The sequence below is a fragment of the Mchenga conophoros genome, linkage group LG16 (assembly GCF_057382185.1).
Source record: "Mchenga conophoros isolate Kocher_MC1m ecotype Shallow Benthic linkage group LG16, M_conophoros_male_GT1.1, whole genome shotgun sequence".
NCBI lineage: Eukaryota > Metazoa > Chordata > Actinopteri > Cichliformes > Cichlidae > Mchenga > Mchenga conophoros.
Window position 1 is genome coordinate 20,394,197 of NC_140541.1, and position 144,179 is coordinate 20,538,375.

The 144,179-nt window shown below is 40.2% G+C and overlaps 4 protein-coding genes and 1 pseudogene across 33 annotated transcripts; all 5 read left to right on the plus strand.

Annotated features, from left to right (window-relative positions):
• The first annotated feature begins 518 nt into the window (after positions 1-518).
• LOC146556672 (nectin-2-like) lies at positions 519-14,516 on the plus strand (annotated as a pseudogene).
• A 4,917-nt stretch (positions 14,517-19,433) lies between these two features.
• LOC146556673 (nectin-4-like) lies at positions 19,434-25,935 on the plus strand. 2 transcript variants are annotated; one of them, XM_085250122.1, is made up of 8 exons: positions 19,434-19,470; positions 21,361-21,519; positions 22,474-22,815; positions 22,933-23,235; positions 24,179-24,272; positions 24,569-24,723; positions 25,138-25,237; positions 25,818-25,935. In XM_085250122.1, exons 2-8 carry the CDS (start codon positions 21,381-21,383, stop codon positions 25,933-25,935), a joined length of 1,251 nt encoding a protein of 416 aa, XP_085106248.1. In that variant the 5' UTR covers positions 19,434-19,470; positions 21,361-21,380. The 2 variants fall into 2 exon arrangements, with proteins under 2 accessions (XP_085106248.1, XP_085106249.1); XM_085250123.1 differs by lacking the exon at positions 19,434-19,470 and having other exon boundaries at positions 21,128-21,519.
• Positions 25,936-47,162: 21,227 nt separating this feature from the next.
• LOC146556674 (poliovirus receptor-like) lies at positions 47,163-82,676 on the plus strand. Of its 8 annotated transcripts, none has more exons than XR_014889059.1 (14): positions 47,163-47,370; positions 49,222-49,563; positions 49,683-49,985; positions 51,098-51,191; positions 58,880-59,034; positions 60,846-60,945; positions 61,911-62,019; positions 62,364-62,588; positions 72,368-77,883; positions 77,980-78,073; positions 79,031-79,176; positions 80,134-80,233; positions 81,260-81,339; positions 81,668-82,676. XR_014889059.1 is itself a non-coding variant. In XM_085250369.1 (8 exons), the coding sequence occupies exons 1-8, from the start codon at positions 47,256-47,258 to the stop codon at positions 62,373-62,375; spliced, it is 1,230 nt and encodes a 409-aa protein (XP_085106495.1). In that variant the 5' UTR covers positions 47,163-47,255; the 3' UTR covers positions 62,376-67,681. The 8 variants fall into 8 exon arrangements, 1 of the variants encoding a protein (XP_085106495.1); XR_014889058.1 differs by having other exon boundaries at positions 72,368-72,507; positions 72,588-78,073; XR_014889060.1 differs by having other exon boundaries at positions 72,368-76,261; positions 81,668-82,675.
• Positions 82,677-88,552: 5,876 nt separating this feature from the next.
• Positions 88,553-115,493, plus strand: LOC146556675 (nectin-2-like). 13 transcript variants are annotated; one of them, XM_085250035.1, is made up of 16 exons: positions 88,584-88,936; positions 91,093-91,434; positions 91,551-91,853; positions 92,972-93,065; positions 98,137-98,291; positions 99,341-99,440; positions 99,925-103,106; positions 104,097-105,930; positions 107,375-107,716; positions 107,839-108,141; positions 108,870-108,963; positions 109,312-109,411; positions 110,789-110,899; positions 111,250-111,353; positions 112,061-112,247; positions 114,713-115,493. In XM_085250035.1, the coding sequence occupies exons 1-7, from the start codon at positions 88,795-88,797 to the stop codon at positions 99,929-99,931; spliced, it is 1,143 nt and encodes a 380-aa protein (XP_085106161.1). In that variant the 5' UTR covers positions 88,584-88,794; the 3' UTR covers positions 99,932-103,106; positions 104,097-105,930; positions 107,375-107,716; positions 107,839-108,141; positions 108,870-108,963; positions 109,312-109,411; positions 110,789-110,899; positions 111,250-111,353; positions 112,061-112,247; positions 114,713-115,493. The 13 variants fall into 13 exon arrangements, with proteins under 13 accessions (XP_085106157.1, XP_085106169.1, XP_085106170.1 ...); XM_085250039.1 differs by having other exon boundaries at positions 108,870-109,411; positions 110,792-110,899; XM_085250034.1 differs by having other exon boundaries at positions 109,312-110,899.
• Positions 115,494-121,066: 5,573 nt separating this feature from the next.
• On the plus strand, positions 121,067-139,773 carry LOC146556676 (nectin-3-like). 10 transcript variants are annotated; one of them, XR_014889012.1, is made up of 10 exons: positions 121,067-121,354; positions 121,654-121,995; positions 122,111-122,413; positions 123,564-123,657; positions 124,669-124,844; positions 127,800-127,896; positions 128,439-128,579; positions 128,894-128,968; positions 133,517-133,994; positions 137,305-139,769. XR_014889012.1 is itself a non-coding variant. In XM_085250025.1 (9 exons), exons 1-9 carry the CDS (start codon positions 121,237-121,239, stop codon positions 137,387-137,389), a joined length of 1,431 nt encoding a protein of 476 aa, XP_085106151.1. In that variant the 5' UTR covers positions 121,067-121,236; the 3' UTR covers positions 137,390-139,768. The 10 variants fall into 10 exon arrangements, 6 of the variants coding, with proteins under 6 accessions (XP_085106151.1, XP_085106152.1, XP_085106153.1 ...); XR_014889011.1 differs by lacking the exon at positions 137,305-139,769 and having other exon boundaries at positions 133,517-133,656; positions 133,846-135,594; XR_014889014.1 differs by lacking the exon at positions 133,517-133,994 and having other exon boundaries at positions 128,492-128,579; positions 137,305-137,371.
• The last annotated feature ends 4,406 nt before the right edge of the window (positions 139,774-144,179 follow it).

The following is a 144,179-nucleotide window of genomic DNA, read 5'->3' on the forward strand; positions in this document are numbered from 1 at the left end:
TCTGTGCAACTGGTTCCACAGAACAGAGGCCTGAAGGCTCAGGGCCTCTCATTCTACTTTTAAAACAGATAGGATTCACAAATAAGACAGCATTCTGAGAGTGAACTGCTCTGTTGTGGTAATATGGTACTATGAAGTGTTTAACATAAAATGGTACCTGATTATTCAAGACCTTGTATGTGAGGTAGTGGTGTGCGGATCGATCCTGAAATATCGATTCCTCCGATACCAATCATTTATGTTCTAGAATTGATTCTCACATTAAAATATCGATATTTTAGTAATTTAGGGTAAATTTGTAGTTTATCATTAACAGGAACACAGTGGAAAGAAACTATAACATTCGGATTGTCTAGATTCAAAGGAACTACTTCCTCTTCCGCCTTTCATAGTCATGTGCGAAATACGGCTGTATAAATGTCTCGCAGCGCCTTGGCGTGCGCACTCACAACAATGGCTGAGCTAATTGTGCAGACGTATTTTACCTCCACAAACAGCTGAGACATGGTTTGCGATACATGTGGCAAAAAAGTGCTCCAAGAGTGAGGTGTTGTGGCCATAGCCTACTAGGGAGACATTCACAAGGTCTGTGAGGGGGCGGCGTGATAAATACATTTTACAGGGTTTATTTATCGGATAAAATACGTTAAATCACCGTTATTATTGGCCGGCCCGGAAACAGCGGGGGTGTCCAAATTCAGAGGCTGCGTCCACCTGAGGACCCGGCCTTCGCGGTCTAAAGAAAGCCGGGTAGTATGCCACAGGCTCCCTCAGTGGAGGGTGAATATAACCGGGCGCTGACGTAAACTCTCGACCGTCTCACACTTCTGTTTAATCATTTTCTGTTTGACGTTTATTCAGCTGTGTGAAAACCCCGGAGGAACCCTCCCGAGGGATTAATAAAGTTAAATTTAATTTAATCTAATCTAATAACTTTAATCTCAGCCAAACCGATTTACTCACGAACAAATAAACACTGAAAAAAACAAACAATAACATTTTTAAGTTATCAAAGTGACTTATATATCATGTTTAACCCGAGTAGTGAAAGACCGTGGGGGTTTGAAAACAATGTGTCACTTGGCTCAGATATTTGAAGTTTACACAGCTACATTCTCACCTGAAAATATGTTAAAAGTTTTTTGCGACCCAGAAAGAGAAATAAGAGTGATATTAAAACTAAGTAGCTGCCGCCATTGTTGGAAACTGGAATTGGCTGGGCCGCGCTATGAATTCTGCAATATGGTTTTTCAATTTTGTTGTCCGGGTGGAAAATCGGGAGAAATTCGGGAGAATGGTGGTTCCGGAGATTTTCAGGAAGGGCACTGAAATTCGGTATTCTCCCGGAAAAATCGGGAGGGTTGGCATGTATGGTAACATATGGCAACATCACTAACCTTGTCAAACACCTCAGAGTAAATCATATCACAGAATATGAGGAGTATATGTTGAGGCGAACTGAAGAGGAGGAGAGGGACAGGTGCTGCTAGGGCGAGACAGACGTCTCTCACAGAGTCCTTTAGTGCTGCAGGCAGGCAAGGTGTTCAAATAGGCACAACATCAGGTTTTTTATTTCTATATGATGAACTCTGCATTATTAAGTGATAAGAACAAGTAATCTGATGCCCTGTAATCATTATGACGCTATAATTTGAGATACAATAAATAAAATACGTTTTTGTACAAAGTATTGGTATCGGATCAGTATCGTCGATACCACCCTGAATATTACTTGGTATCGGATCGGAAAGGAAATCAGTGGTATTGCACATCACTAATGTGAGGAGGAGGATTTTAAATCCTGTTCTTGATTTAAGGACATGAGTTGTTACCTTACTTGACAGATTTCAGTGTATGTTCTTGTTATTTTGATCATTTAATAAACAAAAGTAATATTAATCTCGATTAGATTAAACACCTAAGAAAATGGTTAAAAACATTAGAAAAACCAAACCTGCAGAGAGGTTTTGTCATGCCTGCAGTTCATTTGTCATTACTTTGTAATCAGTGGTGATTCGAACATAATTCCATCAAGTATACCAATTTTTGTCACTGTTAAGTTACAGATGACTAACAATGACTAACTAATAAACAATCTTTATGGAAAAACAAATGATTTAATGACTTTTTAACATATAGATGGTAATAATTTCTGGCCGTGCCACAGTGTTTGTGCAAAGTTTTGTTCAGGTCGACCTATTGGTTAGGGAGCAGGAAGGCTACATACAGGCATATATACATGCTATGATACATATAGTAAGAACATTATCACTATCCTAGGGATTTATCCTTTAGTTGAAGGCAGAATTTTTATTATGGGAGGAAAACGCTGTATTTGTCTAAAAAGAACTACCAAACATAAGTTCAAGATTTAGCGAAGAAATCAAGCACACACAAAGAAAGAAAAATTTGGTTTAGTCTTCTTAGAGACTCTTTTTTTCCTTTCTACTTTTATTTGGCCTGATCTTTAATAGTATTTCACTTTCCAGCTCTTCAGGTGATTGGTGGAAGTGTGACAGTGGTTCAAGGAGGTACTGCTATCCTGCCGTGCCATGTCACTGGTACCGATGATGACCTGACACAGATTACCTGGCAGAGGAGGACAAGAGAAAAACCTCACAATGACAATTTCCTAACTATCCTACCCAGAGAGGGAGTGCAGTTTGTCAATGGAGGTGATGATCGATTTAAATATATCGGGAATTTTAACAACAAAAATGGAACTCTCCAGTTATCCAATGTTGCCCTGAAGGATGAAGGCAGCTACACGTGCATCTTCACCTTGTTTCCCAGTGGAAATCAGAAGACTGAGATACTTCTAATAGTGATTGGTATGTACAAGATATTCCCAAAATTCTGGGCGTTTGTATGTGAGGCAGAGACAGAGTTACTTTTACCATTCTGCTTGCATGTTGACCTACTTCTGTGCTGTAACTCTCCTAGTGCCTCCTTTCACAAACATCAAGGACAATCTTCCCACTTTGGGCAAAGAAGAGGTTTTATTTGCTACCTGCACGGCTGCTGGATCGAAACCCCCTGCAGAGGTGAGGTGGCTCACTGGTGCTTTGGGAGACAAAGTGAGGACGACAACAAACTCCACACAGTATGACAACGATACAACTACCACAGTCAGCTGTCTGTTTGGTGTTCCTACGAGATTAATGGTCACCAGGTCCAGTGTGTCATCAGCAGTGACGCCATGTCTAAAGAAGAAACCCTGCCCTTCAGCATACAGATCTACTGTGAGTATCAGCTGCTAATAGAGTTTATTATTTGTCTTTTGTGTCATTTTTAATAAAGATTTTTTTTTTATTTGACCATAAAAATGTATATTAAAACGATATACAGATATAAACAGCCATAGATTGAACTGAAAAAAAGAAGTTGAACTGAATCAGGAAAAGCCCCGTAAGGCAGTATCAAATACTCTTTACCAGTCAATTTGTACTGTCTAGATATTTCAGCTGCCTCAAATGACTTTTGTTCACATGAGCGCAGGTATCAACTTATTCATCATTTAATAATTTTTCAGTTGCATGTATATGTTCAGGTCAGAATTAACTTACAGCAGCTAAAGTCAGAAAATGGCTCAGCAATCCAGTTGTTTTAAAGCAGAGGTACCATTTATGATTTTAGGGGCACACCACTATCCTGCAAAGTAAAGCTGCTGACGATGTCTGTTTTTAGCCATGCCTATTTTGTTTGTTTCTGGTCTACTACTTCCAGCATGACAAAACACCATGTGACAAAGTCTGCCTAAAACTTGTTTGTCAAGCCTGACAATGAGTCCATTATTTTCACTGATCTCCACAGTCATAAGATCCATTCAGTACACATGAGGAATGAGGATGAAGCAAAACTAACAGAGGCTTGTTTTGAAACTGAACACAGGTTCCTCTGGTTTTGTCCGGTGTTATGTATCTGGTGGAAGTCCCTGAGAAGAACACAAAATTTAATATCCTCAAAACTTTCCATAAAAAAAAAAAAATTTAATATCCTTTTTTCAGACAAGGTGATTGTAAGTGAGCCCTTGGCAACCTTCAATGTGTAGCATAGGATCACTCCTTCAAACTAAATAAAAGAAACCAGAATTTATGGTTTTGTGTTACATGATAGGATTCCGGCAAATGTGAAATATTACTTTGACACCATTAGTATTTCCTCATTTCAGAATTAACACTGTTCTCTTTCTGTTTATGCAGTCCCTCCCACAGAAGTGAACATTAGAGCAATTTCTGAGAACTCATTTGAGTGTGTGACAGAAGCCAACCCAAGCGCAAACTTTACCTGGAGCAGGTAAAGTAGTTTGAATAATGATTTAAGCTGAAACTTTAATTTGCTTCTTTTTGTTTGTCTTGTGCAACCTGTTTTTAAAAAGCCCTGAGGAACAAAAAGATGTATTGTATTTAGTGATATACAGTATAACACATAATAAAGTTGTTGGGAGTGAACTTTGGAAAATTAAAGAAGGCAACATTTAAACTTTAGCTGATGGGTGTTTCCTGAACATGCACGCTTTAGGAACAGACTGTGGTTAAACTGTAGGTTCTGAAAAAATAAAAATAATTTAAGGTAAATATATACATCTACAAGTAGAGAAGTTTGGGGTATTATTGTTTTTAGATGTTTTACTAAGTTTTTGAGGTTTCGTTCTTTTTGTCTTCCAGATATTCCTCCTTAGCTGTAGTTAAAAATACATTAACATGGAAAGTTATGCTATGATGAGGCATCTGCCATGTGTTTGTCTTTTCACAATTCACAACAGTCTCTACTCCTAGAATATTGCTCATATTTTAGTGAAATATTCACAAAATTATCACATAATGGGTCTTCACTCAAACTGGGGTCAAGGTCATAACTCTCATTTTATGGGCACTTTTCTGTGTTCACAAGAATTACTCATCAAATTTTAGTGAAATTAGATAAATGTGACCTGGATATGACAGTTTGGGGGTTTTCTTGACTTGAGTGGATGTGAATTCTCATTGGTGTGTGCAATACAGCCAACCAGTGTCAATTGAACTTATAACTTTGTGAACATATCACGGCACTAGCTCCATCTGTCTGAAAGCCCCCACCATCATTCCCATCCCCCAAAGGACTGGAACAGACAGCCTCAGTGACTGCAGAATCATACTCCTCATGTCTTGTGGTCATGAAGTGTTTCTTGTGGATAGTGTCTCAGCACATCACAAACATCACAAACCTCCTTCCTCCCTGTCTCGACCCCCACCAATTTACAGTTTACAGCACAAATTTACCATCACCCTTCACAGAACGCGAAGCCATCTAGAGAACAGGAAGAGCTATGTGAGTATGCTCTAGCGTTCAACACCATAATCTCATCATCACCTTCAGATGCCCCTCCCAACTGGTCCTGGATCATAGGTTCCATCACCACCTGGCCCCAATCAGTCAGACAGCCCCCATCCAAGTTTGTCTCCAGCTTCAGGTTTCTGGGCACCCACATCTCTGCCAACCTTACCTGGACCCACAACACCATTGCCCTGGTAAAGAAGGTCAAGCAGTAGCTGCACTTGTTCCATATCCTGAGGAAGAATAACTTTGAACCAGTAGCTAAAGCTGGTCTTCTATTTCTCCTCAGTGGAGAGCATGCTCTCCTACTGGCTGGGTGGTAGGCTGCACAAGGGGGAATTAACACTACCTAAAAAATCATTGGCTGCCCTCTGCCACCCATGGAGGCCTTTGCCAGATCCTCCTGTCTCAGGAGAACAAAGTCCATCACAGGCGCTCTGGACGGCGCCTCAGGTTAATCAGGTTCCAAACATCCAGACTCACAAACAGCTTCTTCCCCAGGGCTATTTAGACTGTAAACGAACACTATCCCCCACATAGTATGTGCCTTTGTATTGTATACCTCTTTTTTTGTATATATTCTCTCTTATCTGTTGATTATTCCTGCTGAATTATTATTTATATTTGGCCTGGTGCAACCACAATTTATATACATATGTACACTGACAATAAACAGCTATTCTATTCTATTGAGGGATTATGGATGGACGTTCAGCTCAAGTAGATGCTATAATAAGTCATGGTTGGTTCTTCAGATAACAATCAACAAAACAAACATTTAAGGTATTTATTTAAGCTGTTTAGTTTTTAGCAGAGGTGGGACCAAGTCATTGTTTTGCAAGTCTCAAGTAAGTCTCAAGTCTTTATTCTCAAGTCTCAAGTCAAGTCTCAAGTCTTTATTCTCAAGTCTCAAGTCAAGTCTCAAGTAATGTCAGGCAAGTCAGAGTCGAGTCTCAAGTCACTGGTGTAAAAGTCCAAGTAAAGTCACAAGTCTGAAATTTTGAATTTCAAGTCCTTTCGAGTCTTTAAAAAAAAACGAAAAAAAGCATGTTGCAGTTATATGCTAAATGTAAATATTAGACCATGTAATTTTTAAATCTGTGTTTTTCTCAACACATGACAAAATAGTGAACGTAGAAAATATACACAAATTGTGAAATTGCACCTCTTTAAAATGCAGCTCAATTAAACTTAGCTCCTAGAATAATTTACACCGATGGTTCTGAGATAAGCTGCTTGTTATTCTTGGATGCGGTTGTAGGACCGGCTTTAAAATCGCATGACAAAAATATCATACACATTAAAAAAAACTGCATCACCAACGTAGCCTGGACAACATTTGCTAGTTAGATGAAGTCAGCTATCTCATCGTAGCATATTTATATGCATATTTATAATCATACGGTTCTTGGAGTGAGTGCACACACTCATGAAGTTTAGTAACTTCCGGTCACTGCAACAAGCCCAGGTACAGTTTACCGACGGATGGGTACAGAACCTTGAAATGCACCGTGTAGAACGAAAGACCATCGTACGTATCATAAGTTTACCAGTCTCACAAATCGTCGTCATAAATACACATTCATTAACCTTTTATTAATATAACCTTTGAGCTCAATGGTAATTAATTAGTAGTGGAAATAATTTCTGGTACCCATCACAGAAATGTAGCAGTGACAATAATATTGTATGTTGTAATCGTACTGGGCAATTAGTGATACAAAACAACTGTTTTACCCTGTGAATAAAAGTATATGTTTTTGTCAATGTACCATAATAACAGAAGCGAAACGCAATATTGTGTCAGGACAATTCACTATTTATGCACAATAAATAAAGGAGCATAGCGCGACAATTTCTGTTCAGCGCCAGACTTGCTTGTAACCTATATCACCAATTATGTTAAGAAAAATGACGTATTAACTACTAAAAAACACTGACCTTCGTGTAAATGCTTGGAGCAGAGTAACCTGTGAGCTGGGGTGTTCTGGGACGTTATATTTGATCTTTGAATGGCTGCAATCCAGGCCATCCGTCGCGTCTTTGTCACTTCGGAAACATGGCTCGAACAATTTCTCTTCAACGACGTAATCCGATAACAACCGATCTCTTTACCCGTCGGCTTCCCGTGGCTGTCATGCGACCGGCTATTGCAGTTAATAATACAACAGCTTCTTGACATTTTTGTGTTTCTTTTTATCGCTGTATAACTGACTTCAATTGAAAGCCTGCGTGCGCTAGTACCTCTTGCCACGAGTTCCCAGAATCCTTTGCGGTTCTACCCGTGAATGACGTCACATTTTCAATCTCTATATAATATGCATGTTAGATTTTATATTTGGGGTAAAATATCAAGTCTTTTCAAGTAAACCGGTTCAAGTCCAATTCAAGTCCCAGGTCATTGGTGTAAAAGTCCAAGTCAAGTCACAAGTCTTAGAACATTTTTTCAAGTCAAGTCTAAAGTCATAAAATTAATGACTTGAGTCCAAGTCATGTGACTCGAGTCCACACCTCTGGTTTTTAGCAGTTACTGTGAGCAGTTTCACATTTTACTGTATTCCCTCTGGCAAAAACTGTCATTACTGCAGGCTGTCAGAGTCATTACTGGCTCTGACAGTAATGCTTGCTGTAATGTTTTTTAGCTTTACTGAACAGATTTAGTCAAGCTTGAAACACCCCCGAGGTTTTACTCTAGTTGTTTTTGCCTTTTTACTTCAAGTGCATTTTGTTCAGGAGTTTCCCTATCGTGATTTTAAGACCAAAATTCATGATTCATTTCTCATTTGTAAATGGCCTGTATTTGTATAGCACTTTACTTAGTCCCTAAGGACCACAAAGCGCTTTACACTACATTCAGACTTTCACCCATTCACACACACATTCACACACTGGTGATGGCAAGCTACATTGTAGCCACAGCCACCCTGGGGCGCACTGACAGAGGTGAGGCTGCCGGACACTGGCGCTACCGGACCCTCTGACCACCACCAGTAGACAACGGGTGAAGTGTCTTGCCCAAGGACACAACGACCGAGACTGTCCGAGCCGGGGCTCGAACTGGCAACCTTCTGATTACAAGATGAACTGACAACTCTTGAGCCACGACCACCCCATTGGCCCCATTTGTGTGTGTATATATAGATATATATGTAGATTTCCTGTACACAATTAGGTACAAACGGGCCACAAGTGAAGGTTAATTGTGTGTAAAATGTAAACTACTTCATGAAACTGTATTTCTTTTTGGGTAAATCACTGTGGCGACTTATGTCAAACTCATAACATTGTCTTATTATTAGTGTTGTATTTTATGTTCTTTTGAGATTTTTCATTATTAACTGATAACAGCTGATTGGAGTAGGTGGCGTAGGGAATCATTTCCTGTTGAAAAAGAGTCACATGACCAAATTTATGTGAGGACACATGAAGTCTGAAGCATAAAGCCCAGCAGACAGAGAAAGTAGATGAACACTATTATGGTAACCTTCATCTCCAACATGGGTTTTAGGTTTTGTTAAACCAGCTAATAAAAAGAAAGCCTGACTGCATTGAACTTGGTTTGTGGATTACTCCTTTGGGCAGTACTTTGTACCTGTGCTGTCCTGGTGCTCCAGGAACCCTGGAGGGTTGTGTAAGCTTGTTTAGCTCAGCAGACAAAAGCTAAAAAGAGTTTTGAAAGATGGTTTCATTTAATTACTCTCAAATCAAAACCAATCGGTCATGTCTCGTTCAACTATGAGGGTAACACGTTCACTCAGACATGATCAAATGGGACTTATTTATGGGTATAAAACAGTGGGCACTAAATATATAACTATTTGGTCAGGTGTGATACAGACTTGCCTGTTTTTCAGGGTAGGTTATTTCCATGATGTGTGCACAGTTCATATTGAACATAAGGACATAGTTAAATGAAATGCTGATTCATGAAAAAGAAACATCCATCCATCCATTTTCTTCCACCTATCTGGGGCTGTGTTGCTGGGGCATCCGCCTAAACAGAGAAGCTGAGCCTGCCTTACCACAGCAACCTCCCTCTAGCTTGTCAAGAGGAATGCCAAGGCGTTCCCGACCAGCTGAGAGATATTATCGCCCCAGCGTGTTCCACATTTTGCCTCCTTCCAGTGGGACATAGCCGGAACACTTTGCCCTGGAGGCATCCTTGTCAGATGCCTGAATCACCTCAACTGGCACCTTTTGATGTGTAGCAGAGTAGCAGCACTACTCTGAACCTCTACCAAATAGCTGATGTCCTTGCCGTATCTAAGGGAGAGGCCAGCCACCCTTAATTTCCTCCACTTGTATCTGCAATCTGTTCTTTCAAAACAACAACGCTAAAGTCCAGACATTACAAATGACATAAACATTTTTTTTCACATTGCAAAACAGTCTTTTTACACTAAATATTTCATTATGCATATTCACCAGTGTGACTCAGCAGTGCTTGGCTTCTCTCTCTCCAGTTCACTACTTATACATTACATGTGAGGAATTCCTGGTAAATGCATTCATGTTTTTCCAGATCTGCCCAGTCTTTCCTGCGCGCTCAACACAGACAGCATCGTCAGAAGGAAAATTGATAAAATAAATTACAAATGTTGTATTGTTCGATACATATGCGTACCGAACCGAAAGCACTGTATCGAACGGTTCAATATCGATACGAATATCGTTGCACCCCTAATATATATATATATATATATATATAAATAAAAAACACCCAGCACGCCCCTGCGGGCGGTTTATCCTTCGGGTCCTCTACCAGAGGCCTGGGAGCTTGAGGGTCCTGCGCAGTATCTTAGCTGTTCCCAGGACTGCGCTCTTCTGGACAGAGATCTCCGATGTTATTCCCGGGATCTGCTGGAGCCACTCGCCTAGCTTGGGAGTCACCGCACCTAGTGCTCCGATTACCACGGGGACCACCGTTACCTTCACCCTCCACATCCTCTCGAGCTCTTCTCTGAGCCCTTGGTATTTCTCCAGCTTCTCGTGTTCCTTCTTCCTGATATTGCTGTCATTCGGAACCGCTACATCGATCACTACGGCCGTCTTTTTCTGTTTGTCTACCACCACTATGTCCGGTTGGTTAGCCACCACCATTTTGTCCGTCTGTATCTGGAAGTCCCACAGGATCTTAGCTCGGTCATTCTCCACCACCCTTGGGGGCATCTCCCATTTTGACCTCGGGACTTCCAGGTTATACTCGGCACAGATGTTCCTGTACACTATGCCGGCCACTTGGTTATGGCGTTCCATGTATGCCTTGCCTGCTAGCATCTTGCACCCTGCTGTTATGTGCTGGATTGTCTCTGGGGCATCTTTACACAGCCTGCACGTGGGGTCTTGCCTGGTGTGATAGACCCCAGCCTCTATGGATCTTGTACTCAGAGCTTGTTCTTGTGCTGCCATGATTAGTGCCTCTGTGCTGTCTTTCAGTCCAGCTTTGTCCAGCCACTGGTAGGATTTCTGGATATCAGCCACCTCCTCTATCTGCCGGTGGTACATACCGTGCAGGGGCCTGTCCTTCCATGATGGTTCCTCGTCTCCCTCCTCTTTCTTGGGTTTCTGCTGCCTGAGGTATTCACTGAGCACTCGGTCAGTTGGGGCCAAATTCCCAATGTATTCTTGGATGTTCGTTGTCTCATCCTGGACTGTGGTGCTGACACTCACCAGTCCCCGGCCCCCTTCCTTCCGCTTAGCGTACAGCCTCAGGGTGCTGGACTTGGGGTGAAACCCTCCATGCATGGTAAGGAGCTTTCTTGTCTTTATGTCAGTGGCTTCTATCTCCTCCTTTGGCCAGCCTATTACCCCAGCAGGGTACCTGATCACGGGCAGGGCGTACGTGTTGATGGCCCGGATCTTGTTCTTACCATTCAGCTGACTCCTCAGGACTTGCCTGACCCTCTGCAGGTACTTGGTGGTTGCAGCCGTTTTAGCCTCCATGTTTAGCATGACAGACATTTGGTAAGGGAGAAAATCTGGATGAAACTATTTCTCTTTAATCCAGGCGGTGATGTGCTCCTTCATTTGCTGACAAGTGACAATACATTATCTGCAATGCTTGTGTGCAATATATACATTATATATTGATACATGAATTAAGTTGTTCAAAACACTTAGTTGTTTGTGGTCTGGGGAATTGTGCTTGTAATAGCTCCTTTTTGTCAAAACCGACTAAATAGAAACATGAGATAAATTTAACAGTTTCAACTGCAAAGAGCATTACTGTTGGAGTTATTTTTGGATTCTTGAAAGCAGCGTGGAATTAGCGATGCCCATTGAGGTCAACATACCCAGAAAACCCAGATAAGCTTTGTTCAGCTGAGCTAAAGTGTCAGTAAGAGTATTTCTTGATATTCAGTCATTTCTCAGAGGAATGCAGTCCAAGGTAATCCAACAATCCAGGGTAAGCGTAGTGAAATAGAAGCACCACTCAACTATGATTTGAGTAACACAGCCTATCTTGCAGACTAGAATGTTTCTAATCTGGATCTATTTATTCATTTTTGACCTTCTACTTCCAACATGACTAAACACCACGTCAAGACGTAAAGGCTGTTTCAAATTAATTTATCAAGCTTCAAAATTACTTCATTGGGCTTCATTCATCTCCCTCAGTCATAAGATCCATGGTGTGCACAGAGAATAGCAGATGAGGAAAAGGTTTGTGGGTGATCTGGTGACAACCTTGAAAGCATATGAAAGAATCGCTCCCTGAAACTAAATGAAAAGTAACTAAAACAGTGGCTTTGACAAGATTCAGGCAAATTTGAAACATTATAGTGATATGATTTAATATTTTCCAACTTCAGGATTAACACGTGTGTTTCTTTGTCTTTTCTCAGTTTCTCCCACAGAAGTGAACATTAAGAAGATTTCCGAGGACTCGTTTGAGTGTGTGACAGAAGCCAACATTCTGTATGAAGTTACGTTTGCTCACCACAGAGTGTGTGAACAGGGCAAAAGTGTAGTAATAACGTTGATGCCAGTTATAAAGGCGATATGGTTAATGAAAGAGCGGATAAGATGGCTAAAGTTATTAAAAGAGTAGACGTAGATGTTCAGATACCATTATCTAAATCTGAAGGAAAGTGTATAGTTTGGAAAGAAAGTAAGAAGTTATGGAAAATGGAATGATGAAACTAGAGGGAGACAATTTTACTGGGTACAAAATACAGTAGAAGTAAAAAGAAATAAAGGAATGAATAGGCAGGAGGAGATTGTTATATGAGTAGAATAAGATCAGGGCATTGTTGCCTGAATGGTCTTTTAAGGATGGGGAAACAATTGAGGGGTTATGTAATTGGTGTGGTGTTATGGAAACTGTTGAACATGTTTTTATTAAGTGCAGGAGATATGGTAACTATAGGAGAATGATGAGGGTAGAAATGGGAAATACGGGGGAATTGAAATTTGAAAAGGCGGTTGATTGGTTAGGATGTCAAGAAGGGAAAGGAGTGGTTCTTCAGTTTCTGAGAAATACAGGATTATTTAAGAGGATTTAAAGAGTTAGATGTGATATAAGTAAACTCCAGGGGGTAGCAGTAATGCAACATCTATGGATGCAAGCTGCCGTTAAAATGGTAGAAGAAGAAGAAGAAGAAGATCGTGCAGGAAATGAATGGTGATTCGAGCATATTGACCGGATTGAAACCAAATGCAAAAAAGTTATTAATGTTATGAGGTGTGTAGCTGGGAAGGATTGGGGAGCGAGCTCTTCTGCGTTGAAAAGACTTGAAAAGGTCTAACTGAAGAATTTGTTTCATATTTAATACTCTTAAGTTATGAACCTATATAGAAGACTGTAAACATGTGAGTTACCTGGGCTATGCAAAGTAGGTTGAAATTAAAGAATACATCGTCTTGGTGTGCGTAAGCAAATGGTTAGCTCAAAAAGCTAATAACTGAAGCTCTTTCATATTTTTCCAGATCTGGCCAGCTTTTGCCACAGCCTGGTGTCAAAGCAGATGGTGCAAAGCTACAACTGCTGAGTCTGACCTCTGATCTAAATGGCCTCTATCAGTGTGAAGCATCTAACAGATATGGAAAAAAATATGGTCAGCTCTATGTGCATGTGGCATCAGGTGAGGTCAGCTTAGATTTAGCTGTGCAGTGAATTTGTTTCTGATTTTTAGATTTGACCTTTTGAGGACGTTGTGTCTTTCTGATATGCTATTTGATCTTTTAAGCTTAAAGAAGTGGTTGTGTCACGCCAGCTCCACCATTTGAAACTCAGAGCAGGTCCCAGCTTGTGATAGGTTCATTTCACAGTCATATCAACTTATCTCATTTACTTTCATGCTTCAGAACTTGTCAGTACAACAAAGTTGTTATATATGAGAGAGAGAGAGACAGAGACAGAGAGAGACAGAGACAGAGACAGACTGGGGTCTACTACACCAGGCAAGACTCCACAAGAGGGGGGAAGGGGAGTGTTCGCCAAGGGCACCAAACAGGCTAGGACCGCTTCTGTCTACTACCATCTGTCCTTCTGCAATTCTCTTCTCAACGCCGTACCTACTAAACACTTCAACATGTGTTCCCTTCACCTACATGAATACCCACTGTCTCCCCCACTTCTGCCTTACCTTCTCTCTCACTCCAACACACCTTTCACCTTCCCACTTTCTTTGTTTTTCACAGTAGTAGCACAATTACCACCGGCAAAAAGCACCAGAGGCATTTATTTGGCTCCAACCAAGCTGGTCTGTGAATTGTGTTCTTTGTGGTCTGCTATGTTTGGTTTGTGTTGCGTACATGTTGTTTGAAAAGTGCCTGAATCACCTAAATGTGAATTATAAAACTAAATAGTGCAAAAATGAGAATGAATAATATGTTAATGTTAATAATATTCTTCATTATTTTGTCTCTGTAGCAGCATCCGCTGCTGCTTGGGCGTTATTTGGTGTTTTGCTTTCCTTGAATGTTGTTGGGGATGCAGTATGGTACTTTTATAAACTTCAAAGGTACGTCAAACATTAATTTGCATGTAACTAATATGCAGAATTATATGTTATTCCTCTGATGTCAAAGCATATGCAGTTATTCAAATTGAAAACTCTTCAGTTCAAAAATTTTGAAAAAATATGTTTGATTTTTTATGCAGTCTTTATTTTGAGGCGCTCCAAATTCTTTCAGCAATTTTCTCAAAAGCTGTTTGGACTGTTTCTGGGTTATTTCTTCATAAATTTAACAGGTAGAAAGTATGGAGAGGAATCTACGTGTGGCATTTGCAATCTGAAAGTTGTTTGGAAGTTGCAGATGTTGTCAAAGAAACTCTAAGAAGTTGATACATTCTGTAAAAACAAAGTGCACTGCTTAGCTAAGTACAAGTACAGTACATGTACAGCGCGATCAGCAGCGAGGAAACCGCACACCCAGAGGCAGCGTTTATCACAGCCGGAGACTTTAATAAGGGAAACCTGAAGAAAGTCTCACCAAAACTCCATCAACACATCCATTTCAACACTCGTGGAGACCGGCTACTCGACCACTGCTACACCTCTTTCCGGGATGCGTAGAAAGCCCTCCCCTGCACCCCATTCGGCCAATCAGATCACCGCTCCATCCTGCTCCTGCCCGCCTACAGGCAGAAGCTGAAACAGGAAGCTCCAACCCGGAGGGCGGTGCACTGTTGGACGGACCAATCGGAGTCTGCGCTGCGGGACTGTTTTGATCACGCGGACTGGGAAATGTTTCACGTGGCTGCTAGGGACATTGACGAGTACGCAGACTCAGTCTGCGGATTTATCAGGAAATGCGTGGAAGATGTCGTCCCATCCAGAACAGTTAAATCCTTCCCAAATCAAAAACCCTGGATTAACGGAGATGTTCGCGCGGCACTGGCGGCACGGAGCACCGCCTTTGCCTCCGCGAACACATCGGACTACAAACACGCACATTACCAACTCCGGAAGACGATCAAAGCAGCCAAACGTAAGTACAGGGACAGGGTGGAGCAACAGTTTGACAACCCTCGGAGTATGTGGCAGGGACTAAACACGATCACAGACTTTAGAGGGAAAACCAGCACACCGCAGACCACGGCCTCTCTGTGTGAGGATCTAAACGTATTCTACGCTAGATTCGACACAGCGAACACCATGAGACCGGACAGTGTGCGCACCGCGGATGACGTCAGTGCGCACACTGTGTCTGAGGAGGATGTGCGGAAGTGCTTCAGGAAGGTGAACGCACGCAAAGCTACTGGTCCGGACGGGATTCCCGGACACATCATCAAGTCATGCGCGGCTCAGCTGGCTGGAGTGTTCACACACATCTTCAACCTTTCCCTCTCTCTGTCTGTAGTCCCTGCCTGCTTCAAAATGGCCACCATCGTCCCTGTACCCAAATCCTCCACCATCTCCTCACTGAACGACTGGCGACCTGTAGCCCTGACCCCCATCGTGAGCAAGTGCTTCGAGAAGCTGGTCAGGGACTTCATCTGCTCTGCACTACCCGACTCACTGGACCCTCTACAGTTCGCATACCGCCACAACAGGTCCACTGATGATGCCATAGCCCTGACACTACACACTGCCCTGTCACACCTGGAGAAGAGAGACACGTATGTGAGAATGCTGTTTGTAGATTACAGCTCAGCATTCAATACCATCGTTCCCTCGAAGCTGGACAGGAAACTGCAGGATCTAGGACTGAGCAGCTCCCTCTGCAGCTGGATCCTTAGCTTCCTGTCTGACAGACGCCAAGTGGTCAGACTGGGCAGCATCACCTCATCCCCCGTCACACTGAACACTGGTGCTCCACAGGGGTGTGTACTGAGCCCTCTCCTATACTCACTCTACACCTACGACTGCACAGCCACTAACAACTCCAATGTCATTGTGAAGTTTGCGGACGACACTACAGTGGTGGGTCTTATCACCAACGGTGATGAGACGGCTTACAGGGAGGAGGTCAGCGCCCTGACCCACTGGTGTCAAGACAACCATCTCACCCTCAACGTCGCAAAGACAAAGGAGTTGATAGTGGACTTCCGGAGGTGCAGAGAAGTACACACCCCCATCACCATCAACGGCGCTGCTGTGGAGAGAGTGAGCAGCTTCCGGTTCCTTGGCGTACATCTGGCTGAGGATCTTACGTGGTCAGTACACACAAACAAAACAGTGAAGAAGGCGCAGCAGCGCCTCCTCTTTCTCAGGAGACTGAAAAGATTCGGCATGAGCCCCCGCATCCTCAGGACCTTCTATCACTGTGCCATTGAGAGCATCCTCACTGGATGCATCACCACCTGGTATGGCAACAGCACCGCCTACAACTGCAAAGCTCTCCAGCGAGTAGTGCGGTGCTCTGAACGGATAATTGGAGGTGAGCTTCCCTCCCTCCAAGACATCTACAGGAAGCGGTGCCTGAGGAAAGCGGGGAGGATCATCAAGGACTCCAGTCACCCCAGCCATAAACTGTTCAGACTGCTTCCATCAGGAAGGAGGTTCTGCAGCATCCGGTCCCGTACCAGCAGACTGAGAGACAGCTTCTTCCATCAGGCCATCAGACTGCTGAACACGTCATAGACACCTCAGCTTCACTACTGGAACTTCAACATTATGCACTCCATACTGTATATAAATGCCACTTGTTTTGCACATATTCAACTCTGTATATTTTTATATATTTTATTTATTGTTTACTCTATTTAATTTGTAAAATATGTGTATATACACACACACACACACACACACACACACACGTAGAAAAATATTTAGTATACACATCCAGAAATGCATATACTATTATATATTGTACATATATTTATTAGTTTCAGATGTAGCCATTCTTGTATTTTGCTTGTTTACATTATTGTATTTTGCACAACTCTGTTGCTTGTGAAGCTCGCACACAAGAATTTCACTCACATGTGCTGTACCAATGTACCTGCACATGTGATGTGACAATAAAAGTGATTTGATTTGATTTGATTACAATAGACTTGACTTCATCCAGGAAGGAGAAATAAAAGGGATATTCTATGTACAGATCAAACAAAATTTTCCAGCATCAAAATTTTGTTTAAAAAAACTGAACGTATAAAACATTTGGAATAGCTCAACATTTAATTCTACTAACAAAATTCAATTTCATATACTGGGGTCAGTGTTTCTACATGATCATGGCCAACATGATAATCAGTTATTTTGATTTATTTTGAGATAATAATCATTCATGACGCCGCACAGCAAGAAGGTCCTGAGTTCAATTCCATCATCAGGCCGGGGTCTTTCTGTGTGGAGTTTGCATGTTCTCCCCGTGTTTGCGTGGGTTCTCTCCGGGTACTGCGGCTTCCTCCCACTGTCCAAAGACATGCAGCTTGTGGGGATAGGTTAATTGGATAATCCAAATTGCCACTAGGTTTGAATGTGTGAGTGAATGTGAGTGCGAATGGTTGTCTGTCCCTGTGTGTTGGCCCTGCGACAGACTGGCGACCTGTCCAGGGTGTACCCCACCTCTCGCCCTATGACAGCTGGGATAGGCTCCAGCACCCCCCGCGACTCTGAAAAGGATAAGCGGAAGCGAATGGATGGAATCATTCATGACAATTATTCATTGATTTTATTAACAAAAATGTTATTGTACTGTTACATAATTGTGAGTAAATTGTGAAGGCCTAACTGTACATACTGTGTCATTCTTTTATATTTTATTTTTTTGAACAGCAAATTATGAGCAACAAGAGCATGGACAACAACAACAACAACAACAACAGCAGGGGTCCGTTCTTCGTACCTCGCTAAGTAAGTTAGCTGGATTTGATTGTTGACGATTTCGCGTGATCTTGGATCGTTCGGTTCTCCGAAGCTCATCAGGGACTTGCTGTCATAGCAGGGAGCAGGTTTACTTTATGTAAACAGGATTAGATCGCGGCCACTCAGGTATGTCCGCTTCATTTATACGAAAGCAACAGCGATACTCCTGAAATCCCTCAATCAAGAGTTCTTGCTCTGCTGCCGAAAAATACTGAGCGCGCTCCTTCGACATTTTCGCCAACCAATCAAAGGGTTGCCGATCAATGTTTCTACTATCGATGCGTAGCCCCTTTTAAGCCACCCAGTGATCTCACATTACTTCATCCAGCTGTACTAATCGTCAACAACAGGTGTGTTCGGAGAACCGGAATAGCGAGCTCAAAGTTGGCACGATGATTTGATCTTGGATGTAGTAAGCGAGGTACGTAGAACGGGCCCCTGGTCCTAGTTCTCTTTTGTTTCACTCAAAGTTAAATATGTCTCAAAATATTCTTGTACTAATTAATTTATTTAATGTAAAACTGTCTGTTATGAAAATACTGAAGATATGTTTAGTTTTACAAAAACTTTTAAAAACATTGCTCTTAAATAAAATAAGCAGCTCAGGAATAAAACTGATCTTTTTCATTGTGTGTTGAATACTAAATTATTTTATATAAAACATCTTTAAAGATTTGAAATTAAATGTAAATTTAAACAAATCTTCTGAATTGTCTGCCTCAGCAATCTGACAGCTGTGGAAAAAAAGGATAAACGGCTCCACCGACAGACCTGAAGAACAGGTGTAGGTACGGTTTGAAATCTGTACTTGTGTTTCCACCAACAGTTTAAACTGCTTTCAACAGCAGTTGAAAGTGCTTGCAGCAGTAGTAAGCATGTAGTCATTGTAATTTTTATAATTGCTTGTTTCCACATCTGCTTATTAGAAGAAAGTCTGGGAAGCTAAGTTGAGCTCTTTACTGTGATGTGTTATTCAGTGATGCACATACCATGGTGATAAATATAAGTAAAAATAATAAAAATACTAATTTTGCTCCCTACAGTCCTTCCTTCTGGGTAACGATGGAAGTATTTAAGTTTATAATATCCAGTTAATCGATATTGAAGTTAATTTCTCATCTGTTGTTGCCCTATGGAATTATATTCATGTCATAACATCTGCAAGCAAAAATATAATCCGAGCAAATTATTCAATTTCATTTCCTGAAGTTGTACCCAACCTAGACACAAAGGGAAGTGCTACTTTGACGACATATTATTTAAACCTTTATTTTAACAGCTTTCTCCTCACTGACTAACAAACTACCCCTTTTCTACTTTATATTTCAGTTCCCCAGTTGTCTGCACCAGTTAGGCCACAAACTGTCTTATTTTTGTTCGTGTTAGGGAGCAGGTGAGGGCTCGAATTCACTTCATTGTTTCTTATAGAAAATGTAACGATTGAGTGCAGGATGCAGACTGAGTTTTTTTTTTTAAAGATAAAAAAAAAAACATCCACAAATGTCCTGCTTTCCAACAATTTCATCTCCTCCACTAAATTCTGTTCTGCGAGGTAAAGTGTAATGTCTTTACTATATTAGTAAATAGACTATAGTCAGCAGAATTTATGAAAGGGGTTATATATAAAATAAAGAAAACGCCAGTTTTGCAAATAACTTTATGACTCTGGATTATTGTGCCTACATAAAATCATCCAGTGTGTTTTGGCCACATACAATATCTTTATAGAACTATTATATTTATTTGTCTGCTGCCCAATTGGCCAGAGCTGTCTTTTTTTAAGACATTTTTTTACTGTCAATGAGACTTTTCAGCTGGATAAATAAAGGAGATACAAAAGTCACTTTGCCAAAAACTGACTGGAGCTTCTACCGTCTGTCTGTGGCTCAAACTGGCTTTATATCATTCATGAGAAATATGTTTGAGATATGCTTCACAGATTATAGGCTAACAAGTCATTTATAACAGTTTAAATACGGGCAATAATGTTTTTTGGCAAATACTAAGTCTTGGTTCCTGTCAAAAAGTGATGAAAAGTGTCGTGCCATGGCGCACTGGCAGGGAAAGCGGATCCAATTAACTTCGACTCCATTCCAACCAACTAAAGGTGAAAGTAGCGATGTATAACTTGGTGAAAAAGTGAAAAATCATCGTTTACATTAATTCAATTCAATTCAATTTTATTTATATAGCGCCAAATCACAACAAAAGTTGCCTCAAGGCGCTTCATAGATACAGAGAAAAACCCAACAATCATATGACCCCCTATGAGCAAGCACTTTGGCGACAGTGGGAAGGAAAAACTCCTTTTTAACAGGAAGAAACCTCCGGCAGAACCAGGCTCAGGGAGGGGCGGCCATCTGCTGCAACCGTTGGGGTGAGAGAAGGAAGACAGGATAAAAGACATGCTGTGGAAGAGAGACAGAGGTTAATAACAGATATGATTCAATGCAGAGAGGTCTGTTAATACATAGTGAGTGAGAAAGGTGACTGGAAAGGAAATTACATTAGATTAGTTTGTAGGTTATGATATAAAAATTATATGTTTATTGTTCTCAAGTGATGATTATTATTATTATTATTATTATTTAAAAAGAGGACGTTTTGCCTGATAGGAGTAGAATCATGCCTGTGGGATTCATATACACTTTACCCCTCAATATAACATTAACATGTTCTCAACAAGATAACGGCTCTGTGTTTGTTTTCAGACGTCATATAAAAATAATATTTGCTCTGATTGTTGCATGTCGCTAAAAGTTATGTCTGCTGGAACCAAAAATACACCTTTCTGAGTGCATCAATTAAAACAATTGTCTATTTTATTGTTGTAAAACACATGTAGCTGAAACACTAGCCTTCTGTTTGTTCATGGACAGGGGGTCAGATTGTGGCAGGGTCAGCCTGATATTATTTGTATTCCCTGTAACTTTAAAAATTTTGACCCTCTTAGAGGCGACTTTTTATTAAAATACTTTAATAATTTTACAACGCAGCGCGCCCCTGTCTCACCCATCAGTCTCTTTGTATGTTTCTGGTATGACGGCAATTATTCCAATAAGCCGTCATTTATGTAATTACACTTTGGATCTGACTGTAAAAATGAATGTATAGGTCTTCACAATCCAAAGCAGAAATAATAATGAGAAAAGGGGAATTATTCCCTTTTCATAATTATAAGACCCAGCACAAGTGTCCCAGGGGCCGATCCAGGTTACGTGACTTAAGTAAAGCCTTACCGTGTCCATTATGTCCTTTCTGTTTTTTCTTCCTCTGAGAGCAGCCACGAGGTAACGGCAAGATATGGGCGAATGGATGGAACTGCTACTTTCGTTTGTGTTTTTATGGCCAACTGCCGCGATAAGTCATGCCACGCTATTTTTCCGCGATAACCGCGTGTTTTTGCTAATATCTGCGCTCCTGCTGACCAGAGAAGCTGACGGTATGTCGAAAGTTTTCTTTTTTTGTTGTTTATGCTTGGATTTGCTTGGGCTGAAATGAGATAAAATGGCAGGTGTTAACTGATTGTTGTCAAAATCTGACAGGGAAGAATGTGGGGATTTTGAAGCGGATGACTGAAATTATGTTTTTGTATTATATTAGTGTTGTCCAAATCAGTGTTTATTTATTATTATTATTATTATTATTATTATTATTATTATTATTATTATTATTATTATTATTATTATTTAATATTATTATTATTATATGGAGACATACTCAGAAGATGCTCAGGACCTGTGACCTTAAAGCTTTAAAAAATTGTGTATTTTATTATCTTTACCCAGTAGCGGTTTTTGATACGGGCAACACGGGCGGTTGCCCGGGTCGGCATCGTGATGGGGGGCGGCATCACGGGAAAAAAATAAAAATAAAAAATTACTCGTACTCATGCTGCTCCGACATCATGCCAGCGCATATTGGGAATGGCATATAGGCACCGATCGGTTTTCTATCGCCCATTTGCTGGGAGTAAGAGCGCCCTCCGTTTGCGAGGTGTTAATGCTGCTTGCGGCCGGGGCGGCGGGGGATTCTCTGGCTGGCTAGAGCAGCATCTAATAACCAACTCGCAAAATAAAACAAACAAACAAAAAAAAAAACAACAAACACGAAAACACCAGGCATTATGATACAGACTTATAATTTGCGCCGATGTTTTTTCGAAATTCTATAAAGTGAGCGCGAGAAATGCGTAGGAAAAAGCTGTTATTGCCACTTGCAGGCATAAAGTTTGTGCAAACGTTTTCAGTATCAGCCATATTCATTTCATTGTGTAAAACTAAAATCAAGATTCATATTTGATTAATTGTGAAGCCCAAAAATTCTTGGACACTCTTTTTTTTTTTTTTTTTTTTTTTACTTTTTTTCTGATCTTTAACAGTATTTCACTTTACAGCTCTCCAGGTGATTAGTGGAAATGTGACAGTGGTTCAAGGAGGTACCGCTATTTTACCGTGCCATGTCATTGACACCAATGACGACCTGACACAGATTACCTGGCAGAGGAAGACGAGAGAAAAACCTCACAATGACAATTTCCTCACTATCCTACCCAGAGAGGGAGTGCAGTTTGTCAATGGAGGTGATGATCGATTTAAATATATCGGGAATTTTAACAACAAAAATGGAACTCTCCAGTTATCCAATGTTGCCCTGAAGGATGAAGGCAGCTACACATGCATCTTCACCTTGTTTCCCAGTGGAAATCAGAAGACTGAGATACCTCTGAACTTGCTTGGTATGAAAAGACACTTTATTTCAAATATTCTAATATTCTTGTACGTGAGACAGAGACAGAGTTACTTCCACCATCTTGCTTGCATGTTGATTTATTTTAGTGCTGTAACTCTCCTAGTGCCTCCTTTCACAAATGTGAAGGACAATCTTCCCACTTTGGGAACAGAAGAGGTTTTATTTGCTACCTGCACGGCTGCTGGATCGAAGCCTCCTGCAGAGGTGAGATGGCTCACCGATGCTTTGGGAGACAAAGTGAGGACGACAACAAACTCCACACAGTATGACAACGATACAACTACCACAGTCAGTTCTCTGTTTGGTGTTCCTACGAGAGAGATTAACGGTCACCAGGTCCAGTGTGTCATCAGTGGTGACTCCCTGTCTAAAGAAGAAACCCTGCCCTTCACCATACAGGTCTACTGTGAGTGCCACAAACCACAAAAATCTTTAACAATTAAGTTTTATAACTTGAAATGCAAATATGAATTGTTAGATTTAACAGAAAATTATTGACAAATTTAGCAAATGACAAAGTTCTATAACAGCTTTTGACATGCAAACAATGCCTCAATTTTGTTTTCATTACACTACATACTAATGATTCACTAAAACTATACACTCTGTTAAATGTCCCGAATTTATCAAATTCCAAAACTTATTGATATCACTCTCTCTTTCACCACTGTCACTTCAACAATGTCCCCATATTTACACACACACGCACACACAGCAGATAAGTATTGAACACATCACCAATTTTTCTAAGTTAACATATTTCTAAAGGTGCCACTGAAATGAAATTCTCATCAAATGTCATTAACAACCCATCTAATTCACACGTGCAAGGAACCATAACATGCCATACCATCAAAACCATTGATGTCAATAATACACCAAGTCACAGCAAAAGCTGTTTCAGATTTGTTTGTCAAGCATAAAGGTTATTTGTGACCGACATGCTTAACGTTAAGATAAATGTAATTTATCTTTCCAGTCGTAAGTCATTGAATATAAATGGGAAATGGCAGAGGAGGAGGTTTGCTGGTCACACCATCAGCAAAAATAATGGAAGTTGCAATGAAAGTAAAAAGCAGGCTTATTCAGAAGTGCATTATTGTTATTGATATGGTACAACTGTGGGGTCCTGTTTCTGGTGGATTTTCCATGTAATGTAATATTCTTTTTTCCATCATCAAGGTGATTATAAATTAGCCAGTCACAACCTTGTTACTGTTTTTGTCTTGAAAAGATTGACTGTTTTGTCTGATGCAATGAGACCCAAACATTTGTGAAACATTATTTCGATATTATTATTATGTCCTCAATTCAGGATTAACACAGTTTTCTGTCTTTTTTTTTTGCAGTCTCTCCCACAGAAGTGAATATTAGAGTGATTACACAAGACTCATTTGAGTGTGTGACAGAAGCCAACCCAAGTGCCAACTTTATCTGGAGTAGGTAAAGTAATTAAGAGAAGAAAAACTGCGTATGTGTGTGTGTGTGTGTGTGTGTGTGCGTGTGTGTGTGTGCATACTATATATATATATATATATATATATATATATACATATATATACATATGCATATATGTATATATACACACATATACATATGTGTGTATATACATATATACATATATACATATATATACATATGCATATATGTATATATACACACATATATATATATATATATATATATATATAGAGAGAGAGAGAGAGAGTTCATGTTGAGCCTTGTTCATGTTTTTCCAGATCTGGCCAGACTCTGCTGCAGTCTTCTATCAAAGTCGACGGTGCAGAGCTACAACTGCTGAGCCTGACCTCTGATCTAAATGGCCTCTATCAGTGTGAAGCATCTAATGCATATGGAACTAAACATGGTCAGCTCTATGTGCATGTGGCATCAGGTGAGGGCAGCTTGGATTTAGCTGTGCAGTTTGTCCAAATCTTTCTGAATTTTAATTTGAGCCTTTGCTGGTGTTGCTTCATTCTAATGTTTTTCTGAAAACCAGCCAGCTTAAAGAGGTGGTTGGTTTAAGACATCTCCGGCATAAAACGTAGTGTTAATGAATGGATGACTGAAGCTCCACACAGAGCAAAAATGATATTAAAGTCAGCTCCATCACTGGAAGAACATGTCCTAGCAAATAGTTCTTTTCATGGTCATTTGTCTCAGAACCTTTCAGAGCATAAAAGTTTTAGAATGTTTGGTACAAGTGCTGCATGGTGTTTGAACAATGTCTGAAAAGACTAAACACCATGAAGGAGAGAAAGGATTACCTCATTCACACAATATTCTTTTTTTCCATGTGTGTCTGTAGGTGCATGCTCTGCTGTTTGGGCCCTAGTTGGTGTTTTGTTTTTCCTGAATGTTGTTGTTGCTGCAATATGGTACCTTAATAAATCCAGACAACTTCAAAGGTACTTCAAACACACACACACTCTCTCACACACACACAGACACAATTTGACAGGTCACTGAAAAACTGTGTAAACTGCTTGGTTATTTCTTTAAAAATTCCAAATTGCATTTGCCGCAAAGTTCAACACTAACGATTCAACAGGGCACTGGTTTCTCTCTTACATTTCACTATAATCCTCAAATTAAAATGTATTTGCAGACAAAGTGTTCATTCACTGGGACACATTGACAGACTGTACAGGTTTGCTTTTATTGATATTGAGGTATGATTTTGGTTTTCTTGGCTTTCGTACATTCATCTTAGTTTGTGGCGAGTTTTCAGGTGGTTCAGTTAGTTGTGTTGCTGTGTGGTGCCAACACAACTCTACAGCAACATTTGTTTATAATTTGTTCTTAGTTAATGTCATTTGTCCCAAATACAAAGTAGTTCCAGCCAGTGGATGATGATCCACTTCTGGGGATAAGCTCCTCGTGTTCTGCTTTGTCTGACATTTCATCTTTGTTTCATTTTTTAATGCCGCAAAATTTCCAGGCTTAACTGTAAGCCATGCATACTGTCTTATTTTTCTCTGGCGTTAGGTGTTTTCCATCACATGGTGATGGGCCTAGAGACCCACCATCTCCCAGGAGTGCAGGAGATGATCAAAGACGAGAGCAAGAACAACTGCAGGAAGTGAGCGAGGTCACCAACGGTTAATTTGTAGAGATGTTAAAGTCAAAATTAATTATGTTAAATATAAATTAATTAATATGTCTCTCAATATTTTGGTGCTAATGACTTAACTTACAGTTTTTCTCAATTGCTTCTGTGCAATTCTCACAGCAGAAAAGTCATTCAAACCACTCTTTATGCAATTCTCAAAACAGAGCATTTTTCATAACAGAGTCTCTTGTGCAAAAGGAACTACTACAATCAAAACCTTTCTTACATTGTTCAAAAAACGAATAGTCAGTCAGTCACTTTATCTCTGTGATGAATGAATAGAAACCTTTCACCACCCTTTAAAGGCGTAGTCATCAAATTGTTTAGTTTTTTTTCCTCAAAACCTTAAATGACTTTAGAAGTATTGCAAAAATGTAGACCTAATGTAGTGTACACATATTTCAGAAACAAAAGTGAAATCCGAAGGATTTTAATATTTATTTTACAAAACTGATGAAATTGAGAAAAGCAAAATAATAATCTTTAAACTATATGCAAAAGAAAACAGACAAAAATAGAATAGTGAGACTGACTTTTCTGCTCTGAGAACTGGGCCAAAGCGATCGAAAAAAAAATGTAATGCAAAACTCTCTGATATGGTGGAGATATGTTTATATTTTTTTTTATTATTTTATTAAATCTGCCCTTCTTTTTTTAATAGTGTGTTGAATATTACAGAAGTATTACTATTCTTTGTAAAATCTGCAGATACACAGAGTCTTTGCGTGTTTGTTTTAAATTCAATGCAGGTTTTTAAACAATTGTTCTGAATTCTCTGCCTCAGCAATCCCTCTGACAGTTGTGGAAGCCAAAGATGGAAAATATCTCAACTGAAGTTTCTACCAACATATTATTCTAGAGTTAGCTTAGTCTTTTTTAAAAAGGCCATGTTGTGAAACAACTTCACATGTAACTGGAACAACTGTTAGGATGTGGTTTTAACTGCCTGGTCCTCTATTGTCATGAAAAGCTTTAACTATATTTGCCATCTGTTCTTGTGTTTCCACCAACTTGTCAAAAGCTTTCATCATCAGTGAAAACTGTTGACAGCTATAGTAATGTGGTTACTGTAAATTCAGGAATGAAAAATCCACCTGCCTTCAGTAACACCCTTCCCTAAGGGTAACAATAGAAGTATTTAAGGTTATAATGTACAATACTGGCCAATTGTGGACACATCAACCATTCATATGGAATTACATGTTTTCCTTTTTTGTTTGTGCCTATAAAAGCACCATAACAGTATCCAGTCAGTATGCTAGCACAGCTGCAGCAGGTGTGTCTGCATTGAAGCTCTGGCTGATGTTCTTTACTCCTCCTGATAACACGAGTCATTAAGCTGCAGTTTATAAAACCCACAGTGTTTGTATCAGAAACACTAAATGAATTACCAGTACAATACAAAAACTCACACAGAGAATAGCTTCACTGCACACTGTGAATGGTGCTAAATTTCTCTTGTGCATGATGATGGTGCACACACTTACTCCCCTCCAGTAAAACTACTACATAAAACTATAATAAAACAGGCCTGCACTTGTCTGTACTTGCCATGAATGTACAAGTTTTGCTCTAATAAAACAAAACTTACACATGCAAGTAAAAAAAAAAAATCTTAATCTTCATTCATGTATTTACTTAAATGAATGTGCTGATCAACGGTTAATAAGAAACTTGAACAGAAAGCCCAAGTATATGAACCAATTTCTTATAAACTTATGGGAGTATGATTAAATACTCATTTTTAGGTAATGATAAAATACTAAAAATGGTAAATTTAAAATTTAATATTATATGAATACAAGACTACATAGTGCATTAAGTAACAAATGCTAAGTTACACAAATGCAAATGCACTCTCTTAATTTCTTATCTTTTGTTGTTCTGGTTCAGACCTTTAACTCCATCCGTTCAGCCGAGCTGACTTATTTAAAACATAGACGGGTCTAATAAGTGTGCTGACTGATAAAGAGCTGTTTTTACTTCACTGTTATGAAAAGTGTGTCATCATAAAGACGGAAACTGACTGTAACTGATAATTCTGTTCGACATTGGCTTACGTATTTCTGCAAAGCTTATGATGCCTGTATTTTCCCAGGAGCTATCACTTGGATCTCTGTTTCCAGAGAGCCAGACTCGCTCTACAGTGTTTGCTGTAAGCTGCTTCACTTTCCAAAATGGTTAAAGGCATGTTTAACTTCTGTTGGCACACAAACTTTTCAAGTAATGTCAGTGAAACTCTTTGATCATCTGTTTTGTGCCGACTTTTATTATGAGTATACAAGCTAACGACAGGAGGCAAAGTCAGCAAAAACAGAATATGTGACATGGGCAGTTTCTAAGGTCAAATTTAAGTTCTGTATTACATGCACTACAGAAAAGCAGTGAAATACTGTGAAAAACAATGTCAACCTTCAAAATGCACTCTCAGCTGCTAATCTGACTTTTCCTTGACCAGTTTAAGAAAAGAAGTGGCTTGATAGTAGGTCGATACACCATTTTTCACAAAACTGTATTCGGTATATGAAGCTAAAATTTCACAGCATGTGTGTTTAAACTTTGGCCAATAATTTTTACCCCCAGACGTAAAAAGGCTGATGGAGTATTTTGACCAGTTAGTTAACCAATCAACTATTTGCTGCCAAGTTTGTGTGTCAAATGAAGATATGTTTGTATTTTAATTGTGTAGGTTACATTTAGCTAAATTCATCTTAATCCTTTATAGCAATAGTTACACTAGTACGCGTTTTTTAACTCTAAACTTTAAATCTCTAAACTTGTTTATTGAAAGAGTCAGCATTAATGAATAAACTGTGCCTTGTCTTTTCTCTCATTTACACATGTACACAGGGGATATTTGTGAGAGCCATTTGACAACATGTCCTTACACTACACATTAAAACAGTCTTCTCAAACTGTGGAGCTGGTGGTGCGACTACTGTAGGGAATAATTGGCTGACATTTCAGAGAAAGCTGGAGAATTACTTTGTTAAAGCATTACACAGTCAGGGTTCCCTGCTTTTGGAAAGCTATACATCATATCAAATCATATATCATACACCTGTGTCTCAGATGGTTGTACTTTTCAATTTATTTAGGTTTTTGTGTGGCAGCTTTTTTTAAGCATTCAATCACTAAAGTGTGTTGTTTGATCTGTATTCTTGACCAATTATAAATCATTTGGTGTGCTTGCTTTATATCTTGTGTTTTTTATTGTTTGCTTAAAATGAAACTTTGTTTTGTAATTGCTTTTATAACATGTTACACTGCTGAAATACTTTTTGTTATCATTTTTCTTCAAAAGTAAATAATCATGCATAAAATCAGTACGTTCCTCTCCCTCAGTATACATGTGTATATACATTCAGGTGTGTAAACCCCATCTGTGATCCTTGATATTGAATTCCAGTTGGACGTTTTGGTCTTGTGGAGAGAAGAAATCCAATGTGGAATTTTCTGGCATCTGTAAAACATGGTGGAGGTTCTGTCATGGTATGGAGCTGCATATCAGTCAGTCGTGTTGGCGATCATGTCAAAATTAATGGAGTTATGAACAAAGAAAAGCACCATCAGTTTTAGATCCACCATGAAATTACATCTGAAAAGAACCTGACAGACAATGGATTCCCAAATGGACTCCCAGTGCATTAAAAGCACACCTGGATAGAAAACTACACAATGGAATATTATCAGTGTATTCACCTGTCTGAGGGAGAAAGAGCTCTGTTGTCTCAGTAGAGTGGGATGAAGTGGGAGAGAAGGATTCACCATGATGGAGTTTGGTTGCTTTCTCACAATACCACCAAAATATCATCCAGGTGACAGCGAGCACACTGCATCAGCTAGTAGCTCATGCCATCTCCCGAACTGACCAGTGGTCACAAACGTATACAAGCAGGGGTTTCAGACAGGAAGATGGGATTGGTGGGGTTATAAGAATCAGAATACTTTATGAATCAATAAGGAAATTATAGGTAATTATGAGCAGTTGACGACCCTCCTTTCATTTAGTATTCAGGTCAGTGGTGATCCAGGGCTTGTTGTTGGAATTATGGTTCATATATTTACATAGGCAGTGATCTCAGTGATGCAGTCTATGATGCTGTTTATGCCATCCTCACGTGGATCCTAGTCCTTCAGGCACTCACTGACTTCCTGACTCTTTCTCCTCACAGACTGTAGCCAGAGGGAGTCTTTGAACTGCAGGGACAACATGATGATTCCTCTTAAACACATTATCTCAATGACACAAGGACAACATGCCCACCATAATTAAATTACTTTGACAGAAACAGGCATTTAAACTGATTAAAATCGACTCAGCCTATAGTACATGTATCTGGACAATGTATCTTTTGTTTTTCAGAAAGTGTATGATGTGCTTTTCAAACAGATTATTACTTGAGACATTTTGTTTTATTTTTCAAATAATAATCTAAAACATCAAACCTGGATTTAACATACTTTACATTTATGTTTCTTTTCTGTATATGCCTCTCCTCTGTTCTGTCTCTCCTCTTTGTTCAGGATTTGAACCTTGACTTGAAAATTATAGTAGCCAGCAGATGGTGATAGTTTAACATATGTTATGCCTAAATTGAATACGTGTTAGGTCAACCTTTTTAAGTGTGACTGTAAGAAGTCAAATTACTATACTGATGGTTGCAAATGTGTGAGAGCTGAAACAAATTGTAGAAAAACAAAAAAGCAACAGCAACAACAGAGAAAATCCAAGGAAGAAGAAAATATTGAGGCAGAAACACAGTTAAGGAAAGGCTCAGCAAAGAAGGTCGGGATAAAACAGATGGAGGCCCCAGATGGAGCTCCCACAGGCAAGGGTGGTGGCGATAACTAATTTAGCTTAAGAAGTAATAACACGTGACTGGAAAAAAGTGGTAAATTTCCTATTTGAGATATCCGCAGACAACAATATGATTTTGATAATGTTAATGAGAATAAAGCATATAGAGGGGCCATGTAAGGTCAGATACCCCCAAAAGTTGATTCTGTTCTTCTGGACGTAGCGTTTTCAGTGGGAGAAACGTTTCATCACCGACTTCTTCAGTCTCAGCTGACTGCAGGTTTCCCCAATAAACAGTACATTTGCATAATGACTGAAACTAGCAACACTGAAGGAACAATGGGCTGGGAGGTCAATTCCTTCATTATTAATATGCAAATTCTCATGACCATTTATCAACAACCACTAATCAAAGACCACTGCTCAATGGCCATGAGTCCCATTCACAGAGAGATGGTGAATGGTTGCAATCACAGCATTGTAAGATGGTGAAAGATGTACCCTTAGATACCCTCCTAGATTTAAAGATGGTCTTTCCCTTTTCACCTAAAAGGGAAAGACCATCAAATATAGAAAATAGAGAAAGAGCTCCACATAGTGGCTGTAATGTTGTACTAATCTGTCCAAGCTACAGGATCTGTATGTATCAAGCTCCTGCAGGAGGAAATGCAGCTACTCTAATTCAACTGATGCTCAAAGTTGGCATTTACATGTACAGATGACTCCTGGCTGCTGTTGCAGTATTTAAAGGACACTGTGTGCTCTGGATTTTGCTTGATTCATCACTTTTAGGTGGAAAGCAGTTGATTTGGTGCAATCTTTAGCTGCGAAATATTTGACTACAAAAGTTTAAATTAGATACACTTTAACAAATGCTTACTGCAGACTGGCCACCCCAGGTGCCACCCCGAAGCTAAAACAATAAAATTTAATGAAATATCAAATGTACGATTATGGTTTCACAGTGAAGCTCAGATATCCGAGGGTAAGTGAATGCAGCACCGGCTTCTGCACTATGCGCATCATGTTAGCAAAGGTAGGAGAGCCAAGCACGAAAGACGGCACCGCAGAAAATATTTTTTCGGGGAAAGATGAACAAGTTAACATAGCTGGACTAGCCATCGGACGTTTGCATGGTGGGCTGATGACCTTTTTTTTCTTTTTTTTTTTTGTAACGGCATGAACAATGAGAGGTGGTGGATTGGCCAGATGCTGGCCGATGTGTAAAAATAACTCAGTTGTTTGGTGGTGGCTATGGCGGAGCTTCCACAGAGGCAACAGGTGGATGAGGGAAGGTGAGGCAGGAGGAGAGACCCCAGGCGGCCGCCGGTCCGAATGTCAGGTGAACTGAACTTCAGGTAAGAAGTTATGACCTGCAGTCTATCTGGGTCAGATATAAACCAAGTTTAGGTGCAGTTTATTTTCGTTGTGCTGACTTTTTACAGTCAGTTACAATACCTCATACTGCGTGAGCTAGCATGACGAGTTTATATAGCTGTTCGGTTGCTATGATGTTACTGATAGTGAACTTTATTTTTATTCATAAGGTTAGTTAGTAGAGTTGCCAACAGCTCCTTAAAAAATGGAATGGTCCCTCATTCAGAGAAAATATTACGCGTTTCGTATTGAGCTGAGAAGAGACGCAGTTTGTCCCGTACTTTAGCTAGAATGGAAAAAGACACAAAGCTGGAGTTATTCTGTCTTTACAGCTGCCTCTTCTCTTATCTCCCCCCCCCCCCCCTCTTCTATTGCTACTTCAATCATGAAACTGATCAATGATCAGCTGATCGTCTCTCTTGTTTGTTTATCGCCCACTTTGCGCCAGAAACAGGAAACCAGCGGATGTCGCGCTAAACAACAGCAGCACGTTTAAGCTTGATCAGCTGTTGTTAGAATTTATTTAATATTACTTTCTAGTATCAGCTGATGTTTTCTGGAGCCACAGCTGTAAAGCTGCTGGTCATGATGTCATGATGTCATGATGTCGGTTTGGATATGTGGTGAGAGGGAAAACATGAATTATCTGAATTATCAGAGCTGTGATGGAGAAACAGGTTTACCTTTTAGGTGACAGGAATGAGTTGAAGGGAAGTGATGAACTGTTTCTGAGAGACAAATAACACCAGGATCCTTTTTTTATGTAGCTGACAGCTGGTAACTATGCAGGGGCGGGTCTAGCAAAGTGTTTCCAGGGGGCCAGGTAGGGCATTAACAGGGAGAGGAGGGCACAAAGAAATACTTTTCTTTTTTATTCTCATTTAAAATACCTAGCTTTTATTAAATAATTATCTGAATCTTGCGAACAAAGTTTTTATCTGACGTAAAATGTATAGAAATCATACATATACCAAAAAGACAGCGTACATCACTGTCACAACAGCATTTGTTTTCATTCAAAGGCTTTATGGCTTTAATACCTGGGCCCTGTTTCAGGAAGCCGGTTTGGAAAACTCAGAGTGAAAAACGACACTCACGGTTGAGTAACCCCGAACTGTCCAACTCGGAATATTCCGTTTCAGAAAGGCTGATAACAATTAGTTCAGTCAACGCGGAGTTGCTTTAACCCCAAGTGAAGCGCGCGGACGAGGATACATAAAGCCCTGATAAGCGGAGCACAGATTAAGCGAGTCACCATGGAGACGGAGGGAAAGAAGGCGCGGTCAATGTATTTCACAGCGCTTGAGGCCGAAATTCTGATGGCAGCATATGCCGATAACATGCAAATTCCGCGGAAAAAAGTAACATAGCCACAGCTGCAAAAGCATGCATGGCAAAACATAGCCGACAGAGTCAATGCGTGAGTGTTAATTTAAACATTGATCGAGGGATTTCCACCCATTTAACACGTTATTTTATCATATGTTATTTTATTTGTTATTTTATACATTTTATTTTGTGATGTGATGTGAGCGCAGGTGCAACCCAACAGGCCCCAAACGTGCCTGGCAGCAAGTAAAAATGAAATATAAAAATATAGTCCAAACAGGTAAGGTGTAATTGTATTATGAGCCATAGTGCTTGGTCTGTTTGTCCGATGTAAATCAATTGCAGTTAGAGGCTACATTAATTTTCTGTCTGTAAGCACTTATTGAAATTATCTGAGCACATTACAAGTACATATTTGCTTACTCTGTATGCTCAAATGTGGCCCGTTATAGCCAACAGAAAAAAAGCGGAGGCCCGAAAAACAGGTGGGGGTCCTCCACCACCACCACTCACAGAGGCTGAGCAGTTGGCCCTCAGCCAAAACAGTGGGCGCCCTGTGGCCGAAGGCATCTCTGCGGGGACATCCTCTGAGGCAATAACCCCGCAAGACACAAGTGCCTACATAAGGGGTAAATTCAAAATAATACATGATGTGCATACATCCTTTCTTCACAGTCACCTTTGCAGTGCTGCTCATTCATTTGATAAACTCTTTACCATAATGAATTATTTTGTAGTGAAGTTATTTTCCGACTGATTTTGCCTTCCCTCAGCCTTGGTTGTCTTTGAGAGCATAATGACAATGAAGTGTAAGGTGCTTGGTATGTTTGTTAATTGCCATTTGGTCCCTTGTAAGTTATAAGTGACCTGTATAAACCTCATATTCTATCAGTTGATGGTGATGGTGTACTGCATCTGGTGCAGCCTCCTGTTGAGCCAGACCAACATGCAGTTGTGAGTAATACTCCACAGATTATATGAGTTTACAGTAGAACAGCAATGTTGTCTATTTCTTTACTACAGGAAAATAATGAAGAAACATTGACAGCTGTTACAGAGGAGGAAGCAACAGAGACACTTTATGAGGTTTACATCTTTTAATACTTTGTGTACAGGAAACACAGGCGACCAATAAAGCCAGTTGAACAAAAAATCTGTTTATTCTTCTTTCAACATGTTGAGGTGATGGGTCAAAAGAAATGATTGTGACATATGGTGTCTCTGACTGCTCTTCCATCTTGTATGTCCGTGGGAGGGTCAGGATGTTCATGGTTTGGATCACTGCTGTTTGGTTCAGAAGGACAGTGTTCTCCTCTAATTGTGGCAATGTTGTGAAGAATCACACATGCCACAATAATGTCACATGCCCTTTCTGGGGTGACCCTGAGTCTTTGCAGGCACTGGAACCGGGCCTTAAGCATTCCGATAGTCATTTCAATTCTGGCTCTTGTCCTGCAATTAGCCAGATTATATCGCTGCTGTGGGCCCGGTTCAGGGTCAGGGTAAGGGGTAAGCAAATAGGGTAAACATGGATACCCCCTATCACCAAGCAAGTAGCCAGTGAACTCTCCTAAGACAGAAGGGTACACTTCAGTTCAAATGTCCCTGAAGCAATTGGTCTTTATATATTTTAAAGTATTCTCAACTCACCATGTCCAAATTTTGTGCTCAGTGTACATTCACGGAATATTTGTGAGTCATGGACAGAGCCTGGCCACTTGGCTTCCACATTTGTGATAATGTTGGCAGCATCACATATGATCTTCACAGTGCAGAGAACACAAATTAGCATCCATTACTATAATGAAATAATTTGTTAGTTTGACATGCTACAGGGAACTATGTACCTGTACATTAATGCTGTGGAAAGACTTCCTGTTCACATAGTCTCCTTCATTTACTGAAGGAGCAATGATTGGAATGTGAGTGCCATCTGTACAGCCAATCACGCCTGGGAACCCTGAAAATAAATGTGCAATTTAAGTAGTAGTCCAAGTATCACCACATCATACATTAAGTTTTGTTCATCCTGCTACCTGCAATTTTGTGGCATCCCTCTTTGATAAATCTTGTGGGTCTGTGACCGGGGAACACCACAGACGAGTACAGGAGACGTTTCAGTGCAACTGTAACATTCCTGACTGCCCGACAGACGGTAGCCTTGGAAACGTGCTCAGCGTCACCAATATTATACAGAAAGCTCCCGTTTGCAAGAAACCGAAGTGCAATACAAATAATATGCAATGAACTGAGAGGATGTCCGCGATGTGTCACATGCGTAATATATGGCCTGAGGATGTTATCCAAATAAATTATAGATTGTGCTGAGAAACGGTAACGTTCGCACAGAAAATCATCAGGAAATGATAAAATGTCCAAACGCGCTCTGATCACTCTCTCCCGGCGGAGAGCTCTGCGGAGAATTTGGGCTTCACGATCTACTGGCTCTTCAAGGAAGTGGCACGCCATGTCCGACACTTCCTACTGTCAGGTTTCCGACAAAGGGGCGGAGACAGTCAGGGTTAGTTGTAGTAAACCTGCTAGGGGGCAGGTTAGCTTCACGGAGTGTGTCGTCATAGTGACTCACTCAGGCTGCAGCTGAACTCGCTTTGTGAAACCGAAAACCCAGAGTTTTCGTTAACTCAGGGTATACTTACTCAGTTTTTCCACTAAACCGGCTTCCTGAAACAGGGCCCTGGGCCCTGTTTCAGGAAGCCGGTTTAGAAAACTCAGAGTGAAAAACGATACGCAGGGTTGAGTAACCCCGAACTGTCCAACTCGGAATATTCGGTTTCAGAAAGGCTGATAACAAGTAGTTCAGTCAACGCGGAGTTGCTTTAACCCCAAGTGAAGCGCGCGGACGAGGATACATAAAGCCCTGATCAGTGGAGCACAGATTAAGCGAGTCACCATGGAGACGGAGGGAAAGAAGGCGCGGTCAATGTATTTCACAGCGCTTGAGGCCGAAATTCTGATGGCAGCATATGCCGATAACATGCAAATTCCGCGGAAAAAAGTAACACAGCCACAGCTGCAAAAGAAAGTGAGCATGCATGGCAAAACATAGCCGACAGAGTCAATGCGTGAGTGTTAATTTAAACATTGATCTAGGGATTTTCACCCATTTAACACGTTATTTTATCATATGTTATTTTATTTGTTATTTTATACATTTTATTTTGTGACGTGATGTGAGCGCAGGTGCAACCCAACAGGCCCCAAACGTTCCTGGCAGCAAGTAAAAATGAAATATAAAAATATAGTCCAAACAGGTAAGGTGTAATTGTATTATGAGCCATAGTGCTTGGTCTGTTTGTCCGATGTAAATCAATTGCAGTTAGAGGCTACATTAATTTTCTGTCTGTAAGCACTTATTGAAATTATCTGAGCACATTACAAGTACATATTTGCTTACTCTGTATGCTCAAATGTGGCCCGTTATAGCCAACAGAAAAAAAGCGGAGGCCCGAAAAACAGGTGGGGTCCTCCACCACCACCACTCACAGAGGCTGAGCAGTTGGCTTCCACATTTGTGATAATGTTGGCAGCATCACATATGATCTTCACAGTGCAGAGAACACAAATTAGCATCCATTACTATAATGAAATAATTTGTTAGTTTGAAATGCTACAGGGAACTATGTACCTGTACATTAATGCTGTGGAAAGACTTCCTGTTCACATAGTCTCCTTCATTTACTGAAGGAGCAATGATTGGAATGTGAGTGCCATCTGTACAGCCAATCACGCCTGGGAACCCTGAAAATAAATGTAAAATTTAAGTAGTAGTTCAAGTATCACCACATCATAAATTAAGTTTTGGTCATCCTGATACCTGCAATTTTGTGGCATCCCTCTTTGATGAATCTTGTGGGTCTATGACCGGGGAACACCACAAACGAGTACAGGAGACGTTTCAGTGCAACTGTAACATTCCTGACTGCCCGACAGACGGTAGCCTTGGAAACGTGCTCAGCGTCACCAATATTATACAGAAAGCTCCCGTTTGCAAAAAACCGAAGTGCGATACAAATAATATGTACAGAACTGAGAGAATGTCCGCGATGTGTCACATGCGTAATATATGGCCTGAGGATGTTATCCAAATAAATTATAGATTGTGCTGAGAAACGGTAACGTTCGCACAGACAATCATCAGGAAATGATAAAATGTCCAAACGCGCTCTGATCACTCTCTCCCGGCGGAGAGCTCTGCGGAGAATTTGGGCTTCACGATCTACTGGCTCTTCAAGGAAGTGGCACGCCATGTCCGACACTTCCTACTGTCAGGTTTCCGACAAAGGGGCGGAGACAGTCAGGGTTAGTTGTAGTAAACCTGCTAGGGGGCAGGTTAGCTTCACGGCGTGTGTCGTCATAGTGACTCACTCAGGCTTCAGCTGAACTCGCTTTGTGAAACCGAAAACCCAGAGTTTTCGTTAACTCAGGGTATACTTACTCAGTTTTTCCACTAAACCGGCTTCCTGAAACAGGGCCCTGGTGGGCCAATCTGTAGTGAAAATGCCCAATTTTTTGTCCCAGTCCAGTCCTGCAGGTTAATACTGGCAGTGTCACCATGCCAGCTGACTGCATTTCATCATCAGCCAGTGTTGTTCTCAATATTACCAAAGTTTAACAAAAGGCAGCACAGAAAGTATTTACTTGCTTTCAGGTTTTATTCAAATGTTAGTCTTTTCATTTGTTTCCCCACTTTTTTCCTGTTTCAAAATCAAACACCAGTTTGTGAGAAGATTATCTTCTTTTTTTTTTTAAACAGGCATTGGTTTTGCATTGACATTGGCTAATTTGCCAATTGTATGTTAAAAATGTTCGTATTTTAATATTCAAAAATGTTTTTGCCCAAAACATATGTGCACTACATGTCAGTAAAAATACTATGCAAATATTGATGTCCTTGAATGCTGAGTAAACACTGACAAAGCACTGATTGTATCTCTTGTACTTTATCAACGCAGTATCTAAAAACTTTGCACCGTAGTGGTTAAAATCTCATTCTAATAAGAGTTAAAAGCGCATTCGGTTATTAGGTTCGTAGGGTTATTGAATTATGGTTAACGGTTGGTAGAATTGTTTTTAACATTATCTGCCAATTACATCGGCCACCCTTCTCCAAATCTGTGCCCCTACCTGGCCCCCCCAACAAAAATTTTCTAGACACGCCACTGGCTTACTGTCACATACACAAAATCACTTTAGTTTCTTGACAGAGCCAAGTAAAGTTAATTTGATACACTCAGAGGCAGGGGCGGAGCGTGGGGGTGGCTTATTGGGCTTAAGCCCGGGTTGTTTTGTCAGAAGCCCGGGGTCTTTTGGAGTGTAATTTTTTCATAGTTAGATGCCTGGCTGACAACTGTATAAAACAAAAAGTACACACAATATTCGAAGCACATAGTGCACACTGTGGGAATTTACGACTGTGCGTGAATCCCCCCTGATATTGGTATGATCCGAGCTCAGTCACTAAGCGACTGAGCGAGGGGGCGGGGCAGCTGCTACCTGTGAGTGCACTGTTGGAGAAACGGAGCCAGCCATACTAAGGAGAGCTTAAGTTTGACCAGGTACCAAAGCAAATCATTCGTACCGGTGCATCACGAAAGATTGATATGAAACTGATCACTTGACCAATATTACGTTACTTGCTCTTCAAGTGAATCAACAAATGGCGAAATGAAAAGCCGAACAAATGCCATTTTCTTTTAGTCTTAGCTTACGTGTGTTTATTTCATATTTTCAGTTCTTACCCTCCCCGACTAAATCGGTTTCAGTTATGTACTGAAATATAAGAATGGACATTAGAGGGTTCTTTCAAAGAAAAAACTCAGGTAAATGTTATTTTATATATTATGCTTTGTATGTTGTTCAGTATATTTCTATGCAAAACAAGGCTACGTCCACACGTACCCGGGTATTTTTGAAAACGCAGATTTTTCTATGCGTTTGCACCTTTCGTCCACACGTAAACGGCGTTTTTGGTCACTGAAAACGGAGATTTTTAAAAACTCCGGGCAGGGTGGATATTTTCTAAAACTCCGTTTTTGCATTTACGTGTGGACGAGAAAAACGCAGCGTCAAAGATGTGCGCCTTTTTTGACGTCACAGTGTGCGCCACGTTATTGTTTCGGTGAAATGAATTTCTACAATACTGTTACTGTTAATTGTACTCTCTGCTGTGTTTAAATGCTTACATATACACACAGTTACTGTCCCTCCACACATACCACTCGGTTCTGCTTCTATGCCCCAGCTTTGTTTACTTTTTCCCACCGAGGCTTCTAGACTTCTGATTGGCCAACATTTCTACACGGTTAGGAATATAGCGCCACCTGCTGCTTTGGCATGTTCATAGCAGCGTTTTCTTTCATTTCTGCCTTTACGTGTGGACGGGATTATTTTTTAAAACGAAAACGGAAAATCTCCGTTTTCAAAAATACCCGTGTACGTGTGGACGTAGCCCAAGAGGGATTTCAGTACACAGCAGGATATTCACATTTGTAACCAGATATTTACATACACTTTAGGGAGAAAACATAAAACATTTTACTGTACAACATCAATTTAGAGTAAACTTTTGTTTTAGATAAATATTGAAATATATTTTGAATTAGTTAAATGTCAGAATAAAGAGAGACAGAGCTTTCTGTTTTTTATCACTTTCATCAAATTTAGGAGTACATATACACTAAGTTTATTGTTAATTAATAAGAAACTCCAGACAATTCCATTCTGAGCTGAAGAAGCTTCTGATAGGTTAGTAGAGTCCATGTGAGTAAATTGGTGGCACACCTGTGGATGCATATAAGGCAAAACACAGAGCCTGTTTCTTTGAAATGGGAAAATCAAGAGATGTCAACCAAAACACCAGGAAAAGAACTGTGGAGCTCCATAAGTGTGGCTCAGTTTGAATACAATTTGGTGCCATTTACAATTAAGAAATACAGATAGTTTCTCTCTTTACTCTTAAAGTTAACAAATATGTTTTTATATTTATCAATCTAAAAAAATAAACATTTTGTCTGATTTGATGTTACAATTAAAAAAGTGTTTGTGTTTTGATCTGAAGAGTTTGTAAATATCTGTATATTTGATGATTGTCAGCACAAAGAGAGGGAGATGGAGAATGAGGACAGAACAGAGATGAACAAGAGCAGGTGAGACACACATGTTAGTCAAATGGTCGTTTACCAAAAGTATCACTGTATCATAGGTACTCATGTATCTCGTACCTAGTGTTTCTTTTTAGGTTTGTTATTTTTCAAATTCTATATTTATTAAGTTATGCAGGCTTGTTTGCACAACAAGGCCAAAATAATTATATAAACTTTTCTCAATCTAAATATTGTACTTTGGTAGAATTAAAAAATAAGTGTAGTGCAGGTCTATGATGATTTTTAGTGCTACTATCATCTAGTTCTGATTCTGGTTCTGTCTTGGTTAAGTCCTCAGTAGTCCTGATTTTGAACTGTTGTAGTCCTGTTTTAATTCTGGATCAGTTCTGGGTCTGGTTGAATTGGGGTTTAGACCTCGTGTCTTGATACAGCCCTGATTTTGTTCTGCCTTGATGCTTAATTAAAAAACTAGTTTAAGGTGTCCTGCACATGTGACATATATTTTTCCCTATATGAAGTCATTCTTTTTTGAACAAAACTCAAAACAGAGCCAATTAATCTTTCAGTCATTTCCACATGCATACTACCCTTTTGGGCTAAGCCCCAGGTGTTTCAAATGTCTGACTCCGCCTCTGCTCAGAGGGTGTTCTGTTCACATTGATCACATTGAACACCTCAAAGACGAAGGAAATGATAACAGATTTCCGAAGATTCAGGCCTCCCTCAGCTTGTGAAAGTGTGTAGGGCAGACACAGAGGTGGTAATGAAATATAAATATCTAGGTTTACACCTAGATAACAAACTAGACTACCTGTAATGATAAGTAGGTTTTTCTGATGCTGCAGTCTGCTGGGGATGAAGCATAAGAAACAAGGATGCAAGGAGACTGGACAAACCAGTGAAGAAAACTGGCTCTTTAATTGGAGCCAGAATGGACACGCTAGGGGAGATGGTAGAAAGATGCACATGAAGGATGATAGAAGCCATCTTGAATAACTGTGGTCGCCAACTTTACGGCATTTTTATGAAACAGAGTTGCAGAAAAGCATTCCCTCCCACGGCTATTTAAATTCTCATAAAAATAGCAGATGAGCTTTGTTATGTGAATTTCCCTTTGAGATCAATAAAGTTATTTTAATTCGTATTTTAGCTGCAAATTCAGTCCTTGTAATCTCGGTTGCAGAATCAGTGCTATTTAAGGGTTTCAGAGTAAAAATGAAAAAAACAAACAAAAAAAAAGATTTTGCAGGAATGGTGAATTTTCTAGAGACTTGATTGGTCAGTAGGCAGTGATTTCATACTTGTTGATCTATAAGCAGATGTAGTATAAATTACCATAGCGATTATCGCAGTAACATCCCAGAACCATCTTTGTGGTACAAAAAAACAAGGTCAACCCTGAAATTACCTGGATAAGCCAAAGTCCTGCTTTGTAACGATCTCTGGTTTTGGATGTTGCAGTAAGTTAAGGGCAAACAGTTTTTAACCATGCTCTGGTTTTTGTGACGTCCTTCTTTGTCATTGAAAAGACTTGAATGGAGCTGTATCTTTGTTTAGATTTTTATCAGTGAGAGTTCAGATTAATTAGAATACTGAATTTTGGTCATTATATGATCATTTGTCATTATTATCTGAAGACAGCAAGTATATCCATACAGGCCAGGTGCACAGAAAGATGGGGGAGGCAGATTTAAATCCAAGCCTGCAGTAAAAGTGAAGAAATGAGCGAAAAAGGAAAGTGAGCAGCATCTGCCTACATTTCAATGATATTGGAGACTCCAAATCTGAGTTCAGTATTTATGAAACTGGCTAACGTAATACCGTTTTTATTTTCAGCCATTTTCCATTTTTAACGACAAAATGTTTCAAATTTATCCAGGCCTTAAACCTCACATGTTTTCTCCCTAGTAGTAGCAAATTGCAAAAAAATTAAGGCCTTTATGACAACACTGAATAACAAATATCTTCCTTAAAAAAGCCTAAATTTACAGTTCAGTATTAAATATTACTTAAAATTGATTGTATACAAAGTGTGTTTAAATGGCAGAGATGCAGAAATGTCTGCATGTAGCACAGAGCCATGGTTTATGTTTGGATGAGTCTCACAGGCATGAATGTGCACTTAAAGCCATTTATAACAATAACAAATTAACTTGCTGCTCACCACAAACACGCACAAGCACACATTTTGTTTTACTGCATTTTCTTAAATTTTACAGCTTTTCTTACTGATAAAAACCTTATGGCCATTCTACTTATAGCAATTAACCAATAAATAATTAACTCGTTAAACCCCCAATACTGGAGGCAAATATGCTCAAATTATAAGTTTTCACAATTTATTATGAAATGGTTAGCGTCATGGACCTGAGTCTCTCTCTCTGGCTCCCACACACAGGCAGTAAGCATTTTTATTGCATGTGGTAATCCTGTCAGGCATGTAGAAAGTTAGAGAATGGGGAAGGAGTGGAAGAACATTCCCTACCATTTACAGCCCTGTTGCAGATATCACAACCTCTATCCACATTCCTGAGAGGGGTCATAGTCTTGTATCTGTTAGTACCACAGTGTAACAGTCTACATCCAAAACTTATTCTACAATACTTATTTTGTGTGCAGTAAGGGATAAAACAAATATGTGATGCTAATGAGGTATACAGCCTTAAAGATAAAAAATAAATTGCAACAGTGGTACCTACAGAAACAGAATCTCAGCTGAATGTGACAAAACTATTTCAACAACCTCCAATCAGCTAAACCAGGAAACGAATTAAGAGCAGATAAACAGATTCCACAAGAAGTTGTAAAGACAAAGCCTGGATCCCACAGTCATGTACGCGCACATCCGTCAGGTGCTGTAAACTGAGATTACCAACTGCAGGCTTCATCACTCTGTGACCAAAATTCACTGAACCAGCAGCAAAACCACAGGGAACTGTGCTGTCCCCTCTTCTCTTCACCCTGTACACCTGACTTCTGCTATAACTCTGAATCATGCCATATTCAGAAGTTTGCGGAAGGCACGGCCATCATGGGGTGTTTCTGGGATGATCAGGAAGAGTACAGGAGTCTGGTGAGGAACTTCGTCACATGGAGTCACACAAAACACCTGCAACTCAAAACCTCAAAGACCAAGGAACTGGTTGTTGACTTCGGGAGGTCCACCAGGTCCACTGCCAGTTCAGATAGAGGGAGAGGAGGTGGAGGAGGTCAACACCTGTACCTCAGGCTGTGGGTGGACAACAAACTGGACTGGTCATGCAACACCTGTATAAGAAAGGCCCAAGTAGACTGTATTTCCTCAGGAGGCTGAGGTCTTTTAACATCTGCAGGAAGCTCCTGAGGATGTTTTACCAGTCGGTGATTGCTGGAGTAATGTTCTATGCGGTGGTGTACTGGGGGAGTGTGAAGTAGTCAGACTCAAATGTCAAGGAAGGTGGTAGGGAAGCAGACTATGCAGACATTTCAGGTTTCCAAGGTGAGCAATTTATTTACAGTGAACTTAATTAACTTCCCCACCCCCAAATAAACTCTATTAACAAAACGTGACGTGGCTCACTTCTCTCTCCTGCATCTGGTAGAGACTGGCTTTAAATAGGGCCATCAATTTCCCTCCAATTGCCCAGCCAGTACCACTCACTCAACTGAGAGATCTAAGACTCTACACAGATTATCCAAAAACACAAAACCTCTACACACTTCTAACATGCACATTTACACAACTAAATGGCAGTATTAACGAAAGGAAAAACATTCAACAAATCCCTTTAAACCTTAACACAAACAAAAGGAAGCATCTCTATGGAAAAAGAAACCCCTCCACTTGTTTTGAGGAAATGCCATGCGGGCGTTTCCCCACACCTGACCCTTATGACGACTGAAAAGACAAACAAAGTAAGTGTGAACAAATGACTTAATCTGTAACATAATAAAATATAAAGAAACATAACTTAGTATTTGTCTTAATTTGCAGAATGTTTGATTTGCCGGCAACAGAACGCTTACACAAACGAACCCGGGATAGTGAGTGAAGCAATGTTACTTGACAAATAGCAAATCATAGCAAATACATAGAAACAGAATAATGTGTATAATGTGCAAAAAAAGGTAAACACATATGGGACAAATGGAGAGCATTGCAACTGCTCCTCCACTTTGTCACAGGGAGCAGCACAGCAAAGGAGGACTCATCCAGGCTGGAAAAACGAATCAAAAACTGGCTCTGTGGTTGGCAAAGCTGGACACTCTGGTGACAGTGGCACAGAAGAGGACATTAGAGAAACCGTTGGACATTATGAACAATGTTGGGCATTCTCTGCACACGGCCATAAACAACCAGAGGAGTCTGTTCAATGACAGGTTGCTTCTCCCCAAGTCAAGAACCAACAGACTCAAAAACTCCTTTGTCCCACACGCCATCAAACTGTTTAACTCCTCACTGGAGGGGAGAGGGAGGGGAAACAGGCGGACAAAGGAGGGCAGGAAGAACTAAGCTGTAGTTACCTTTTCACTGTGCAATGTTTTTCTATACTCAACGGTGTAATAGACTAAAAATAGTCGAAATGTGCAATTCCCTGGTATTTTATCACCAGAGGCGGAGCCAGAGATTTGAAACACCCGGGGCTTAGCCCAAAAGGGTAGTATGCATGTGGGATTTTTTTTTTTTTGGGGGGGGTGGGGTTAGAAATGACTGAAAGATTAATTGGCTCTGTTTTGAGTTTTGTTCAAAAAAGAATGACTTCATATAGGGAAATATATATATCACACATGCAGGACACCTTAAACTAGTTTTTTAATTAAGCAGCAAGGCAGAACAAGGTCAGGGCTGTATCAAGACACAGGGACTAAACCCCAATTCAACCAGACGCAGAACTGATCCAGAATTAAAACAGGACTACAACAGTTCAAAATCAGGACTACTGAGGACTTAACCAAGACAGAACCAGAATCAGAACTAGATGATAGTAGCACTAAAAATCATCATAGACCTGCACTACACTTATTTTTTTAAATCTACCAAAGTCCACTATTTAGATTGAGAAAAGTTTATATAATTATTTTGGCCTTGTTGTGCAAACAAGCCTGCATAACTTAATAAATATAGAATTTGAAAAATAGCAAACCTAAAAAGAAACTCTAGGTACGAGATACATGAGTACCTATGATACGGTGATACTTTTGGCAAACGACCATTTGACTAACATGTGTGTCTCACCTGCTCTTGTTCATCTGTTCTGTCCTCATTCTGCTCTCTCTCTCTGTTCCTCTCTCTCTCTCTTTGTGCTGACAATCATAAAATATACAGTTGAAACCAGATATTTACAAACTCTTCAGATCAAAACAAACACTTTTTTAATTGTAACATCAAATCAGACTAAATGTTTATTTTTTTGGATTGATAAATATAAAAAACATATTTGTTAACTTTAAGAGTAAAGAGAGAAACTATCTGTATTTCTTAATTGCAAATGGCACCAAATTGTATTCAAACTGAGCCACACTTATGGAGCTCCACAGTTCTTTTCCTGGTGTTTTGGTTGACATCTCTTGATTTTCCCATTTCAAAGAAGAAGGCTCTGTGTTTTGCCTTATATGCATCCACAGCTGTGCCACCAGTTTACTCACATGGACTCTACTAACCTATCAGAAGCTTCTTCAGCTCAGAATGGAATCGTCTGGAGTTTTCTTATTAATTAACAAACTTAGTGTATATGTACTCCTAAATTTGATGAAAGTGATAATAAATAGATCTCTCTCTTTATTCTGACATTTAACTAATTCAAAAGATATTTCAATATTTATCTAAAACAAAAGTTTACTCTAAATTGATGTTGTACAGTAAAAATGTTTTATGTTTTCTCCATAAAGTGTATGTAAATATCTGGTTACAAATGTAAATATCCTGCTGTGTACTGAAATCCCTCTTGTTTTGCATAGAAATATACTGAACAACATACAAAGCACAATATATAAAATAACATTTACCTGAGTTTTTTCTTTGAAAGAACCCTCTAATGTCCATTCTTATATTTCAGTACATAACTGAAACCGAATTAGTCGGGGAGGGTAAGAACTGAAAATATGAAATAAACACACGTAAGCTAAGACTCTAAAAAATAGCATTTGTTCGGCTTTTCATTTCGCCATTTGTTGATTCACTTGAAGAGCAAGTAACGTAATATTGGTCAAGTGATCAGTTTCATATCAATCTTTCGTGATGCACCGTCATATTTACATTATTTATACGGTACGAATGATTTGCTTTGGTACCTGGTCAAACTTAAGCTCTCCTTAGTATGGCTGTCTGCGTTTCTCCAACAGCGCACTAACAGGTAGCAGCTGCCCCGCCCCCTCGCTCAGTCGCTTAGTGCCTGAGCTCGGATCATATCAATATCAGGGGGGATTCACGCACAGTCGTAAATTCCCACAGTGTGCACTATGTGCTTCGAATATTGTGTGTACTTTTTGTTTTATACAGTTGTCAGCCAGGCATCTAACTATGAAAAAATTACACTCCAAAAGACCCCGGGCTTCTGACAAAACAACCCGGGCTTAAGCCCAGTAAGCCACCCCCACGCTCCGCCCCTGGTTTACACGAATATGTATTTCGTTTACAGACCTAACAACGGTTTTTTTTTCCAGACTTTGGAAAAAAGTCTTTCTTATAACTTTAAGATTTGCGGATGGATGAAGCTGCCTTCTTTTGTGCCAATTACTGCCACCGTTTCCCTTTACGATGTGACTCCATGAAACGTAGGCTTCTGATGATAGTGCTTCTGATGAGTACAGACGCTGAAGGTACGTGGATTATCCTTCATTGCTGTTGCTTTGGTCGAAGGTAGAATAGAAAATGTCTTACATCTCTTATTTTAAATAAGAAGAAAACCCGTTTTTTTAGTGAGCTGCCCGCGATCACCTTCGTTTTGGTATTTAATTTCTTCACTGTAGGTGATCACTTCGAGTTTCTACGCTAAACATCAATTGTAAATTATTATGTTTTAAAAATGTTTTTAAAAAATGTAAAAGTGTAGGATTGAGAGTCGTGTTTTGTTTTTATAACCCACTCCTGGCTAAGTACACCTCATCAGTAACTGTTTTTGATATGGGCGAGACGGGCAGTTGCCCAGGGCGGCATCACGGGCATCGGCAAAAAAGTTGCTCGTACTCTGCCCCGACATCATGCCAGCGCATTTTGAGGATGGCATAGACACTGATCGGTGTTCTTACGGCCATTTGCTGGGAGTACGGGCGCCCTCCGTTTGCGAGGCGCGCCCGCTGCTTGCGACACAGGGAGGAGAGGACGGGGATTCTCTGGCTGACTGGAGCAGCATCTAATAACCAACTCGCAAAATAAAACAAAATATAAACAAAACAACAAACACGAAAACACCAGACATCATGATACAGACTTATAATTTGCACCGATGTTTTTTTTCGAAATTCTATACGCGAAAAGTGAGCGCGAGAGCCCTCGGTGCGCCTTCTTGCTGCTGTGCTGAAGTCAAAGTAAACTTTATTGTCATCTCCGCTACATACAGTCCAGTATATAGAGAGACGAGACGACGAGGCTTCAGTTACACCAGTGCAAATAAACAAACAATAAATATAAGACGAGTAAGAAAATAAATATTCACTTTAGGACTAAGGGTAAAGGGATCAATAACAATTTAAAATTTATAATTTACAGTTTGATGATTTAAAGTTTCACACACAACCTGTCCACAGGGGAGGGGGTTGGCTGCTTCCAAATAGAGCACATTTCATTCATAATGTTGTAAATCCAAGACCATCATGTATTCATGATTTGATTCCTGGGTTGTGTGAAATCCCAGAAATAAACCCTAGACAAAGCGAATCTGTGAACTAAGTTGTAGGTTATGTTATGGTGCTCCTTGGGTTGGGGGGATGGATGTTCATACTAGAGTGCAAAATTAAAACCAATGGAAGATGGACAAGAAAAGTTCAAAGCCATCAGGTGCTCAGTTTAGAAAAAAAGAGAAAAGCAGAGGAAGAGAAACAATACAGGTAAGCAGATGTGTCATTGGATAAAGGCAGGTCATGTATCCTGAAACAATCAGAATCATAATCAGGATACTTTATTAATCCCTAAGGAAATTATGTGGGTTACAGATGCTCCAAGAAGAAATTGTAAAAATAGCAACAGTAACAGACTAAACTCCAAACAATCCATTATATTACAGATTTTACACAATTAAGAAATAGCACTAATATATGCAGATCACTCAATTATAAATATCAAGGATTAACAGAAGTGATTATAAATAAATATAAAGAAAATTGACAAGAATATTACAGAGTGGAAAAGAGCGTGTGTAAAATGCATGTAACTATTGCAGTGTTTACAGTGTATTAGATGGAGGAGTTGTACAGGGAGATGGCCACAGGCAGGAATGATTTCCTGTGTCATTCAGAGGTGCTTTTTGGTAATCTCAGTCTCTCACTGAACGTGCTCCTGCGACTAGCCAGTATGTCATGGAGTGGGTGGGAGGTATTAGTGCTGCAACATGATTGTCCTTATCTTGCACATCTGCCTCTCAGACACCACCCTTAACCCCCCCCCCCCCCCCCCCAACACACACACACACACATACATTATTCATTAAATTTTTGTGTGAATGCTCTTTACAGCTCTCCGGGTGATTGGTGGAAATGTGACCGTGGTTCAAGGAGGTACCGCTATATTATCATGTTATGTCATGGATACCAATGATGACCTGACACAGATTACCTGGCAGAGGAGGACAAGAGAAAAACCTCAAAATGACAATTTTCTAACTATCTTACCCAGAGATGGACCACAGTTTGTCAGTGAACGTGATGATCGATTTAAATATATCGGGAATTTTAATGACAAAAATGGAACTCTCCAGTTATCCAATGTTGCCCTGAAGGATGAAGGCAGCTACACGTGCATCTTCACCTTGTTTCCAAGTGGAAATCAGAAGACAGAAATACCTCTAAACTTGCTTGGTATACTAAACTTTTTTTTAATCTTTATTTTAAATTACTCTTGTGTTTGTATGTGAGAAACAATTATTGTCACCACCTGTCTTGCATGTTCATTTAAATTAGTGCTGTAACTCTCCTAGTGCCTCCTTTCACAAGCGTCAAGGACAATCTTCCCACTTTGGGCACAGAAGAGGTTTTATTTGCTACCTGCACGGCTGCTGACTCGAAGCCTCCTGCAGAGGTGAGATGGCTCACTGGTGCTTTGGGAGACAAAGTGAGGACGACAACAAACTCCACACAGTATGACAACGGCACGACTACCACAGTCAGCTCTCTGTTTGGTGTTCCTATGAGAGAGATTAACGGTCACCAGGTCCAGTGTGTCATCAGTGGTGACTCCCTGTCTAAAGATGAAAGTCTGCCCTTCACTATACAGGTCTACTGTGAGTATCATCTGTTAATGTATTTTATTTTATTTATTTTTTTATCCATGGTTGATGTATTTGTTATATTTTTTCTTGGAAATCTCTGAAAATTAGCCAGTGGACGCATCAGTCGCAATGCATGAACAGACTCAAGCGCAGGACTCTGTTAGTGAAACAGTTGTACAGTTTATTTATAACAGACAGAATACCTACGACACTACTAAGGGACTGATAGATAATAATAATGATAATGGATTGGATTTATATAGCGCTTTTCTAGGCACCCAAAGCACTTTACAATACCACTATTCATTCACTCTCACATTCATACACTGGTGGAGGCAAGCTACGGTTGTAGCCACAGCTGCCCTGGGGCAGGCTGACAGAAGCGAGGCTGCCATATCGCGCCATCGGCCCCTCTGGCCAACACCAGTAGGCAAGTAGGGTAAAGTGTCTTGCCCAAGGACACAACGACCAGGACAGAGAGCCCAGGGATCAAACTGGGGACCTTCCGGTTACAGATGTGATTTCCAACCCCCTGAGCCACGGTCGCCCAAATATATATAATCTGTTGCTGAATTCTGAAAACGCTAAAAGCTTTATGTGTAGTAAAGACAAAACATTCCATGTACCAAACTTTGGTTCGACATAATTAAATAAAACAGAGGCAGTTTTACTTTGATGTTTGACAAAACCCTCAAGGAAATGACTAAAACTAAGAAAGTGGACCTAAATGTTTGTTACTGGAAAGAGGATCAAGTCCAATCCAGATACTTTGTTTTGTTTTTCCTCTTTATTCTCGAGTGTGTGCTATTTTGTTTTTTTAAATGAATGGGAGTGAAACATCCCAAATCTCATGACTTTGCCTCCTGTTTGTCACATTGTAGCATGTTGTCACAATAGATGGGAAAATTCTTTCTGAAAGACAAAAACATCTAGACTGATTAAAAAAAAGACCATTGTTATTGCTAAAGACCGAATCATGGCCTGAACCACACAACATCAGCCTCAGTCCCAAAAGTTTGTCGAGTTTGGATTCAAGATGTAGGAAACATTGGCGAAACATTATTTTCATGTTATTACTGTGTCCTCAGTTCAGGATTAACACAGCTGTCTTTCTGCTCTTGCAGTCTCTCCCACAGAAGTGAACATCAGAGCAAAATCTGAGGACTCATTTGAGTGTGTGACAGAAGCCAACCCAAGTGCAAATTTTACATGGAGCAGGTAAAGTAGCTTGAATAACAGTTTCAGCTGAAACATTCATTTCATTGGTTCTTTTTGTTTGTCGTAAGTGACCTGTGCTGAGCCATGAAAAAAAAAAGAGCGGTATAGAGTGTTTTTATATGGTTAACAAAGTTTGTGAGGTTTTGTTCATATATAATTTCTCAAATTTCATTCCCAGTAGTCCTATCTGAACTACCATAGCAGAGTTGGATGTTGAGTAAAGTCAGTCATATGTCAAAAGAATGACTGATGACTCATGGTGAGACATCGATCATATGTCTAAACTTCAAATATTTTTACTCCTTGAGTATTGGTCATATTTTAGTGAAATACGCACATGATTATTATGTAATGGTTCCTCACTCAAACTGGGTCATATGTGACCAAAAGTGGAAAATACTGACAATTTGTCACATAGTATAAAATGTTAAGCTTTGGGATGAGAACATGTTGGTTCACAACAATCACTACTGGTTTGGGACTCTTTTTCAGTTCTCAGTGGATTTTAATAGTCATTCATTTTTACAATAAAGCCAAGCAGAGCCAACAGAACTTATCACTTTGTTTCTGTACTTCAGCATTACACAAACGGATAATGATCCAGATGAGCTACTACATCACAGACACTCTCGTTAAGTAGATGTTATAATAAATCATGGTTGGTTCCTCACATAACAATGAATAAAACTGAAAGAAATGTTGTAGGCTACTCAAATGGAAAAGCCCACATAGTAAATAAAGTATCAAATTCAGTTATTTGGAAAGATTTCAGTGTCCCGTGACTATTGATGATAATGTTTTTGATGTTTTTTTATACAGTCCCTTCATCCACTTGTTACTTATTTATTCAACATAAACAAAAATATGTACACTCCTAGCTTCACAGGCAATAATGACTGCTGTCATGCAGTTCTTAAAATGCTTTAATTTTAAGGTATTTGCTGTTACACAGTGGTAACTGTTACAGTTACCACTGGCTCTCAGCGAAGGCGGTCGCACTTTTCTCCTCTCCTCCTTACCCTTATCTTCCCTGCTTAGCCTCTATGTCCTTGTCTTGTCTCGTGTGCATTACTTTCCCTGGAACACTCTCTCACTGTCATTCTCTAAAACCTAAAGAGAATTATGGATTTGATCAACTGGTCTCTGAATGCTATTGACACCCTTTTCTCAACGAGCTCTGTGTATGCTCGGGAGAGCCCGAGTGCCCCGGAGGGACTTTCCCTGCCGGTTACACGATGGACGGGTGGCAGAACTGGAGGGTCATGTGCCTGGCGGGACTGTCGATCGAGGACGCTGAAGATGTCTATCTATTCGGAACCGTGATAACAGGGTTCTTGCTGATCGGAGTTGGCTTAGCCCTGGTTTATCGGAGAAATAAGAGAGCGGAACTGGCTGTTCAAACCCCCCCAAGGCTGCCCGCTGGAATCGAAGCGATGGGACGAGGCGCGACCTCTCACAACGAACGTAATATGGTTAACACCTTGGAGACGCTTACAGCTGCTGTGAAGGCTCAAAATAACACCATTGAGCGTATGGGGGGGATACATCAGGATCACTGCAGTTGTGAGGTCTCAGAATCAAAAGAATGACAACACCATGGAACAGAAGTTTGATACCATCATGGGGAGGCTCGCGGCTCTCCAACGGGAGATTGAGAGACCAGCGTCAGAGTGTTAAAGAGCAGCCTGAAAATTCTCCTGGGCTGCTCGCATGGAAATTTACAAAATCAATATCAAAATTGCGGACCCCCATCACGGCGCCAGCTGCAGGCCCAAGGCTGGAGCCGAACAATCACTCCCTGATAACGACTGTGTTATGGCTGTTCTTCCCATTCCATGCAAGGCCACCTGGGTTGGCTGGAAGACTGTTTACTTAGCCTGTCGGGGCGAAGGACACTGTCTCAGCTGAACTCTGGACACACATACACTGATGTGCACACACTGATCCCCCCTCCCTTTCCAAACGCCTTCGACGCTTGTGCCCTACCGGGGAAGATGGCAGTCAACTGGACTAGCACAGACATGCTGCAGGACCGGATGCGCTGTCTACACCGGCTCTCTCTTACCCTTTACCCGCCCCTGTTGCTTGTCTTGTGTTTCTATGGTGTATTGATAGTCATGTGCTTTTTGTGCTGAGGTGTTTTTTCTGTTATTAAACTGTTCTCCCACTAGGAGCTCAGTCTGAGTGGAGTTTTTTTTCTCCTCCTCTTACCTCATGTTATGTATTTTCATTGTTTTTTTTCCTATCAGCCTACCTTTCTGACATGTCTCCCCAATGTGATGTTTGTGTAAAGTTGGTCAGAAGGTTCCTTTGTAAGTGCGCATGCGCCATTAGCATGCTGCCTGCTGTAACCCTAATTTCCTTCGGGATTAATAAAGTATTCTGATTCTGATAAATCTTTGCTGGTTGCATAGTGGCAGGTTTCTGTTTGATTGTTCTTCAGTTGCCTGGTAAAAGCCGCTGAGCACATTATTTGAATGCCTTCCCTTTATAACCCTGTCACCTGGATACTGAAAGCACTTAATTTCTCTCTCTCCTTCCCCTACACTTTCTCTCCCTCCCTGCTGCTCCTTGATTTCCCCAAACAGCATATTTGCTTACTCAGGTGCTGACAAGGCTCACTCAGTAATTACCCTTCACACACTGTAAAAGTAATGTGAAGGTCACTTGCAACAGTTGTTGATTGTTTATCTCTTAATCTTTTCTCTGCTTTCTTGTGTGAAACACAACCCAAAGAATGGAGAGACCCAGTGTTTTGACAGTTTCTGGTTTTTGGAAGCAGTTTGAATTTTGCTGCTGCTGGCGAGTAGTTTGGACCTGTGGGCTACAAAAGCGCATCTGGTTGTTGGTTGTCCAGGAGGACACAAATGCCTTGGGGTGTGTTTGTGTCAGGAAGGCTATCTGCTGTATAAATCTTCTCCATCAAACATGCTGAGCTACTTACTTTTCTGACCTCATGTGAATAAGAGAGCAGCTAAAAGTAGCTCCTGTTTTTTTCCCCTAGCACTGTAAATATTTTCACTGACTGAGCTCCTTCCAAAAGATACATTTTGGTTCACGATGGTCAGAGAATTAATGTCGCAAAACCAGTTCTCAGGACTCCAGCTGAAGACTGGAAAGTGAAGTGGAAGAAATGTTTATTGATTAGGACATAGCCGTTAAAGTGTGGATCCACACTAAGTAAAATAACAATACAACCCCCCCCCCCCCCCCCAATAAAAAAAAAAACACCCAGCGCGCCCCTGCGGGCGGTTTATCCTTCAAGCTCGGGTCCTCTACCAGAGGCCTGGGAGCTTGAGGGTCCTGCGCAGTATCTTAGCTGTTCCCAGGACTGCGCTCTTCTGGACAGAGATCTCCGATGTTATTCCCGGGATCTGCTGGAGCCACTCGCCTAGCTTGGGAGTCACCGCACCTAGTGCTCCGATTACCACGGGGACCACCGTTACCTTCACCCTCCACATCCTCTCGAGCTCTTCTCTGAGCCCTTGGTATTTCTCCAGCTTCTCGTGTTCCTTCTTCCTGATATTGCTGTCATTCGGAACCGCTACATCGATCACTACGGCCGTCTTCTTCTGTTTGTCTACCACCACTATGTCCGGTTGGTTAGCCACCACCATTTTGTCCGTCTGTATCTGGAAGTCCCACAGGATCTTAGCTCGGTCATTCTCTACCACCCTTGGGGGCATCTCCCATTTTGACCTCGGGACTTCTAGGTTATACTCGGCACAGATGTTCCTGTACACTATGCCGGCCACTTGGTTATGGCGTTCCATGTATGCCTTGCCTGCTAGCATCTTGCACCCTGCTGTTATGTGCTGGATTGTCTCTGGGGCATCTTTACACAGCCTGCACCTGGGGTCTTGCCTGGTGTGATAGACCCCAGCCTCTATGGATCTTGTACTCAGAGCTTGTTCTTGTGCTGCCATGATTAGTGCCTCTGTGCTGTCTTTCAGTCCAGCTTTGTCCAGCCACTGGTAGGATTTCTGGATATCAGCCACCTCCTCTATCTGCCGGTGGTACATACCGTGCAGGGGCCTGTCCTTCCATGATGGTTCCTCGTCTCCCTCCTCTTTCTTGGGTTTCTGCTGCCTGAGGTATTCACTGAGCACTCGGTCAGTTGGGGCCATCTTCCCAATGTATTCTTGGATGTTCCTTGTCTCATCCTGGACTGTGGTGCTGACACTCACCAGTCCCCGGCCCCCTTCCTTCCGCTTAGCGTACAGCCTCAGGGTGCTGGACTTGGGGTGAAACCCTCCATGCATGGTAAGGAGCTTTCTTGTCTTTATGTCAGTGGCTTCTATCTCCTCCTTTGGCCAGCCTATTACCCCAGCAGGGTACCTGATCACGGGCAGGGCGTACGTGTTGATGGCCCGGATCTTGTTCTTACCATTCAGCTGACTCCTCAGGACTTGCCTGACCCTCTGCAGGTACTTGGTGGTTGCAGCTTTTCTAGCGGCCTCTTCATGGTTCCCATTTGCCTGCGGGATCCCCAAGTACTTGTAACTGTCCTCTATGTCTGCAATGTTGCCTTCTGGTAGTTCAATCCCCTCAGTTCTGACTACCTTCCCTCTCTTTGTTACCATCCGACTACACTTCTCCAGTCCGAACGACATTCCAATGTCATTGCTGTATAGCCTGGTAGTGTGGATCAGTGAATCGATGTCTCGTTCACTCTTGGCATACAGCTTGATGTCATCCATGTACAGGAGGTGGCTGACAACTGCTCCGTTCCGTAGTCGGTATCCGTAGCCAGTCTTGTTAATGATCTCACTGAGGGGGTTCAGGCCTATGCAGAACAGCAGTGGGGACAGAGCATCTCCTTGGTAGATCCCGCACTTGATGGTAACTTGTGCTATGGGCTTGGAGTTGGCCTCTAGTGTTGTACGCCACATCCCCATTGAGTTCCTGATGAAGGCTCTTAGGGTCCCATTGATCTTGTACAATTCTAGGCATTCCAGTATCCAGCTGTGGGGCATTGAGTCATAGGCCTTCTTGTAATCAATCCAGGCAGTGCACAGGTTGGTCAGTCTGGTCTTGCAGTCTCGGCTGATTGTTCTGTCTACCAGTAGTTGGTGTTTTGCACCTCTGGTATTCTTGCCAATTCCTTTCTGTGTCCCGCTCATGTATTGACCCATGTGCCTGTTCATCTTAGCCGATATGATGCCTGACAGGAGCTTCCATGTAGTACTGAGGCAGGTTATTGGTCGGTAGTTGGAGGGGACCGGTCCCTTCTTGGGGTCCTTGGGGATCAGGACCGTCCGGCCTTCAGTTAGCCATTCCGGGTGTCTCTCGTTAACTAGCAGCTGGTTCATTTGTGCTGCCAGACGCTCGTGGAGTGCAGTCAGCTTCTTCAGCCAGTAGGCGTGAACCATGTCGGGCCCTGGTGCTGTCCAACTCTTCATACTGGAGACCCTTTCTTGGATATCTGCCACTGTGATGGTTACTGGACCCTGTTCAGGGAGGTCGCTGTGGTCTGCCCTCAGATCCACTAGCCACTGAGCATTGCCGTTATGGGTTGCATCCTTCTCCCATATGCTCTTCCAGTATTGCTCCGTCTCCAGCCTTGGTGGTGCTGTTCTCTTATTGTTCCCTTGCCACTGAGAGTACACCTTTGCTGGTTCTGTGGAGAACAGCTGGTTTATTCTCCTGCCTTCTATCTCTCTGGTGTACCTCCTCAAGCGGCTGGCCAAGGCTGTGAGTCTTTGCTTGGCAGTTTCCAAGGCCTCAGGTATGGACAGCTTGCTGTATTTCTTAGGCACCTTATTTGTCGCACCTTTCTGCAACTCCGTTAGTTGGCTAACCTCCCTCCGTGCTACTTTGATCTTGCCCTCTAGCCTCCTCCATGGAGGGTACTGCCCCTTGTGGCTGTTCAACTTGTAGCCAAGCATCTCACTGATCACTGCTGCCGTATTGTAGATCAGCTTGTTAGTGTCGGTAATCGTGGTTGTAGGTATTGCCCGTAGTGCTGCATTAACATCATCTAGCAGACCTTCTGAGGGTACTTCACGTAATCTTGGTAACCGGCTACGGGGGATCCAGGTTTCAAGCTTGGCCATGATCCTATTTTTCAGGTCAGCTCCTCTCGCACTCAACGATCCTTCTCCTATCGCACTTGGGGCTATGTACCCAATCTCGGGTGGGGGTGATGATATCTCCCCCCTGACCTGGCGTCCTGACTCCTCCTTGCCGTAGCATTTGTGTTGTACCTCGTCAATCTCTAGCTGTGAGAGCAGTCCCTTCTTTCGAATGTTGGAACACTGAGCTACTAGTTGTTTCGCCGTCATTGTGGATGTTGGGTATCGAAGAATCCATAGGTCCCTCATCCTATTCATGTAGCCCCTTCCGCCGGGGTTACTTGCGTAGTAGCATTCCAACAACGCCCTGTTTTCGTCCCTTGCCCACCGATGCCTTCTTGTTCCAGTAGCCCACTTTTCGTCAGGGTGCCCTGGTTCCTCAACACCTGACGCAACACCCCCCCCCCCCCCCCCAATATATATATATATATATATATATATATATATATATATATATATATATATACATAAGCAGGTTGAGTTTAGTATAATAAAATTGTAACAGGCCAGTTATAACCTGTCTCGAAGCATATGTACTGTTGTATGGAGACCTGAACACTACCTGCCTTTGTAGTGGTGTTACCATGGTTGTCTGGGAACTCTAGAGAAGGATTATGTAAACCTGTTTCAGCTCAGCAGACAGAAACTGAAAAGACTCCTGAGAGATAATCTGAGTTCCTCTCAGATCCAAAAAACAAAAGGTGATAATGTTGGTGACCCATATGGATGGCGCCGTTGGAGAGATGTGAGATTAGACTAATAATAAGCAGTCATCCAGTCATACTTGTTCTTTAGAGTAGGTTATAGGATGTATTAACAGTTCACATTTAAATGAAATGAAATAATGGGTCCTAAAATGATACAGTGTGACTCAGCAGTCCTTCTTGGCTTCTCTGTCTGTAGTTCACTGCTTATCCATTAGATTCTGTCAGTCTGCCCCAGGGCAGCTGTGGCTACAACTGTAGCTTGCCTCCACCAGTGTGGGAATGTGAGAGTGAATGAATAGTGGTATTGTACAGTGCTTTGAGGTTCTCAAAAAGCGCTGTTATTATAGATGTGAGGAATTCCTGGTAAATGCAGTGTTTATGCATTTAAACAGTTAAGTGGTGTTTTATCTTAAGTGGCTCTTAAGATGCATTAATTCATTCTGAGCCTCTTGAGAGAGCAACCCCATTCTGCTCATGTTAGTAATGTAAATTAACAGTGGATTGAGAAGTTTTATCATCTGGCGTCAGAATTTCCTGCTGTTTAGATGTGGCCTGTTAAATCCTCATATCAATGCTCCATAAAAGATGATAAAAAACATCAAAATCTTGTGAGTTACAAATTGACGTACAGGATGCTAAACAGGGAGTTAGCTGGGCCGCTCTCCAGAGTAGTGTGGTTTGAAATCTTACTAAAATTAAGCTTGTTTTCACACAAAAATAATTGAACATGTTAAGTGGGATGTATTTTTGTATTTAGGTGAAAATTTAAAAAAATACAAAATCTTGTTGTGGGCAAGAAAAGATCTATTGCAAAGAGATAACCAAAATGTGTTTGACTTTTAGCACAACTCACACTTTTCTGCTCTTTCTGTACATTTCATGTTGAGTCTCATTCATGTTTTTCCAGATCTGGCCAGTCATTGCTGCAGTCTGCTGTCAAAGTAGATGGTGCAAAGCTACAACTGCTGAGCTTGACCTCTGATCTAAATGGCCTCTATCAGTGTGAAGCATCTAACGCATATGGAAGTAAACACGGTCAGCTTTATGTGCGTGTGGCATCAGGTAAGGTCAGCTTGGATATCTGTTTCTGATTTTTGGATTTGTGCTTTTGTGGCTGTTGTGTCATTCTGATATTACTCTGTTTTCTTTTCTGTGCACTTCTATGAGGAAAATAATTAGAAACTTGAACATCTAAGCTAAAAGTGAAATGATGGACTCTACCTATGTATGTATTCCACTAATCTTTAGTAAGAAGCTATCTTAAAGAAGTGCTTCCTTTAATCTGTAGCATCATCCTGTGTTATACCAACCATCTGCATGTCCTCCTTCACTACATCCGTGCACCACCTCTGTGGTCTTCTGCTTTTCCTCCTACTTGACAGCTCCATCTTCAGCATCCTTTGTCCAGTATATCCACTATTCCTGCTCTGCACATGTTCAAACTATCTCAGCCTTGCCTCTCTTTGTCTGCACGCCACTTCATCTGAGCTGCAACTCTGATGTACTCATTTCAAATCACCCGTGACGCTCGTCTCCACACACTCGAACCCTCCCTTCCTGCACTCTCTGCTTCATCTCTCTTGTGCACTGTCTGTTGCTTTGGATGGTTGACCCCAGGTATTTAAAAGAATTTACCTTCTGTATCTCTGCTCCCTGCATATTCACTGTTACTCTGCATTCACGCACATGTTCTGCTGACTTAAGTTCTTTTCACAATAATCCGATGCACTTCCAGATTCACTAGCTGTTCTTGGTCTCCAGCTTCACACTCAGCTCAACTATAATCCTTTTTCTTTTGCCACCTTTCTCTTTGCTGAATTTCATTGTACAGAGAAATGCTTTTCTTTGTACAATAAACATTTTGAATCTTGAGCCCAGAGCCTGTCTTAATTCCACCCTGAATTCTGCACATTTTTTCCTTCTTCAGCTTCCACCGTGTGATCCTTGCCTCTGTTTTCACTCACTTTCTCTACTTGACCTCCAGAGTCATCCAGCAGACTACCATGCAATGCTTGGTAGTCAGTGTGTGTGAATGTGAGAGTGAATGAATAGTGGAATTGTAAAAGCGCTTTGGGTTCCTTGAAAAGCGCTATGTAAATGCAATCCATTATTGTTATTATTATTATAATAATAATATTATATTATTATTATAATAATAATATTATATTATTATTATAATAATCCAATTAAATCCAATCCAATAAAAATCCAATAAAATCCAATCCATTATTATTATTATTATTATTATTATTATTATTATTATTATTATTATTATTCCTAGCTGTGCTCCTCCCTGACACTACTTTACAGTCTCCTACATAAAATATAATCCCCCTGTGTGGATCTTCCCCCACTCATAGGTCAGCCTGTGTTCCTCTGTCTTCCAAAAATAAGTGTTCAACACCTTTTCACTGAATCCAGAATCATCTGTCCTCCAATTTTCTCCTTTACTCTCTCTTTACATTGTATTAAACTGCTCTCTTCGTTTGGATATAGTCCCTATATTTAAAGTCTCACCTTCATACCCCTATCTTTGCTTCTCTCTTGCTGACTTCAAATACCCCTACCCCTTGCCACTTTTGCCACTTCTTTTATGGTTGGCCATCAGTATCACAGTTTCTACCAGCATCCTGTTGGCCAAAAGCCAAAAAGCCAAAAGTCATTGTAAACCCTCATTATAAACACAGCCACCCACTGATCCAGTGTGGAAATCTCATTCTTTGTAAGCCATGTGCTTGACTTCTGTTGGGTGGATTATGTTTCCTTATTGTCTCAGTCTTATGAATTAAGTTTGTAATAAAAAACTAAATGTCATAAAAGTGGGAAAGAACAATCTTCTCATTCTCATGTTCTTCATTATTGTGTCCCTGTAGGAGCATGCCCTGCTGCTTGGGTCTTATTTGGTGTTTTGCTTTTCCTGAATGTTGTTGGTGCTGCAGCATGGTACTTTTATAAACGTGGATGTTTTCAAAGGTATTTCATATATTAACTTGCATGTATCTAATATCTAGAATAATATGTAGTACTTCTCATTTTAAAGCTTATGTACCTCTAGAGACCTCTACAGGCTGCCATTAGGAATCAGGATGAAATCCTTGAACACATTGTCAGGCCCTACGCTGGTTCCGTTGATCCTGGTTTCCTCCTTTTGTACAATAATGCCTGACCTTAATAGGCGAGAATATGCAGGCAGATGAAAGAATTGGTACTAATCACCCAAACCCCTTTGATTTTCAGGGTAGCGTTGAATTCAGCCCTCTGTAGGTAGATCATTTTCATTTCTATTAAACAATGTGGCATCCATTTGTTCCTTACACATTACCCAGTCCGTATCAGTATAGATATCCAGATGATTTTTTTTCCAGTATTACAAGGGGCCAAGTCACATTTTTGTTACATTCTGTGAAAAGCAAAGTGCATTAGTTAGCTTGGTGCAATAGAAATACAAAACGTTCTCTCCACCTGTCCAGCACATTCTCCTCATTGTCTAGGTTACCAGACTGTAGGTAGCTCAGAGGCTGTAGTTGCTATTCTTAGTGGGGAAACTGTCATGTGTGGTACCCTCAGTGGTCTTGAAGAAGCGGTCTTTGGTCCAATAAGAATGCAATTGTGTTAGTCTACCCCAAATGAACCGCATCCTACATGGCGTTTCCTGGCTTTATAAAAGTGAATCCCTGGACAAATATATTGTAACTGAAGACAGATGCAGTAAAAAGACTCACTGCCTGCAAAGTATTCAGACTTTATTTATGATTGAAGGTAATACAGAAGTTTTGTTCAAATCCTTCAGTTGCAGCTGAGTCTGCATTTAAATTGTACCTTTATTGTTTTATTTCAAATCTACTGTTCTAGTGTACAGAGGCTAAATTTTAAAAGTTGATTTAATGTCCACAAATTTGCAGCCTCTGTGAATACTGTGTCACTATTTTGTACGGTAGGAGGTCTTTAAACCAACATGGTGGCAAGCAGCATGACACAAAACTTCACCGGAGTGTGAGAAACGAAGATCACGGACCAGAGGAAGAAGACCTACAGAGAGATCAAGAGGTCAGTAACAGTTAACTTGTTCATATACTTTGTAGCTCACTTTTGTTTCTCCTACAGTTAAATAAGTCTCTGAAAAAAGTACATTAATTATTTATTTTAATGTTAACTACTGTTATGCAGTTACTGGAGACACAATTATAGTTTTAGTTGTGTACAAGGCATTTTATTACATCTATCTTACTTGAAAGAGCTGAGCTACAAGAAAAAAATCATTTTATTAATGTGTGTGTTAAGTGTTATAGAAGTTTAAATGTTCTTTGTTAAATCTGCTGACACTGAAAGTATTTGCATTTTCAATTGAAATTAAATACAGGTCTAAACAAATGCTCCGTATGATCCCTCAGGAATCTCTCTGACAGCAAAGATGAACATTATTTGGACTGAAGGCTCCACCAACATGTCATTTTAAAGTCAGCTGGTAAATAAACAGATGAAGAACAGATGCCCCTGCCTGAACAGGACACCATACGTGACACGTGAACCTGCAACAGGGTCTGGACCACAGACAGATTAACGTAAAAGCACGGGGATGTCAGACAAACGCAGGCACATGACCGTGGAAACAAAGGGTAACAAAACAGGGAAACTAGACACAAAAGGAAACTCATATAACTTAACAGCCAGGAAGTAGAAAAAATAAAGGCAGTTGTTAAAGAAAACAAAAGTCACGACTAAAAATCTCTTAAATCCAAAGGAATGAATCACAAGACCATAATAAATTCAAAACTTGGTTGAAGACCCACCATGACACATGCATGTTTTAAGATTGAATTATATGAAAGTCAAACTCAATTCAATTCAGTTCAATTCAATTTTGTTTATAGAGCATACACAGAGCTTGACTTTAGTCTCTTAGTCTTGAGTTTATCTGTATTTCTAGTTCAAGGTGTCTTGTTTGATATTAGGTTTGTCTTTGTGTCATTTGTGTCTTGTCCTCTGCGTCTCGCTGTGAAGTCAGTCTTGTCTCCATGTTTATTTGCCTATCTGTTTCCTCAGTCATGTCTCTCGCTCTCTCTCTCTCTTCACATCTCTGTGTCCGTGTCTCAGCGTTTGTGTGTTCCTGTTTACTTTGGTAGTCATCATCTCATGTGCCTCGTGTTCTGCTTTGCTTCCCCCATCTCACCATGTCTGTTTCTCTAGCTGTGTTCCCATCCTCCTGTGTATATATTGCGTCCGTCTCCCCTTGTCCTTGTTCCGTTATGTTCCAATCGTGATCCTGTTAGTTAGACAGTTTGTATTTAGCTTCCTTTTCATTAAAAGGCTCTCCTTTGGCTGAAACTCCTCTGTTTTGCCTCCATGTCTGCAATCCTGGGCCCTCTTTCACCACAGCAGCAAAACAGAGAGCTGCAATCTTTTGGAAGATTGAAACAAAAAACACAGGTTTTCATTTATGTTTATTTTTAGACTTGACAAGCCTGCCTTTCTTATCCTGTATGCCATGTGTTAAATTACAGTGATGTGAAATGATTCATGGTTAATGATAGAAATACAGTGAAATACTTAAATTAAATTACTTAAATTATTTGTTACTTGATTTTATCTAATTGTTGTTTTTTTCCCCACTTGCTTGGTACAACCTTACCCGTAAGGATACAATGTCACATCACTCAGACTTTCACATTTTGTCTTTTTTGCACATTATGCATTTGAAAAGCACCATGACAGTATACAGCCAATGTAAGATAAGATAAGACCACCAACAGAAGTTACAGAGCGTGAGCAGAATATTATATATACACACACACACACATATATAAATACAGAGACATATATAAATAAAATATACGAAGGGGATAAATAGAATAAATAGGAATAAAAATAAAAATACAAGTGAATTGCACATTTAAAGTATTGAGGTCTATTGCACCATTGACTATTAACAAAAGTATTGCACAGTGAAGTGAAGAGGCACTACAGCTTAGTTGTTCCCCCCTCCTTTGTCCCCCTGTTTCCCCTCCCTCTCCCCTCCAGAGAGGAGTTAAACAGTCCGATGGCGTGTGGGACAAAGGAGTTTTTAAGTCTGTTGGTTCTTGTCTTTTGTGTTCTTGTCAATGTGTGAATGCAGTTGCAGCTGGTCTGTCTGTCTGTGCTGATTGGAGCTCAGCACAGTTGCAGCTGTTCTGTCTGTTCTATTTTCCTCCTGATAATGTAAGCTGTTAAGTTACAGAGGATTTGAAAGCACAGTGATTATATAGGGAACATGAACACAGTGTACAGTCGAGTCTTAATAGCTTACTTACAACTGTGCTCGTCAGGCACTCTTTTTGGCTGCAGTGGTTATTTTTATATTTACATGTTTCCATCTCCCGTTTCTGCTCGGTAGCACCTAGTACTTTTCGGCTTATGTTTTCCTCCCTCCCTCACGCTCACAAACACACAGCGGGAGGGGCGGTCCCACACGTTCTCCCTGCAGCAAGGACTACACCGCCCATGAGGCTACAGTCTTAAAGGGCCATGCCTGTAACACTCTGCCATCGTATTAAATCATTTTTCGTATTGTCCATAAAATGTTTCCTTCGCAGGGTAATTATAAACCTTTTTGCTTCCTAGAATTAGTTTTGTTTTTTGGCAGCAACAAAGCGCAAAATCCAGTCAGCCTCTGAACCCGCCTCCCTCCTCCTTTCGTTATTTCATGATTTGGTTTGGTTCAGGTGCCAGCACGCTTGGCTCAGCAAAGTGGAAAGAGGGTAGGATGGTCCATTAACAAGAAAAGAGAAATTAAACTCATAACGTCCACATAGAAGCCACTGCTCGACTTTCCTAGCATTAGATAGCTTACTTATTTACTTCCTTCCTTCAGAAAAGTTAACGTCTATTTTATTTTTATATCAAATAATGTTAAAACTGAAAACATAATGTAAAAAAATGGCTTGCACATCTCAATCTTGCACAAAATCAAAAAATCTGTTTGTCTAAGTAGAATATTTATCCATGTCTGCACAGTGTTATATTTTTAGGACTGGCATGGTTTGCAACATTAAAGCAGTCTGGCCCAAAGTGATAATTTTGTTCATGAGGTTGCACCCAAGGCAGTGGCTTCTGAAAGCTGAAGGCTCTGCTTCCCATAATACCTTTAAATATCCTATGAACCACAAGTAAACCAGCAGTCTGAGAGCAAAATGCTTTACTGGGTTGGTACAGACCTATGAGGTCTTTGAGACAAGACTGGGCCTGATTATTCAAGACCTTGTATATGAGGAGAAGGATTTTAAATATGATTGTGGATTTAACAGGGAACCAATGAAGAGAAGCCAGTATGGGAGAAATATGCTCTCTTTTTCTAGTCACTGTCAGTACTCTGCAGCATGTTGAATCAACTGAAGGCTTTTCAGGTAGTTTTTAGGATCACATTTGGATACTTTGGATAAATTTGATACACAGACCAAAATGTCATAACTCAGCATGTGATCATGAGGTTGGGAACTGACTTCTCTCACAAAAACAGGAAATACGTGATAATTATAAGTCTTATGAGACAGAACTTCAGTCTCTCACGTGCTGTGAGGAGAGAGAGATTTTTACTGTAATTCCACAGGTTGAGTTGGCTAACTAAACTTTTTATAAGCTTCATTGTGTCTTTGTAGGTGATCTGAAACTATAGATCTGCACTATCAGTACAATTGCTAAAAATCTTTTGTATTCTAAAGGGAAACTGTCCACAGTATTGCACTCCTATCCATATACTGGGGGAAACATTTTCAGAAATTCTTCCAAAATCCTGTTTCCATATTATTACATTTAGATTTCTGTTTGCTTCCATCCAATCATTTGCTACCACTTATCCATTTGAGCTGCAGTCTTAGACATGCCCAGATCTTCCTCATCCCAGCGACTTATTTAACCTTTTTCAATCATATAAAGCCATCTGAGTGATGTAAACTTGCCAGCATGTCCTGGACCTGCCTCGGGGACCGCATACATGTGGGACATGTGCCGGAGGCATCCTGATCAAATTAAGTTGCACATGCTTTTCATATGTTCTGTGATAATATTGTTGTGCTGATCACTTGTTTTGTATTAAGCTAATCTGTCATGGGTACGCCCTAAAAACGGGCTCAATATAAGTCAGCATCTGTACCACCAGTATTATCAAATACTACTTATATTTTTTTCCCACAGCTCCTATTGTGTTTTGTTCCTGTTTTCAAGAGCCCCAGGCAGGGACCTGTATGAGATTCAGAAACTGGGTTGTTTTTAGTATCATGTTGAGCTCTGAGAAATGGTTAGAGGAACTTGTTATTACATTCTCACTTCTCACAAAATGCTGTGACTGATATGCAGTGTTGGGAAGGTTACTTTTAAAATGTATTCCATTACAGATTACAGAATACATGCCCCAAAATGTATTCTGTAACGTATTCCGTTACGTTACTCAATGACAGTAACGTATTCTGAATACTTTGGATTACTTAATATATTATCATGCTTTTTACAACAACGTGAATGTACTATTGCTGTGTGATTTATTACTATTACTGAAGGTCCGCGACTCCGAACTGTAGTAAAGGGACCTCTGACTGATACGGCGGGGTCCCTGTCGGCTCGTAGCCGAAAAATAGCTTTACTTTGTTGTGTGGGTCAACTTTTCTTGCGAGAGACAGAGAGAGGCGTTGAAAGACTGCTCCAACGGAACTTATTGTTTTCGGAGGAAAACACGAACACGGTGTACAGTCGAGTCTTAATAGCTTACTTACAACTGGGTCGTCAGGCACTCTTCTTGGCTGAAGTGGTTATTATTATATTTACATGCTTCCAGCTCCCGTTTTCCCCGATGACAACTTGTACCTTTCCACTCCCCTTTTTCTCCCTCCTCGCGCTCACAGACCCATAACGTGTATGGCAGTCCATTCTCCCTGCAACACGGACTACACTGCCCACGATGCTACATTCTTTAGAGCTATGCTTGTAGCATTCTGCCTGTTAGCTTAGCACAACAACAACAACGAAAAGGCGCTCTCTCACCCAGGAAACACACAGTCGCAGAGAGAGAGAGAGAGAGAGAGAGAGCGTCGCCCTGTAACCATGGCAACCATAACGCTGCCGCCTGGAACAACAGAACGTAGCTGTCAAACAAAACCCAAACAGTCCTGACCCGCGACAATATGAAACAGGAAAGTACCGCAGTGTAATCCATTTATTTCAACAAAGTAACTGTATTCTGAATACCACCTTTTTAAACAGTAACTGTAACAGAATACAGTTACTCATATTTTGTATTTTAAATACGTAACGGCGGTACACGTATTCCGTTACTCCCCAACACTGCTGATATACTCTCTTTTCTAAGCCTCTGTTTTTAGTACTTGCTTGCTATGGAGAACATAAGACAAAGGACACACTGGGTGACCTTTGGTCACACTTGGAACAATAATCAAGAGAATAATAACCTTCCATAATTATCTGTGTAGTTCTTGTATTGCAAACCAAGGTTACTGGATCGCACATAAAGATGCAACAAAGACAATAAAAGGCAAAAAAATAAAAAATATCTCTGCATTTGACATTTTTGTTTATTTACTGGGGCCATGACTTTTTGCTCTCTTAAATATAAATGTTAATTTTTGTATTTAAATTATGAACTATGCCAGGATTTATGGTGACCCTGATCACTGAGTTAGGCTGTGTGGAAATTTTAATAGTTTACAGTGTGCTGGTTTGTTTGTTTGTTTGTTTTTGTTTGTTTGTTTGGGGGGGGGGGGGCAATCATATGCAATACATTATGCGGTTTTAGAATTTCTATTCAATGTTTAGTGTAGCTAGGCTCAAGGTGTTAATGCCATCTTATTTTAATAAACAACACTGTCTTTTGTAAAATCAGGTTGCCACTAGGGGTGGTAGGAGATTACAACCCATGCCACCCCTGCCACCCCTGATCACTAGGGAGTTGTGCATACTCCCTGCAGATCATCTGCAGGATTAGATGGTAGTAAGCCCAGTCTAAGTGGGACTACCTGTATAAATAAAGGTTAAATAAGAAATAAAAAGAGGCTTGTTAGTGAGAATCCTAGACAAAAGGAAACTGTCTAAGGAATCCAAACAAAGAGGCACTGTTAGATCAATGAGGAGGAAGGAGCTGCCATAAAAAAGCCCATGCAACTAACAATTGTTCTTTATTCAGAAAGTTGCCAGACTAGATGACTTACATTCTAATTCCAGTGATTTAAAAAGAATGAAAACAGGAGACATGTTACAGTTCATTAGGACTAAGAAGCCTTTTGTTTTGTTTTGTTTTCAAAAGGTCCTGATCTTGTACCTCATTAATTTGGAAGATTAAGTCAGTAAAATAAATTTTTTTTGACCTGATGATCTGATGTTTGGATGTCTGAACAGAAAGACACCCCTGGCGCTCTACACCATTTTCTCTAAGGTCTGTGCAGCCTGTCTGAACTTAACTGGAGAAGAAGCAAAGAAGGGTTTAATGAATGGTCTCTGGCTGATCACTTATAAGGTAGTGCCAAGAAATCAGCTCACACATTTCATCACACATCTCTTGGTTTTACTGCATCATCTAAATTGAGGAGCAAAATTCTAATAATGTCAACAAATAATAATATAATAATTTGTATATTTTTTAAATTTTAAGATCTCCCAGATGTAAATTACCTAAGCATCCTACCAAGGGCGTAGATTTGGTTTTGGCATTGGTGGGGACAGATGATTCAACCACCGAACCCTGCCCTGTTTCTTTTTTCTTTTTTTTCCTCCTTCTTGTCTTTGCTTCTTGATAAAAAAGGAGAAATACACTTGCCTACTAGGGGTGCAACGATACACAAAATTCACGGTTCGGTTCGGTTCGATACTTTGGTGTCACGGTTCGATATTTTTTCGATACAAAAAACATGTTCATGCCTTTTTAATTTGTCATTTATTAAAATTATAAATATATATTTTAACTCAAAAGTACAGTTTTTAAATTTAACCCTAACCCTTGTGTGTGTTTTTTATTTTGACAGCGAATGCGCACCTGCGGACCACTTATGTGCAGCCCTGGTTATTTAGCTCGTCATATTGCAGCCACAGAAATTCTTTTGTCCATGAAACCATAAAGCTGCACTTTCTTTTTGCCTTATAGTCTGATTTGTCATAACTTCTCCGTTTTGTGGTAAGCTTTTCTTTGGCTGTCACTTCTTCACCCTGACCTGTCTTATTTGGCTCAGCAGAACTAAAATATATATCCTGCTACTTTTACACACGCACTCACATAAGCTCAGCGATTCTCTGCGCGATCAACCTCTCACATGTTTAAGCTTGCTGCGGGAGATTTCACTTGTCATGTTTGCATAGTAAGCTAACGATTAATAAGACGATGTCAGAGGAATTGGTGCACAAATTGTCATCACTCACAGATCAGTGCTGTCGCTCTCTATACACAGTTCGCTCGATTGCAAAGTGAAAGCAAAAAAACAAGCGCAAATTCAAACGTGATTTCAATATGTCATATATTGACAGTGGCTCACCGATGCCAATGACATAATTACCCAGCTACATTTCTGAAAGAATGCAAAAGCATTGACATATATTTTTCCTTCCTACAATAGCCCGACGGGCAGGGAATAGATAGATTTTGGTAGCCCGACTGAAAAAATCGCTAGCCCCAGGACGTCGGGCTAGCGATATTGCAAGCCCTGTATCTGATTGAGGAATCACTCATCTTTGGAAAAGAGAGTTTATTACAGAGAAATGTCTCTTTCCAAAATAAAAGCTATACTATCCGCTTCTTCTGGGCTATATTCTCAGCAGCATAAGGAGAATCATGTGCTAACAGCTGTCTAAATGACTCGGCTAAAGTTAGTAGCATGCTTGTTGTTTTTGTCTTTGCACTAGGATGATGTCGGCGTAAATGTGCAGTCATATTCGTTGTGTTCCCACTAGTGCTTTCAGGTTAATCTCGTTGAAATAACGTTAACGCCACAACACGGCAAATCTCTGTTAACGAGCTACCGCCAATCGCCCCGTGCATGGGGCTAGACGGCCAACACGTTAACGAGCTAACTGCGCTAACACACTAGTTCCCACCCATGTAATTGAGCATTGCATGGCACATCCAACATACTGTTTTACTTTAGTCCATGACTCGCTTACCTTCAGGGTCATACGTCACATGAAAACCAAAATAATTCCAAACGCCAGATCTGAATGAGAGTGGGGGAGGTCCATGTTACAAGGAGAGCTTAACTTCTGTCTTGCTAGCTTGCCCTGCGCTCTTCCTTCTGACTATGCTGTCTGTGTTGAGCGCTCAGTGGATCTGCGCTCGACAGTGCAGCCTAGGCGGAGTAGTCGACCGCAGATTCACTGAGCGCTCAACACAGACAGCATCGTCAGAAGGAAAGTTGATAAAATAAATTACAAATGTTGTATTGTTCGATACATATGCGTACCGAACCGAAAGCACTGTATCGAACGGTTCAATATCGATACGAATATCGTTGCACCCCTATTGCCTACATATCCTATTCTGCATGCTTTTAAACTATTTAAAATTACAATTCATAGTTTTATATGTGAATTATATCATGTTAAATTACTATTAAACAAATGACTGACTAAGTTAGGCTTTAGTTTACTTCAGCCATATTCCATATGAATCAGGTATCATACAAAAATAAAAATAGCTTCAAATACAGTCATGACAATAAAAAGAATATGACTTTAGGGACTTAACAACATTAGTTCAGTTATAGTACACCAACATCTGTTATACTTTGACACTAAGGGAACACTGAATGACCTGGTGGTTTTTGTCCATTAACTACTCATCTAAGATTATCACAAAGAAAAAGATCTCTCAGCAAAATTATGCAACATTTTAGGCACTATTGCTCCTATCAAATCAGTGAGCTGGGATTTTTTTATTCTAAACATGAACTACCGTACAGCAACAGACATGGACTACATGTCCCACACAACAACTCAATGTCCACTGTGTGAAGGAGCCAAACACTCGTTAACTGAGATAAACTGCTGCCATATTTGTTTTACATCTATACTGTCCAGTCTCTCTTGGTGGTCATGGCATACATCAGGATTGTGTAATCTCATTTGAGTCATTGTTGACCTTACTCACTCTTTGAGGCTCACTGTGGTCGTGAGTAGGGATGGGTATCGTTTAGGTTTTATCCGATACCAGTACCAAACCGGTACTTTTGAAACGGTGCCGGTGCTTAAACTGTGCTCAAACCGGTGCTCGAACCGGTGCTTAAAGAATGGAGAACACAAAATTGGTCCAAAAACCTCTCATGTTCAGCTGTTTTTTTTGTAAAAAGATAACAATGTTAGACTTTTCTGCAGCTATAGGGGATTTATGGCATCACTCTTGGCTGGAAGCAGTACTTAAACAATGGAAAACACAAACTTTGTCCAAAAGCCTCTCATGTTTAACTGTTTTCCACTTTTTCTTTGGTCATTTTAACTTTTTTGGCCAGGGTGAAGGGAGTATCTGCCATCAAACAAGAAGACAGACACATGTAGCTATGATGATGTTTGCTAGTTCACCTTACATGCATTAATTTAATAACGTGGTTAGCCTACTCAACGTAAATTACACACGAACAACATTAAGCTACTGACCCAGAGAAGAACGGCTGTTGCTGCCATCATCATCCGTCATCATTTCTGCTACACTGGCAGGGCTAGGGGCCAGAACTCTACTCTTCAGGTTTTTGGGGGATGTTGCTAAGTCCGGGTCAGATAACAGGCAACCCAAGCGCAGTAGATGTGCACGGTGTGAGGTCTCGCAGCAAGCTATCAAATACAGCGCATTTCTCGGCTTTTAACAAAACGCTATACGTCACCAGGTGTTTCATCAGATTCGAGGTGTTGCCTCCTTTGCACAGTATCACCTTAAAGCACTTCTTGCAGGCTGCTGAGTTTGCATCTTTTGCTGTGAAGTACAGCCAGACTTTTGACTGCTTCACCTTGGGCATTTTTAATCTGTAGCTCTGCTCTAAAAGAACTTACGTACCTGGGCCCGCCTACTACGCGTGCAAAGGTAAAATGATTGGCTGGAATCCAAAGTGTGTGACATCTCAGGAAAAAAAAGCACCGAAAAAAAGCACCGAAATAAAGCACTGAAATGTGCGCTGCTTTTCGGTTGTGTAATCTCATTGTCATGGTCCGCGGCCCGGCGTCCGGGGTGCTGCTGGGATGTCCACGCCCACGAGCGTGGCTGCTAACCCCACACCTGCATCCCATCCCAGGCGATCACCAGGTGGACTATTTAATCCTGCCCTACCTGCTGCTCCACGCCAGTCCGTAGTCGCCTCTCAGCGGTAACGTACGCCTGCGGGAAAAGAACTCTTATGACAAACTCTCCATCGGACCTAACACTGTTTTTTCCCTGTGTACCCAGATCACAACTCGGCGTGTTTTTGTTTTCGAGCCACCTGCCTGTCCACCTGTCCGCCTGAGATTTGGTTCACCATCAGCTTCGCCGTCTCGACCCCTTTTGGAGCTCCACCCCCCTCTGGTTCACTCGGCCCGGCTATCACCGTGAGACGCACACTCCACCTTCCCTCGTATGCTGCCTTTTTTCCGCACCCCAGTAATCTGTCTCTCTTTTTGTTTTACAGCCTCTCACAGCCCCGCTCTCGGCGTTCCCTGCGCGGTCCCTCGGTTTCTGGTTCCATACGTTGTTTTTCTGGCTACCCTCACGGGACACCTTTAGTTGCAATAAAAATTACTTTCTTTATTCGCTCCTACCCTAGTGTGTGTGTTCTGCTACTGGGTCCTGCCTGCGCTCGGAACTTCGGTTCATGACACTCATTTACACACCGGTGCCCATCCCTAGTCGTGAGTTCTCAGAATCGGCTCTTTGAGCACAAGAATGACAACATCACAGAGCGCAAGTTTGATAACATCATGGAGAAGCTCACGGCTCTCCAACGGGAGATTGAGAGACCAGTGTTGGACTGTTAGAACTGCTTTGAAATTCATATGAGTTGTTCGCACTAAAGTAAAAAGCACCATCACTTCATGCGGATACCCTTTCAGCGCCAGCTGCGGTCTCAAGGCTGGAGCCGAACAAAAACTCCCTGATAACGACTGTGTTTAGTCTGTTCACATTCACAGATATCACAGAGAGATGGGGAATCAGAATCAGAAAGGGTTTTATTGCCAAATGTTGAGCAGGTTTACAACATTAGGAAATTGCTGCGGTGCTTCAGTGCAAACATACTGTCATAAATTACGCTTAAATAGACATGAAAATAAAAATAAGAATAAGAATTAAAAGTGCTAAGTAGATAGATATATACATGATATATACATGAGTGCAGGTGGTGATCAGTGCCAAACATGGAATGATGCAGTGAACACAGCGTAGGGTCATATGTTAGTGGTGGGAACAGTCATACGGTTATTGTTCATGTGTCCAACAGCAGAGGGGAAGAAACTGTTCTTATGGCGAGAGGTTCTGGTGCGAATGGACCGGAGCCTCCTGCCATGGAAAAAGACTTTCGGACTGCCTCGAAGAGATTCTGGCAAACCGTCAGGCGTCTCAGGAGGTGGTGGTCCCCATCTTTAAGAGGGGGGACCGGAGGGTGTGTTCCAACTACAGGGGGATCACACTCCTCAGCCTCCCTGGGAAAGTCTATGCCAGGGTGCTGGAAAGGAGAGTTCGTCCGCTAGTCGAACCTCGGATACAGGAGGAACAATGCGGTTTTCGTCCTGGTCGCGGAACACTGGACCAGCTCTTTATCCTCTCGAGGATACTTGAGGGTGCATGGGAGTTTGCCCAACCAGTCTATATGTGTTTTGTGGACTTGGAGAAGGCATTCGACCGTGTCCCTCGGGGTGTCCTGTGGGAGGTGTTGCGGGAGTATGGGGTGTCTGGCCCATTGCTACAGGCCATTCGATCCCTATACAACCGTTGCAAGAGCTTGGTTCGCATTGCTGGCAATAAGTCGGACTCGTTCCCGGTGGGTGATGGGCTCCGCCAGGGCTGCCCTTTGTCACCGGTTCTGTTCATAATTTTTATGGACAGGATTTCTAGGCGCAGCCAAGTGGCGGAGGGCTTTCACTTTGGTGGCCTCAGAATCTCATCTCTGCTTTTTGCGGATGATGTGGTTCTGTTGGCTTCATCGGGTGGGGGCCTCCAGTTCGCAGCCGAGTGTGAAGCAGCGGGAATGAGGATCAGCACCTCCAAATCTGAGGCCATGGTTCTCAGCCGGAAAAGGGTGGAGTGCCCACTCGGGTCGGGGATGAGTTCCTGCCCCAAGTGGAGGAGTTCAAGTATCTCGGGGTCTTGTTCGCGAGTGATGGGAGAAGGGAGCCGGAGATCGACAGACGGATTTGGGCTGCAGCTGCAGTAATGCGGACGCTGCACTGGTCCGTCGTGGTGAAGAGGGAGCTGAGTGTAAAAGCGAAGCTCTCAATTTACCGGTCGATCTACGTCCCTACCCTCACCTATGGCCACGAGCTGTGGGTAGTGACCGAAAGAACGAGATCGCGGATACAAGCGGCAGAAATGAGCTTCCTCCGAAGGGTGGCTGGCCTCTCCCTTAGAGATAGGGTGAGAAGTTCGGCCATCCGGGAGGGGCTCAGAGTAGAGCAGCTGCTGCTCCACATCGAAAGGAGCCAGCTGAGGTGGTTCGGGCATCTGACAAGGATGCCCCCTGGGCGCCTCCTGGGTGAGGTGTTCCGGGCATGTCCCACCAGGAGGAAGCTCCGGGGCAGACCCAGGACATGCTGGAGAGATTATATCTCTCGGCTGGCCTGGGAACACCTTGGTGTTCCCCCGGATAAGCTGGAGGAGGTGGCTGGGGAGAGGGAGGTCTGGGCCTCTCTGCTTAGGCTGCTGCCCCCGTGACCTGGCCTCGGATAAAGCGGATGAAGATGGATGGATGGACTCCAAGGAGTCATGCAGACAGACTTCTTTGTCACAGCAGCTTTGTCCTTATCATATAAAAATCAGTTACATATATAACTGCTTTACACTGACAGAAAATCGAGTTTCACCAATTCTGATCAAAATGGGCAGTATGTGGCCCATGATGCAAAATGAGTTTGACACCCCTGGGCTCTAATATTGACCAGTAAGAAACCACCACACTCCAGCCTGGAATCCAAGGCCCAAAGCTGCCGCAGGTTGTTAGAGTTGTTAGCCTGGTTACAAACAGGGAAAGGTGGTCACTCGGAAGAACAAGCACCCAAAAACATATCAATCTTGCATCTTCCTGAGAAAGGCTTTCCACCCACCTTATTAGACCTGGCGTTGTTAGAGTGTGGGTCTCTACACAAGATCCTGGCGCTTCTGTTCTTGAGCTCAAACTTCTCTACATTTTGACTAGTTTCCTTGGGCACACAAGGTCTCCAATCTAGTATTTTTATCCGAGCAGATCCACATGAATCCTAATTAAAACGAGTCCTTCCTCCAACATTATCAGATTATTTTAAAAGCAAAACCAGGCCAGGTTAAAAATCCTTCCCTTTAAAATGTACACTTTTTATCCTGGAGCCTCCAAAGTCAACTTCTCTGCTGCAACAATGTCCTACTAAAAACAACAACACCCCTCCAGTTTCCTCTCCTCTTTATAAAGAAGGGCTAAAATCCTTCCCAATCAACTGCTTCCTGTAGCTTCCAAATAGCTAGCAGCTGGACTAGAGTAGAATCTCAACTCCCCCATTGGTGTGACTCACCTCACACAAGACACAAAAACATCTAAGCATGCAGTTAGCAAAAAAATGAAAAGCAATTCCAACCCAAATGTTTAGTGGAAGATTCTTTCAATTCTTTTCCACCATGCTACACTCAGCAACACATAAATTGCTCCATCTTAATTCATATAATTATTCTAACTGAAGAGAAGATAAGGTAAGATATTTTTTTTACTTGTTTTCACCTGGACCTGGGGCTGTAAACTCGCCTAAACTTGCAATCCTGCAATCTTTTTTATTTTTTATTTGCAGTCATAAAAATCTCAGAAGAGTTTTTATGGTTGCTTTTAAATAGCACAAAGAATCACGTATTCCAAAGCCATCCCCTCCTAGGATTGTAGAGCAAATAGCCAAACTCCTCCTCTCCCAGTAGATCAAAGAGGTAGTAGATTTTTCTGTGAGATTCCTTTTTGCCCTAACAGATTTTGTAAGACTTATCTCTTAATAACTCACTAACTGTTGCTGGCACATCACTTATCTCTTGTGGAAACAGTCATGAGTTTTTTTCCTGGAAATTCCAGCCACTTTTCTGTGAAACTCTTTGGTTTGGTGCTTATCTCTTTGCTCCTGTTCACCAGCGATGCTGACGGTATGTAGCCTTGTCTTTGCTCTAATGCGTCCGTTTCGTGCGGATTTCACTACGAATCATATCTAAACCTGTACTTTTGTAAATTAAGTTTAAAAAAAAAGACTGCGGTCATTGTAAAAATCGCAGACACTGCTTACTGACAGCAGTGGAAGGTAATTGGCTGCGCTGTGAACAGAAATCCATGTTGTTGTTGTTGTTGTTTTAAATTGTGATATAAAAGCAGTTTTAAATCTACGACCTAATGAGATTGATATTACAAACCACTCTTTTTGACCCACAATGAATTTAGATATGATCTTCCTAACTTTTAAATGTGTTTAAAATACACCCATGGACTAAGAAACTAACAGTGTGCTAGTGTACAAATATAAAGGCAATTCATTTCAGTAAACCTGCCAATTACAGGACAGTTTTTCTCAAAAAACAAAGTGGCAGTTTTTTTTTTTTTATAAATGAGAGGCTGAGGAAGAATCTGCATGGTTTTCTATAAGGCAGAACCCATCTGTTAGAAAGAGCTGGGACTGTTTGGTGCCCTGGGCGAACACCCCCTCTGTGCTGTTGCATGCTGGGGCAGCAGGTTGAGGGTCACAGATGCCAACAAACTAAATAAACTGGTCCATATGGCCAGTAATGTGTTGGGGATGGAGTTGGACTCCGTTAGGGTGGTGTCTGAGAGGCAGATGTTGTCCAAGATAAGGCCAGTCATGGAAAATACCTCCCACCCACTCCATGATGTACTGGCTAGTCACAGGAGCACGTTCAGTGAGAGACTGGGATTACCAAAAAGCAGGAAATCATTCCCGCCTTTGGTCATCTCCCTGTACAACTCCTCCTCAACTGGAAGGTGACATTACTGAACTGAACTCAAATATTATTAACGAATTCCAAAAGAGGCTTTGGAAAGAGTCATTTTTTTCATTCCCAAAACATGGAAAAATCATTTCAGCAGTTTCCACTGCCAAGGAGCCTTAGCATGGGGGTTACTTTTTGGACAGTGCAAAATAATTAATGCAATCTGTTGAGTTCAATATACACCTAGAATTTTGAGTTTTTAGGCTTCGAATCAGTTTTAGATTTTTTTTAGAGCCATGCAGATTTACAGGTTAGTGGACCTGACCTGTGTTGGGAATACTGGGTAATTCTGATGAAGTACCAGTCAGTGACGACTGTAATGATGCAGCCTGTCTGGCAGAGTAATGTTGCTGACCAATTTTGATTGTTTTTCTTTTTCCGGTCCACTACTTACTGCATGAAGAGATGTTATGTCATACAGGAAAAGCAGTTTCAAAAGCTGTTCATTATACTTCACCAATCTCCTCAGTCATAAGATCCATGCAGCACACATGGGAAGCGGTAGAAGTTTGTCGTCTACAATTTAAGCTACAATAGTCTGGGGCTGCTTAGCTGCTTCAGGACCTGGACGGCCTTCCATAACTGATGGAAACAGGACTTCTGATCAAAATCATGATGGGGAATGTCCGCCCATCATAATCCACATTTGGATTATCCAGCAAGGCACCAGCAAGTCCACCTGTGTATGGTGAAAAAACTCTCACGTGTGGCTGAATTAAAATAATTATGTACATTGATGTGAAGCACTGGATTGCAGTATTTGCGACAAGGTTTGCACAAGAGGAAAATTTGAAAAATATCACTTCCAGACATCATTAGTATTTCTGCCACCCAGAACTAACACAGTTCTCTCTCTGTTTTTGCAGTCTCTCCCACCAAAGTGAACATTAGAGCAATTTCAGAGGACTCATTCGAGTGTGTGACAGAAGAGAGCCCAAATGCAAACGTTACCTGGTACAGGTAAAGTAGTTTATATAATGATTTCAGCTCAAACATGTTCTGGAAAAGCCTTTAGAGAGATAGAGTGACATTGTATTTAGAGCTATATTACCTGTAACAGAGGTCAGTTCAATTTTAGGAGGAGGGAGGAGGAGGGAGGAGGAGGGAGACAGGGCAAAAGACAGACAGAAAATAAACTGTAGAAACAATAATATCAGATTGAATCTCAGTGTGAACACTTCAAGCACATAAGCTGCAGTCTGATCAGATGGCCAGCCAATTTAAAAATACAACATTTAAACTTTAGCTGACAGTGTTTTCAGAAAATATCAGCACTGGGAGCAGCGTGTGAGCAAGCTGTATATTCAGAAAATAAATGACATATATTTATACACGTATAAAAATACTGCACATAGTATATACTGCTAAGGTTTTGGTCTTCCAACAAAGGAAACATCATTTGGATGCTGACAACAAGTGTTTTACTGCCCAAATCTTTGTATAGCAATCAACATGCAGATACAAAATCAGTTACAAAAAATATTGAGACAATGTGTAAATAAAAACAGAATGCATTGATCTGAAAAAATGTTGCTTTTTATTAATAGTAGAACACAGCAAACATATAAAATGTTCAATCAGAACCTTTTTTTTCTGGTTAACTTTTAACTTGAAACAATACATCTAAAAACAAGTCAGGACATGACCGTGTTTACTACTGTGTACTCTTATGTCTTTATTTAATAACATTCCATAACCTATAACCTGACGATACTAGCTGCAAATGTGGTGAAAGGTCTGGAGAGTTCAGACTCTGGACTCTTCTGCTATGAAGCCAGACTCTTGAATACCACAGTGTGCAGTTTAGCATTGCTAACAAAGAGCTAATAACTGAAATTCTTTTGACTTTTGGCACAACTCACATTGTACTGCCCTCTCTGTAAAATTTCATGTAGAGTCTCGTTCATGTTTTTCCAGATCTGGCCAATCTTTGCTGCAGTCTGCTGTCAAAGTAAAGGGTGCAAAGCTACAACTGCTGAGTCTGAGCTCTGACCTAAATGGCCTCTATCAGTGTGAAGCATATGGAAGAAAACACAGTCAGCTGTATGTGCATGTGGCATCAGGTGAAGTGAACTTGTATTTAGCTGTGCAGTTTGTCAAAATCTTCTGAATTGTTTTTGTGATTTCTGAGCTTTTGTGTGTTGTTATTCTGTTTTCTTTTTTGTCCATTCCTGTCAAAGGAAACTCGAACATCTAGACAGATTTCTTTGGTAAGCAGCTAGTTTAGAGAAGTGGTTGCCTTACCCTAAAGTCAGCACAAAACAGACAAGTTAATGGATAATGGATGCCTTACCCAGTGCAGTATATGATCATATTCAGTTCAATATTCGTTTTGGATTTGACCTTTTGTAGATGTTTTCATTGTGATGTTGTTCAGTTTTCTTCTTTGTTGACTTCTGTCAAGGATTGAAAGAGAAACATTTGCTTCCAGATTTAAAGTAAAACTATTCCAACCATCCTGAAACAACAGGTTAGAATTCCTTGATAAACAGATATTTTAATGAAGTGGTTGACTTAAACCGCAGCCAGCACCACATACAAGTTTCAGTTCAGATTTATTTATATAGCAGCAAATCACAACAACAGTTGCCTCAAGGCGCTTTATATTATAAGGTAAAGACCCTACAATAGTATACAGAACACAGAAAACCCCAACAATCATGATGCCCTATGAGCAAGCACTTTGGCGAGAGTGGGAAGGGAAAATTCCCTTTTAACAGGAAGAAACCTCCAGAACCAGGCTCATCTGCTCCAACCGGCTCCAAGATAAAGACATGCTTTTGGATGAGTTTGAATGGGATGGTGCATCCAGTGCAACACATTATTATTCAAGTCAGTTTCACCTCGGAGGATGTTCAAGCTACTGATTGTTGTTTTCTAGGTCATATCGGGAATACGTTGGGTACAGGTGTTTGAATACTGTTTGATTCATCCAAATGTGAAATTCAAAACTAAATGCAATGAAAGTGTAAACAACACATCCCAATCTCATTATATTCTTCCTTCTTGTGTCCCTGTAGAAGCATGCTGTGCTGTTTGGGTCTTATTTGGTGCTCTGCTTTCTCTGAATGTTGTTGGAGCTGCAGCGTGGTACTTCTATAGATGCAGACATTTTCAAAGGTACTTAGAACCATAACCCAGCATACACTTAATATGTAGCATAATATGGAAAACTCCTTATATCAAAGCTTATCATAAACCTTGACAGAAATATCTGATGCATTTAGTCACTGATGTTTATTTGAAATTTCACAAAAAAACAAAACAAAAAACAAATACAACCAAATACAATAAAGTTAAAGTCCAGCCTAGGAAGATCTGAAGTAGTTGAAAATTCTGATTTCACACTAATCTGCATCTTACTGTGTCGCACATCACCTAAGCCCTTTAATTCAGTCTTCTTTTCTTTGTTTGTTTTTTCTAAAAAACAATCATGATTTTGATGCTATTTTTTGAGCTCTTAAACAACTGTTTCTTCAGAGAAATGCTGTCCTCACAGGACAGTCATAGTGGATTTTATTAAATATGATTATTGCTGGGGCGACCGTGGCTCAGGGGGTTGGGAAGCTCATCTGTAACCGGAAGGTTGCCGGTTCGATCCCCCTGCTCTCTGTCCTGGCAAAACACTTTACCCTACCGCCTACTGGTGTTGGCTAGAAGGGCCAATGGCGCGATATGGCAGCCAGTTGCAGCTGTAGCTTACCTCCACCAGTGTGTGAGAGTGAATGAATAGTGAAATTGCAATTGCAAAGCGCTTTGGGTGCCTAGAAAAGCGCTATATAAATGCAATCCATTATTACTTTAGATTAAACAGAGTGAAAAGCATCAACCTTAACCATCTGCAGCAGTAATATTAATTATAAAACACAGATGGAAAAAACTTTCTGTAGAATAATTACTTTTACTTGACATCACCTACATACGCGTTGTCAGTAACTCGTTTGTATTAAGCACATTGAGTTTACATATAACTAAAAGTGCTTTATAAATACACTTGCCAATCATACAGATTTATGTGGAGTAGTGTGTTTTCAGTGTTTTATTGCTATTTTAGGAATGGTTCAAAAAAATTATTCGACCACTCGTCATTGTCAGCTAATAGTAAATAAGTAGTAGTAGTAAGTAAAATATTTTATAATTCTTCAGCCAGGAAGATGTCCAGTGCAGCAAGCTCCAGGAAGGTGATCAGTATATTTAAAAGAAGAAAAAAAGAGGCAGCACAAAAGGTATGTTTAAACAATGGGAAAAGATGGGCGTGTGCGTGTGTTGGGGGCGAATAATGACTTAATGTCTGTATGTGTTATGTATGCCATACTTTATAGCTTTAGTTATGCACAATATTTCTTTTTAATTATTGTAACTGCCTTTTTGAGAGAGCAGTTGAGCAATAAATGTATTAACTTATCATTTTTTCATTACTATTATGTGTGTTGACTACTTAGAACATTTAAATTAATATCTTTTTCTAATATCTGCAGAAACGCTGAAAGTCTTTTTATGTTCAGTTAAATTTAAACACAGCTTTAAACAATGTGTCTGAATTCTCTGCCTCAGGAGTGTCTCTGGCAGTTGTGGAAGACATTTGGACCGAAGGCGCCACCATCCTTTTGTTCCAGACTCGACTACTAAATAGGATGAAAAATGGATGAAGATTCTTGGTTCTCATCTATATCCCCATCTGCCTGTCATTGCCATTTGGGTTTCATCAGCAATAAAACTGGTTGCAGCAGTTTTATTGTTTTCCACCCGCTTATTAGTATTAGAACCACCGGCACAAAAACATGTTAACACTGCAAAGATTATCCACAGCTATAAAAATGTAATCATTCAGCACCATGTCTCTTTATACTCTAAATGCACTTTGATGTCATGTACTGTGTTTTCTTTAAGCTGCTTTCCATTTCAAAATGTAAAAGGCTAAGTAGAATATTTCACTGCTGTCTTCACACAAAGTAATCTCAATGAAACCCTCTGATCATCTGTTTTGTGTGGACTTCATGGTATAAATATACTTGCTTGAGATAGAAACCAAATTCAGCTGGATTTTCTTTATTTTCGTGCCTATTTACATTGTAGATTTTCACTGAAGACATCAAAACTATGAATGAACACTTGTACAGACCAGCTGCCAAACAGTGTTGCAGGAGAACAGACTCAGTCTACTGAGAGGAGTACTTGTGGTTTTAATAAAAATGATGTTCTTGTTTAAAGTCCATTTTGCCAACATTAAGCTTGACATATTTGCATGTTTTGAAGTGTCTTGATCTGCCATCTTTTGGAAAAGATTTGAATGCACAGAATGAATTTACCTGAAATGATTCATCGGCATGTAATGAGGTGAAATAACCAGCAGATGGCACTTCATTATCTATTATGCTAGTGGTACCCAAAGTGGGGGCACGGTATGGATTAAAAAAAGAATGCTTGGACACTGCTAGCATAATGGACAGGTTTTTTGACAGGGCTCCCACACAAACGCAAAGCAGAGGTTGAAGCATCGCCAGATATGCTTCCAAGCAAACGTCCTTCCAAGCCAAAGACTAGAAAATACGATCCTAATGCAGGCTCAATCGTCCAGGTAAGTAAATCTTCAAAAGTTGATTCTGTTAATCTGGAAATCAGGGTTTTCAGTGGGAGAAATGTTTCGTCACTCATCCAAGTGACTTCTTCAGTCTCAGCTGACTGCAGTTTCCCCAATCTTATAAACAGTGCATTTGCATAATGACTGAAACCAGCACCTTTTCACCTAAAAGGGAAAGACCATCCAGGTGCTCACTGTCACTTGGATGATATTTTGATGAGTGACAAAACATCTTCTTGAAAATGCTACTTCAAGAAGAACAGAATCAACTTTTGTGGATTTTCTTACCTGGATGATTGAGCATTCATCAAGAAGGTCAGATACTATTCATGCTGCATGATTTAAAATGAAGGCAACAGGCAGAGGATTACAGGCATAGCGCTAAAGAATGTAGCATCATGGGCAGTGTAGTCCGTGCTGTAGGGAGAATGGACTGCCATATCCGTTATGTGTCTGTGTGTGAGCGCGAGGGAGGGAGAAAAGTACGCAGGCACGTGCAGAGGGGGGGGGCTAGAGGGACTTGAGCACCCGCCCCTTTCCTGATGGGTGCCCAAAGTGCCCTTTTGTTGAGGCAACTTTAAAAAAAATATATATATAATTTTTTTTTTAATGTGTGTGTGCGTGCGGAGTCCTGTCTGTGCCCCTCAACAATAATATTTAACTATTAATCACAGTTTTGCTAAATAAAAGGATCTGGCTTGCATCAGTCACATGATCACATTTAACCAATGATCGCCCTTGACGGCAGAACGCGCTGGTTACGAGACGGGAACGAGCTCACAAAGAGCACGCGCATTTGTTGCGGTTCGGAGCTGTAGGAGAAACACAAGTTAACTCAGAGACACAGACTGATGCGACAAAACCAGTAAGTAGGTGTACAGTAGTGATGGCCAAATGAAGCTTTCTGAAGCACTGAAGCTTGTATTGAAAAACGGTTCATTACTCGAAGCTTTTCAACACAGTCCTGTTTGGTGACATCTGGTGGCCAAAAATACAAAGAGCAGCTTGAATCCACAAAATAAAACCAACTGCTTCATTACGATTGCCTACTCTACAGAGTGGAGTTTTGTCTGATATTGGGCCGCTGTTGTGTTGCTTTGAACGTGTATTTTTTGGTGGTTAAAAAAATGTGTTTTATTTGTTTAATAAATAGTTTTGACCAGTAAACTCTCAAGTTTCAAGGTTCTTTATTTGTCACATGCAGTTATACAAGTATAACACACAGTGAAATGTAGCCTGACATGCTCCTCGACATGTGCCAAAAAATTGGGGGGGTGTAGAGGAAAAACATTATATATATATATATATATGTAGTATATACACTGGGTGAATGTGCAGCAGTAGCAGCAAGCAGGTGAATTCTGTACATTAATATGAATAGACATCTGACTATTTTACAGGATAGACAGTATAAACATATTTAAAATTAAAGGAATTGAAATGTACATTGTGCCTTGGTTTAGTGTCTGGAAGAGTCCTGACTCAGTCAATTATAGATGATGTGAGAGGGCGGGTGTGTGTGTTTAGGGCACGGATGGCTTGGGGATAGAAGCTCCTCTTGAGTCTCTCTGTCCTTTCCCGGAAGATGCGGAACCTTCTACCAGATTGCAGAAGTTGGAACAGTTTGTTGCCAGGATGGGACGGGTCCTTCAGTATCTGCGCTTCTCTAGTCCGGCATCTCCTGGTGTAGGTGTCCTGAAGCGGGTAGGTGTCCTTGTTTAAACATGCACCATGGTGTGGTCTTCCTTTGCTTGTGACTTCTTGATGTTAGTAAATACAATAATTGAAAAATACCACGTTACATATAATATATACATATAATAATGTACAACACATTATGGAGTATGCTTCTGCCCTGAGGTCCTGCCTCCATGCACTTATGCAATTAATCGCTAGACAGGTGTATTTATAAATAATATTATATTAGGGAAATTTTCCCAGACATATTTTTGACCTGTGGGTAGAATTGATTGTGAAATGGAAAGGAAAAATGCTTATGAAATTGCAAATTAAAAACATGATGCATTTAAGGTAACCCTTTTTCATTTTTATTTAAAAAGAGAATTTGTTCTAGTGTGCGATGGCCGAACCTGTTCCTTTTCGTGGAGATCATTTATCCTGCCTTAAGGAAAATCCCTTCACATGGCCCAGAGGAGGCTGGAGTGCAGAGAAACTGGTAGAGATGCAGTTATACAGTCTACCTGGGCCCCACAAACTATCAGCTAAAGAGAATAAATAAATTCAATTGCTGCACATTTGGCAGACTAACATTTTCAGATTAATTAAACAATAAAATATATATTTTTACAACATTACATGTAAAGAGTCAAGTGGAAGTTTTTCTAAAGTTATTTAATGATATTTATATTATGGAGGCAGATTTTTGACATTTTATCTTTTTCCCGTTTTCAGATATAATAAACACGCACAAAACAAAAGTAAACGGCCAGAACACAAAGCTGTAAAACCCACCCGATTGACAAAAATCAACTCAAAATTCTCCCACACAACAGAACCTCCTCTATTCCTCGCTGGCTCCAAATCTCTCAGTGGAATGATCAGTGGTTCGCTATCTGTCACCATCAAAACACTCCACAAATCCCGTGAATGATTCGCTTCCTTATAAACCATTGAATCAGATACCGAAGCAGTTAGGTTCTAAATGAAGCTTCGGACGTCACCGATCACGTGACTCTGGCCAAACGAATCAAACTTCGATACAGTGCTTCTGAAGCAGTGTGTTGATTTTTTTGACACACGCACCGGAGCTTCAGCTTCAAGCGGGCCATCACTAGTGTACAGCGCACACTGTAGTGTATAGCACACAGGAGTATTAGCTTATTACGTACACGTTGGTAAGCTGTCTTGTTGCAACTGACGAACTGAAACAAACGAGCGTGCTGTGTGTGCAACAGCGCGACAAACATTACCTGTCCTTTTTTTAACTGCACAAGTAGTGCTGGTCATAGCTGCTGGCTACCTGTGTAAGGCTGTCACCGTTTTACGGAACATATTTAGTTTTAAAGTAAGTTTCCGGGCTTTTCCTGCCTTTCTGGGGGGATTATATTTCACTAAAAAACGATCTAATATGCATCCATCCGCTTCCGCTTATCCTTTTCAGGGTCGCGGGGGGCGCTGGAGCCTATCCCAGCTGTCATAGGGCGAGAGGCGGGGTACACCCTGGACAGGTCGCCAGTCTGTCGCAGGGCCAACACACAGGGACAGACAACCATTCGCACTCACATTCACACCATGGCAATTTGGATTTTCCAATTAACCTATCCCTCAAGCTGCATGTCTTTGGACGGTGGGAGGAAGCCGGAGTACCCCACACAAACATGGGGAGAACATGCAAACTCCACACAGAAAGACCCCGGCCTGATGTTGGAATTGAACTCAGGACCTTCTTGCTGTGCGGCAACAGTGCTAACCACCGTGCCACCGTGCTGCCCGATCGAATATGCATGTCCACATAATTATGCATTATTATAATTATAATATATTAAAAAACACACGCTGTATTTTAAAGAACATACATTAAGAAGCAGATTATATCAGATTTATATTTTAAATAAGACAAAATTTGGATTTTACAGGAGTAAAATGATTGTATCTCTACAGTTTAAAAATGTAATAAACTTTGCCCCTGCACAGAGTGGATAGTGAAACAAATGGAATCATCATAAATACATTATTTCATATTTATTACTTCCCCCTCCTCATTCCTTTATTATTGTAGCTCTAGTAATAAATAATAATGCAAGGATTCTGGATCAGCACCATGATGCCCATAGTATATTCAGTATTCTGAAGAAGGTCTAAAATGTCACTGTGTGTGCGTGCATGTGTGTGTTTTATTTAGATGGATTTAAAAAAAATATTACTCATTACACACGCTGGAGAGATTATATCTCTCGGCTGGCCTGGGAACGCCTTGGTATTCCCCCGGATAAGCTGGAGGAGGTGGCTGGGGAGAGGGAGGTCTGGGCCTCTTTGCTTAGGCTGCTGCCCCCGCGACCCGGCCCCGGACAAAGCGGATGAAGATGGATGGATGGATGGATGGATTACTCATGATATAACATTGTCCAGACATGGCTGGTAAGGACATGAGGAGGAAACTGTGAGGAAGCTGTGTGAGGCTACTAAAGGCAGGGCTATAACATTTTTCTGTCATCATTTAGATTAAGTGCAAGAGTTGTTAGGTGTGGATAATTAGATTATAGTTTATTGCAATAACAAGTTGTGCCTTGTTCTCAGATAGACAGCAAGTGGAGAGTGATATATGAAATGATGCGATGGAAGGAAGAAGAGAAGCAAAGAGTGATTCACAGGCAGAGCCTAAATTATTTCTCACAGTTTTTTGTGTCCTTATGGTTCCAAGCGCTGTCACCAATCTTTGCATTTTGTTATTATCTCATGACACTTGTTTAATCAGCTACCATCTCTCCTATGGACTTTTTAATGTCTACAGTCTCAGATCAACACAGCCCTGCCCTCCAGCACTATCAGCAGCAGGAGCAGCAGAAACACCTCAACAGCAACATTGTACTGTGGCTGTAGCTCAGGTGGCAGAGCAGGTCAGCCACTAACCAGAAGGTCGGTGGTTCGATCCCAGGCTGCCTCCTGGCTGCATGCCAAATATCCTTGGGCAAGATACTAACCCCATGTTTGCCTACTGGCGGTGGTCAGAGGGCTGACAGAGCCTCACCTCTGTCAGTGCGCCCCAGGGTGGCTGTGACTGAATGTAGTGTAAAGCGCTTTGGGGTCTTTAAGGACTAGAAAAACGCTATACAAATGCAGGCCATTTACCATGTACCCATCAGGTAAAACATCGGCGATGTTTGCTTTGCCTTGTTGCCCATATTAGATTCTTGATGAATGTGTGTTGTTGTTATTGCAATACTGTTATTCAGCCTGGTTCAATGTGCCCCTTTTTAACTTTGAGCACCCGCCCCTTTAAACCTCTCTGCACGGCCCTGAAAGTACGAGTTGTCATCGAGCAGATACGGGAGCTGGAAGCATGCAAATATAATAATAACCACTGCAGCCAATAAGAGTGCCTGACGAGCCCAGTTGTGTAGGCTATTAAGACTCGACTGTACACTGTGTTCCTGTTTTCCTCCGAAACAAGTTCCGTTGGAGCAGTCTTTCAACGCCTCTCTCTGCCTCTCGCCTCTCTCGCAAGCAAAGTTGACCCACACAACAAAGTAAAGCTATTTTTCGGCTACGAACCCGCCGTATTAGTCAGAGGTCGCTTTACTACGGTTCGGAGCCGCGGACCTTCAGTAATAGTAATAAATAACACAGCAATAGTACATTTATGTAGTTGTAAAAAGCATGATAATATATTAAGTAATCCAAAGTATTCAGAATACGTTACTCACATTGAGTAACGTAAAGGAATACGTTACAAAATACATTTTGGGGCATATATTCTGTAATAATAATAATAATAATAATAATAATAATACATTTTATTTGAGGGCACCTTTCAGAAACCCAAGGTCACCTTACAAAAACAATAAAAGGAACAGTAGTCATAAAATACATAAAATAAGTTAAAATTACAAAACAGAGCGTGACAACAGATAAAATCAGCATTAAAGCAAATAAGCCAGTTTAAACAGATGTGTTTTGAGCTGTGTCTTAAATACGGAGAGGGAGTCAATATTTCTTAGTGCAGGAGGAAGAGAGTTCCAGAGCCGGGGAGCAGAGCGACTGAAAGCTCTGTTCCCCATAGTAATAAGGTGTGAGGACGGAACAGGAAGATGAATAGCAGATGATGATCTGTAGTGGAATACATTTTAAAAGTAACCTTCCCAACCATGACCATGGACCTCTCGTCCTAGGTCAGCTGGCTTAGACTCATGCTTATCCCGTGTCTTTCATTTCTGTGTGATCATAGCAAAACAAGCGGCACCTTCCGAAAACAACGAAAAGAATGTAAAATCATATGATGTTTGTCAAATTTGACTAAGTATCCCCCCCTCCGCATTCCTACATTTGACTTTGAAAGTAACTTTTGCTTCCTGTTTGAAACAATGGGCGTGGATAGCCGCAGCAGCAGCAGCAATGAGCAAATCACAAGAAAGAAGACCAAATGAAGCGGATAGAGTTGCATGTTTTGTTTATGTTTTCACGGACAATTATTATGACAAGTCAGTGCCACTCCATGTTTTCCGTGATACCCTGTCGTTTGGTGATAATATCTGCGTTCCTGCTGACCAGAGAAGCTGCTGACGGTATGTTGAAAGTTTTTTGTACACGCTTGGATCGGCTTGGGCTGAAATGAGATAAACTTGCATGTGTCACAACGGACGGGCAGGGAAACGTGAAAATGAAAAAAGTAACTGCTCATTACCAATGCGGGTCCTGGTGGTGGTGATGTAGAAACATCAAAATGATGGGATATCTGGTGGATTAAGAGTGTGTACAGATCATAGCTCTACAGTTTAAATATGTACAGTTCTATTTCTTTTTCATTTTCAGGACAGTTCATATAAACTAATAAATTCCCACTTATGCGTGATTCCCCCCCCCCCCCCCCCCCCCCCCCCCCCCCCACACTTCACCCACAGTTTATAAAATAAAACAAAAAAGTATGGTTGAGTTTTGTTTTGTTTTTGTTTTTTGTGAGAGGATTTTTCACATGAGATAAGATTATAGCAATTCACTGGGTAGGAACAGAATTTAGATATAACTCGAAAGATCTTCATGGTGGGTGATGTTACAAAATTATGTCATTGTTACATTATCAGCTCAGTACACAGCCAGGGTCTGTTGGTTTTACCTTGAGTACACAAGGACGTGGGAAACTAGCAAAATGTTTTCATTTACCTTTCAGTAGCTTGTCTGTCAGCAAAGTCACACACAAAGAAGGCAATCATCTAGTCTCCTGGAGTTGCATAAATGAGAATTTTAAGATTCTTCTTTTTCAATCTGCTGTGAAAACTTAAGCAATAGTAAGGGTGTGTTTACTAAGTCAATAGCTGGAGCAAAGTATAATCCAGCTAGTCTACTTATTTTAGTAATATAGCCATGATTTTTGACTGCCTGTATTCAGATTACTTAATACCTAAGGTGTGCTTTATGTTAAACGTGATATACAGAAACAGATGCCAAGCTACAGCAGACTAAAACAAGACCTGAAGTCAAGACCTGTAAATTTTATGATTTGAAAGGCACCTAATATCATTTATATAGTTTCTGTAAATAGCACAAGTTTTGTTCATGTTTATTTCTTGTCAGGTCAGTGGACTGAATGTAAAAAAGAAATTTAGCACTAAAGACCGTCTTTAGTAGCACTTTTTTTCAATTTTGAAATAAAAACATTTAATACTACCTCATGTTCCCCTCAAAATCTGAAAAGCATTTCCATATTTTCAGTGTATGTTTGAATTATTGCATCCTTATCATGATAAAGTATGTGAGGTGAACATGGTTGGGGATGAAATAATTTCTGTTTTTCTAATGAGATCTTCAATGTAGCTTCAAAGTAGCTGTTAATATCAAATTTAGTATAATTAATTGAGGACCTTTTATTTTGCGTAAATTAATTTCCATGTTTTTTTCTATTAGGCCCATCTATGGCCACTAAATAATCATAGTAGGAATATTCATTCATCGGCAGTGTTGGGAAGGTTACTTTTAAAATGTATTCCATTACAGATTACAGAATACAGAATACATGCCCCAAAATGTATTCTGTAACGTATTCCGTTACGTTACTCAATGACAGTAACGTATTCTGAATACTTTGGAATACTTAATATATTATCATGCTTTTTACAACAACGTGAATGTACTATTGCTGTGTGATTTATTACTATTACTGAAGGTCCGCGACTCCGAACTGTAGTAAAGGGACCTCTGACTAATACGGCGGGGTCCCTGTCGGCTCGTAGCCGAAAAATAGCTTTACTTTGTTGTGTGGGTCAACTTTTCTTGCGAGAGACAGAGAGAGGCGTTGAAAGGCTGCTCCAACGGAACTTATTGTTTTCGGAGGAAAACACGAACACGGTGTACAGTCGAGTCTTAATAGCTTACTTACAACTGGGCTCATCAGGCACTCTTCTTGGCTGCAGTGGTTATTATTATATTTACATGCTTCCAGCTCCTGTTTTTCCTCGATGACATAGTGTTACTCATTCAGACTAATCCAAAACAGCTGACTGGCACATCCAGGCACATGATCAGGGAGAGCTTGGTCTGCTTTTGCTTTGTTTTCTATTTCTATTCTCACTCAGGCACTTTTATTTAATTGTTGAAAGTCAAAATAATGATCAAGATAAACAGTCAATTAAGTGTGTGTTTTAAGTGTTTAAGTGTGAAAATCTTCTTGGATGCTCTTTTGTTTTTACTTTTTCATCTGTGATCTGATCTTTCATGTATTTTCCAGCTCTCCGGGTGATTGGTGGAAGTGTGACAGTGGAACAAGGAGGTACTGCTATCTTAACGTGCCATGTCATTGATACCAATGATGACCTGACACAGATTACCTGGCAGAGGAAGACGAGAGAAAAACCTCGCAATGACAATTTCCTAACTATCCTACCCAGAGATGGAGTGCAGTTTGTCAATGGACGTGATGATCGATTTAAATATATCGGGAATTTTAACAACAAAAATGGAACTCTCCAGTTATCCAATGTTGCCCTGAAGGATGAAGGCAGCTACACGTGCATCTTCACAATGTTTCCCAGTGGAAATCAGAAGATTGAGATACCTCTAAACTTGCTTGGTATGAAAAAACACTTTATTTAAATTATTCTGGGTGTTTGTGTGTGAGACAGAGACAGAGTTACTTCGACCATCCTGTATGCATGTTTATTTATTTGTGTGCTGTGCCTCTCCTAGTGCCTCCTTTCACAAACATCAAGGACAACCTTCCCACTTTGGGCACTGCAGAGGTTTTATTTGCTACCTGCACGGCTGCTGGATCGAAGCCTCCTGCAGAGGTGAGGTGGCTCACTGGTGCTTTGGGAGACAAAGTGAGGACGACAACAAACTCCACCCAGTATGACAACGGTACGACTACCACTGTCAGCTCTCTGTTTGGTGTTCCTACGAGAGAGATTAATGGTCACCAGGTCCAGTGTGTCATCAGTGGTGACTCCCTGACTAAAGAAAAAAGTCTGCCCTTCACCATACAGGTCTACTGTGAGTATCAGCTGCGGATGTAGTTTATTATTTGTCTTTTGTTGTGTCACTGTTGATTTTAGAATTTTAATTGTTTAACCAAGTTGTAGCATGTCTGCCACTATGAAACCCCCCCCCCCCCCCCCACACACACACACATGTACCTTGCACACGCCGTTTCTTTATCACAGTATTTTAATTTACATTTTCTACACTGTTATTTGCTTTACAGCACTGTCCCCCAACTCTGTCTATGCTGTCTTCTCCCTGTCCGCTCAGCGTTTTCTCCCAATGCACCATTTTGCTGCTGTGTAGAAACAGGGGAGGTATAATTAGATATTGGCTGTCAACTGTTCCACTCTGGCACTGCAGCTATGTCCAGTCTTACTTTTTTTTCTTTCTTCATATGCGATTGTGACATCTCCCCTGCTCTCATGACTTTGTCTCCTGGTTGTGGCAGTCAATATTATGTCACAACAGATTAAGAAAGAATTTCTGAAAGATAAGTAGAGCAAAAGTCAAGACAAAATGAGGATATCTAGGTTGATACAAAGGCTATTGTTACGCCATTAGTGTTAAAGACTAAATAATACTTAATGTGGGTGTTTTGTTTTTTGGACTGTCAGATGAAAGACCAAATACCAAGTACCAAAATAATTGATCTTTACTGAGGTCAATATACCTCAATTTGGAGTTTTTGGCTACCTTGAGTGAGCTTAGTTTACCTGAACTGAGGCATCGAAAAAAGTCAAAACTTAACACTCATTTTGTCAGAGACATGCTGACTGTCAGTAGCTACAGTTAATGGACTGAGCTGTGCCAGAAATCCAAGGTAATGCCGGTGATGACATAGAGGAATGCTCTCTCAGCAGACCTTCATCCCTCAATACCAATCCATAACCATTTCAGTGACACAGCACTGTCCTGCAGTGTTACCAACCTTCAGTTTTTTTAGTTGAAGGTGTTTGTAATCGAGTCAGTGACATATTTATATCACTATGAAGGGATCACTCCTTGATCTAAATGACAAGTAACCAAGATTTATGGATTTGCGTGCCATAATAGGATTCAAACATATGTGAAATCATTAATATTTCCTTAGTTCAGGATTAACACACTTTTCTCTATATCTTCTGCAGTCTCACCCACAGAAGTGAACATTAGAGTGATTTCAGAGGACTCGTTTGAGTGTGTGACAGAAGCCAACCCAAATGCAATATTTAACTGGAGCAGGTAAAGTCATTTGAATAATTACTGTGTGTGTGTGTGTGTGTGTGTGTGTGTGTGTGTGTGTGTGTGTGTGTGTGTGTGTGTGTGTGGTGAGTGGCAGGTCAGGCAGGACCCAAACACAAAGGGATGAAGTGGAAGAGGCAGCTCAAAACTAAACGGTACAGGCCAGGAGGAAACCAGGACTCTAGGAACTAGAAAACAGAGCAGAAACACAGCAAATGGGAACAAATCGACGAGCAAAGATGGGCAGTAACGCATTACTGTAATCTGATTACTTTTTTCAGGTAACGAGTAAAGTAAGGGATTACTATTGCAAAAACGGTAATTAGAGTACCGTTACTTTCCCGTAGGAACGCTGCGTTACTGCGTTACTAAAACCATGATTTTTTGCGAGAATGTCTCACGACAGTGACGTAAGCGAGTGCGCCGTTAGTGACAACAGCTGTGTGCAGATCAACAATGGATCACATATCGATTGTGGGAGAGAGTATGAGCGTGCAGCGTTTAAAGCGTGGACTTTGAGTTTGATTCCATAAAAAGTGACAAAAACATTAGCGTCCATCGTGCGTGGGAAGAAAACTTTTTACAGCGAAAAAAAACCCTAAACTTCTAAGCAAGCACCGAGTGCGCTATGACGTAATGGGAAACTCACAGAGAAACTCGCGGATTCTTCAACTGACCGTGGCACACCTGCACCAGGGTAAACCTCCGCTCACCGCAGTGCTGCTTAATAGGTGAAAATAGAGCAACAGGACCGCTGAGTCTTTGACTTTATTTATGTTCTGCTGTGTTTTACTTGCATCTATTTGAAAGAGTGAGTGTAAACACAAAAAATATTTTATTTTATGTGCTGGAATGTGCAGAAAATAGGTTTAAATGTTAATCAGAATCAGAATCAGAATCAGAATGGGTTTATTGCCAGATGTTGATGTTTACAACATTAGGAAATTGCTAATTTATTCAACTCAGAGAATGTTGCATATAATTAAATTTTTGCTTGATGCATAAAGTTAAAAGATTAAAACTGATAAAACAAGTTAAAAAAAGAGACTTTTCCATTTGATTACATTTTGTATGATGTATTATGTAGAAAAAGTAGAATTGGGCTGAAAGATCTATCGCTTTATCACCTACTCAGGTTGTAAATCGTGTTTTTAAAAAGTAACTAAGTAACTAAGTAACTAAGTAATTAATTACTTTTGAAAATAAGTAATCAGTAAAGTAACGGGATTACTTTTTTGGGGAAGTAATCAGTAATTAGTTACTGATTACTTTTTTCAAGTAACTTGACCAACACTGTCGACGAGGAACACACATTACGCATGACGAGAGGATGGGCAACAGGTCATACATAACGAGCGATCGTGGCTCAGGAGTTGGCAGTTCGCCTTGTAATTGGAAGGTTGCCGGTTTGAGCCCTGGCTTGAACAATGTCGGTCATTGTGTCCTTGGGCAAAACACTTCACCCGTTGCCTACTGGTGGTGGTCCGGCAGCCTCGCCTCTGTCAGTGCGCCCCGGGATGGCTGTGGCTACAATGTAGCTTGCCATCATGTGTGAATGTGTGTATGAATGGGTGAATGACTGGATGTGTAAAGCGCTTTGGGGGTCCTTACGGACTAGCGCTATACAAATTAAGGCCATTTACCATAACACAGCTGTACTAAAGAAGGAAATAGGAAATAGGAAAAAGGACTGTAAAAACTAAAACAGGAAGTAGGATAACACAGAGACTATGTCACAAAGGCTTGGCAGAGGAACCAGGGAGAAACAAGCATGGGGACATGACTGACTGGAAAGACAGAAATGGAACAGAAAACACTGAGACAAGAGAAAAACAAATGTGAAGATGAGACTGACTAAACACAGGAGAAGACAATGAGGAAGAAAAACTCAAAAATCACACAAAACGGAAGACTAAGAGAAACATACTTAATAGATGACATACAAATAACCACAAACCTAAGAATCACATAAACTGTACAAAAACTGGTCACGTGTAAGAGTTATTCTCAAGTGAAATGCAAACTGCTTCTAATGCAGCTGTGTAAGATTATTTCCATAAATGCAGCAACTGTCAAATTTGATGTAGCCTACTCCCATGGAAAAGATCACAAAGTAAATTAAATAAAAATTCTGTTAAAGCTGGGCAAAGTTGGATACTATTCCATTAGATACTTGTGGTGACTCCATAGTGTAGTAGTTTACACATTCGTACGTGAAATCTCACTGGTTTGAGACCAGGAGGAGACCTCTGCAAGCTCAAATATTCAGAGTCATCCACTGTCGCGACTGCTTGTGAAAAGGGAAACACTGAAAGAAGTATTACATAATTGTGTTTGTGAAGTTTTTTTTTCACCTGAATAGACTTGATGCCATAAGTTTTGTTGTTGGTGGTGGGGTTTTTTTCCTTTCACTGACAGTGAGCTCTTTCCAGGAGATAAATGTGCAAACACATTTGAATTTTAGTTGAAGAAGCTCAGAGAATTCTAGTCTTCAGCATAAACTATAGGAATCCCAAAGGCATGGCTGTTAATGTGTGGATGGTCCGAACTGAGTGAATATTTTTTTGTAAAGTTACACAAAAAAAAAGCGGAGGCCAAAAATCCAGAAAGCTTCAACAACAAGAAAATCCAATGATTGAGAATGAACATTGTGTTGAAAGTCAAGCTAGCAACCCAACCAAGAGTACAACTCCCCTTGCTCACTAGTCCCATGACAGGCCTACCTGTATCACTCAAACTCATCAGCTGTAGTTGGTTAACTAACATTTATTGACAACCTCTGACAACATGCAAAAAAGAAGTACAACAAAATGTCCACAACCTAGACTATAAAACAAGCCTATAATTGAAGACTGCTACTACTAATCATTCTGTGGTTTAAAAGCAAAAATAAAAATAGTGGTGCAACCCTCCTTTTGATGATATCCAGTTAAACATATCTGATCATCTTTTCTACTCAAGTCAATGTGCAGTGACAGGATAGGAAAACTGCATTCAAAAAGCCACATAAAATGATCTGCTGTAGCCTATTGCAATTGCTGTGCAATAGTCAAGAGACATTGTGACTTGACTGAAAAAAATGTTGCAAATAAAAAGAAAAGTGTTTTGTCATTGGAACTCTGGAGGATTGCACAGGCCGTTTTAGATCAGCAGACAGAAGCTGAAAGACTGTTGACACATAGTTTCACTTATCATTGTCCACTTATCTAGTTCAGGGTCATGCGTGTGGGGGCTGGGGCCTGTCCTAGTTGCTATAATGGTAAGAGGCGTGTCACCAGCTTACTAAAACAAAGAATCAGTCTTTGCGCTGGGGGAGGAAGCCGGAGTAGCTGGTGAACCCGTGAACTCGTGCAAATATGAAAATAACAAACAAACTCCCCATAGAAAGGCTGGACAGAGATATTTAAAAAAAAATAGAAACTAAATAATGAATCATCTGGTCACGTGGTGTACTCAAAATCCAAATTAAGTGATTTTTAACTGCCTGTGCCAGAAACTAATATTAAAAAAAGGTTTTTGTGCTTTTGTTTAATATTACTTTTGGCTTATTTAGTGCTTTTCTGTTATCATTTTGCTTTCAGTTGTATTGTGTTAAGTCTTGTATATGTCAGGGCTCTAGACTAACATTCTTCTTAGGTGCACCAGCACAAAAGTTAGGTGCACCCAAGTCTTTCTACCGCATCGCTTAACACTGCAGTTTTAAATGTTCACTTTTTTTTATACTTTTTTTTTTGGTATATGTAGGTTTTTATTTAACCTTTGTATTATTTATTTATTTGTATTATTTACTTACTGTTTTATTTTGATACTCATTTTTTCTGAGGTTTGTGTTCCTTCACTGTGTTTGTGTCTGTTGCGTCCATCTGTGTTTAGTCTTTCTACCTACCAGGGCTGGACTGGTAATCTGGCATACCAGGCATTTTCCCAGTGCCAGGACACTTCTGGGCCGATGGGTCAATATCATTTTTTTTCTTTGTCGTCAATATTATTTTATAGCCTACAGGCTGGCTGGTGGTCCACTGCCACTAGCCCTACAAGCACTGACTGCCACTCATTTATTCTTTTTTATTACTGACACTGGATTGCCTGATCAAATCTCTTAACAAGACTGGCCGGTCTCCTACCATCCACCTTGTAGAACAGAAGTTTACTGTGTAAGAAACCTTTGATAAAGATGGACAACCAAAAGTGAAAAGGTGGAGCTTTAAATGCTATGACAGAAAAAGAAAAAAGAAACTAGAAATTAAAATGTATCAAATTAACTAAAATGTTAGCTGCTGCACCATCAATCCTATTACAAGCAGTGACTATTATAAAGCCTTGTTGCTAGCACTGTCCATGGAGAAATGCATGACAAGGGACAGTAGTCCCAAAAATGGAGGGAGAAAGAAAGAGAGGAAGATGTAATTATGGTGGTAAGAAAACAGTTGGAGGAAATTAATTAGGAAGTTAAAAATTTAAGTAAACCCATCACCATGAGACACTACTAATAGCTAAATACACATGTATACATGAGTAAAATAAATTATTTTTTCCTTTTTGTTGTGTTTCAGTATTTGGATCTTTATTCTGCAATCAGTAATGGCTGTATGAAGTTTCATGAAGCATTAATGCTTTTCATCCACTTGGTAAACTCATGGGCCAAAGCTGCATTGTGCTTCACTTGCTCTACTGTGCCAACAAGTGGACAATAAATGTAAAACAGAGTGAATATAATAAGATGGTGTTGATTTGAGTAAATGAATGATCTTTCTTGTGCCCAAACATGAATTCTAAGCTTAATAATATGGTGTTTATTTTTATGATATAATGGTGGGATCAAAAGGGAAAATGGAAACAATTGGGAGAGGGTTGTGATGTGAATGTGCCTGGCTGCCTCTACCTTCTCGGATCTTGTTTTTCAGGGAGTCATGTAATTAGGTAAAAATTAAATAATGTAATGTTTTGGTGTGAGCAAGGAAAGTGCAACACAAAAAGCTAATGACTAAAATTAATTTGCATTTTTGCAAAACTCACATTTTTTTTCCTTCTCTGTACATTTCATGTAGAGTCTTGTTCGTGTTTTTTCCAGATCTGGACAGTCTTTGTCACAGCCTGGTGTCAAAGTAGATGGTGCAAAGCTACAACTGCTGAGTCTGACCTCTGATCTAAATGGCCTCTATCAGTGTGAAGCATCTAACGCATATGGACGTAAACATGGTCAGCTCTATGTGCGTGTTGCAGCAGGTGAGGTCAGCTTGGATTTAGCTGTGCAGTTTGTCCAAATCTTTCTGGATTTGTTTCTGAGTATTTATTTGAGCTTTTGCTGGTGTTGCTTCATTCTGATCTTGTTCTGAACACCAACTAGCTTGAAGAGATTGGCTTAAAGTATAAACAGCATGAAACAGAACAGAAAACAGGTCCGCGGCTCCGAACCGTAGTAAACGGACCTCTGGCTAATACGTCGGGTTCCGTGTCGGGCTCATAGCCGAAAACTTTACTTTGTTGTCTGGGTCAACTTTGCCAGTGAGAGACATTGAAAGGCTGCTCCAATAGAAGAAAGAAGGAGGAAAACATGAACACAGTGTACATTCGAGTCTGAATAGCTTACTTACAACTGGGCTACACTGACCATGAGGTTACATTCTTTAGGGATATGCCTGTAACACTCTGCCTATTGCCTTCATATTAAATAATTTTTTGAACAATATTTTTTTAAATATTTCTTTGCGTCATTATGCGGGCCGAAGGTAGAGTTGACATGGGCCGCGAGATTGAGACCCAGGCATTAGAGCCTCTTAATGCGTGTTTTGTTTGGGTTTCCACTGGCATGGAATTACCAAAAATAGAGAGGGGACAGCCTAACATATGAAACAGGAAAAGACCTCCGTGTAATCCCTTTATGTCAACAAAGTAACTGTATTCGGAATACTACCTTTTTAAACGGTAACTGTAACAGAATACAGTTACCCATATTTTGTATTTTAAATACGTAACGCCGGTACATGTATTCTGTTACTCCCAAAAACTGCCAGCTTGCTTCTTTCACGGTCATATTAAGTTTGTATTTTATTTTTGTGCCTCACCTGCCAGCAGATGGAAGTTTTTAAATATGTTGAGTCCAGGTGTAGAATGATTTTGGAATATAGCCAAGCCACCTGAGGTGTCCTATTGCCATTTAGAAGACTTGCAATACTGTCTGAGTCATCTAAATGTGAAATATAAAACTAAAAGCCATGAAGGGGAAAGAGAACAACATTAGTCTAAATATATTCTTCCTTCTTGTGTCCCTGTAGGAGCATGTTCTGCTGCTTGGGCCTTATTTGGTATTTTGCTTACTCTGAATGTGATTGGGGTTGCAGCATGGTGCTTCTTTAAATCTGGATGTTTTCAAAGGTACTCGGAACAGCAACACTTCATACACTTAATATGTAGTTCTCCTGATATTAAACCATATACACATAATGTTCAAATAGGTCTAAAGGTTTTTGATCATTTGAAATAAACAATCAACTGCAATAGAGAGAAAGACTGTCAGCTTTAATTGTAAGTAACAGTATGTGTGAAATGTTATACATATATACAGGGTGGGCCATTTATATGGATACACCGTAATAAAATGGGAATGGTTGGTGATATTAAAGTCCTGTTTGTGGCACATTAGTATATGTGAGGGGGCAAACTCCTCAAGATGGGTGGTGACCATGGTGGCCATTTAGAAGTCGGCCATCTTGGATACAACTTTTGTTTTTTCAATAGGAAGAGGGCCATGTGACACATCAAACTTATTGGTAATGTCACAAGAAAAACAATGGTGTGCTTGGTTTCAACATAACTTTATTCTGTCATGAGTTATTTACAAGTTTCTCTTTGTTCACAGCCATTGACATGTCGAAGAGTTTAACACGTGAGGAGTGGATCGAAATTGTGTTGATATATCTGGTGAACGCAGTAACCGGGTCATTGCAGCAGATTTCAATCCAAGACACCCTATGAGACCACCCATGTCCCATGCTACAGTCAGCAAATTGCTTGCTAAGTTTCATGAAACTGGTTCAGTGTTGGATTTGCCAAAATGTGGACGCAAGAAAACTGTCACTAATGAAGAAACATCAGTGGCTGTCCTAGCTTCATTCAGCAAGAGCCCACAGTGTAGCACTCGCCACATGTCACTGGAGAGTGGCATTAGTCAAACATCCCTTCGGCGGATATTAGCTACTCACAAATGGCACCCTTACAAACTCCAGCTACTGCAGCATCTCAACGAGGATGACCCAGATCGGCGCACAGAATTTGCAGAATGGGCAAAACAAAAATTGGTACAGGACCCTCAGTTCAGTGATGAGGCAAACTTTTATGTGAATGGTGAAGTTAACAAACAAAACCACCGCTATTGGTCTGACACTATCCCACATTGGATGGATCCCTCCAAGACTGTTGGAACAACAAAAGTGATGGTTTGGTGTGGTATATGGTCTATGACTTTGGCATTGTACTTCTGTCATGTAATCTTTAGATAAACAATATTTCAACCCAGACATTATACAACTTTGTTTATTATAACACAGCAAAAAAAAATTAAATTACTGCAATTCAGCAAGTAATAATTAATATTAATCGAATTTAAAAAGAAAAAAAAGACATATCACACTTGATTTGGGACAGTGACATTGTAGACCCTCTGCTGAATTGCTCTCCATCCTCTAAAAGAAACAAAATAACAAATATGTTAACTTCTTCCTTATTCCTTGCATTCATTATCTTGTTTGCCATCTATTGACTGTGTCAAGTGCCATACACATTATGAATAAATTTGTTTCCATTTTTATCACTTAACTTGGCCTTCCACTTTGAGATGTAGATTGGTATAATGAGCCCATAATATGTGCTTCAGCTTCTGCCTGAAGTGTTTGCTCAGTTGACATCTCCATCAGTGATTAATAAATTCCCTCAAGAAGCGTGCATAATCTTCTCCCAGAAACATTTTGTTGAACATTATTCATGAGCACTAGAAATGTTGCAATAATGAAAACATGTTCTTCAAGGTGACGCAATATAAACTCCAAATTATTTCTACCATTTGCAGTTTGAACAGCTGTCGGAAAACAGTTGTCAAGCTCTACAAAGTACTGAAACAGTTCAGCTGATGCCATTTTATAAAGGAAACTCAGAAAAAAACTTCATCTCTAAACATGAGGTTCATACATTCTATATATTCAAGTTTCATTCTAGGTATTCAAGTTTCATTCTTTATATGCTATGCTATAAATTAAATAGGTAAAATGTACGGAGAGGATTCCAAGTGTCGCTTATGAGGAAAAGCTCATAATCTGAAAAGAACAACATCCTCTTTAAGACACTGAGAATTTAATCTCATGTACTACTGATGTTTATTTTTGATTTAACATGACTTATAAATATAGATTCATTTCAGCCAAATACAGTAAGGATGATTGGACAGTGTCTGACAGTATATATGGACAATGATCCAACACACAGTACAAAAAAACCCAGGAGTTTTTGAAGGTAGAGCAGGATTCTGCATTGACCGACTCTGACTCTTCTATTACTGCGATTTTCAGCATTTCAGTCAATTTCCTCAGAACAATTTGCCTTTTATGTTCAGATCGCCTGTAGGGCGTAAACGCACCATCACGCCAGGCTGTTTCAAAATTATGTTCGATGAGCGACGTTTGGCTGGACAGGGGGGAGAACATGTCTGCAAAGCGCTGTTGCAACTTGGCAACATCTGCTCTCAGGGCCTGTGTGAGATGGTTATCACAATGGAGGGAGGCAGGAATGATGGAATTTGGCACCTCTGACCCCAACTCATCTCTTTCCTTCACCAGGCTCACCGGAGAAGCGGGGCTTATATTCTAACAACAACGGCACTATAGGATACCTGTGAATATCACCATGAGCACACTTCACCTCCACCCACTCTGCCTGCAGCAATGCCTCGGGGTGAACCAAGCTTTGGTACACGAGGGTCTGCGTACAGCCCGTGTCCACCAAAGCATGGCATATAGTAGTTCAATCGCCACCACACTGTGGCCATCCCCTTGGCATGGCTCAGGAGCCTTCTGGATTTCCTTCTTGTAAGGTGAACCCATGCACACAATGGCTGTGTTCACAGTTCTCAGTGTTTATTGTAATGTTAAACACACAATGCCATAGTCCCCACTCAGGGCTGGTCTCAGCTCACACACCCGCGCGCGTCTCTTGCTTCACTATAAAAGGAAAAGAGACTGTCATCAGTTCAGTCACCACCACCTGTGGCCTCACCTTCCTCCTGTCACCGCCCCTTTGAGCTCACTGCACACTCCTTCCCTTGCAGCTGAGCCAGGGACCACACCTCCGCCACACTGCTGCTCTCGAGATACAATTGCAAATTCATTACTTCCCTGTTTAGACTGCCTGCACTGTAAATAAATGCACTGAACTGTCGATTTGTGAGTCTGCATTTTGAGTCCTTCCGACCACCCACCATGACAGTAACGGGACTCAAACATTCCAGGAAGATCAACTTTATTTTCATTGATTCACAGAATATCTTCCCAAAAGTCTTGGGGATCATCAAGATGTTTTCTGGCAAATGTGAGACCAGCCATTGTGTTCCCTTTGCTCAGCAGTCAGTGGTTTTCTCCTTGAACTCTTCCAAGAATGCAATTTTTGCCCAAAAGAGCCTGTCTGAGTTTTTTATGCATGCACTAATTTTATGCATAGTTTCTTTGGTTAATGTGAGCGAGATTCTGAAAAGTATTTGGGTGAGTTCAGGATGTACAGCATGATAGTTCTTAAATAAAATGTTTGAGGGTAAAATATTGTGATTTCAAGTTCAGCTATTGTTATGTGGTTGTTTTTATCTTTTTTATAACCCGAACCTTCATTTAACAGGTAACAGGTTAAAAAGGCACCAGCTGCACAACGCTTGAAGGTTGACGCCGAAGAGAACAACAACAATTCTTCCCAGAGATACGATAACAAGAATGAACTGACTGTCTTGCCCTATTCCTCAAGGCCACCTGCGTAGGCTGCGAACTGTTGATCTACGCCTAATAGGTGAAAGGACACTCTCTCAGGCTGAACACAGGATACACATCCCCACACACATACACTGATACTGATACGCCCTCACCGCCACTCTCCCCCACTCTCCCCCGCCCAAATCCAATGCCTCCCATGCTTTCCTCCCATCCGATGTGAACAGTGGGCCAGACGGAGGCGCAACCGTGAGATTGCAGCGTCCCAGATGCAGTGTTGCTTGTCTGTGATTTACTGTGTTAAGGTGTCGTGATGTCTGTGTTTTCTTTATGTGCTATGGAGTTTTTCTTTTTCTCCTCATACTGACTCCCTTTTGGGGACCAGTATTAGCAGAATTTCTTTTTTTCTCCTAGATTGCCCTTCCGTGTTACACATTTCATTATTTTTCCTTTTTTCTACCTGACCTGTCTCCCCAATGTGATGTTTGTGTATTGTATGTACGGTTGGCACGGTCTGTCATCTCAGTTGTGGGCAACTGCAACCGACAAATAAAAGCACTTCTCAATCCCAGTCAATCTCAAAAAATGCCAGACTATGATGGTTTTGACTGTTTTTCAAACAAATTACAGTTAATGCAAACAAAAGTTGAAACTGTATGAAGACAGGAGCAGAAGATGTTGTGGACCTTAAAACGTGGCACGTGTAACTGCTGTTTTTAGTCTCTGGAAACGAGTTTCAATTGCTGAAGTGTGTTTTCTAAGAAAAAAAAAGACGAATAAAAAAAGTGAGCAAATAATTAAAAATGTAAGTAAAACTAAGACTTGTGTGTATTGCAATTATGAATAGTTATGGTAATTAAGCTACAATTTTCACTCTACTCTTGCTAAATTTCCTGGAACACCCACACGTGTTGAGTAATGTTTATAAAAAAATAACAAATCTGTTAAAAACACGTGGACCAAAAAAGTATAACCCATAATGGTCAGTTCACAGAATTCTCAGTTAAACTGGAGCACATGCAGGAGCAGTACACTGGCTTGTGTGCTAAACCTGCCTTCTGTTTTACAGAGCCCATAAAAGCCAAGGAAAAGTGTTCTGCATTTGAAGAAAGTCATGTTTTCAGTGATCCAAGAAGGTAAAAAAAGGAATTCTATTTGTGCTTTCATTTCTCACTCTTTATCCAGGCCACTCACTCATTCCAGTTCTTCATGTGCAATACAAAGGCTGTTGAGACAGCCACCCTCCTCTCAGTTTTTACTTATGTTGTCTATGGCCATAGCTGGGAGGTTCATCAGTTATGTTTGTATATTAACAAAAAAAACAAACAAAAACGAACCTCTCAATACTACTACCTACTTTTCCTAATAGTTTTTCCTTGACTTTGCAGAAGATCTAATTACACTTCCAGCTGACTCCTTAACAATGTCACCATGTCTGCTTTTCCAAATTTACAAAGATGGACTACAGCTTGTGACTACTACTTAACAGCAGTACATTCTTACAGTACTGTATCGCCCAGGTCAAGAGCATTATGACAAAAACTGAAAGTGAAAATAAAATGTGTGTTGTTCTTCCCTTGTTTTTCCCCCTCTTTTGTTAACACTTTTTTGGCTGCAACTCACGGAATGAAATGAAAAACATGATTTGCCACAGTTGCTATTTAGCATTGAAGGGTTTTTCTTAGAGATTTCAGATGGCTTTTGCTATGGCTGTTACACATGTACTTCTGAGTTAGGAACCTTTACATTTGACTACTAAGCTGTACCCCTAGCATATCTAAGGCATGCACCAGGCCAGTCTTTCTCTCCTCTTTTGCTTGAACCATTTGTAACAAAATTGGGCACTGTCTGTCTGTGATGTTTGTTTAGTTTTAAACGGTTGGGAGAGAGCTCCATGCCTGCTGCTTTTACAAGATTATCGGTGAAACAGCCTTGGGAGCTGCTTGTAAGTCTGTTTAGTCTGATGATGGTATAACATTGTTTTTGGGATCAACTTTCCCTCTGAATTAAAGACAAAGTGAGATAGTGAGAAAGATTAAAAAGAAAGTAGATAGGAGTACTGGGTGTACTGTTAGGTGTCCAGCAAAGAACAAGGTGGCAAAGGAAAAGGTTTTTTCTGATAAAGCTGATGAGCTATAGCATAAATATTTGGAAAATAATAAGTTTTCTTCTTAACCCTAGAAGCTAGGTTAAGAAGAGAGGTGATGATCAGTGAGCAGCAGCAAAGAAAATGAGCACAGGAGGTATAGAGAAGGGGCTGTTGTTTATGGTAGAATAAGCACAGTTGGAACAAGGAATACAATCTTTGTTCTGTCTTTTTTCCACCCACCCGATTCATTAGCATTCTGACTTTTATGATTGAGCAGTGTGATGTTGGGGTGTAGCGGGCAACATATTTGCAATCCGAAATTTTTTGCTTTCAAAACAACGTTTTATAGTTGTTTAACACACACGCACACACACACAAAGCGCAATTGTAAAACAGTTTAAGTAGCGAATATCCTGATCTTACTTTTTCTAAACTCCATGCAACTCCTCCTCTCCCCCACCCCCACCGTACGGTCCTGTTTCTACCTGATGAGAGAGTTTTTCAAACGCAACAAGTTCTGATAATCCTATGATGTACATATTATATTGTTCTTCTTTTTTCACCCTTTTTTGTCCTAAACTTAAGTAGAAGTATCCTTCGCCATCTGGATGCCAGACACGACTCAGTACTGGAGCCTGGAGGGCTGTTTTTCATCAGAGCAGTTATCCGGGAATAACAAGGGCGAAAAGCGAAGAAAAGAAGCTGCGTGTTGTTTTCTTTATGCTACTACGAGAAGTCATGTCGCGCTATTTCCCCACGATCATCTGTCGTTTGGCGACAATATCTGCGCTCCTGCTGACCAGAGAAACGAACAGTACGTACAAAGATTTTGTTTGTTTTATTTATGCTTGGATGGGCTTAAGCTGAAATGAAATGAACTGGCAGGTGTTGCAATTAATGCTGTCCAAATCTGACTAACTGGCTAGAGTTCTCTTACTGAACAAGCAAAAAGAACTTAAACACTGAACATGAAGTAAGTGAAGTACAACCGAAACAGGAATAACACTTTTTGAATAAAGCGAAATGTTGCAGAAATCTGCACATTTTGCATCACATTTGTTTTTGGGAATGTTGATTAAATAGAGATTACAATGCTATTGCTTTTGCCATGCCTATTTCACGTTTTCATTGTCTCATTAAAACAACTACTTGTACCAGTTTGTAAAGAGAGAGCCAGTTTGATATTGGGAAGAATCGAGTTCGGCTCAGGTACAGACACAGCAGTTCCAGTTTCTCATGTAGCCCTTTGGGAAAAATTAGTTACCTGCAGGGACACCAAATAGCTAAGCGTAATGTTTGTGCGTTTTTTCGGGTTACATTTTTACTTTAATGGCAATTGACAGGCTGTAGTCATTTTGTGGAAACTTGTTTTTATTAGTTCAGGAAAAACTTTCTAAAATCTTTTAGTAGTTTTAGCTGCAAACCCTCCTCTCATTAAAAGATTTTGGCTTCTGCTACTTTAATTCATGTGACCACATATATACAAACCCTCCTGACTGGACTTGATGAGAAAGCTGTGAAGGTTAACTTTCCCATGTGTAGCATTCCCTCTCCCAAGTCTTACAGATAAGAAATAAACCGTGAATCCTCCCTTAGTTGTGCTGCAATAACCATAGGCTGCTGGGGGATTCCCATGATGCATTGAGTAGTTCTTCTTCACTCACCTTTCTCACTCACTATGTGTTAATACACCTCTCTGCACTGAATCATACTTGTTATTAATCTCTGGCTCTCTTCCACAGCATGTCTTCTGTCCTGTCTTCCTTCCCTCAATCAACCAGTTGCAGTAGATGGCCGCCCCTCCCTGAGCCTGGTTCTGCTGAGGGTTTCTTCCTGTTAAAAGGGAGTTTATCCTTCCCACTGTCACCAAAGTGCTTTCTCATAGGGGCTCATATGATTGTTGGGTTTTTCTCTGTGTTTATTATTGTAGGGTCTACATTACATAATAAAGCGCCTTGAGGTGACTGTTGTTGTGATTTCTAAATAAAATTGTGTTGAATTGAAAGGATACTGAAAAAATATGACTATTCAGTTCGGTTCCCTGATTAGATCTACACAGTACTAATTCCGTATTCCTCACCCAGACCAGACGCCAAGCTGCTCTGATAGTCCTGGTTCAGGTTTTGAAAAATTGATCCTATTTGGATTTGTAGCTGTAATTGTGAAACTGGTGTTTTACCTTATGCAAATCTGCTTCTTTCTTGTTTCTATTTTTACGCTGAGGTCTGAGCTTTAATAGTGTTTCATGCTCTTTACAGGTCTCCAGGTGATTGGTGGAAGTGTGACAGTGGTTCAAGGAGGCACTGCCTCCTTGCATCTTACCGTGCCAAATCATCCACACTGATGATGATTTGACGCAGATTACCTGGCAGAGGACAACCAGAGAAAAACCTCATAATGACAATTTTATCACTGTCCAACCAAGGGAAGGACCACGGTTTGTCAATGGACAGGATGATCGATTTAAATATATCGGGAATTTTAACAACAAAAATGCAACTCTCCAGTTATCCAGTGTTGCACTGAAGGATGAAGGCAGCTACACGTGCATCTTCACATTGTTTCCCAGTGGAAATCAAAAGACTGAGATTCCCCTAATAGTAAACTTTTTTTTCCTTTATTTTAAAATACTCTTGTGTTTGTGTGTGAGACAGAGACAGAGTTACTTTCACCATTCTGCTTGCATGCTGATTTATTTGTGTGCTCTTTGTGTGTATCCTAGTGCCTCCTTTCACAAGCATCAAGGACAGTCTTCCCACTTTGGGCACAGAAAAGGTTTTATTTGCTACCTGCACGGCTGCTGACTCGAGGCCTCCTGCCGAGGTGAGGTGGCTCACTGATGCTTTGGGAGAAAAAGTTAGGATGACAACAAATTCCACACAGTATGACAACGGTACGACTACCACAGTCAGCTCTCTGTTTGGTGTTCCTACGAGAGAGATTAACGGTCACCAGGTCCAGTGTGTCATCAGTGGTGACTCCCTGTCTAAAGAAGAAACCCTGCCCTTCACCATACAGGTCTACTGTGAGTATCAGCTGCGGATGTAGTTTATTATTTATCTTTTATCCATGGTTGATGTATTTGTTATATTTTTTCTTGGAAATCTCTGCAAAGTTTGCTAGTGGATTAGCCAGTGGACACATCTGTCGCAATGTATGAACAGACTCAGTCGCAGGACTCTGTTAGTGAAACGATTGAACAGTTTATTTACAAAAGACAAAATACCTACAGCTCTACTGAGGGACTGATAGATATGATCTTTTTCCCAATTCTTACATTGCTAAAAGCCTTACGTGTTGTAAAGACAAAACATCCTATGTACCAAACTTTGGTTCGACTCCTTACATCATTAAATGATGTAAACAAAAGCAGTTTTACTTTGATGTTTCACAAAATCCTCAAATGACTAAAACTAATCAACTCCAGAAAGTTTGTTTTGGAGTTTGTTCTTCTTTTGTTTTGTTTTTTTAAATGAATGGGAGTGAAACATGCCAAATCTCATGACTTTGCCTCCTGTTTGTCACACAGTAGCATGTTGTCACAATAGATGGGAAAATACTTTCTGAAAGACAAAGACATCTAGACTGATTTAAAAAAAGAGCATTGTTTCACAATTATTGCTAAAGACTGAATCATGGCCTGTCCCATACAGCATCAGCCTCAGTCCCAAAAGTTTGTCGAGTTCGGATCGAAGATGTAGGAGACAGAGGCGAAACATTATTTTCATGTTATTTGTCTTTCTGCTCTTGCAGTCTCTCCCACAGAAGTGAACATCAGAGCAAAATCTGAGGACTCATTTGAGTGTGTGACAGAAGCCAATCCAAGTGCAAATTTTACATGGAGCAGGTAAAGTAGCTTGAATAACAGTTTCAGCTGAAACATTCATTTCATTGGTTCTTTTTGTTTGTCTCAAGTGACCTGTGTTTGGCCAACAGTAGCACAGTTTCTACCAGCATCCTGTTGACCAAAAGCCACAAGTCATTGTAAACCCTCATTATAAACACAGTCACCCACTGATCCAGTGTGGAAATCTCATTCTTTGTGAGCCATGTGCTTGATTTGTGTTGGGTAGATAATGTTTCTTTATTGTCTCAGTCTTTTTTTAATGAAATGTGAAATAACAAACTAAATGTCATGAAAGTGGGAAAGAACAATCATCTCATTCTCATGTTCTTAATTATTGTGTCCCTGTAGGAGCATGCTCTGCTGCTGGGGTCTTATTTGGTGTTTTGCTTTTCCTGAATGTTGTTGGTGCTGCAGCATGGTACTTTTATAAACATGGATGTTTTCAAAGGTACTTCATATATGAACTTGCATGTATCTAATATCTAGAATAATACAGAATACTTCTGATTTTAAAGCTTATGTACTTAATGTCTTAAGTGTAAAGTTTAATCTAAAGGCAGGCCTGACATCCTCTAGTAAGCCCTTTCATGTAGTTTCACCGCCTGGTACCATGAAAGCCTTATTGGCTATTGCCATACAATACCAGATTTGGCAGGTCCACCACTGGTGCTCTGTGCTTTTCATAGATGAGAAAAGGTTCACTCTGAGCATATGTCACAGACATGAAAGGGTAGAGAGGAGCCATGGAGAACATTATGTTGCCTGTAGCATCATTTAGCATGAACAGTTTGATGGTAGGTCAGTGATGATGTGGGGAGACAAATCCATGGAGGGACGCAGAGACCTCTACAGGCTGCCATTAGGAATCAGGGTGAAATCCTTGAACACATTGTCAGGCCCTACGCTGGTTCATTTGATCCTGGTTTCCTCCTCTTATACAATAATGCTTGACCTTAATAGGCGAGAATATGCAGGCAGATGAAAGAATTGGTACTAATCACTCTCCTAAACCCAAAAAACTGCTGTATCTTTTTTTTTTCACTTTGATTTTCAGGGTGTCTTTGAATTTATCCCTCTGTAGGTAGATCATTTTCATTTCCATCGAACAATGTGACATCCATTTGTTCCTTACACATTACCCAGTCCATATCAGTATAGATATCCGGATGTTTGTTTGTTTTTTCCAGTATTACGAGGGGCCAAATCACATTTTTGTTACATTGTTACAAAAAGCAAAGTGCATTAGTTAGCTTGGTGCAATAGAAATATTAAACGTTCTCTTCACCTGTCCAGCACATTCTCCTCATTGTCTAGGTTAACAAACTGTAGTTAGCTCAGAGGCTGTAGTTGCTATTCTTAGTGGGGAGACTGTCATGTGTGATACCCTCAGTGGTCCTGAAGAAGTGGCCTTTGGTCCAATAAGTATGCAATTGTGCTAGTCTACCCCAATTGAACCACATGCTACATGGCCTTTTCCCTCTTTATAAAAGGGAAGCCATGAACAAATATACTGTCACTGAAGACAAATGCAGTAAAAAGATAGAAATGAATTTGATGATGTCCAAGAGTTCAAGTCTTCACTCACTGCCTGCAAACGATTCAACAAAGTATTCCGACTTAGTTTATGATTATATTTATTTGTCAAGTTGAATCTCAGCTGCAGGTAATACAGAAGTTTTTGCTCAATTCCTTCAGTTGCAACTGAGTCTGCAATTAAATTGTACCTTTATCATTTTATTTCAAATCTACTGTTCTGGTGTACAGAGGCAACATTTTAAAAGTTGATTTGCAGCCTCTGTGAATACTGTGTCGCTATTTTGTACAGTAGGAGGTCTTTAAACCAACATGGTGGCAAGCAGCATGACACAAAACATCTGGGAGTGTGAGAAACAAAGATCACGGACCAGAGGAAGAAGACCTACAGAGAGATCAAGAGGTCAGTAACAGTTAATTTGTTCATATACTTCATAGCTCACTTTTGTTTCTCCCACAGTTAAATAAGTCTCTGAAAAAAATGTTGGGATTAATTATATATTTTAATGTTAACTACTGTTGTGCAGTTTACTGGAGACTCAATTATAGTTTTAGTTGTGTACAAGGCATTTTACTACATCTATCTTACTTGAAAGAGCTGAGCTACAAGAAAAAAAAACATTTTATTAATGTGTGTGTTAAGTGTTATAGAAGTTTAAATGTTCTTTGTTAAATCTGCAGACACTGAAAGTATTTGCATTTTCAGTTGAAATTAAATACAGGTCTAAACAAATGCTCCGTATGATCCCTCAGGAATCTCTCTGACAGCAAAGATGAACATTATTTGGACTGAAGGCTCCACCAACATGTCATTTTAAAGTCAGCTGGTAAAGAAACAGATCAACAGTCGCCTGAAGGTATATACCTTGTATACTGAACCCCCCCCCCCAAGAAAAAAACAGGCCTACAGCTTGATTAGTTTTAAGTATATTAAAATACATTGATAGTATAAATCAGCTCAAATAAAAAGCTTGAAGAACATGGTTGACTGTCAATATCAACAGTGTGAATTAAAATGTAATGAAAAATGACAGTGGACTGGTGGAAAAGCAGCTGGTTAAACATACTGCCATCTCCTCTCATAGTTGTCAGAGCTTGAGTTTAGACTCTTAGTTTTAGTTTAGTCTTGAGTTTATCTGTATTTCTAGTTCGCAGTGTCTTGTTTGATAATAGGTTGCGTTCATGTCTTTGTGTCGTCTCTGTGTCTTGTCCTCAATGTCTCACTGTAAAATCAGGTTAATAAGCATGGAGACAAGACTACCTGTTTCCTCAGTCATGTCTCTCGCTCTCTCTGTCTCTTCACATCTCTGTGTCCGTGTCTCAGCGTTTGTGTGTTCCTGTTTACTTTGGTAGTCGTCATCTCATGTGCCTCGTGTTCTGCTTTGCTTCCCATCTTGTCATGTCTATGTTTCTCTGGCTGTGTTCCCATGTTCCCTGTGTCCACTTCTCCTAACCACCTTCCTTTGTATATATTGTGTCTGTCTTCCCTTATACTTGTACGTTATGTTCAAATTGTGATCCTGTTAGTTAGACAGTTTGTATTTAGCTTCCTTTTCATTAAAAGGCTCTCCTTTGGCTGAAACTCCTCTGTGCTGCCTCCATGTCTGCAATCCTGGGTCCTCATTCACCACACACCATCAAAACAGAGAGCTGCAATCTTTTGGAAGATTGAAACAAACAACACAGCTTTCAAGAACAACTGCCAACAGCTACCACAGGATGGCAGTAATGTAAAGGATGGATTCAGACAGGTGGGGAACTTTATAGCAACACTGTTCAAGATGAAAGGAGAAAATTTGTTTTACTTTGGTACATTTTAATTTATGTGTATTTTTCGATTTGACAAGGCAAGCACTGTTTGCCTTTCTTGTCCTGTCTGCCATGTGTTAAATTACAGTAATGTGAAATGATTCCTGCTTAATGATAGAAATACAGTGAAATATTTTAATTATTTGTTCACTGATTTTCTCTAATTTTGCCTGTCGTTGCCATGACCTTCAGGATGTAGCTTTAGCTGTCTCTTCCTTTTGAAGAATCATAAAAAGGTTCTTGAAATATTTACTTGGTTTCCGTTTCTTGTTTACACCTGTCAGAACTACTTTCATCAGTTGTATTATTAATGTGGTAACTGTAGACTCCGCTGGTTAGTACGACCTCTCCTTAAGGATACAATGTCAAATTTTAAGCTTATAATATACAGTACCATGGAAATATAAACACATCACTCAGACTTTTACATTTTGTCTTTTTTTTGCACATTATGTATTTGAAAAGCACCATGACACTATACAGCCACTGTGTGAATGCAGTTGTAGCTGGTCTGTCTGGTTGTGCTGATTGAAGCTCAGTTTTTCTGTCCTATTTTCCTCTCAGTGGTAAAAACTGTCTAAATTCTTTCATCTTTAATTAAATGATCAGTGTGGCTGCTTTACCAGGTGTATCAATTGAGTTTAACATCCAGGCATTCGTGAAAACAGATTTTATTAAATTTAACAGAGTTAGAAGTTAGCAGGGAGTTGGCGCGCTAGTTTCCATCTAAATATAATATACCATGTTCTGACTGAGAGATTTCTGAAACAAAATAAAACGTACAGATCTGCTATCACTTCCAAAATAAATGAAGACAGGAAAGTAAACAGCAGTGATGTTTGTAGGGTTACTGAAGTTGGACTAGCTGGTATATAATGGTGTGCTAGGTGATCGCTTGCGACACGGCTATGTTAGCATAATATAAACACATTGAAGCTGGAGGATGAATTTTTTTCCACTCCATAAAAGTTAATTTGAGGGTTAGGGGTTAGGGACAAATGTAATCGCATAGCAGGATGCTGGAAACAGACCAAACGTCAGTCAGGAGAAAAACTGAGATAATCCATCCACAATACGAGGTTAGTCATTAATATACTGCTGCATGGGCTGTGCTGTAGTTGCATTGTAAGGGTTAAAAAGACTGAGCTTTAAAATGATTAGCGGTAATAAAAAAGAGAGGCCGACAGTGATCACTGACTGTTTTTAGGGAGTTGTTGAGATTAAATAGAACAAGATACAAAGCATTAAAACATGTTAACAACACAACGCAGAGTAGTTTGGGCCCGGAAGCAGGATTGATCATGTCATCACTTAAAGACTAGATAGAGCTTTCCTATTGGACTTCTGTGGTACTGAAGCCCACGCAGATAGTAGTTATAATGCAGCACTTAGACCACACAACATTCACACAACACAAACCCACTGAATGCATTAATCAGTCTGTCTGATGACAGATTGCCACATAGTGCACACTATGTAATAAATAATACAGGCCTGCCTTTTGTGTGTTCCTGACAGTGAATGCACAAGTTTTGCACTAGTAAAATTTAATATAAAGCAACTTAAAGGGATTTTTAAAAAGTTTACTGATAAAAGATGCTTCTCTATTGGATTTATGTTTACTATCATTATTATTTTTATAATTATTAACTTTAAGAAAATTGAAGCTTGGCTGCTGCAGATATTTTTATTTTAACTAAAAAACACAATAAGATGTATTTTCCATGAGTAGTTAGGAAGATCAGGTTTCTCTGATCCATCATTGATCTGATCAGTATACTGACATACAAGATACACAAGGGAAGTGGACACAGCCGGGGCAAACAAGCACAAGTAGACAATCAACACAATGAGGCAGAGGAGGAATAACGAATAATAACACACAAATATCACCAGAACGCATACACTACACATAAGAGGAACAGAGAAAACACTTCTCTGAAATATGAAGTTAAAAACCTAAAGAATAAGTAAACTAAGATTATTTATTATTTTGCGTGATATTAATATTTGGTAAATGGCCTGTATTTGTATAGCACTTTACTTAGTCCCTAAGGACCCCAAAGTGCTTTACACTACATTTAGTCAGTCACCCATTCACACACAAATTCACACTCTGGTGATGGCAAGCTACATTGTAGCCACAGCTGCCCTGGGGCAGACTGACAGAGGCGAGGCTGCCGGACACTGGCGCCACCGGCCCTCTGACCACCACCAGTTGGCAACGGGTGAAGTGTCTTGCCCTAGGACACAACGACCGAGACTATTTATTTAACAATAAGCAGAACTACAAAACTTGAAAGTCCAAAAGCGCAAAACACAGTTTTAAAGACCCAGGAGAATGACCCTAATATCATATTTTAATCTTTATGTTATTGTTTTTTTTCCTTTTTTTGTCCTCATCCAGACCTTTAACTCCATACACTCAACTCAGTTGACTGATTCATAACACAGATTGGTCAAATGGCTCCAATGACTCATGCCATCCTTCAGCAGTGACAACAGTGCACTGGAGAGGAAACAACATAACTACAGACAGGAATTGCCACCTTATCATGGTGGAGAGGTTTGTATGCCCTAGTTATCCCAGGAACTATGCTGTCAGGGGCAATTTGCCCCTCAAGGCAAATCGTTCACGGGTGAGCAACCGGAACAAGTGAAATTTAACAGACTTCTTTGATGAAAAATTCAAAAATGGTCCAATGACCATATCTCAGTTACTATGGCTCCAACCTGGACCCAGGCTCAGGCAAGGGGCTTGTTGAGAGTCACCTCTGTAGTACATGGCCCCTGACCAGGCTTAGCCCAAAGGAGCCACATCGGGCAAGATCATCTGATGAAGGATCTGTGGTGGTCCAGTGTAATGTGGATAAAACGTAGAGGCCTTGATGGACCAATCCCCAGTTGCTAGTTTGTGCTATACTGTGACAAGTGTCCCCTTTTTAAAATTTTATTTTATTATTATTATTATTCAGCAGTTTGCTTTATTGTTAAACATTGTGATAAGGAAAGAGTTATACTCTAAATGTACTGTGACATTATCTACAGTTTTTGATAACTAAGCTAGTTAGAGTCACTGCTTCCCCTTCCAGAAACTGCTCCAAAATGTAAAAGGCTAACTAGCAAATTTCACTGTTGTTGACACAAAAGCTTTCATTGTAATGTGAGTAAAAATCTATTTCATCATCTGTTTTGTGTTGTTTGTTGGTTAGGAGTATACAAGCTTAAGGCAAGTCAAAGTCTCTGGCTCAGGCTGGTTGTGTAAACACATAGTGAATGAAAAGAGGTCAGAAAGGAGAAATGCTCAGTGCATCGTGGGAAACTCCCAGCACTAAGGGTGGATTCCAGTGGCAGCTAGATGAAATGTCTGTCTCAATGAAATTCAAGGTGGAGCTGGCATTGGCGCCGTGTGGGAGGAAAAGCTGACGATTTTAAGGGATCATGACTGATCCCTTAGGGGCCATAGACAACAGTAGTTTTACTTAGTTTTGTTTGAAATAATGATTAACCTATCACCATAGAATGTTTCCCTGACAGGGTACCTATAAGCCTTTTTGCTTCCTAGAATTGGTTGGCTGAGCAAAGAGTAAAGAAGGTAGGATGGTCCATTAACAAGAAAAGAGAAATTAAACTCATAGCGAAGTCCACATAGAAGAAACTGCTTGACTTTCCTAGTATTCCTAGTATAAATAAGATAGCTTATTTACTTCAGAAAAGTTAACATGTATTTTATTTGTTTTATTTTAATATCAAATAAAGTTATAGCTAAAAACATAAAAATTTAAAAAACATGCTTGCACATCTCAGTCTTGCACAAAATCAAAAAACCCGAGCAGAATATTGATCCATGTCTGCACAGTGTTATATTTTTAGGACTGGCATGGTTTGCAATATTAAAGCAGTCTGGCCCAAAGTGATATTTTTGTTCATGAGGTTGCACCCAAGGCAGTGGCTTCTGAAAGCTGAAGGCTCTGCTTCCCATGATACCTTTAAATATCCTATGAACCACAAGTAAACCAGCAGTCTGAGAGCAAAATGCTTTACTGGGTTGGTACAGACCTATGAGGTCTTTGAGACAAGACTGGGCCTGATTATTCAAGACCTTGTATATGAGGAGAAGGATTTTAAATATGATTGTGGATTTAACAGGGAACCAATGAAGAGAAGCCAGTATGGGAGAAATATGCTCTCTTTTTCTAGTCACTGTCAGTACTCTGCAGCATGTTGAATCAACTGAAGGCTTTTCAGGTAGTTTTTAGGATCACATTTGGATACTTTGGATAAATTTGATACACAGACCAAAGTGTCATAACTCAGCATGTGATCATGAGGTTGGGAACTGACTTCTGTCACAAAAACAGGAAATACGTGATAATTATAAGTCTTGTGAGACAGAACTTCAGTCTCTCACGTGCTGTGAGGAGAGAGAGATTTTTACTGTAATTCCACAGGTTGAGTTGGCTAACTAAACTTTTTATAAGCTTCATTGTGTCTTTGTAGGTGATCTGAAACTATAGATCTGCACTATCAGTACAATTGCTAAAATCTTTTGCATTCTAAAGGGAAACTGTCCACAGTATTGCACTCCTATCCATATACTGGAGGTAAACATTTTCAGAAATTCTTCCGAAATCCTGTTTCCATATTATTACATTTAGATTTCTGTTTGCTTCCATCCAATCATTTGCTACCACTTATCCATTTGAGCTGCAGTCTTAGACATGCCCAGATCTTCCTCATCCCAGCGACTTATTTAGCCTTTTCCAATCATATAAAGCCATCTGAGTGATGTAAACTTGCCAGCATGTCCTGGACCTGCCTCGGGGACCGCATACATGTGGGACATGTGCCAGAGGCATCCTGATCAAATTAAGTTGCACATGCTTTTCATATGTTCTGTGATAATATTGTTGTGCTGATCACTTGTTTTGTATTAAGCTAATCTGTCATGGGTACGCCCTAAGCTTTTGGCTGAACCATTTTGCGTGTATTGCACGCACTATGCAATACATTATGCAGTTTTAGAATTTATATTCAATGTTTATTGTAGCTAGGCTCAAAGTGCTAATGCTAGCTTATTTTAATAAACAACACTGTATTTGTAAAATCAGGTTACCACTAGAGGTGGCACGAGATTACAACCCATGCCACCCCTGTAGATCTGCCCCTGATCAGCATGGAGTTGTGCATACTCCCTGCTGATCATCTGCAGGATTAGATGGTATGGAGCCCAGTCTAAGTGGGACTACCTGTATAAATAAAGGTTAAATAAAAATTAAAAAGAGGCTTGTTAGTGAGAATCCTAGACAAAAGGAAACGGTTTAAGGAATCTAAACAAAGAGGCACTGTTAGATCAATGAGGAGGAAGGAGCAGCTATAAAAACAAGCCCATGCAACTAACAATTGCCAGACTAGATGACTTACATTCTAATTCCAGTGATTTGAAAAGAATGAAAACAGGAGACATGTTACAGTTCATAAGGACTAAGAAGCCTTTTGTTTTGTTTGGGGTTTTTTTTTTCAAAAGGTCCTGATCTTGTACCTCATTAATTTGGAAGATCAAGTCAGTTTTGACCTGAGTGATCTGATGTCTGGATGTCTGAACAGAAAACACCCCTGGCGCTCTACACCATGAACTTAACTGGAGAGAAGAAGCAAAGAAGGGTTTAAAGAGGGATGTAGCAGGTGAGGTACTCAACTGCAAATGCGTCACTGGTAAGCTGACCTATGCTGCTGTTGCCCTGTGTTGATTTACACAAATGTTATAGTATAGAAGAGGATGTTAGCTTAGCAATAATGGCTGCTCTTCAACCTCTATCTGGGATAAAGGTAGAATCGAAATGGAATTTAGTAGCATTTAAAATTTTAATTGATGACTCCTCCAAGAAGCAAGCAAGACACATAAAAACTCCATGATAGAAGTATCCCCTTGAAGGTACAGCTCTGTAACGATTTTTGCTGTTGCACAATTGTCCCATAAATCTATTTTATGATGTCTCTGCTGCCACCAGGCCCTAACCCATTAGTGACCAAGGATACCACGGCCTGCCCTGCACCACTGCAACATCCATCACTGCAAACATTACCACGACACAGTATAGCCTGCATTTACTGAGTGAGTCATTATATTTTCACTTGTTTTTCCACAGCATGGTTTTTAAAAAGAAAGGAAGAAAACATCATTTAGGCCTACAAATAGTTGCTTTTAGCTGTTGCTTTATTTCCCAGAGGCCCCAAGAGCAGATGAATCTGCCTACAATACATTAAAATCCACTCAGCCTACAGCACATGTACATTCTAATAAAATGCTGACACTCTATTATCAAAGTAAGTCAGAGATGTTTTTTTGGATTTTTTTTGTTTTATGAATAACAATCATAAAAAATTCAAAGCTTGCATTTACACTAAAGATTTCACTTAACTATGACTATAACTGCATGTAATGAGTTACAATATGCTTATGACAGTTTGTCTGTTATGCCACAATATATTCCTAAATTGATAACTTGGTTACCACCAATTCTTTAAGTGTGATTAAAAAGAAAAAAACCCAATGGTAATGTTTGACTAAGATGGATTCTTGTAATTTATTGTATTACAGGTTAATTACTGTTAGTTACTGTTAGCTGAATCAAAAAATGTAAAGACTGAATTCAGTCAAACTGAACAATTTTAAAGGATGCGGATATAGTTGCTATTTTGAAGCATTTTGTGTATATTCAGTGAATCTGTCCATCACCTGCCATCATGAAATGAGAATGAAAACAGGAAACACTCTACAGATCAGTTTATAAGCACTAGCAATTGTGCCTTTTTTGTATTTCTAGACTTACTGGAGGCTCACGGATGGCTTTTCACTTTCCATACTCACCCAATGCAAAGAGAACAGCCTCCTTTTAATTTAAATCCTTCATGCAAATCAAATAACACTGATGTGTTTGTGCAGCTGACTGTGACACAAGGCACTGGGACTGTCCACAGAATGCAAAACCAAACAAAGAGGCTGGATAAATATTTAACTACCTTAAAGACACTAAGTGAAGCTTCACTTGGAAGCTTTACACATGAATGGTCTCTGGCTGATCACTGATAAGGTAGTGCCAAGAAATCAACTCACATTCATCACACTTCTCTTGGTTTTACTGCATCATCTAAATTGAGGAGGAAAATTCCAATAATGTCAGCTAATAATAATAATATAATAATTTGTATATATTTTTTTATTTTATGATCTCCCAGAGGTGAATTACCTAAGCATTCTACCTAAGAAGCTTTCACTATTTTCTGTTTACTGGAGGATAAAATCTAAATACATTATTCCTGCTTTGTAAAACAATTATCCAACACAAATGATACTTAAACCCTTGTGCAGCACCATGTTTTCTTGACAACAGGACACAGTGGTGTATACTAACCTGAAAATGTCGCCCAGTGTTTTATTCAGATTCATGTGAGCCCCTCTGCCTGGTTTTTGGGTCCTGTGCCACCCAATTAAGGAAAATCCTGAATGCACCCCTGAAAAGAAAACTGTAGATCATTGGTTAAATGATCACCATGCAATATTTGTTTGTGCAGACCTGCCATAACTGTGGGGGACTAGTCCAACCGGAATAGTATGGTGAGGGGAGTTTTGTTCTTCCGGTGTTCTTTGTCGTGTGCTGGCGTACGCATTAAAGTTTTACAGCGGACTAACATCGAGAGTGATTATTGGCTCGTCGCATCACACGAGAGTGCTACAAAAACCAAAAAACCCCACTCTTTTCTCAGGCAGTGCAGACAGCAAGGATTTTGTTCCTCCCTGTGATCGCCGTTGTTTTGATGTACATTTAAAGCCATGTGTGTTTCCGTCGGTTACGCCGTTTAAAAGGCTCAACAGAAAGCTACATCCTTAATTCATCTCATGTGTGAAAGGTTTTATTTCCACCACCCGCCCACCCCTTCCCCCCTCTATCTCCCCTCTGTGTGTCACTGTCGGTATTAGTGATGGTAAATTTGATTCTTTTTACTGAATCGAGTTTTAATGAGTCACTCACCAAAGTGAATCGCATTTTTGAGTCATTTGATTCACTGAGTTAGTTGACCAGAGAGTGCAAAAAATGTACATTTTCACTCAAACTTAATTTGTTTCTCTTTTCATGTAAATCCTACTGCTAAGATGAATGATTCTAAAAGAAAACAACTATTTTATAGAGCAAAAAATAGCAAAAACATTTCTAAAATTAAGCAATTTCCTATCAAAATTGCTTAATAAACATTTATTTTGTTTATTTTTATTTTATTAGTATTTTCCTTAAATGTGTTAAGTATATATTTTCTCATCTAAATGTCTACTGAGCTGTGAGCCAGGGGACGGTAATGCGCCTTAACATTGGTTGCCAACCAAGAAGAAGAAGAAGCTGTGAGCTAGGAGGGAGGGGGTGAGTGAGTCCTGAGTGATTCGCTTACGCTTACGATTCAGCACAGTAAGGGAGGGGGTGAGTAGCTCAAATGTGCTGTTAGCATGTTAGCAGAGCGATGCTACTGTGAACCGAGGAGCTATTGTCTTGATGTGAGCTTCTATTCAGGGTTTTTTCTGCCAGTTCAGAGCAGAAATTATTTTGTTAAGATACTGGATGTTGTGTTTTTCACCACAATTTTAATTATAAGCTAGATACATTGCTGCTAACAGCAACAGGGATGAGTCAGTGAGTCAGTTGAGCTTGTGAATCATGATTCATGAGTCAGTAAAGTGATTCTCGAGTATTGAACGATTCGTTCATGATTCGCGCATCACTAGTCCGTATCCAGCCATTTTCAGCCCGCGTCCTTCTTTCTGTCTGCAAGACTCCCAAGAGAATCATCGGTCCTCTAACATTTTTGGGCTGTGGACTTTTTTCTCCCGGAAGTTGGAATGTGTAAATATTATGATTAGTGGACAGCAATGATTAGCGGATGGATGGAGCTGCTTCCTTTTTTGGCAGCTTCTGCCACAACATACCGGCCATATGTGACTCTGCGCTACTACGTGTCCTTCTCGTGATCGTGTCTCTTCTATGTGCTGATATAGAAGGTATTTTGTAGTGACTAGGCTACAGTGAACTGAATTTGAATGTTATATTTGTCCACTGCAGCACCTTATTTTAATATTGACGCTTCAGAGATTTGGCTTACAAGACATATGGCGTCAATGTGCGCTGCAGGGTCTTATTATGTTGTTGTTGTTTTTTTTTTTTTTAAATCAAACTTTGTGGTTCATCAAACTGAATGGTTGTGTATCATCATTTATTATCTACGCCCCCAACCTCTCTCTCTCACACACATACACACACAAAAGAATTCATTAAATTTTTATCTGAATGCTTTTTACAGCTCTCCAAGTGATTGGTGAAAGTGTGACAGTGGAACAAGGAGGTACTGCTATCTTATCATGTTATGTCACTGGTACCAATGATGACCTGACACAGATTACCTGGCAGAGGAAGACGAGAGAAAAACCTCACAATGACAATTTCCTCACTATCCTACCCAGAGAGGGAGTGCAGTTTGTCAATGGAGGTGATGATCGATTTAAATATATTGGGAATTTTAACAACAATAATGGAACACTCCAGTTATCCAATGCTGCCCTGAAGGATGAAGGCAGCTACACATGCATCTTCACCTTGTTTCCCAGTGGAAATCAGAAGACTGAGATAACTCTAAACTTGCTTGGTATAAAAAACATAAAACAAAACTTTATTTCAAATATTGTGGGTGTTTGTGTGTGAGACAGACATTTTACCATTTTGCTCGCATGTTGACTGATTGTGTGCTGTAACTCTCCTAGTGCCTCCTTTCACAAACATCAAGGACAATCTTCCCACTTTGGGCACTGAAGAGGTTTTATTTGCTACCTGCACGGCTGCTGGATCGAAGCCTCCTGCAGAGGTGAGGTGGCTCACTGGTGCTTTGGGAGACAAAGTGAGGACGACGACAAACTCCACCCAGTATGACAACGATACAACTACCACTGTCAGCTCGTTGTTTGGTGTTCCTACGAGAGAGATTAACGGTCACCAGGTCCAGTGTGTCATCAGTGGTGGCTCACTGTCTACAGACAGAAGTCTCTCCTTCACTATACAGATCTACTGTGAGTATCAGCTGATGATGTAGTTTAATATTTGTCTTCTTTTTTTTATACTGTTGACTTAACAATTTTGATTATTAAATCAAATATTAAAAGTACACATGCACACCCAGGATTAACTGATTAAACTGCAACTGCAAAGCAATACTATATAACTTAATTACTTGCTACCAGTTGATCTGTGTTATCTACTCATGCAACAGAAATAGCTTCATCAATTATGGATAAAATAAAAGTAATAGCTGCACTTTTTTAAAACTATACCCTGCATCTTTGTTTTGAACAAAAGCAGACATAAACCCTCAAAACTTCATACTTTCAGGTAACCTTAAGTGTTAAGAGTTGACATGGTTTTGCTTTTTTTTCTTTGTTCATGAGTTAATTTGTTGATTTTTGTTTTTCCCAGTATGGGATACCAGCTTTATCCTTGTTCTCATGCTACTGTCATTCACTCATGTTGTCACAATAGCTGGATAAAGATTTTGCAAATGATGAGACGAGTAATGGAACCTGATCTGTGTCCTGAGACAGAACCACCCAGTTCAGTTGAAATGCAGAAAACTCAGTAAAGTTGTGCATCAGTGTGTGTACCAGCACGGCTTTGGTAGGGGAAAAGTAGAATTGAAACTATGTCTGTTTAATCAAAGTTCAACTGTGTTTTTTTTTTTAACTTACTAGCAGTTGTGCAATGCACTATTTACATTGGTCATGTGAAATATAGGTTTGCACTATATATTTGCTCTCGGTAAGAGTGCAGATGTTCAGGTTAAAAATTAACTGTCAGCAGCTAAAGGCAAGTGACACGACACCATGGTGCACAGACTAGCTTAAACCTGTTTGTAAAGCTTGACAATGACTTCATTTGTTTCAGATCTGTCCAGTGAAGCAAAAATACTAGAGGCTGTTTTCAAAGTTAAAGCATGTGCTTCCAGTTGTGTGGGTTCTTTTTTTAAATGACACGGTTCATCTGTGGTGTTCTATTTCTGGTTGAAATCCCCATAAAGGCCATGCTTTTAAACAGAGCACCAACATGCTTGAATGTGTATGACAGGATCTCTCCTTGAAACTACATGAAAAGTACCCAAAATGCATTTCTTTGCTTGTTTGTTTTTTACATATTAACACAGGTCTTTCATTCTTTCTTTTTTTGCAGTTTCTCCCACAGAAGTGAACATTAGCGTGATTTCAGAGGACTCGTTCGAGTGTGTGACAGAAGCCAAACCAAATGCAAACTTTATCTGGAGCAGGTAAAGTAGTTTGAATATTGGTTTCAGTTGAAATATTCATTTCATTTCACGGGAGTGGTAATATTAAAGGCACTGAGTCTTCTATAGTGCTTGTCTACTCTCCTAGAGCACTCAAAGCGCTTTATACACACCCATTCACATAAACACTTTCTTCTATGCTTTTAAAGTACTCACTAACTAACATTCACACATATTCATACTCCGATGGATGCAACTTTTTAGTATCTGGCCAGTATCTTCCCCAAGCATGCTTGGCACGCAGACTGGGGGAGCCAAGGATCAAACCACCAACCTTCCATTCAGTAGATGACCATCTCTTCCTCCTGAGCTACAGCCACCCCCCAGGAAAGGGTGTTATCACCAAGCACATGTCAGTAAAGATGGTTTTAGAGTGTTTAGAGTGAATTTTGGACAATAAGCTGCAAACTATAATATCAGATGAAAGTTCAGTGTGAGCACTTTAGGCATATAAGCTGCAATCTGATTAAAATGTTTGTCTTGGATTGCAGAGGTAAGCAGGAGACAAAGAGGAGAGACATTATCTGAAGTTCTATGTACAAGTCGATCAATGTGTTCACCAAACAAGACAGTTGACTGTGAGCACACAATATCCTCATAGTTCCACTGGTTTTGCTGTTTTTAAGCAGGCCTGTGGTTAACCCTCTTGAGGCAGGCGTTGCCGATTTGCAACAGTTAAAAACTAACAACCTGATTACCCCACATACATATTTTATAAAGTTTTTTTTACTCAGAAGTACCACTGCAGGACTTGGTTGTGCATTAGCAACAAAAACTTAATTTGAGCCTGAGAGGGTTAAAACTAGCTGCACAGGCTGAAGTGACCTCATTTTAGTTTTAAAGAAACATGAAGGATGCTTCCAAAAATCTGACCTGCATAGATCCATCCACTCAATGTCGACCATAATTTATAAAACTGCCACCATTAACGTAGATGTTTAGCTTTTAGCACAACTCACATTTTTCTGCCTTCTCTGTACATTTCACGTTCAGGTCTCGTTCATGTTTTTCCAGATCTGGCCAGTCTTTGCTGGAGTCTGCTGTCAAAGCAGATGGTGCAAAGCTACAACTGCTGAGCCTGACCTCTGATCTAAATGGCCTTTATCAGTGTGAAGCATCTAACACATATGGAAGTAAACGTGGTCAGCTCTACGTGCATGTGGCATCAGGTGAGGTCAGCTTGGATTTAGCTGTGCAGTTTGTCCAAATCTTTTTGAACTGGTTTCTGATTTTTTGATTTTAGCTTTTGTGGATGTTGCATCATTCTGATTAGGGCTGGGCCATATCATACCGTTCACGGTAATGCTGGTATAATGTGTTAGGATGCCTGGGTTGTTGACCCAGGGTTTTGAGTTTATGTATTATTTATCATTTCTATTCTTTGGTTTCTTCGTTAGAGTTATGTCTTATGGTTTATGTCTCTGTGTAATCCTTAGTTGCTATATCCCTGTGTCCAGTCAGTGTCTGTCTTCCCTGGTCCCATGTCTTTGTTCCCTCTGTTGCAGTGTATTTGTGTATCTGTGTATTTAAGCCCTGTGTTTCTCTGTGTCCGTGTCGCGATCTACTTGCTGTGTGTTCTGTCAGTCTTCCGGTGTAAGTTTATTTTGACATATCCAGTTATGTTACATTTGAGTTTAGCATTAAAGCTGTTTTGAGTTCAAGTTTTGCCTCCGAGCGTCTGCACCTTGGGTCCTATTCCTGCATGCACACAGCCGGTCATAACATAATGTTAGGCAACGATAAGAAAATGAAATATCGCAATGGAATATGTTTAAAACAAAGGCAGTGCCTTTGTTTTCATACACACATGGCGGAAAAAGTATGGCGGCAAGGGAGAATGCAGGGCGAAAGCAGATTGTTGAATGAAACAGATGAACCTGAATTGGTTTGTAAAAATGGTGCCAACTTCAGTAGTGTGGCACTGGTTTATTATTCATCCATCAGATAGACACCAAAGCACAATTTTTGGTAGAACATTCAAGCGGGCCGAAAAACCTGGGGCTGCACGGCGTCAACACGTTAGCGCCGTCCAGCCCCTCGCATGCGGCGATCCGCGTTAACTCGCTAACGGAGATTTGCCGTCATTTTAACAAGATTAACACTGACAGCACTAGTTTCAATACGACTTTGGTAAGCTACGAAGCAGCACAGCTTGATGGATTGTCGGAGCGATACGTACTGTGCTTTAGCATAATATTACCGTATTGTGTCTGTCTATAACCTCTTTTTAAGTTTTGTCGATATTGTACATCGCTATGCTCAGGATATGTCGGCCCATTTCCACTGGAAATGCCTGTCAAAAATAACTTTTGCATTTGCGCTGTTAAAATTTTATATAGCTTTAATGCACATAAAAACAGTTGCTTGTTTAAGTGAAAATACATTGATGTTTGTTTGTTTTTTGCACTAATAAAGTTTTGGAGTTGTAAAGTGTTTTGTCTCGCGTCAGTTATATCGTCAGTTATATCAAATATATATCGTGATAAATATTTTTGGCCGTATTGCCCTGCCCTAATTCTGATGTTGTTCTGTTTTATTTTCTGTGGACTTCTTTCAAAGGAAATAAATAGAAACTTGAACATCTACTATGACGGATAATGATGGACTTCTGTAGGCACTCCACCCACATACAAATAAGAGGTTAAGAATTGTTTGTAAGCAAATAGCTTAAGGAAATGATTGCCTAACCTTAGAGCCAGCATAAAACAGACAAGTAAATGGATGACTAATGCCCACCCAGTGCAGTATATATTACTCAAGTCAGTTCTACAATTTAAAACTTGCCTTAACATATGATATATTCTGTTCATGGTCTTATGCCTTAGATTGTGCCAGTCTGAGAGATTCTGATTGTGCCATGGGTGCATGTAGTCTTCTTTCGGCTCTTCTCCTTAGAAGCTATGAAAAAATACTTTAAAGAACGATAGTCTGGCTCCTTAAGACTAAACTATGAAGAAATGAGGGTTGGCTCAAAAATTTTTGCTTCTTTTTTCAGACCGTTTAGGGATCAAACTATTTGCCTCATGCTCTAGCATCCTCCTCTTTCCTGCCAACCTCCATGTCCTCTTTTATTACATTCATTAAACATCAGTGCTCCTCTTTCACTTTGTCTTTTTCTTCTGCCTGAGAACTAAATAGTCATCATCTAAAATATGCACTCTCCCTCCTTTGCACACGTCCAAACCATCTCAGTCTCTCTAATTTTGTCTCCAAACGTAGCTTTCCCTCTGATTTACTCATTTCTAATCCTGTCCATCCCAGCCACTCCTGATGAAAATCTGAGCATCTTCAAATGAACAGACTCTAATAGGTTCATTTAGCTTCATTTTAGTGTTGTCAGAATATCAATCAATAACCCCAGAAAAAAAACACATAAATTATAAATTCATTTGCATGTTATGTTTTTCCCCAAGCAAAATATCACTTAGTACTTGGTCGAGAAACCGTCTTTAGAGAGTCCTTTGTGACCTACTATGTGGCCTTGGGTCACTGTCATGCTCCAGGCTGAGGGTAATTGATGGTCATTTTATATTTCTTTCTATTCCAAATATTCACACCGGCAGTTGTCACCTTCTCACCGAAGGTAATCCATTACAGCAGATCTACATTCTTGTCCATGATGTCCTTTGATAACTCTTTGGTCTTTCCCATGGTGCAGAGTTGGAAAAGAAGGAACCAATTCTGTGGTTTCTTCAGTTCAGGTCAGAAGTATCTGTGATTAATTGATTGGTTTAATCTGTCTGTCAGTCCGTTGAAACCAGAATTCTGGCTATTTGTTCTGGACTTTAGGCTGATATTTTGTCTCATTAAAATGAAACTACCATAAAAATTAGAGACAGTTCATTTCTTTCTGCTTTTCCCCAACTGTATCAGACAGCTTTCTCACACCTTTCCCATCTTCTCTTCCTTTATCTTCACCCAAGACTAGAAAAGTTTTCGCCAGAACATTTTTGACCAACAGTACCAGAAGTGATCATTGTTAACCTGCCCTCAACCTACATGAGCTACATGTTTGATTTGTGTATGGTATATGTTTAAGTATTGTCTGAGTCATCTCAATATATGAAACATAAATGCCAGATAATGTAATTCTCATTATATTCTTCATTCTTGTGTCCCTGCAGGATCGTGCTCTGCTGCATGGGCCTTACTTGGTGTTTTGATTTTCCTGAGCATCGTTGGGGCTGCAGTATGGTACTTTTATAAACATGAAGATCAAAGGTACTTCATACATTAACTTGCATGTTTCCAAAATGTAGAATAATATTTAGTAGATCTGACTTTAAAGCATGTGGACCTACTGTCCAAACTGAAGTATAGACTCTTTAATTCAAAGGGGTTGACCAAAAAATGTTTTTATTTTTACTTTCGTTTTTTTTGTTTTTTTTAATATATACACAGTCTCTATTTTGAGGTGTTTGAATTTAAATGGACAGTTTATTTAAAAGCTGTGTGGAATGCTTCTTTAGTTTTTCTTAAATTAAAGAGGAAAATAGTATGGAAGTGTGGGCAAATGAGCTCTTGACGGTAGTTAATCAGGCCACACTTATGCTGCAAAATCAAAGCAATCTTATCAGAGAGAGTGCAAATCATAGGAATGGCCTAATTGGCAGTTTTGATACTTTCTGTGGGGGGAAAAAGTGCACTAGTTAGCGTGTTACAATAGACAATAGCTCCTCGTTTGCCATTGGCCTTTGTTTCACGTATTTGGATATCTGACTTTTAACATTGGGTTACTCATTCACTTGATTGTTTTATTTCAGCGCTATTGCAGTGGTGTTGGAGGGATTTTTAATTAATGTCCCCAAAATTCCAGGCATAGGTTTGCACTTTTTTGGCAGCGTGTCCCAACAAATGAATCAGCTGGTGACAGTGCAGCGCAGCAAGAACAACGTCAGACAGAGGTCAGTAACTGTTAATTTGTTGAAATATGCAGTTTTTTCACTCAAAGTTTAATTTCTCTCTCTGAATATTTTGACGCTAATGACTTTATTTAATGTAAAAATCTTTGTTTTGCAGTTATGGTAGATATATTAGTAGTTTTAGTTTTAAACAAGTCATTTTATTAAATCTGCTCTTCTTAAAAAATGAGTGTGTGTGTTGAATATGATAGAAGTTTAAATGGTCTTTTTAAAATATGCAGATACACTGACGGTCTTTGCATGTTCAGCTAAAATTAAAACCATTTTAAACAAATGTTCTGAACTGTCTACCACAGCAATCTCCCTGACAGCTGTGGAAGCAAAGGATGGACTATATCTGTACTGAAGCTCTCAAGTTCTCAAGTCAGCTGGTAAATGAACAGATGGAGAACCGGTGGACATACTTGGTGTTCGTTTATCTCTCTGCCCCCTTTTTGTTTATCATCTCTTAGTTTTTAATGAAGTTTAGTTATAGCTTTCTTGTCACTACCACAGCATTTAGGGTGTACATACCAGCTCTGGCTAATATGAATGGCAGTTTTTCTGTGACTGTTCACAGAAGATAACTGTTCTTTCTGTTCTTCATCTCCTGATAACACAAGCCGTTAAGCTACTGAGGATAACAACCCACAGGGCTTCTGTTTAAAACAATGTTATCAGTGTTATCAGTAGACCACAGAGACCATTAAGGTTCAGACAGTACAAACAGTCAAGCGAAGCACACCGTCTGAATACCTTGTAATTCCAACCAGTAAGATTACCACATAGTATATAATACTTGAGTAATACAGCCCCACCCTTGTTTGTACATGGGGGTGAAAGCAGATGTTTTGCTCGGATAACCTAACGTAAAGCAACATACAAGGAAATTTGAAAGAGGAAAAAAAATCTTTAAAAAGGTTAGAATGAGACTTTTTTTTTACTGTGTTGAATCATAGGGTTTTTGTTTATTTTTTTTAAATTAATTTTAATAAAATTAAAGGTCTTCACCCTGCTGAAATCTTTTCCTTTAACTGTAAAAAGTAACACGTTGCAGCATTTTCCAGGAGAGTGCAGCTTTCCTGGAAAACGAAAGCTACACTTTCGTTTTCCAGGAAAACTGGAAAATTTGGTTTCTCTCATCAGTCATTAATCGTAATCGGTGTATTTACTAAGATTGGATGCTGCAGTCTTTGTGATCTGTCTCATGTTTCCTGTTTTACTTTGACAGTCCCTGTCCTATGTAAATGTTTTCAGTTTTGCTTCCCCTTCGTCTTGTAACGCTTCATTACTCCCAGCTGTGCACTCCTCCTTTGTCTCGTTCCCTCATTACACCTCTGTGTATTTAAGCCCTGTGTTTTCCTTGTTCTGTGTCGTGTTGTACCCTCACTGTGCTGTGTTTTCGTCTCTCTGTTTCTGGTAGCATTCTAGTTCTCTGTTCGCAGTTTTGTTTCCCAGTTCCCCAGTTTTTCTAGTTAGTGCTTCGTGCTTTGAGTTTCTAGTTTTAGTTTCCTTGAATTCATATTCAAGTTTCCAAGTTTCAGTCTCCAAGTCCAGCATTTGAGTCCTACATCCTGCTGCACACAGCACACCTTGACAACGTATTGTTATTAGTTTGCCCTTTGATGTTATCTTTCTGTTTTCCTTATCTTCACTTCCTGTCATAATGCGCAGTGTGAGGAATGATTTAATAAAGGAACTGATAAGCAAAAGTAAACAGTTAAATTCAGGCACAGATCCAAAGTAAGCATAGGGTAATTGATACAGAAGTAAAAGCAAAGATTTGTCCAGGTGTGATCTCCCTTCATGAATCACCACCTTATCACGGTGAAGGGGTTTGCGTGTCCTTCTGATCCCAGGAGCTTTGTTGTCGAGGACAGTTTGGTCCTGGTAGGGTCTCCCTAGGTAAATTGGTCATGGGTAAAGGGCCAGACCAAGTGTGATTCAAAAGAGTTTGATGATGAGAAGTTACTTGACAGAATCTTGGTTACCAGGGCCCCTTCATAAAGCCAGGCTTAGTCAAGGGGCTTTTTATTAAAAACCTATTATTCATGGGTCCTGGCTGACCCCAGTTACTCCAGTGAACCATCACCTGCTGGAGGGGCCATAGTGGTCCAGTGTTATGTGAATCGGGTGCTAAAACTGGTTTGTGATATATGGTGATAATCAAGTGTTCCTTTTTGAGCAGTGTACTTTGTTGAGTATCATACATAATGAGATGGAAAGGTTTTCTAAAATATCCACTCAGGCAAAACAAGCTTTGTTAATGATTCATAACTCCAGCTGCTGTAGGTGGAGAGCAGTGACCAGTCTATAAAGTCACACTTCATACATGGATTTATGAAATTTATTGCTAATTAACAAACATTCATTGTTTTATGATTAAAATTTTTTCCCCACCACATTGGTCACCAGAGATGGGCAGTAAGGCGTTACAAGTAACGCCTTACTGTAATCTGATTACTTTTTCAGGTAACGAGTAAAGTAAGGGATTACCATTGCAAAAACGGTAATTAGATTACCGTTACTTTCCTGTAGGAACGCTGTGTTACTGCGTTACTAAAACCGTGATTTTTTTTTTTTTTTTTGTGTGAGACTGTCTCATGAAAGTGACGTAAGCGAGTGCTACATTCGTGACAACAGCTGTGTGCAGATCAACAACGGATCATATATCGAGTGCGGGAGAGAGTATGAGCATGCAGCGTTTAAAGCATGGAAGTACTGACCTTATTTTGAGTTTGATTCCATAAAAAGTGACAAAAACATTAGTGTCCGTTGTGCGTGGGAAGAAAACTTCTTTTTACAGTGGAAAAAAACCCCCTAAACCTCCAAGCAAGCACCGAGTGCGCTACCACGTAATGGGAAACTCACAGAGAAACTCGCGGATTCTGCGGTACACCTGCACCAGGGCAAACCTCCGCCTACCCCACTCCTGCTTTACAGGTGAAAATAGAGCAACAGGACCGCTGAGTCTTTGACTTTATTTATTTTCTGCTGTGTTTTACTTGCATCTATTTGAAAGAGTGAGTGTAAACACAAAAAAAATATATTTTATGTGCTGGAATGTGCAGAAAATAAGTTTAAATGTTAAACTAATTTATTCAAGTCAGAGAATGTTGCATATAGTTAAATTTTTTGCTTGATGCATAAAGTTAAAAGATTAAAACTAATAAAACACGTTTTAAAAAGAGACTTTTCCATTTGATTACATTTTGTATGATGGATTATGCAGAAAAAGTAGAATTAGGCTGAAAGATCTATCACTTTATCACCTACTCAGGTTGTAAATCGTGTTTTTAAAAAGTAACTAAGTAATTAATTACTTTTGAAAATAAGTAATCAGTAAAGTAATATGATTACTTTTTTGGGGAATTAATTGGTAATTAGTTACTGATTACTTTTTTCAAGTAACTTGACCAACACTGTTGGTCACTGACTGAAATATTATGTGATAGATTAGAAGGTGGGCATTTTGTTAGTGTGATGTCAAGTTTACATTTTTTTTTAATGATTTTCCATGTTTTCATGTGTTAAGTGCATATTCTAAATTATTATCATTAAATTCTGAGGTTTTTTTTTTTTTTTTTTTAAATGTTCTAGTCTTGTTGAGTCACAGTTTCCATTGTCTCAGTGGTCATGATGGTACTTATGTGAATGTTTGAGTATAAAACTTACAATGTTTACAGTTTTAAACCAGTCAAGCAGACATGTCAGCACTGCAGCTATTAATAATAGCTATTAAAACAATACCTCTTTTTATACTAGAAATGTATTCTGGTACTGCCTTAAGTTTTTGTTTTGGCTGCTTCACTTTTGTAAAAGGTTAATTAGCATATTTAACAGCTGTTTATAAACAAGCTTCTAAAGTCATGTCAATGAAACCCTCTGTTTTGTGTTGAATTCATTTGTGAACTACGAGTATACAAACTTAAGACAGAAAGCAAAGTCAGCAAAAACAGAATTTATGAAATGTGCAGTGTCAAAGGTCACATTATACTTTCATGTTTTCGCAGATCTGTTGATTTGCTGTTTGCAGTTCAGGAAAACTTGAGGGGTTTACTTACATTTAATGTAAATGACTCTGAATTGGATGGTGGCTGGTTGGAGGGCATACTGTATGTATTATTACATGTTGCCTACCTTCAGTACCGGAAGGGGGCCACAGCAGCATGTTGTTTTATTTTTATTTTAGGATAGAAACTGTTGACTCATTTTGTCTGGATCTTGTTGCTGAATTTGCGTTTAGATTTAATAATGGATGTAAAGATATTTTTTGCCTTTTGCATAGCTGAGTATGGTAAATTCAGTTACATAAATTTTAATCCTTGTTAGCATTAGCAACACTTGCGTGTGTATTTTAACTCTACACTTTATATTATTTATCAAGTTTTTGTTCTTTTCTTTAAACCTAACAATGAAGACATGACACTTTCTGTTTTCTAAACCTTTTGAAAAAGTAAGATCAGTAAAACTGTTTTAATTTTTAATGTATATCCATGCACTGCACATGATAACAGTGGTTCTCAAGCTGTGGAACATGGACCAGGTATTGAAGCATCATGGGAAAAAAAGTTTTTGATTGTTTTTTGTTGTTTTTGTAAAGGTCATTAAAAAACAAGAGCCTGTTGCTCTTATTGTCAACTTTTAACTAAAATTCATCTTGTATCTTTTTGATTTGTTAATGACTGTTTAATTACTTGACTAATTACAAACTCCTTGGTGTGGGCAAAAAAATTTTTTTTTTTAATTATTTATTTTTGCATTTGTAATTTTGGCATGTCAGAAAGTTTGAGAACCAATGTGTTAAAGCAGAAAACGATTTATCACCATTAATTATTATTATATTTTAATACCAAATAGCCTATACTGGTGCCTCAAATGGCTGAAGAAGTTTTACATTTATTTCATTTTTTTTGTGTGTTGTTTTGCTCTTTTTGTAGTTTTAGATCTGTTGCAGTGTTTGATCAATGACTGTAGAAAACATGGACGACGCGATAGCTCCCAAAAAATGAAGCCAAAACGTCTCTGTCGCCCCCTGGTGTCTGGCTGAAGTGTAGGTCATAAACCTCGCCTCCTCCATGTTAGTGGATATGATTCTTTCTTTTGTTATCAATAGTTCTCATCGCGTTGATTCATGTCTAAGGGGTCTCCTTTCCCATAAGTCTGATTCTAATTACTAACGGGGCGATGTTAAATTGGGGTGTAACATCATCATAGCAGCTTTGACTGACAGCTGCAGTCACGGGGAAACTTGCGTATCTCTGTTCAGGAATAGCAGATCGAGCATAGGCTCTGAGAGGAGGGCCAGCGTTTACGTTACAAAACCACGACCGAGTGTTTTAACCTGACAGCCTGAGGTGTTCTTCAGTAAACTGGACAACCCGACAGAAGGATCCGAGGCCCTGCTGCACTTTTTCAGTAAGTTAAACGTGTTTGTAAGATCATCCGTAACTACCGTCCTTAGCTAGCTCCTGAGACCTAGCTAAAATGAGCACGCGGCTGTCGGGGAAACGTGTTTTTAAAGTTCGTTTAGCTAATCCGTGCAGATGAATGAATTTACCCTGACTAAAGAAATCAAGAGAAACGTCCCGAGTTGCTCAGTCACTAATTACCGTTACTGTACTTTTATTACAAGTATTATACTGTAAAAGCAACAGGTTGCACTCTGCTTCAGCTCAGAGCTGCAGAGCTGATTATTAAATATATTCAAACAGCAGCATGTTTTCAGTCTCTTGTAGGGTTGCCAACTCCCTGAAAAATAAATAAGGGACACCTCGTGGCCAGGGCCGGGCGACCCAGTTGTCTTCACCCTTCCCAGTGTGGTGAATTTTCTAGCGCTTTTTTTGTGTGTGAAATTATTTTTTTTAACCATTTGACTTTAAGTTGATTTAAGTAGATGCATATTCTATTCTTTGTGATATGAACACATGTGAAACAAATGATCATTTAGCCATTTATTTTTAGCTCAAAATGACAACATTAACACAGTAAAACAGGCCTCTTTCTTAAACAGAAGCCTGTCATGCTTAACTTTTGAGAATATAAGTAAATCTTTCTTTAAAAGAACTTTGTCCTGCTTAACTTAAAATAATAGAAAACAATAGAAAGAAAAATATTCTTGTAACAGTGCACATTTAGTGCATTTAGTACAATTGGCTTCAGTTGAGGTATTATTTCAGCTTTTCTAATGCTAATCAGCTGCTCCTGTTTGTAAACCCGCTTGTTCACATGATTACGCATCTTAACTCATCATCATTATTCATCTATGTATTACTTTTATGTATTAGTTATCAATTTGTTGTAATCATCTATCCTTGCAGTTGTTTATTACACAAAATAAGTTATATTATCACACTTCTGGCCACATAGCGCTGATATTCACTGCACATGCCCATATTAACTTTTTCCAGCCAGGTGTTTTGCTTTTCCCATTCTTCCCTTTCTCTGAGGGGAACAAACATTGCTGCTCTAATGCTGGGCTCACACTGTGCGGTTTCAGGCCCATTTTGAGCCGATTTTTGAGTGATCGGACCGATTTTGGCCTTCATTGTGCGTCGTGTAGTATACGTGGGGTAACGAGAAGTGATTAACACCTCACGACCAGCTCCCGATCATCAATCGCTCGTGAGGGTGTCACCTAGGGCTGCCACAAACGATTATTTTGATAGTCGACTAGTCACCGATTATTTTTGCGATTAGTTGACTAATCAGATCATCATCCACTGGACGTAAAACTACAGCTTATATAACTATCATTAGCTTACAGCTTTAAGCTTTTAAGGTGCTAACTAAAAATAAAGACAAGATGATAGTTTATTAAATTTTAATGAAATTTGCAGATTGTTTCGGTAAAGTTTAATAAACTCCTTGCTATCTAAAATATAACAGGACACCGGAGTATATTCTCCAGCATCTGCTTGACGTTCATTCAGCTGTGTAAAAACTATAACTTTAATCTCAGCCAAACCGATTTACTCAGGAACAAATAAAATACTAAAAAAAAAAAAAAAAAAAAAAAGCCAAACAAAAACATTTTTAATTTATCTAAGTGACTCATATATATTTAACCTGAGTCGCGAAAGACGGCGGTGGGTTTGAAAACAATTTGCCGGGAGTCCGGTGTTCTCACGGCGCTAGTGACCTAGCCCCCGGCTAGCTATCGAGCTAGTGGGTAACAGACGTCTCCGAAAACGTCGGAGCGCTTTTGAAAATATGTGGTGTCCTGATAAACTGAGCCGATATTTGAGGTTTACACAGCTACATTCTCGCCTGAAAATATGTTAAACGTTTATTTTGTGACCCAGAAAGAATAATAAGAGTAATATTAAAACTAACTAGCTACCGCCATTGTTGGAAACTAAGCTGGGCCGCGCTATGAATTCTGGGACACAGCTACTTCTTCTTCTTCGGGGTTTAACGGCAGCTGGAATCCTTGTACATGCAGTGCTGCCATCTTCTGTTTCAGTCCGTTATTACACTCTTAAATCCTGCTATTATTCCTGCGTCTTTTGCGATCTTACAAAGCTTCAAACGATACGTCGACTATTAAATCAGTCGTCGACGATTTTGATAGTCGACGTAATCGTGACTAGTTGACAAATCGTGGCAGCCCTAGTGTCACCACAGGCGCTCACACTGCTCACGCGCAAACGTTGGTGAAAAAGACGGAGCAGCACGGCAGTGCCGCGTGTGATCTGGACACAAGCGATGGAGGCACAACTTGTAGAACTTTGGAAAGCTCATCCGAGCCTTTTCCATGTGGCATCACAAAATTATCACGACCACAACAACCGTGAAAATAGTTGGATTTACATTGGTGCTCAATCACAGCTGCCTGATCAATGTTTTTCATTAGCAATTTAGCAAAGTTGATGGTGGTGGTGTGTCTGTGTGAGTGAAAGACAGAGAGAGAGAGCGACAGATTTTCTGTTATAACCTTAATTTTATGGACGCACAGTGTGAGCACTCAGGTCGCATCAGAGCATCGGGCGGTATAGTGTGAGACCTGCATCGTGACCTACCAACTTCTAACCCCTGCGAGTCAATCGTGCAGTTTGAGCAGGAGCTGAATAACGTGACTGAAAAAAATCGCACAGTGTTTGCCCAGCTTTAGGTGTACTGTCATCCGAGACTTGCACCGCAGTGTCGGCGTTTGTTTCCCTGTTGGCCATGCTTCTTGTTGTGGTCATCTGTTGTCTTCCGGTATTTTCTCCGCAAGCGACCTTTCCTCGACCAATGAGATGAGCGGTAATCTGAATTGTCATACTCGAATTGTCATAAGTGTGCTGTCAGCTCATTGGTCACAAAGCAGGAGAGGGGCTGGGAATTATGTTTTCAAACAAAGTGTTAATTCCATTAAAAGTTATAGACTACTTTTGATTATCACTGTATTACGGGACAAAGTGCGTCCCTTATTAGCTCAATACGGGACGTGTACTTTTGTTTCGAAATACGGGACGATTCCGTTTTTTAAGGGACGGTTGGCAACCCTAGTCTCTTGCCACATCTTTAAAGACAGTAACACCAATTTATTTTTTTAAAGCTTGTACTTCAGTAACTCCTCATTAATAAGTAACTATGGATTGAACCGTAGAACTGAAAAAAAATGTAAGAGAAGAGCTTCAGATCCTGGGTGTGTGAGGACAGAGAAGGATCAGCTTTATTTGGGATTTGAAAGATAAACTTCATATTTCAGTTTGTGATGATTCTGTTCTCGTTGTGATTACAGGAGCTGCCCTCAGATTTGGACCTCAGCACCAACCAGTGAGAGCAGACAGATCATCCATCATGTTCACATGTTAGCTGCAAAATGAACTGATGAAAACAGTACAAAGGTTAAAGTACCACATGTGCTGTCAGTGAAAGCTGCAGCTGTTTTATTGACAAAGTTAAAGACAAAAAGTCAAAAGGACTAATCACCCATGTAACTGTGTCACTATATATCAGCATTAACAGGACCTCAGCTTGGTTTTTCAGCGAGCTGCTGATCTCAGACCTGCACAGCTTCTGTTTTAAACACTTGATGTACTCAGCTGCATGAAGAGCACAGCTGATTTTCTCTGACACAATTAAATAAAACCTGATGAAGCTCAAAGGTCATCACTTGTATGTCAAACTACAAACTTGTGATCTGGAATTCCTTTACAGTTTTTTGCACATTAAAAAAAACGAGTATTTATAACATTACACAAACCAAAGGTCTCCATCACAGTGTTCATGAAATGCTGGGTTTATCCATCTCCTGGGATCGGCCTGCGGTGGAGCTCTGAAGATTTCCCTGTGAGGGAGCTGCTGGTGAAGATCATGAGTCCTGCTTGATCAGTGCAATGAGCTTCAGTGTTCCTGGTGATTCTTAAATGAAGCCTCTCTCAGTGGGTCAACAGAACATCTGGCACAGGACAGCTGTGCCAGATGTTCACCTACAACCTCACCTGCAGTCAGCCTGGAATCCAGAGCCACACCACCAATCTCAGGATTTTCTATAAGTCAGGTGTGGCCAGTGCTATCCTCTATGATGTTGCATGCTGGGGCGGCAGGTTGAGGGTTGCTGATGCCGACAGAGTCAATAAACTGATCCATAAGGCCAGTAATGTTGTGTGTATGGAGCTGCACTCTTTTAAGGTGGTGTCGAAGAGGCCATTTACCATTTACAATGTTGTCCAAGATAAGGACAATGTTGGACAATACCAATACCTCCCACCCGGGTGAATTTTGTACATTACATGAATTAAATAAAATAGACAATCTGAAAATTTTAAATGAAAAATCTGAAATGTACATTGTCCTGGTGGGTGTTAGAGTGTCTAGAAGAGTCCTGTCTCAGTCGGTTTTGTTTTCTGTTTTTCTTAATGTTACTGTACTGGAGCAACTGTAACTTGCATAATTTCCCTAGGGATTAATAAAGTATTCTGATTGTGATTCTGATAAAGCTTGAAGCAGCTCTGGCTGTTAGAACCAGCACTGAGTACTGTTAATTTATACAGTGTTTATACAGCATATCCTTGCCTGTGATTCATTCATCAGGAGATTTTTTTATGTGCACATGTTTTCAGTTATTGTATCTCTTGGCTTAATTACAGCCTTAGCAGCATCTCTAAGAAGAAGACCGCTGTAAACCTTTTGCCAATAATCAGAAAAAAGACTATTGATCCAGGTGGTATTCTTGGGAGTTTAACACCAAAACTGAACTCAAGCAGTGAATTCTCATCAGACTGGATTTAATAATTAATAATGCATCTTCTCTCTTTCTCTCTCTCTTTCTCTGTCTAGCTACCTATCTATTCACCTTGTCTGTAAAGATAAGTATGACTGCAGTGATCTGCACAACATATTATAAAGAATAAAAACTATATGAATAACTTTACTCCTCTTAAATATAAAACATAAAGCAAGTACAAGTGTGTACAAGTTACAGACATATTAAAATAAATGAACTCAAATCAGTAGTGTCATCTACAGTCTTCACAACGGGGAATGATTAATCCGTTAAGAAAAGAAGAAAAACATGAAGCAAAATTTAAAAAGTGAATAAATAAGTAAAAATGCAAGTGAAACTAATCCTAAACTGAGCATACTGAAATTATGGATAGTTTTGGTACAACTATAATTTTTACTCTATTCTTACTAATATTTACTGGAACACCTACATGTCTTGGCTAATGCTTGTGAAAAATAAAGAAACTGTTGAAGGAAGCATGTAGACTAAAAATGTATAAACCATTATGGTCAATTCACCGAATTCTCAGTTAAACTGAAGCATGTGAAAGAACAATACACTGGCTTGTGTGATAAGACAAGGCAAGTATTATTGTTCTGCACCAATAATACCTGCAGTGTTTTCAGTAATTCAGGAAGGTCAACAAAGGAATCCTGTCTATGCTTTCATTTTCCATTGCATTTCCAAGTCACTCACTCGTTCCAGTTTTTCCTGTGGGACACAAAGCACAAAGGAAGGAGGGCACCTCCTTCCTTTGTGCTTTGTCTTTCTCCTCTAGGTTTTTACTCATGTGATCCATTACCAGAGCTGGGAATTTTAAAGTCAATCATCAGCTATGTTTGAATATTAAAAACACATACCGCTACATACGTTTCCTAATAGTTTTTCCTTGTCCAGAAGATGGACTACAACATGTGTACAGTGGGGCAAAAAAGTATTTAGTCAGCCACCGATTGTGCAAGTTCCCCCACTTAAAATGATGACAGAGGTCAGTAATTTGCACCAGAGGTACACTTCAACTGTGAGAGACAGAATGTGAAAAAAAAAATCCATGAATTAACGTCATGTGGTCAGATGAAACCAAAGTAGAACTTTTTGGTATAAACTCAACTCGTCGTGTTTGGAGGAAGAAGAATACTGAGTTGCATCCCAAGAACACCATACCTACTGTGAAGCATGGGGGTGGAAACATCATGCTATGGGGCTGTTTTTCTGCCAAGGGGACAGGACGACTGATCCGTGTTAAGGACAGAATGAATGGGGCCATGTATCGTGAGATTTTGAGCCAAAACCTCCTTCCATCAGTGAGAACTTTGAAGATGAAACGAGGCTGGGTCTTCCAACATGACAATGATCCAAAACACACCGCCCGGGCAACAAAGGAGTGGCTCCGTAAGAAGCATTTGAAAGTCCTGGAGTGGCCTAGCCAGTCTCCAGACCTCAACCCCATAGAAAATCTGTGGCGGGAGTTGAAAGTCCGTGTTGCTCGGCGACAGCCCCAAAACATCACTGCTCTCGAGAAGATCTGCATGGAGGAATGGGCCAAAATACCAGCTACTGTGTGCAAACCTGGTAAAGACCTATAGTAAACGTTTGACCTCTGTTATTGCCAACAAAGGTTATGTTACAAAGTATTGAGTTGTATTTTTGTTATTGACCAAATACTTATTTTCCACCCTGATTTACGAATAAATTCTTTACAAATCCTACCATGTGGATTCATGGATTTTTTTTTCACATTCTGTCTCTCACAGTTGAAGTGTACCTCTGGTGCAAATTACTGACCTCTGTCATCATTTTAGGTGGGGGAACTTGCACAATCGGTGGCTGACTAAATACTTTTTTGCCCCACTGTATCTTACTTACAGTTTTGTATCACCCAGGCCATTTAAAAGAGAACCATGTTATGACAAAAACTGAAAGAGAAAATAACATATAAATAAATGAAATGAAAAACATGATTTGCTACAGTTTCTAGTTAGCTCAGTGAAGCATTGAAGTTTCTTTGGTGTTTAGACATTTTAGATTTCAGAGATTTCTTTGTTGAATTGCTTTTTAGAGAAAAGATAAAAGAAAGAAAAGGTGAAAAAAATGTGAAGCTGCTTGTAAATGAGTTCAGTCTCATGATGGTATATGTTTTGGTGGATTATTTTCCCCTGTGAATCAATTAAGAAGTGGGACACTCAGAAAGATTAGAAAGAGTACTGGCTGTACTGGTGTAAGATGTCTGGTAATGAGCAGGGTGGCAAAGGGAACAGTTTTAAGTGACTTTGATGCTGGATAGCTAGGCAAAGAGATGGAGCAAATTAGGGGGATTAGCGATAAGAATGGAAACATATGATGCGAGTGCATTGAGAAGATGGAAGCATACTTCCAGCTGATGTATGTAGAAAACAAGAGAGTGGAGGACATGGTGGACAGTTGATGAACCAGGAAGTTCAGAGGTTTAGTAAAGAAGTGAGGGCAGCTATTAAGAAGATGGAGAATGAAATGGTCCATAGTCTAGATGAGAGGTGTTGCACTGAAGGATGAAAGCAGCTACACTTTGTTTCCCAGTGGAAATCAGAAGACAGAGCTCTTATAGTGATTGGTATAGGAAAAACAAAACAAAAAATTTATTTAAGAGATGTGTTTTTTCATGAATTGTAGACAGACTGACTTTTACTGTCATCCTTATAAGTTAACTTACTTGCCTTCTGTAACTCTCCTAGTGCCTCCTTTCACACACATCAAGGACAACTTTCCCACTTTGGGCACAGAAGAGGTTTTATTTGCTACCTGCACGGCTGCTGGATCGAAGCCTCCTGCTGAGGTTAATAGAGTTTATTATATATCCTCCTTTGTGTCGCTGTCCATTTAATAATTTTAATTATTTAATTGGCTATTGCCAATAAATGCAGCAAATTAAAGCAGTCAATAAGGTTTTTTGATAGGGGAGGAATCTGGATGAAACGACTGCTGTCCAGACACGAGTGTTTCTTCACTGGCTGACAGTAGTCTAGTACACTATTTACAATCTTTGTGTGCAGAATAGGTTTATATATGTACTCTAGATAGATACATTACTTAATAATAAGTTATGTCACTTTTTTGTCATTTTAGTTGCTCTCTCTGCAGACATTCCCCCCTCAGTACCAAGCATTTACAATTTGTCCTGTAAAAGCTGTCTCAGGCTGGTTTCCCAAGCTAGATAATGAGTTCATTGTGCTTTATTCTTCTCCCCCAGTCAAAACAATCTGCACAGTTACCATGGGAATTATCAAAGGAGGCAGTTTATGTGTCAATCTATAACCAAAAGTAACTGAGATGTTTTGAAAAAGAAGTATTGTGGGGGGTTTTAGTGACAATGTATGACTGTGGTGTTCTGTTTCTGGTGGAATTCCCCAAAAGACCAAGAAACCCAATATGTTGTTTTTAGTCCAAGCTTATTGTAAATGAGTCAATGACACCTTTGAAAGTCTATAAAAGGATTACTACTTGAAACTAAATGAAAAGCAACCAAGATTTATAGTTTTGCCTGATGTGGCAGGATTCAAACATTATTTTGACATCATTAGCATTTCATCAGTTCAGGTTTAAAACTTTCATGTCTTTATTTTTTGTAGTCTCTCCCACAGAGATGAACATTACAGTGATTTCAGTGTTTGACAGAAGCCAAACCAAGTGAAAATATTATCTGGAGCAGATAATGTAATTTGAACAGTTTTTACATATTCATTTCAATGCTGAGAGATAAAGACAGGTATTCAAAACTATATTTATACTAAATATATTAACTATTATCAGAAGTTATTTAAATTTGTTTTAGTGGTGTTGGCAGTAAACTTTAGCTGATGGGTGTTTCCAGAAGCAAAAAAAGAATGTTCCACATATTGTGTTTGTTATGAATACATGCAAAACATGGATGCAGCAAGTACAGTGGGGCAAAAAAGTATTTAGTCAGCCACCGATTGTGCAAGTTCCCCCACTTAAAATGATGACAGAGGTCAGTAATTTGCACCAGAGGTACACTTCAACTGTGAGGAAAGGAAAGGACGTTGCCTAATAATTATGCACACCTGATATAGGGTGTTGATGTCATTAGACCACACCCCTTCTCATTACAGAGATGCACATCACCTAATATGCTTCATTGGTAGCAGGCTTTCCAGCCTATACAGCTTTGAGTAAGACAACATGCATGAAGAGGATGATGTGGACAAAATACTCATTTGCCTAATAATTCTGCACTGCCTGTACATACACACACACATACACATATACATACAGTGGGGCAAAAAAGTATTTAGTCAGCCACCGATTGTGCAAGTTCCCCCACTTAAAATGATGACAGAGGTCAGTAATTTGCACCAGAGGTACACTTCAACTGTGAGAGACAGAATGTGAAAAAAAAATCCATGAATTCACATGGTAGGATTTGTAAAGAATTTATTCGTAAATCAGGGTGGCAAATAAGTATTTGGTCACCTCAAACAAGGAAAATCTCTGGCTCTCACAGACCTGTAACGTCTTCTGTAAGACGCTTTTCTGTCCCCCACTCGTTACCTGTATGAATGGCACCTGTTTGAACTCATCATCTGTATAAAAGACACCTGTCCACAGCCTCAAACAGTCAGACTCCAAACTCCGCCATGGCCAAGACCAAAGAGCTTTCGAAGGACACCAGGAAAAGTATTGTAGACCTGCACCAGACTGGGAAGAGTGAATCTACAATAGGCAAGCAGCATGGTGTGAAAAAATCAACTGTGGGAGCAATCATCAGAAAATGGAAGACATACAAGACCACTGATAATCTCCCTCGATCTGGGGCTCCACGCCAAGATCTCATCCCGTGGGGTCAAAATGATCATGAGAACGGTGAGCAAAGATCCCAGAACCACACGGGGGGACCTGGTGAATGACCTGCAGAGAGCTGGGACCAAAGTAACAAAGGTCACCATCAGTAACACACTACAACGGCAGGGAATCAAATCCCGCAGTGCCAGACGTGTTCCGCTGCTGAAGCCAGTGCATGTCCAGGCCCGTCTGAAGTTTGCCAGAGAGCACATGGATGATACAGCAGAGGATTGGGAGAATGTCATGTGGTCAGATGAAACCAAAGTAGAACTTTTTGGTATAAACTCAACTCGTCGTGTTTGGAGGAAGAAGAATACTGAGTTGCATCCCAAGAACACCATACCTACTGTGAAGCATGGGGGTGGAAACATCATGCTATGGGGCTGATTTTCTGCCAAGGGGACAGGACGACTGATCCGTGTTAAGGACAGAATGAATGGGGCCATGTATCGTGAGATTTTGAGCCAAAACCTCCTTCCATCAGTGAGAACTTTGAAGATGAAACGAGGCTGGGTCTTCCAACATGACAATGATCCAAAACCGTAAGAAGC

What these genes read in the sequence shown, in the direction of transcription:
- LOC146556673 (XM_085250122.1), top strand. Translation starts at nt 21,381, where the DNA reads ATGGGCGAATGGATGGAACTGCTACTTTCGTTTGTGTTTTTATGGCCA. An exon ending in GCTGACCAGAGAAGCTGACG is followed by an intron (nt 21,520 to 22,473) that starts GTATGTCGAAAG and finishes TTCACTTTACAG; the next exon opens with CTCTCCAGGTGATTAGTGGA. An exon ending in CTTCACCATACAGGTCTACT is followed by an intron (nt 23,236 to 24,178) that starts GTGAGTGCCACA and finishes TTTTTTTTGCAG; the next exon opens with TCTCTCCCACAGAAGTGAAT.
- LOC146556674 (XM_085250369.1), top strand. Translation starts at nt 47,256, where the DNA reads ATGGATGAAGCTGCCTTCTTTTGTGCCAATTACTGCCACCGTTTCCCT. An exon ending in CTTCACTATACAGGTCTACT is followed by an intron (nt 49,986 to 51,097) that starts GTGAGTATCATC and finishes CTGCTCTTGCAG; the next exon opens with TCTCTCCCACAGAAGTGAAC. An exon ending in GCAAATTTTACATGGAGCAG is followed by an intron (nt 51,192 to 58,879) that starts GTAAAGTAGCTT and finishes ATGTTTTTCCAG; the next exon opens with ATCTGGCCAGTCATTGCTGC.
- LOC146556675 (XM_085250031.1), top strand. Translation starts at nt 88,795, where the DNA reads ATGAAGCGGATAGAGTTGCATGTTTTGTTTATGTTTTCACGGACAATT. An exon ending in GATACCTCTAAACTTGCTTG is followed by an intron (nt 91,435 to 91,550) that starts GTATGAAAAAAC and finishes TGCCTCTCCTAG; the next exon opens with TGCCTCCTTTCACAAACATC. An exon ending in CTTCACCATACAGGTCTACT is followed by an intron (nt 91,854 to 92,971) that starts GTGAGTATCAGC and finishes TATCTTCTGCAG; the next exon opens with TCTCACCCACAGAAGTGAAC.
- LOC146556676 (XM_085250025.1), top strand. Translation starts at nt 121,237, where the DNA reads ATGGATGGAGCTGCTTCCTTTTTTGGCAGCTTCTGCCACAACATACCG. An exon ending in TCTATGTGCTGATATAGAAG is followed by an intron (nt 121,355 to 121,653) that starts GTATTTTGTAGT and finishes TGCTTTTTACAG; the next exon opens with CTCTCCAAGTGATTGGTGAA. An exon ending in CTTCACTATACAGATCTACT is followed by an intron (nt 122,414 to 123,563) that starts GTGAGTATCAGC and finishes CTTTTTTTGCAG; the next exon opens with TTTCTCCCACAGAAGTGAAC.